This window comes from Capricornis sumatraensis, chromosome 2, assembly GCF_032405125.1.
Source record: "Capricornis sumatraensis isolate serow.1 chromosome 2, serow.2, whole genome shotgun sequence".
In the NCBI taxonomy this organism is placed as follows: Eukaryota; Metazoa; Chordata; class Mammalia; order Artiodactyla; family Bovidae; genus Capricornis; species Capricornis sumatraensis.
The window spans coordinates 210,684,915-210,806,810 of NC_091070.1; the positions used below are offsets into that span (position 1 = coordinate 210,684,915).

The 121,896-nt window shown below is 44.7% G+C and overlaps 3 protein-coding genes across 4 annotated transcripts in view; 2 read left to right on the plus strand and 1 right to left on the minus strand.

The window, feature by feature from the left end:
* The window catches only part of C2H1orf216 (chromosome 2 C1orf216 homolog), a 2,998-nt gene extending 2,605 nt beyond the window's left edge, over nt 1-393 (plus strand). Inside the window, exon 2 of the mRNA XM_068961913.1 lies at nt 1-393. This exon is cut by the window's left edge and continues 293 nt beyond it. Within this exon, the coding sequence (XP_068818014.1) occupies nt 1-393 (393 nt within the window).
* Nucleotides 394-63,447: 63,054 nt separating this feature from the next.
* On the plus strand, nt 63,448-97,657 carry PSMB2 (proteasome 20S subunit beta 2). Of its 2 annotated transcripts, none has more exons than XM_068965647.1 (6): nt 63,448-63,644; nt 67,887-68,009; nt 71,056-71,126; nt 93,819-93,981; nt 95,413-95,462; nt 97,474-97,657. In XM_068965647.1, the coding sequence occupies exons 1-6, from the start codon at nt 63,554-63,556 to the stop codon at nt 97,579-97,581; spliced, it is 606 nt and encodes a 201-aa protein (XP_068821748.1). In that variant the 5' UTR covers nt 63,448-63,553; the 3' UTR covers nt 97,582-97,657. The 2 variants fall into 2 exon arrangements, with proteins under 2 accessions (XP_068821748.1, XP_068821749.1); XM_068965648.1 differs by having other exon boundaries at nt 63,554-63,569.
* Nucleotides 97,658-103,890: 6,233 nt separating this feature from the next.
* On the minus strand, nt 103,891-119,720 carry TFAP2E (transcription factor AP-2 epsilon). The gene is made up of 7 exons (XM_068965739.1): nt 119,694-119,720; nt 118,916-119,392; nt 118,319-118,370; nt 108,213-108,435; nt 106,576-106,694; nt 105,918-106,059; nt 103,891-104,173 (listed from the first exon to the last, which is right to left on the minus strand). The coding sequence occupies exons 1-7, from the start codon at nt 119,718-119,720 to the stop codon at nt 103,891-103,893; spliced, it is 1,323 nt and encodes a 440-aa protein (XP_068821840.1).
* Between the last annotated feature and the right edge of the window lie 2,176 nt (nt 119,721-121,896).

A 121,896-nucleotide genomic window follows, 5' to 3' on the forward strand; every position in this document is an offset into this window, starting at 1 on the left:
ACGGGTGGTGCCAGCACAGTCTGCTCCCCGCTGGAGGACAATGGCTATGCCAGCAGCTCCCTGAGCGTTGACAGCCCTAGCCGCAGCCCTGAGTCTGCCTGTGGGACGCCTCCTGGCCCTCCAGGCCACCTTCTGCCCTCGGTGGCCCAGGCCGTGCAGCAGCTGCAGGCTCAGGAGCGCTACAAAGAGCAGGAGAAGGAGAAGCACCACGCGCACTTGGTGATGTACCGCCGCCTGGCCCTGCTCCAGTGGATCCGGGGCCTGCAGCACCAGTTGGTCGACCAGCAGGCCCGTCTGCAGGAGAGCTTTGACACCATTCTAGATAACCGGAAGGAGCTTATCCGCTGTCTCCAACAGAGGGCAGTACCATCCAGGCGCCAGGACCAAGACTAAGGGTGTCTCTGTACAGGGGTGCAAGGGTTTCTGTATATATTTGCAGACATGTGTGTGGTTATGCACAAACAAGTACAGATCATTTGCTGATATAAGTGCAGGGAAGCATAAATGAGTGTGTCAGTGCTAACATGTAGGCAGGTGTGCACAGGCCACGTGTGAATCTGCACCTGTGCATCAGTATGTGTGCGGTGTGGACACAGAAGCCTATGTGTGCCTATGTACATATGTGTATGTATAGTATCTATGTTGTTGTTTAGTTGCTAAGTATTGTCCTGCTTTTTTGTGACCCTGTGGACTGTAGCATACCAGGTTCCTGTGTCCATGGGATTTCCCAGGTAAGAATACTGGAGTGGGTTGCCATCTCCTTCTCCAAGGGATCTTCCTAACCCAGGGATTGAGCCTATGTCTCCTGTATTGGCAGGTGGATTCTTTACCATATGAGCCAGCAGGGAAGCCCATAGTATATATGTAGGAGGAAGTAAATTTGTATATGTATGCATGGGTGGGTACCCCATGGTGTGTATCTATGTGCATGAGTGAAGATAGATATGCAAAAGATGTGTGTTTACATATGAGTGAGTTTGAGTGTGCAGATTTCTGGTGGGTATTTGTGATTGAGCCCTCGTGTGTACAGCCTATGTGTAGGGGTACATGTGTGCATGGGATATGCATATTAGGAGCATGTATGTTCAACTGTATATGTAAAGCATCCATCCGTACCTTATGTTACCCGTGGTCTACACTAGCCTTTTGTCTCCACAGGGTCCCACTGCTCCCTGGAGAAAAGGCCAGCCTGCTCTCATTTATCTGAAGGTTGTGGTTGATCCATTCTCTTGGAATTTCTCAGGCTAACTCTCTTGATCCCTCACTTTCACTCCTCCTCGACCTCGCTCTGCTAAGGCTGCTGTCCCTGATGGTGGATTTGCTGCTCTGGCCTGCCATGGCGTTTTGGCTGCAAGTTTGCCAGGGGAATTGGTGGAGAACTGATATCAGGGAAGAGAGCTAGGATGGTGATTGACACCATGGCAGGCGTGGGGGCGAGATCAGAGGAGAAGATAGGGGACTGTCCTGCTTGAATTCTGCCATTGGGCGCATGGGAGATGGAGATGGAGGAGATGACAATGGCAGAACCCTGAGAAGACTGGGAGAATAGGAATTCTAAAACACCAGTTCCAAACGAATCACACCCCTCCACTGCAGAGCAACTGTTACAAACTTTATTGACTTAAACTTCTGATGAAAAGGAATCTGTGTTGATATAATGTCATATGTCAATTACACCTCAATAAAAAATAGAAAAGGAATGTGTGCTTTCTAAGCTTGCAAGGAATGGACAGGTGTTCTAAGGCTGTTGGGGAAAACCTTACTTCCTTCTCTTTGTTTCTACTTGCTGTGCCTTTCTTGCTTTCACAACACTGGATGTCAAATTAATTTGGTCTATGTCCCTGAAATCAGACTGTCTGGGCCAGGAGGAACCACAGTTCAGCCTTCCAGCGTAGGCAGTGGGCAGTGTCAGTCCAGCTCCTGGAAGCTCTTAGGATGTTGGGCCATACCCTGTTATGTCACTGCATGGGGCTGATGGGCTCCAGCGGAGGCTCTGTGAGGTGGAGAGAAGGTGAGTTCTAGGGAGAACCAAGGACTAAGGTAGCTGAGCTCCCTGCTTTGCTTTTGTGAGCCAAGAGGATACAAGATCCTGATGGGTGAGCAGTGACCTGGAGATCACTGACATTGCCTCTGGCCCTCGTCTCCCTATCTGCAAAATGTGAGTGAGTAGGTGAAAGGTATAGGGAGTGAGGCTGAAGCAATGGTCCTGGGGACTCTTGTGTGGTAAGTATGAACCTGGCCTCTGGACCAAAACCAGGACAAATAAACTGAGGCAAAGAAGTGCATTTCTTGGGTTTATGTTTCTACTCTACCTGTTATCAGGTGGCCTCTTTTCCACACTGTCTGAGCTCCCCTTTTGAGCAGGGTTCTGGGCTTGGAGCTGGGGTGGGTGGGTGGAAGGAAGACACTGGGAGGAATTCAGTCTGCTATGACTGGCAGTCTCATGGGGGGTTATAGGGAGGTGGGCATGCGGGATCTCTCCTCAGGGGCCTCTCAGTCCAACAGGGGAGACTCTGGCTTCTGCCCAAGGGATTGTCCTTGTCCTGAGGCACCTTTAAGCCTAAAAGGGAGGGGTGTCAATTGTGAGGGACACATGCTCGCCCCACATTCATATAAGCATGCTCACATATTCAAATCTGCCCTAGAGACACCACTTCCCTGAAGGAGGTGGAAGCCTGACTGTAAAAGATTAAGTTAGGGTCCTTAGATGGTCCTGACACAGATGTAATTATAAAACATGTACATGATTTCATATTATTCATATATTGCAGTTGACCCCTAAACAATGCAGGGGTTGGGAGCACCAAACCTCCGCACTGTTGAAACTCTGTGTGTAACTTAGAGTCAGCTCTCCATGTTTGTGGTCCCTTCATATTCATGGTTCTGCATCCTTGGATTCAACCAACGGTGAATCACGTAGTACTGTAATATTTACTACTGAAAAAAATCTACATTTAAGTGGATCCATGCAGTTCAAACCTGTGTTGTTGAAGAGTCACCTGTAGTTATCTACTGCATAACAGATTACCCTAAAACTCAGTGACTTCAAACAATGCACATTTGTTATCTCACCATTTCTGTAGTTCAGGACTCTCTCACCCGGCTACAGTCAAGATATCAGTCCAAGGTCCATGGCGGGGGGGGGGGGGGGGGGGGGGGCGGGGGGCGGTGGTGAGTGCGGGGGGGAGGGGGGATGGGGGAGGAGGTGGGAATTCTGCACCGGTCAGACCTCCGATTCTCCCAGCCCCAGCAAGGGACAGCCAAAAACGTGTCTGCTCCTCTTCTCTAGGCCTGAAGGCTTCTCTAGCCAAACCTCATCCTTCCGAGATCCTCCCCTAATCCGCGAGGCTCAGAAGCAGGGGGTCCTCTAATAGCTCCGTTCCCTTTGGTCACCTGTAAATTTGAGATGAGACGGGCCAGCGGGAGGAGGGAGGTGGCTCTTGGAAAAGGGGGGTCGTTGTACGAAGGTCAGGGCCGGGGGAGGGGCCAGGTCCCCCAAGGACCTGCACCCGCCACACACACACACACACATCGCGGCTGAAAATGGGTGCTGGCCGTGGGAGGGGGCGGTCCTAGGGGCTCCCGCCATGGGGCGCCGAGACCCTGCCCTACAATGGGGCGCGAGGTGGAGCTCGAGAGCCCCGCACTGGGCGGGGAGGGTGAGGGCCGGAGGACTGCGTTCAGCGGGTGTTCAGCGGTCCCCGGGCGGGGCTCAGCCCCCGAAAGGCACAGACAAAGAGGCAGCCTCCCCGGACCCCCGCGCCGCCTCGAGCCGGGGACTCAGCACAAAGCGGGGGGCGGGTGGAACCGAGTACACCCCACGCGCCGGCGCGCACGGAACTGTTGATCCGCACGATTGGGAGCGACGTTTCCTGCGCCTAATCCCAACAAGCATGAAAACGGCTCGAGCGGCCCGCCAGCAGGCCCTTTGTCCCGGCCCCTCGCGGGGCAGCTGCAGTCGGGATCCCGCCCCCCTTTTGTGTCTCCTCCCCCGCGCCCCTCTCCGCCCTCCCCACCTCAGCTGCCCAGAGGGCCGCAAGCCTCCCAGGGCTCTCGCCTCGGGCACTTGGGCTGCACAAAGAGGGGCAGCGCCCCTAATCTGGGGAAGGAGGAGGATTAACCCTAGGGTCTGCAGGGAGGGGAGGGACTGCGGAGAGAAGAGAGAGAGGGGGCGGCGGTGTGTCGGTGATGTGGCCTGCAAGTGAGAGTTTAGATGTGGGAATGGAGCCGTGAGTGACACGTTTGAGCGAGTGCAAGTTAGCCGGCGGGAGGGGCCCGGGTTGTTACTCCTGCTTCTTGGACTCCTCTGGCCAGCCTCCAACTTTCAGCGTTCAGACAACTCTCAGGGCAAGAAACTCCCTAGACCCTGAAGGATTGCCCTGGGACCTCCTCTCTCTGCACTCCTCCCAGGATCGCCTCGGCTCTGTGCCTTGGCCTCTGCCCATCGTCTGGACTCCAGCAGGACCTCTGCCTCCAACTGCCCCCTGGACAGCTCCACCCAGAGGACCCACACCCCCTCAAACCTCCCATGTCCAAAACTGAGTTCATCTACCCCTTCCCACAAACCTGCTCACCCCACTCAGTCGTCTGGGGTGTGAGCCTTGGTCCTCCTGGTCACTCCTCACACCCATCACCAGGTCCTGTCCCTTCCTCCTCACAAATACTTCTCCAGCCTATGCCTTCCTGTCCACTCCAACTTCCCCACCTTGGTTCAGACCACCGTCATCTCAGGTGGCACTAATGGTAAAGAACCTGCTTGCCAATGCAGGAGACATAAGAGATGTGGGTTTGATCCCTGGGTTTGGAAGATCCCCTGGAGAAAGGCATGGCAACCCCGGTATTCTTGCCTGGAGAATCCCATGGACAGAGGAGCCTGGCGGGCCACAGTCCATGGGGTCGCGCTGAGTTGGACACGACTGAAGCGACTTAGCATGCACGCACCCATCTCTCACCTGGACAACTGGAAGGGCTCCTGGTCTTCTCCCTCTGTTCCCTTCACACTGCTCTAGAGTGGGGCTTCCATCTGATTCCTTAAAATTACAACCTTTCCAAGGCTCTCCAATGGCTCAGCTTGCTTAGCTGGAAATGCGAGGCCTTCCCTGACTACTTCCTATATCCCCACTGGCCTGATCTTTCCCCAGGGTCTAGAGTTCTCAAGTTACTTTCTAGTCCACAAAGACCTCCCTCAAGAGCCTTCCTGGAGATTATTCCCATGAAATCTCTGAGTAGCCTTGTCCCTCACAGAACCATCTTTCAGAGCTCCAAGGTCCAGGGAACTACAGGGCAGTGGGAAGGCAGATCTTCCAGAGGCGGTGCATGCTGGCCCAGCCTTGCCCACAATATGCCTGCCCCACGCAGACAGCAGGTCTCCTCCCTGGTGGACGTGGTCCTGCCCTTCCATGGGCTTCCCCAGGTCTTTGTGGCCTCTGAGGCCACTCCAGGTGCATGAATCTTCAGAGCTGCTAGCCACTTTTGTCCTGGATGTCTCAGGATGGACCACATCCTGAGGGCTCAGAACCCCACACTTTGCAAGCATGTCTGAGTCACACTGTTCCTGTCACCACTGTCGCTGGACACCTCCTCCTAGGAATCTGCTTCCAAGATGCTCTTCAATCCTCGTCTTAGTCATAGACAGGAAAACCCTATATCCAGCAGATGTTTGTTACTATGTACCATGTGCCAGACCTTCTGGTAGGCAGGGGTCACCTAGATGAATCAGACACAGTCCCCGCCCATTGGAACTTCACAGTCAATTTCTGGAGACCCAGACATGGGTAATAAGAATGCAGTGTGATAAATGCTAATACAAGTCTGTCCATGGTGCTACGGAAGCACTTTCTAAAATGTGTTCCAATGGGTAGGAAGTAAAAGATTTCCAAGTTCAAAGGGGATGATCAGGAGAGCGTTCAAGGAGGAGCTGACATGGGGGATGTGACCAGGAGGATGAATAAAAGCAGATGAGGAAGACAGCATCCTAGGCAAAGTGAAAGAGGACTTGCCCCGGGGAGCTGAGAACCAGGAGCCTCCAAGAGTTCAGACGCCGGGCACTGTCCCAGAAACAATATCTCTGAGCCAGCAACCACAATGAGGAGTGAGGCTTTACCTGTACAACTGTTATGAATGCTTGCTCTCATGGGGTTTGGCCTGAGACATCACATCACTCCCTGGGGTGCTGGGGAGTATAATAAAGTCAGTAAAGTATCCCACTTATCTGTGAACCACGCGAGCCTCTGTCTCCAGGTACACCCAGAACCTTCACAGTTTGAGAGAGTCTAAAGGTGGAATGAGTACAGACTGCGAGTCCCAGAACCCAGTCCTCTGAAGAAAGGGCTTCTGCTCCAGGTCATTGGGTTTCATTATGGGAGCCAACAAGACTTCCTTAAAAGACCCTCCCTGATTAATATCAACTAAACTTGTTACTGTGGGAACCATGCAGCATGGGGTCAGTCCAGAACATGCAGGTGTATGCAGACGTATATGTGTGTGCCAAAACCCTGTGAAGAAGACCGGATCGTCTTTCCTCTGGTGCATCTGGTGGGTTTCAATGCCATACTCCATTCCCCTCCCTCGATTTTATTCCTACTTGCATCTGTGTGTTATTCTTGTCCCTGTAGCCAGCTCTGCTTCTTCCCATTCTCAACATCATCTTTTCTAACTCACTTCTCTATTTCAGCCCAAATGATCTTCCCAACAACATCAGCAATAGGAGAAGAAAGAAGGAAGAGAAGGCAGAGGGTAGTAGGAGGAGAATAGTGTCCTCTGAGATCGCTAACTTTGCGTCAGGGCAGCCACTGTTCTTGGTGCTTTATCTGTGTTAACTCACCTAATCCTCAGAAGAAAGATACTATGATCATCCTCCAGTTTGTGGATGAAGAAACTGAAGAAACTCACCTAATCCTCAGAAGAAAGATGCTATGATCATCTTCCAGTTTGTTGTGCAACTTGCCTAAATTCACATAATTGGCAGGAGGCAGAGCCAGGATTCAAGCCTAGGCAGTCTGGCTGCAGAATCAACTCTCTAACCACCTCACAGTACACAACCATTCCCTACCTGCCTTTATAAGCATCTTCATTTCCTTCTACCCTACCCTATTCCATCCCAGTCTCATTCTCATTACCATCCTTTCCTGCACATATTATCTCCGTCCCACTTACTCCATGCCCAATTTCATCCCCATTTGTTACCACCGTCACCACCACCCAGCCTTTGAATCTTCCCCATTCCTATGCCCTGCCTCTTCCTTCCACCGCTTATAAAATTGGCTTTAGATTCTTTTTTATTTTTAATATTTATTTGGCTGTGTCAAGTCTTAGTTGTGGCACACATCACGTGTGGTCTTTCATTGTGGCACTCAGGCTCAGTATTTGCTCTACAGCACGTGGGCTCAGTAGTCGAGGCTGGGGAATGAACCTGCGTCTCTGGCATTGCAAGGTGGATTCTTAACCACTGCACCACCAAGGAAGTCACTAAATTCTTTTTCAAGTTCACTAGCCTTGTGAACAAGAGATAAATTCACTTAAATTTTTGGAGCCCTAGTTTCCTCTTCTGTTCAAGGTAAGAAAGCAAGTACCATCTACTTTATAGGCTTGCTGTGAATATTAAATAATGCTCTTGAAATTGCCTTGTAAATTGCAAAATACTTTATAGCCCAGTGTATTGTTGTTCTGTTAATTTGCTTTGGTATTATTTTTTGCCCCTTCTAGAAGCAAATGTTTTAATTTCAGTAATTGACCATTTGTTTTCTAAACAGTGAAATTTTTATGCTGTTTTGAAACTAATTTTAATGGAGGCTACTGAAATGGCAATCTTTATTGTTTGTGATTATTAATAATTTAAGGAAAATAAAAGTAAATGTTCCTTTATTAACCAGGTTGGGAATATGTTCCATGGGACGTCCTACAAATGAAATGGTTGTGAATGAGGGTGCTGTAGAACTCAGTGCGAAGGAGGGGAGATGGGAAAAGAAGATGGAGAAGTGGATGTGAACGAGGTAGAGATAAAGAGCCTAGAAAGGATACAGATGAGAAAAGAATGATTAAGCTGTGCTGAAACTTCCTATGTGCCATTTTACTCTCAGTATAACCCTGGGAAGCAGTTTCTCTATTATCCTATTTTATAGGTGAAAAAAACAACAAAGTTTCTTCAGGTGGGTTCCATTTCTGGCAGGACAGATATAATTATCTCTCTTGTCACATTCCACCTCACAGCTCGGGCCAGAAAGAAACATGTTTTTTTTTTCACAGAGACTCCTTGCCTGAGAAACAGGTTTATCTGTGCCCAGAAAGGGTCGTCTAAGCCAGGGAGCATCCCCATGACCCACCTAAGAGTAAGCTCAGTGGAACTAAGCAAGAGGTGGGAATTTGCCATTGGGATGGAAAGGGGAGGAGACATGAGAGCAGGTGTCTGCTTCATGCTGCAGCTTTACAGGTAACGCTCCAGATGTCTGCTTCCTCCTTCATATGGGAAAACCAAGGCAAGAGAAGGCTCTACTTCTTCCGATTCCTTGTGCCTAGAGTGCCTGAAATCCTCATACAGCCTGCCAGGACTCGCAAATCCCCTCACCTCTGAATTCATTCCTACTCCCAAAACTCACCCAGATAGGAGCAAAATCTTCTAGGTTGCTTTCCTGATTTCCCACCCCAACCTGTCTCAGGTACAACCACCACATTGATCTCCTTTTATATGGGAAACTCCTTTTATATGAGACACTCAGATACTCCCCTAATTATTACCGAGCTCTAGTTTGTGTGTGTGCACGTGTGCACATACATGTGCATTTTGGGACTAGGGGTCAGAATGGCTACATGCTCATCTAACAGACGGGGAGCCTGAGGCAGGGAAATGAGAAGGGAGATGTTGCTGACTCATCTAGAAATGGCCAATTATCTTGTGGAGTCTTCTAGTACCTTGTTTCTTTGCAATATTTAACATTTTTCAAATCAATTCCAGTTCTGTTATTTGGCTATAGAGTAGGTGCAGCCAACCCTACCTTTTAGTGGATAACCTATAGTCAAAGTCAAGCAGCATTAACTAACCTTGGGAGTTATCTGAGTACTTTACTTAGTGAGGCAAGAATGACTAGAGTCACCTTGCCTTATGAACTTTGCCCAGAGAAGGATAATTACCCTGAGGTGTCCCTTACTAAATTAGCAACCTATGGCTCTGCTCCCCACTGTAATACTATCCCCTTCTATGTGATCAGAGTTTGATAGTTTACAGAACCTTTCCCTCTGTTTTCCCATAGCTTTCTCATGACTACGATGGGAGGTAAGTGATGGCAAGCCTTTTTATAGAAGAGGAAAAAGGCACTCACAGAGGTTAAGCAACTTGCACAGAGTTGACCAGCTTGTAGTGGAGCCAGGACCCTACTCTTTCAACCAACACTCAGCTGCCCAGCCCTCACCCAGATCTGCTTTGATTCCCAGGGCAGCAATGTGACAGGACTTAAAGAAAAGGGATGAATGTGTGCAGGGAGGGTTGCTGGCTCAGTAGGAATGCCTTGGCATTTGGATAATTCTTTGAGTCAGAAAATGCACGATCCTAGGCAATGCAGGGTCCCAATTTAGCATCCTTGTTCCCAAGGCATGAGATACCAGTAGGACTGCCTACCTAATTGTTGGGTCAAAGGTTAATCAGTGGTAAAGAATTCGCCTACCAATGCAGGAGATACAGGTTTGATCCCTGGGTCGAGAAGATTCCCTGGAGGCGGAAATGGCAATCCACTCTAGTATTCTTGCCTGGAAAATTCCATGGTCTGAGAAGCCTCACGGGCTACAGTCCATGGAGTTGTGAAGAGTCGACACAACTAAGCACATAGATACACATATTTTTAAAGCCCTCCCACTCCTCTCTCCTCCCTGCCACTGAGAACCACAGGTCTGCGGTCTCAGCTTTCTCAGTTTCGGACACCGGTCCTCTTTCTTTTGTCCACCCCCTGCCATTCTTCTTTTCTCCCAGGGCAGTTTCAGGACATGCTTCTCTTGGACCCTATCAGCTAGAAAGCATCAAGAGTTACTGAAGCTTGAGCCCCCAAGCCTCTGAGGCTTAAGGAGTGAAGTGAAAGTCGCTCAGTCACGTCAGAGTCTTTGCAACCCCATGGACTGTAGGCTGCCATGCTCCTCTGTCCGTGGGATTCTCCAGGCAAGAATACTGGAGTGGGTTGACATTTCCTTCGCCAAGGGATCTTTCCAACCCAGGGTTCAAACCCGGATCTCCTGCATTGCAGGCAGACTCTTTATGGACTGAACCTCCAGGGAAGCTGAGGCTTAAGGAGGCTGTTCCTTTAAGAAGGCTGGTTCCCAGGACTAACAGGGGAGGGGGTACTAGGGGGACCTGGCGGATGGGGCAGGGCAGTTGGTAGAGTGGGGAGAGGACCCCACCCCCGCCCCCTGCAGGCCTCACCTAATCGCCACTCTCTGCGTTATTACCCGCCTAACGCAGCGTGCTTTTAAATAAAATATGCAAAGATTTCTCTCTCAAATTATCTCCCCGGGCAAGCTAGCTCAACTCTAGCTTGTTAATAGAAAAAATGCAAATAGGTTCCCCCACCTCGCTCCCTCAGCCCCTAGGCCCTGGACAGCTCGTGCGATTCCTCCTTTCGGGGAATTTCTGTTTCCATTGAAACCAATATTTAGGAGAATGGGAGAGCTTTTCCCAGGTGCCCTTCGGGGAGAATCTTGGAGGGGAGGGAACAGCTCAGGTAGGAGTCTGAGGAAATCACTGTGTTATGGGGCTTTCCTCTTTCTGAGCCTCCTTTTCCTCATCTGAGATCTCAGTTAGTCCTTCACTGGGCTGCTGGTGAGGCTGAACGGGGGCAAAGCCAGTGGGCTGGTGCAGGGTAGGTACACCTTTCCAGTTTAAACCTGCTGTGCTTGGAGGATACCGAGGTGGAGAAGACAGGCTTAGCTTCTGTCCTCGAGAGGCTTACAGTCTAGCAGGAAAAAAAAAACCAAAACACTCAGACCACTTAAAATTTGAAAAGCAATTATAAGACATCTTAATCAAGCAATCAAAATCAGTGTCAAAGTAGGGAGACAAATGGATATCCACCTCCTAATATGGACCCAATCCTAGGAAGCATTCCTGCCTAAGATCCAAGGGATGAAGAACCAAGGAGGAAACCATCAGACAAACCTAAATTCAAGGTCAGGCTCAGCTGGCAGGGACTTCTTAGAAATAGCAATGTCACGAAAGAAGAATGAACTGTTCCAGGTTAAATGGGCTAAAGAGACAAGACAACTAAATGGGGAGTATCATCCTGGGTCATTTACTGGCTTTAGAGAAGGACAGTGTCTGTGAAGCACATCATTGGGACATTTAGCAAAATGTGAATATGGATTGTCTTATACACATTTTATTGTATTTATTTACATTTCCTGAAATGGTCATCAAATTAGCATTGCATAGAAGAGTATCCTTGTTTGGGGGAAATATATGTAGAAATGTATATGGGTAAAAGCTTGTATTTAAAACTTAATGTCAGATGGTTCAGCAACTACTGTGGCAAAATGTTAACGATTGGGGAATCAGGTGAGAAATTTAGGGTTGTTCATTGACTTATTCTTGCAACTTTTCTGTAGGTTTGAAAAATTTCAAAATAAAACATTGAAAAAAGAAAAAATATAATTGGCTTTTTAAAAGTATGATAATGATATTGTAGCTATGATTTTTAAAGTCCTTATCTTTTAGGGACATTTGATACATAAAACATTTTCAGATGCAATAAAATGATCTGTATTATTTGCTTAACAATAATACAGGAGGAGGGATGTAGTTGGGAGTTCAGGTGAAACCAGATCCGTGTGCATTGATAACTGAAGTTGTGTGATGGGGAAGGTCTCTCTTTTTTTCTTGCATTTGAATTTTCTATAATTAAAAAAGTGTTGTTTTTGAGAGAAGCAGTTACAAGAAATAATGATGAGTGTCAGAAGGAAAGTATGGGTCTGCAGGGGAATGTAGTCGAGTCTGAGGGGTCTGAAAAGTCTGATTCTTTGTGACCCCATGGAATTCTCCAGACCAGAATTCTGGAGTGGGTAGCCATTCCCTTCTCCAGGGGATCTTCCCAACTCAGGGCTCAAACCCAGGTCTCCCACATTGCAGGCAAATTCTTCACCAGCTGAGCCACCAAGAAAGCCCAGTTTGGAGAGTTTTGGAGCAGATTTTCTAGAAGAAAAGAATGTTTAAGCAGAGATTTAGAACGAGTGGGGCCAAAGTAAAGAAGAGCTCTCTAGGCCAATGGTCCAAAAGGTAGGAGAGTGAGATGCAGTGTGGTGGAGTTCATAAGATCTAGGAGGAGACGGGAAGCCAGCTGGGGAGTGGAGCTGGAGCTAATGAGGACCTTGCAGTCCACCTAAGGCATAATTTTATCCTGAGAGCAATGGAGTGCTTTCAGCAAGGAAGTGACAGGGTCAGATCTGCATCTGAGAAAGGCCACTCTGGTGCTTTGTGGGCTAATAGGAAGGTGCCAGGTTGGGGACTGCTGTAAACTCCTGTCCTGTGAATAGCATCCTAATCACTTCCCTCCCCTGAGCCTGCCTGACCCTCCCTTCCCAACTAAGCGATGGAAGTTCTGTGCCAGGTTTCAAATCTGGGACTAGTCCATCCCCAAAGCCCTACAGCTCTCATCCCATCTCCAATTCCCATTCCCTCCATCATCATATGGAAGCTGGATAGCTGATGGTTAAGGCTTCAGATTCCGGAGCTGAGCTCCTGGGAGTCAAATTCCACCTCTGCCCCTTACTAACTGATGACCTTGGACAGACTTCTTTAACTTCCTCATGTATAAAATAGGGATGATAATATTATCACTTAACATCACAAGGAAGTTGTGAGGATTCAATACATTGATATATATCAAGTGCTTAGAACAGTGCCTGACCTGTAATAAGGACTCAGTAAGTCTACTCTGAAATAGATGAGGGATATTAAGAGGCAGAAACTTCCAGTCATAAGATAAATGAGTCATGAGTATGAACTGTACATTGTGCAGAATACAGTCAATAATTATGTGATATCTTTGTATGGTTACAGATGGTTACTATTCTTATCATGGTGATCATTTTTGAAATGTATAGAAACAGCAAATGACTATGTTATGTACAAGGAGCCAACACTGTTGTAGGTCAATTATCCTTTGAAAACAAACTAACTGATAGGAAAAGATCAGGTTTGTCGTTACCAGAGGAGAGGGAGTGAGAACTGGATGAAGGTAGTCAAAACGTAAAAGTTATAAGATAAATAAATACCAGGGATGTAAAGAACAACGTGACAAATACAGTTAACACCGCTGTATGAAATTTATTGAGAGAGTAAGTCCTAAGAGTTCTCATAACAAAGACTTTTTTTCTGTTTCTTTTATTTTGTATCTATGTGAGATGATGGATCATGTGTGGATCATGACATACTGAGGAAAGCTCTTAGAGAGATGGGAATACCAGTCTTATCTGTTTCCTGAGAAACCTGTATGCGGGTCAAGAAGCATCAGTTAGAACGCTGTATGGAACAACTGATCAGTTCAAGATGGAGAAAGGAGTACAACAGGGCTGTCTGCTCTCACTCTGATTGTTTAATTTATGTGCTGAGCATATCAGGAGAAATGCCGGGCTGGATGAGTTACAAGCTGAAATCAAGATAGGTGGGAGAAACATCAACAACCTCAGATAGGTGGATGATACCAACCACTCTAATGGCAGAAAGCAACGAGGAACTAAAGAGCCTCTTGATGCAGGTGAAGGAAGAGAGTGAGAGAGCTGGCTTAAGACTAAATATTTTGAAAAGCAGGTGAAGGAGGAGAGTGAAAGAGCTGGCTTAAGACTGAATATTAAAAAAAAAAAACTAAGATCATGGCATCAGGCCCCATTATTGTATGGCAAATAGAAGGGGAAAAGGTGGAAATAGTGACAGATTTCCTCTTCTTGGGCTCTAAAGTCACTGCAGATGGTGACTGCAGCCATGAAATCAGAAGACAGTTCCTTCTTGGCAGAAAAGTTATGACAAACCTCGACAGTGTGTTGAAAAGCAGAGACATTACTCTGCCAACAAAGGTCTGCATAGTCAAGGCTGTGGCCTTCCCGACGGTCGAGTATGGTTGTGAGAGCTGGACCATAAAGAAAGCAGAGTGCTAAAGAATTGATGCCTTTGAACTGTGGTCCTGGAGCAGACTCTTAAGAGTCCCTTGGACAGCAAAATCAAACCAGTCAATCTTAAGGGAAATCAACCCTGAATATTCACTGGAAAGCCTGATGCTGAAGCTGAAGCTCCAGTATTTTGGTCATTTGATGCAAACAACCTACTCATTGGAAAAGTCCCTGATGCTAGGATAGATTGAAGGCAGAAGGGGAAGAGGGTGTCAGAAGATGAGACGGCAGGATGGTATCACCGATGCAATGAACATGAACTTGGGCAAACTCCAGGAGGTGGGGAGGGACAGGGAGGCCTGGTGTGTTGCAGTCCATGGGGCCACAAAGAGTCGGACACAACTGGGCAACTGAACAACAACAACGAGATGATGAATGTTTAATGAACTTATTGGGGTAATCAATTCACAATGTCTGCAAGCCAAATCATTATGCTGTACACCGTAAACTTATACAGTGTTGTATGTCAATTATCTCTCAAAAGTCTGGAAGGAAAAAAAGTCTACTTTGTACCAAGTATTGTCCTGGAAGGATGTGGATGTCAAAGGGAAGAGAAGAACTGAAAGGGAAAAGAAAGATCTCAGCTTTACTGGACAGATGGAACACAGGTCAAAAACAGCAGTATCAAAGCTCTCTCTCTCTCTTTTTTTAAATTTTATAACATTAAATACACTTGGAAACAACCAAGGTCCATCAATGGGGGAATGGCTAAGGACATCCTAACATCTAGTAATATTTAGAAAGAGGTTGGAAAAATTCCCATTTTATCATATTAGGTGAAAAAGTCAGGTAAAATTGCAAACATTATATGACTTTAACCATATTCTGCAAAGAATAGAAAAAGAAATTCAAAGGAAATACATTGAAATATTTACAGTGGTTACCTCTAGATGGTGCTATTTGGGTGTGGTTTAATTTTTCAAAAAATCTGTTTTTGAAATATCTAATAATGTACATGAATTACTTGTATAATGGCAGGGTTTCAACCTTATTTTGTTGAAAATAAGAGCATTGCTTTTGGTTACAAATGACTAATAATGAACATCATTAGCCAGCAGAGAAATGCAAATCAAACCACAATGAGATAATCACTTCACACCCACAAGGATGGTTATAACCAAAACAACAGATAACAACAAGTGGTGATGAAGATGTGGAGAAATTGGAACTCCCATCACCAGCTGGTGGGAATGGAAAACAAGGTAGACACTTGGAAAACAGTCTGGCAGTTCCTCAAAAGGTTAACATAGAGTTACCCACGTTTCTACAAGCCAGTATAAATGTGGTATACTCATACAGTGGACTGCCGCTGCTAAGTCACTTCAGTCATGTCTGACTCTGTGCGACCCAGTGGACCATAGCTGGCCAGGTTCCTCTGTCCATGGGATTCTCCAGGCAAGAATAATGGGGTGGATGGTCAGCCCCTCCTCCAGGGGATCTTCCTGACCCAGGGACTGAACCCACATCTCTAACGCTCCTGCAGTGGCAGCCAGGTTCTTTACCACTAGCACTACCTGGGAAGCCCACAGTGGACTATCACCTAGTGATAAAAATAAAGAGGTAGTACTGATGCATTTTTTATATTATATTTATATTTCATTATATATTATATTTTGAAAGTAATAAGGTCACCAACTACAAGTTTGAAAAGTAGGGTTGTGGAATTATAGCTGACTCCATATGGATGGCTTGAAATTGCATTTCTATGGCAACCCACTCTAGTATTTTTGACTGGAGAATTCCATGGACAGGAGCCTGGAGAGTCACCGTCCATGGGATTGCAAAAAGTCATATATGACTGAGTGACTAACACTTTCTTATATACCAAGAAAACAGTTTGGTCAATATCGAAGAATAAGGGGGAGATTATGGTGAGGGGAGAGGGGCTAAAGATATCAGCCATGACTTTTTTCTGATACAAGAACTCTTAGCATGCTGGTATGTTTTCTTTCAGATTGTTTTCTCTGATCACATTTTTTTTTTTTTTACCAGCAATCATAATGGGTATTCATGATGAACCTTAATTTTTTTACTTAACCTTTCAGTAATCATTTTCCATGCTGTTATACAGACTTTTTGACCATTACTTTTAATGATTATATGATGTTATGTGCTTCCCTGGCTCAGACCTGTAAAGAATCCTCCTGCCAATGCAGGAGACAGGTTCAATCTCTGGGTCAGGAAGATCCCCTGGAGAAGGAAATGACAATCCACTCCAGTATTCTTGCCAGGGAAAGCCTGTGGACAGAGGAGCTGGTGGGCTATAGTCCACGGGGTTGCAAAAGAGTCAGACGTGACTTAGTGACACGATAACAATAACAACATTACGTAGAGCAAACCACAACTGACTTAACTCATTCCCTCTTAGATGTTGAAGTTGATTCCAACTTTTTACTGTAATGAACCATGCTTATAATTAACATCTTTGTTCATATTTTCCATCATATTTTGGACTACAATTGACTGTTGAACAAAACAGATTTGAATTGCACAGGTGCACTGAAGTGCAGATTTTTTTTCAGTAGTAAATGAACCGTTTCATGAGGAACTGCAGGGGCGAACCATGAGCAGGAAGGGGTGACCATAAGTTAGAGGTGCATCTTCTACTGCTCAGAGGGTCAGCACCTCTAAACCTCCCTGCGTCCTGGATCAAAGTATCTTTATTGTTCTTGAGAAACATTATGAAGTCATTTCCTTTCTTCCTGATTCCTAATGAGGCTGAGTATCTCTCTCTTTTTTACAGTATCCCAATGAGCCTTTCATGTAACACCTATTGTGCGCTAAATGGCTCTTTCCACTGAACCTGTTGTTGGAAGGTAATTGAAGCCATAGAAAGATTGATGAGGGCCTGAGCTAGGCCAGTAGTAGTGGGAAAGGAGGAGATGGGGATGAATTCAAGAGACTTTAGGCAAAGACTGATCCCTCTGTAGGATGAAGTACCAGTTGAAGGAAGGGTAACGGAGAGGGAAGATAACTGACTCAGACTTGACAAGCCTAGAAGTTTTGGTCTCTGGTTCTGAGAGAACCCAGAAAAGAAGCAGGTTCAATTCAATCTGGAGTATGTAGATTCTGAGATGCCCAAGGATGTCCAAGTGGTGACTGGTGTCATCGATGCTGTGGTACATTGCCCAGATCCCTCTTTCAGGGCTGAAATGCTCGTTCCCCCATTTCTGGACATGTTGGTGGCTGAGGGTTCTTAGCTGAGTCCCTCTCTGTACTTGCCCTCAGCTGAAAAGAGCCACCTGGCCCAAGGTCAGACTGCTTTCTCCGGTAGCCAACATTAATGACTGACCAGTGTGGAGATACAAAGGCCAGCACCTTTGCTCAAGGCAGGACCACATTCCAGAGCTCATTTTAGGACTGGTTGCAGCTTTTTGAAATTAATAATTGATTAGTTATTTTTTGTTGTGCTGGGTCTTTGTTGCTGCATGGAGTTTTCTCTGCTTGCAGCGATGAGGGGCTACTGTCTAATTGTTGTGCACGGACTTCTCATTATGATGGCTTCTCTTGTTGTGGAGCACAGGCTCTAGGGATCTGGGCTACAAACAGTAGCTGTGGCACGCAGGCTTAGTTGCCCCAAGGCATGTGGAATCTTCCTGGACCAGGGAGCATTCGCTCTGGAGCTTAATGCTCTAATTAGCATTAGCATTAGGACCATCCCCTGCATTAGCAGGTGGATTTTAACCACTGGACCACCAGGGAAGTCCTGTATCTTTTGTTTTGACCATTTAGTTCTTTCATCTGCCCAACTCTCCTTCCTCCCCTGCCCTACTGATGTTGACCCCCAAGAATTCTCAATTCACTTCCTCCTTGCAGATCTCCACCCCAGAGTCTGTCTTCAGGGAACAAACTTTAGACAGTTGGAAATACCGATCTGGCTTGGGAGGAAAATTTGTTTGAGGGATGGAGATTTGGGGACCATTAGTTACAGCGAGGATGGTGGACATGGGGCAGTGGGCAACATGATGGGAGATGAGGGGCCAGAGAGCAGAGACTTCATCTTAAGGAATAAAGGCTTACATGGAAGGGGTGGAAAATGAATAGACAGAGAACGGGGCAGAGGCATCCCCATGCAGGGTTGAGACTGGTCTTTTCTAAAGGGGCCACCAGTCTGAGCCTTTCCAGGGTGACTGAGCCCAGACCACTTTTGATTTTTTTCCCCAAAGGTTTATTTATTTATTTTTGGCCATGCCATGCAGCTTGTGGGGTCTCAGTTCCCCACTAGGGATTGAACCTGGGGCCATGGCAGTAAAAGCATAAAGTCCTAACCACTAGGCCAACAGGGAACTCCCACAATGTGATCATTACAAATACTTCCACTAATTAATTATTTTAACAGTGATAGGAAAAAATTCAATCTATATATAATCTCAATGGAAACAAAATTAAAAGTATAACATTTAGGCCCTTCATGAATATGAAGCCTGCTCCAAAAGTCTTTCCAGGTCACTGGTTTTCCTACCTTTCCCTGTAGCAAGCCCAACAATCACTGACCTGATCAGAATTTGGAAAACAAAACCAGAAAAGAGCAAATGTTGGTGAGGATGTATAGAAATGAGAGCCTCTGTATATCACTGATGGGAATACAAAATGGTACAGCTGTCGTGGAACACAATGTGGCAATTCCTCAAAAAGAAAAAGTAGTATTACCATATGATTCAGAAAATGTTGCCTCTGGGTAAATTCCTCAAAAAATTGAAAGCAGGGTCTCAAAGATGTTTATAGCAGTGATACTCACAATAAACAAAAGGTGGAAGCAACTCAAGTGTCCATCAATGGCTGAATGGATAAACCATATGGTCTATACACACAATGGATATATTTTGAGTATATCAGCAATGAATATAATTGAGCATAAAGAAGAAAGTAATTTTGATACATGCAAAAACAGGGAGGAAAGCAGAGAACAGTTTGCTAAGAGAAATAAGCTAGTCACTAAAGGGCAAATATTATTCCGCTTATATTAGATAATACAGAATAACCAAATTCAGAAAGACAGAAAGTAGAATGGTGGTTGGCAGGGCCCAAGGAGGAAGAGGAAAAGAGAGTTAATGTGTAGTGGGTAGGGGGTTTCAGTTTTTCAAGACGAAAAGAAAGTTCTAGAGATGGACAGTGGTTTTAATTATACAACAATTAATGTGTTTAATGCCACAGAACTGTACACTAAAAAGTGATTAAGATAAAAAAATGATGAAGATGGTACATTTTATGTTATTATTATTATTTTTGGCCTCACTGTGTGGCCAACCAGGGATCAAATCCAGGCCTTGGCAGTGAGAGCATGAAGTCCTAACCACTGAACCGCTAGGGAATTCCCGTGTTATTTGTATTTTACCACACACACACAAACCAAAAACGTGATTGCCACAAGTTCCAGTCTTGTGAGAGGGCATCCATTCCTGATTTGCCTGGACCAACAGACCTAAGTGACTTTGAGTAATCCACACTCAGCAGCACCGCAAGCTGGAAGCAAGGAGCACATAAGGTACATCCGCCATCTGAGCTTCGGAACCAAAAAATGCTATAGGTGATCTGGCACTTTATAGGTCATAATTGAAGAATGAATTACTTGTGGCTTGTGACTAACAAAATAATTAGCTTATACTCACTACCAAAAATAAGTTTGCAAATAAAAAGAGTGGACAGCTTGAATCAGGTATTACAAAATCTCAGGTTCTGATTTTGGAAGGATTAGCCTCTTTGACTTGGATAATCAGTGCCTTTTGGGGAAAAAAAGAGAGAGAGAGAAGAACCTGAATTGGTGTCAGTGGACTTGACAGCCAGTGGTGACTGGAAGAAAGTATGAAGATAGTTATATGAGCATTGTGGTGGTTTAGTCTCTAAGTCATTCCTATTCTTGTGACTCCATGGACTGTAGCCTCCCAGGCTCCTCTGTCTGTGGGGTTTTCCAGGCAAGAGTACTGGAGTGGGTTGCCGTTATGTGAATGGTACCTTACAGTTGTACAGTCTACAACCTGTACAACCACACTAAGCTCCCTGAGTGGTTAGCAATGAGTTAAAGGAACATGTAATCACCTCCCAGAGTGCTCAGAAATACAAGAGAGAAGGGATGGACTTCCTTGTTACCCAGGATAGGGACTAAGAGTTTTGTTATTTGAAGATAGGCTCACAGCTAGTTACATGAGGGAGTCTCCAGCTGATATGTGGCCGAATGTATATTTGCTGGTGTGTGTGCGTTTGTGAAGCAAAGGCAAATGTTTATTTGTTGGACCTGTCCACAGTAGGTGAGAGCAGAGGGAAAAGCTTTGTCCCTAGGACCAGGAACTATGTGTGACACCCTTGGCTGTTAGAATGGTGTTCGTACAACTCCCATAGATTAGGGAGTTGTACAACAGTGTACAACACTCTTCCACAACAGATGTGAATGACTGCGGGCTGTGAGGGTTGGAACTGGATCCTGAGAAGCTGACCTCAGAGGCAGATGAGCCCAGCCCTTGTGCAGCGGTTTAGCTTGGTCCTGTCCCCACTGTTGCAGTTTCAGGAAGGCCCAGAGCAGGAGTTAAGGGCTCTGGGATCTGTGGGTTCCCTTGTGTGTTGGGGTTGGGGGACACTGAGGAGCCTTCTCGGGCTGCAGTTAGGCCTCCTCTGAGGGGCTGAGCTGGGGTCCAGAGGCTTGGGTTCTGGCCAAATGCCTGCTCCAGTGCTGACAGCAGTCAGCCTCAGCACCAGTCAGCCTCCCAGCCTGGCTCTTGGTTCTCTAACCCTCCCCTACCCCACCCCAGCTCTCCAGAGACCTGTCTAGCTAGGGCTTTCCCAGGCAGGTGCATAGACTGGCAGAACCCAGGGGAGAAGGCAGCTCCATTCCCTCCCCATGACCCTCTTTGCCCCTTTTTACAGCCTCTTTCCCAGGGGGTCCTTTGTGGAAATGGAGTGAGAATAGAGTAAGCCTCTGGCTCTTTATTAAAGATGTGTGTGTGTCTGTGTGTAAGGAGAGGGAGAGAAGGACGCTGAAAAATGAACGTGTCCCTTTTCCAATTTCCCCACAGCTCCCACCTCCCAGCCCCACTCATCTGTGCAGGTGGACCTCGGGCTTGTCATTAAGTCTCATCTCTGACACCTCAGCAGCTTCCATGCCGAGGGCACCTGTCTCCCCTTTCCCTCCCCCACCCCATTTCAGCTGCCTCTGCCGTCCAGCGTCCCTGAAGCTGTTCCCTCCCACCCCAGCGCTGGCCCTGAGAACCAGCCCTTCACAAAGTAGCCCCCCAGCCCCACTCCAGTCTGGGCGCTGAGCTCCTAGAGAATAGGAGGAGATAGAGGAGGGAAACAGAAGAGGAGTGCAGAGAGTATAACTGAGTCTAAAAATATCAAGTTTAGGGAGGAGACAGTCTGTCTGTCCAGCTATTTTATACTCATCTATTCTCTCACCCACTTGCCCATCAGCCTGTCTCTCTGTGTGTGTGTTATTCTTTGATCTATTATTTTTTGTTCATCCATTCATTCTTCATTTACTGATCAAACCCCAGTCAAACAGAACTGCAGAACAATTCACACACAAAAAACTTTTCCGAGCTCCGGTTTTGGAAACTTCAGTTTTCAGCTAATACTCTCATTCTTGTTTCCTTTCTCTGTCCAGGGATGGTTTATACCATCTGCTTGACTAATACCCACACCAGGCTGCCCACTGCGAACTGTGGGAGGGATCCCCATGGTTTCTCTGCTCTTGAGGGGCCCTCAGTAATGCTTCCGTTCCTACTCCCACACCATCCACGTGCTCAGACCTTCCCCACTTTCCTCCCCTGAGCTCCTACCTATTCTGCTCCTCCTGTCCCCAGACCCGCCCCACCAGCCAAGCTCCTACTCCACCCTACCCCCTTGATTTCCGCCGCCCCTCCCCGCCATGATCTTTGTGCTCTCCTCATCCTTCTTTCCCTCTGGATTCTGATTTCTCCTTCCCGGGAAGGCCACCAACAACGTTGGATTTGACCCCTGCCTTCTGTAGCCTATATGGGCTTCTCTCTTTCCTGCATCTGCCGTCTCTTCTGCTTCCACCATTTCCTTCCCTTAGCCCACAAACACCTTCCCTGCTCCCCCTCTTCCCACCCCTACCAGCCCAGGCTCCTCTCTGCAAAGCCCCATTTCAGGAGGATCTCTTTTCTCCCTCTCTCTATGCCACCTTTTCACTTCCTGAGTGCGTGAAGCTGCTTCCGTCATGATGGATTCTTTGTTACCATGTGGACTGGAGCCTGCCAGGCTCCTCTGTCCATGGGATTCTCTAGGCAAGAATACTGGAGTGGGGTGGCTATTTTTTCCTCCAGGAGATCTTCCCGACCCAAGGGTCGAACTCGCATCTCCTGTCTCCTAGTACTCGCACGTGCTAAGTAGCTTCAGTCGTGTCCGACTCTGTGCGACCCTGTGGACTGTAGCCCACCAGGCTCCTCTGTCCATAGGATTCTTCAGGCAAGAATACTGGAATGGATTGCCATGCCCTCCTCCAAGGGATCTTCCCGATCCAAGGATCAAACCCTCATCTCTTAAGTCTCCTGCATTGGCAAGCGGGCTTTTTACCACTAGCGCCACCTGTTGGCCTGCAGGTTCTTTGCCACTAGCGCCACCTTTCACTTCACTTCAGTTCAGTCGCTCAGTCGTGTCCTACTCTTTGCGACCCCATGAATCGCAGCACGCCAGGTCTCTCTGTCCATCACCACCTCCCGGAGTTTACTCAAACTCATGTCCATCGAGTTGGTGATGCCATCCAGCCATCTCATCCTCCGTCGTCCCCTTCTTCTCCTGCCCCCAATCCCTCCCAGCATCAGAGTCTTTTCCAATGAGTCAACTCTTCGCATGAGGTGGCCAAAGTATTGGAGTTTCAGCTTCAGCATCAGTCATTCCAATGAACCCCCAGGGCTGATCTCCTTCAGAATGGACTGGTTGGATCTCCTTGCAGTCCAAGGGACTCTCAAGAGTCTTCTCCAACACCACAGTTCAAAAGCATCAATTGTTCAACGCTCAGCTTTCTTCACAGCCCAACTCTCACATCCGTGCATCAGTTCAGTTCAGTTCAGTCGCTCAGTCGTGTCCGACTCTTCGCGACCCCATGAATCACAGCATGCCAGGCCTCCCTGTCCATCACCAACTCCGGGAGTTCACCTAGACTCACTTGCATAACCACTGGAAAAACCATAGCCTTGACTAGACAGACCTCTGTTGGCAAAGTAATATTTCTGCTTTTGAATATGCTATCTAGGTTGGTCATAACTTTCCTTCCAAGGAGTAAGCATCTTTTAATTTCATGGCTGCAATCACCATCTGCCGTGATTTTGAAGCCCCAAAAAATAAAGTCAGCCACTGTTTCCACTGTTTCCTCATTTATTTCCCTTGAAGTGATGGGACCAGATGCCATGATCTTCGTTTTCTGAATGTTGAGCTTTAAGCCAACTTTTTCACTCTCCTCTTTCACTTTGAAGAAGAGGCTTTTTAGTTCTTCGTCACTTTCTGCCATAAGGGTGGTGTCATCTGCACATCTGAGGTTATTGATCTTTCTTCCAGCAATCTTGTATTCAGCTTGTGCTTCTTCCAGCCTAGCTTTTCTCGTGATGTACAAATGGCAACCCACTCCAGTATTCTTGCCTGGAGAATCCTATGGATGGAGGAACTTGGTAGGCTACAGTCCACAGGGTTGCAAAGAGTCAAACATGACTGAGCGACTTCACTTCACTCTGCATATAAGTTAAATAAGCAGGGTGACAATATACAGCCTTGACATACTCCTTTCCTATTTGGAACTAGTCTGTTGTTTCATATCCAGTTCTAACTGTTGCTTCCTGACCTGCATACAGGTTTCTCAAGAGGCAAGTCACTTCTTAGATCACTACAATTAATTAGGATTTTGTCTCCCCCTATTCCATGAAATGGTTCTCACTAGGGTAATCAATAAACTTTATGTCTTCAAATTTAATGCTTTTCAGTCAGCTCTTATTTCACTTGTCTACAATGCAATATTTGATATAATACACTTGATTCCTTTTCTTGAAACCTGTTTCTCTATTGTCTTTGAGGCATCTTTGTCTCTATGTTCTTATACATTTGTAATAATGTCTTCCTAGCATTTCTACTTAAGAAGTCATATTGACCTGGCATTCTGCTCTAAAACCATAGAAATGTGGGATAGAAGGCTTTAGGTTTTTTCATTCCAATTATAAAAAGGTGTGTAGCTGAGCTTGAAAGCAATAAAGATAAAATTTCAAATATCAAAACAACACTACAAAGTACTTCAGTGATGAGTTGGAGTCAAAGTTCTGTTGCTCATGAAGATGTCGAAATCTAGGCTTTGGGGCTGGACTTACAACATTAGGTGCTGGGGCAAAAGTCAAGACCACAGGCTAGGATTGGGCTCTCTGCATAAAGCTGAGGGAAGGAAAAAAGCTATTTTGTCTGGTAATTTGGGCTTATAGAGCTCTACCTGCCCAGTGCCTGGAGGATACAGACAGAAGTGGAAATGGGCCACTTAGTCCAGCTTAAGAGAAATATTCATTTCAACTGTGAGAAATCTGAAACCTGGCCTGAGCAGTATGCGCTTACAGAACTAAAATTCTGCATTCTCAATACAGAAACCCTAGTGTCAAAATAGCCTCAGTCTAAGAAAAAAATTGATCCAGATCCAATGGACTACAGTGGTCATAGGCAAACTGCAACATAGTACATGACCCAGGTTGTTTATAGACACCTACGGGAGAAAATTTCCCAGATGTCACAGATAAACATCACAAAGCAACTAAGGGAATCAAATATCATAAGAGACAGTCTTCTATACTTCCTGCTCAGTTGCTCAGTAGTGTCCAACTCTTTGCAATCCCCTGGATTGTAGCCTGCCAGGCTCCTCTGTCCATGGAATTTTCCAGGCAAGACTACTGGAGCAGGTTGCCATTTCCTACTCCAGTGGATCTTCCTGACCCAGGGATCAGATTCACATCTCCTGCTTGACAGGCAGATTCTTTACCATTGTGCCACTTGAAAGCCCGATATATATATATACACTATTATGTATAAAATAGGTAACTAATGAGAACTGACTGTATAGCTCCGAGAATTCCACTCAGTGTTCTTGGTGACCTAAATGGGAAGGAAAGCCAAAAAAGAAGGGATATATGTATATGTGTAGCTGATTCACTTTGCTGTATAGCAGCAACTAACATGACATTGTAAAGCAGCTATACTCCACCAAAAAAAAAAAAAAAAGAGAGAGAGAGAGAGGGAGGGACTCTGCAAAGCAGAGATAATAGAATAATCAAATAGGATTTTTAAATGCTCAAAGAGAGAAAGAAGCTAAAATATAAGAGGCATAAGTAAGACATTATTTAAAAATTAACTGTGAATTTAAAATAAGTTTTAAAACTAGAAATTGTTGTCTTTGAAAAAAATAATTCAGTAGCTGAGTTAAACAGTTGACTAGATTTAACTGAGGAGAGAATTGTTGAATTCTAACACATAACACATAGATCAGTGGGGGATTAAAAAAAAACAAGATTTAGGGCAACAAAATAAGTATCTGGGAAAAAAAGTTAAAAGATTCAGATAATAGGATGGTAAGCTTCAAAACACATCTAATAAGAATTCCAGAAGGAGAAGACAGAGAGAATGAGAGAAAGACAGTATCAGGAGAGATAATGGCTAATAATTCTCAGAATTGGATGAATGATATGAATTATCAGATTGAAGTTAAATATTGTGTCTCAAGCAAGATAAATTAATAAATCGCACCCAATACATCACAGTGAAACTAGAGAACATGAAGGAAAAATAGAAAATCTTAAAAGCTACCAAAAGGGGAAGATAAGATATATCAGGAGGAATGGCAATTAGACCAACAGTAGACTTTTCAACAGGGTTTTCCCTGGTGGCTCAGATGGTAAAGAATCTGCCTGCAATGTGGGAGACCCAGGTTCGATCCCTGGGTCAGGAAGATCCCTTGGAGAAGGGCATGGCCACCCATTCCAGTATTCCTGCCTGGAGAATGCCATGAGCAGAGGAGACTGGTGGGCTACAGTCCATGGGGTCACAAAGAGTCAGACACGACTAGGCGACTAACACAAACTTCTCAACAGCAACAGTAGATGCCAGAAGGCAATGGAATAATATCAAAATGCTGAGAGAAAATTACTGACTACTTAGAGTTCTATAGCTGGCTGACCCCTTACAAAACAGTGAGAGCAAAATAAAGTTATTTCAGTCACACGAAGACAAAAACAGCTCTTGCTAAAATAATTATCAAAGGATATTCATTAGCAAGAAAGACATTAAATCCGGAAGGAAAGTGTAGGATATAAGAAAAAATAAAGTTAAAAATGTTTCCAAATATTTAAAAAATTTTATTTCATCTCTTCACAAACTATTCCTTTATTTACCCCTTAAATATTGCTCTGTTCAGTTCAGTCGCTCAGTTGTGTCCGACTCTTTGTGACCCCATAGACTGCAGCACATCAGGCTTCCCTGTCCATTACCAACTCCTGAAGCTTACTCAAACTCAGTCCATTGAGTCGGCCATGCCATCCAATCATCTCATCCTCTGTCGTCCCCTTCTCCTCCCACCTTCAAATATTGTGGTCCCTTCTAATTCTGTCTCCTTCTTCATCATCTTCTTTTTTGATTCCACTTGGGAAGTCATATCTATACAAATGGTTTCAACTATCATCTATAAACTGATGCTTCAAAGCACTGAATTTCTATTCTTGACCTGGACCCGTATATACAACTGTCTGAAGGACTCCCTATTTGCATGTCCCCAAGACTCCTTCAATGCACCATGCTCAAAGAGAATTCACTACCATCTTCAAACCTGCTCCTCCTCCAGGTTCCTTCTCACAATTACTGGCACCACTGTCTACTCAGGGGCCCAGGCTACATATCTCAACATCATGCTCAATTCCCTGTCCCTAGATCCAATAGGTTACTTACTTATAAAATGTTTTTTAATTTTTTGTTACTATTATTTTTTAGTTTTAGGTGTTTTATGTTTTCTTTTATTTATTTTTAATTGGAGGATAATTGCTTTACAATGTTATGTTGGTTTCTGCCATACATCATCAACATGAATCATCCATAGATATATATCCACATGTGGTCCAGTGGTTAAGACTTCACCTTCCAATGTAGTGAAAGTGAAGTTGCTCAATTGTGTCCGACTCTTTGTGACCCCATGGATTGTAGCCTACCAGGCTCCTCTGTCCATAGGATTTTCCAGGCAATAGTCCTGGAGTGGATTGCCATTTCCTTCTCCAGGGGATCTTCCCAACCCAGGGATCGAACCCGGGTCTCCCGTATTGTAGACAGACGCTTTACCGTCTGAGCCACCAGGGAAGTCTCCATATATCCTTAGGTATACATATGTTTCCTCCTTCTTGAACAAAATGTTTTTTAAATCCATCTTTCCTTCCCCAAATCATTCTTTGATTCAGGCCACCCTCTTCTTCATCTTTGACTGTAAAGGCAAGTAAGTTTTTATTTGTAAGCCTTGACTTAAAAAAAGGTGAAACAATTGGCATAGTGCCTGGCATATAGTAACTACTTCATAAATGATAGGTATTGATTTTTTAAATTAAATGATTATAAACACTTTGTGAAGTAGGTCCTACTATTCTGCTTTGTGAGTTAAGAGAGCTGATGCTCATGGAAACTAATATCACTAACCCCAAGTCACACAGCTTTCTGATTAAAGACTTCAAGCACTTAACCACTGTGCTACACTGCTTCACTTACTAACAGCTATTGTAATCATAAGCAGAGGTGTCTAATTCTCCCAAAAGACCAAGAGCTGTTCAAGGTCAGGGACTGGATTGGAATTGTTTCTATGTTATCAGTAAATATTTGCTCCATTAAATCTGATTGAGAGCATTAAGGATAGAGTTGATACTGGGAGGGTGCCCACAAGGATTAATAGAATTAGTGAAGAAATTAGCAGGAAAGGCAGTGCTTGTGGGCAAGAGATACATCTGTGGGCTTATAGAAAGAGGAACTTGATGAGTGGGATACCTGAAGGACACTGTCTGTGAGTTTGAGCCTCTGACTCTGGAGCTGCTCTTCCTTGGATGGTCTGTGGTTTTTTCTGGGGGTGGTGGTGGTGGTTTGGGCAGAGTAGGGGACTATGCAGGAGAACTATGGTGTCACTGAAGAGGCCAATTGCAAGCATCCCTTGGACTGCAAAGAGATCCAACCAGTCCATCCTAAAGGAAATTAGTCCTGAATGTTCATTGGAAGGACTGATGCTGAAGCTGAAACTCCAATACTTTGGCCACCTGATGCAAAGAGCTGACTCATTTGAATAGACCCTGATGCTGGGCAAGATTGAAGGCGGGAAGAGAAGGGGACAACAGAGGATGAGATGGTTGGATGGCATCACGGACTCAATGGACATAAATTTGAGTAATTTCCGGGAGTTGGTGATGGACAGGGAGGCCTGGCGCGCTGCAGGCCATGGGGCTGCAAAGAGTCAGACACGACTGAGCGACTGAACTGAACTGAACATTCTTCACTGGATCTCTGGATAGAGAAGAGAGACACTTAGAGTTCATCTCTAAGGGAGATTTTTTTTTTTTAAAGAACAGAAAAACAGTTTATTAACACATTCCATTCACTTTATATGGGAGAAATCTTAGTGATAAGTAACTCAAAGGGATTGCCAGAATTTGGACTTAGATGGCATCCTATCAAAGCAAAATAATTTTGCGGAGAAGGGAGAAGACAAAGGAAAAGGCCTTTGAACTTCTAGGGGGGGCAAACTGAAGGGAGACAAATTTATGCGGAAGCTCATGATAGATAAGTCTAGTTAGTAAGATGCGTTTGTGTAGACTGTTCAGTGTGATCTTATCTCCAGTGATAAAATTAGTATTCCCTTCCTGGTGTGAGAAGTAGGGAGGTGACATCTTCACCAGAAGAGTGCATATTCTGCTTTCAGGTGGGAAAACAGAGAACTTCTCTTCTTCAGCTCAACATAAACTGTATGCAAAGCGGCATTTTACAGGGTGGCATGTTCTGCTGCTCTTCAGCGGAAATGCTTCTAGGTCAATTGGGAAACCTCTAATTCACTCTCTTTAATAGCTGAATAATATCCCGTTGTGTGATATGTCATCATCCACTCAGCCATTCCCCTACATACGGGTGCTCATTTAACAAAGCTTCTGTTGTTTGTTTCTGTGTTTATTTCTGGTCAGAGTGAACAAAAGAGCAATAATCATCCCATTGTTGCGGCAGTTTAGTCGCTAAGTTGTGTCCGACTCTTTGGGACTGTAGCCTGCCAGGCTCCTCTGTCCACGGCATTTCCCAGGCAAGAATACTGGAGTGGGTTGCCATTTCCTTCTCCATAAGGGAGATTTTTTAAAAAAGCCTGATTAAAGCCAGGTACACAGCATCAGTTTCTTGGTTTTGACAGATACAGCTGGCAATATAAAATGTAATAATGGGGAAACTGAGTAAGGAGTATACAGGAACGCCCAGTACTCTCTTTTGTAACTGTTCTGTAATTCTAAAGTTATTAAAAATAAAGTTTGTTAAATAAAAAAAAACAGAAAAACAAGATATAGCTGAACCAATGGCTGGAATCCCAGAAAAGTGCACCCTTAGAACAAAGAAAGGAAAACTTCTCTTGCCCTTGGACAGCTACCTTGCTACTTTTCACTTCATCTATGTAATGGAGAAATATTCTTTTGCTGTGTACCTCCTGGGAAAATGGAGATAATGAAACGAGAGAAAGGACAGGAAGGAGGTCAGGAGCCCAGAGCAGTGAGATTCAGGACCAGGCTGTTGGTTTCGTAGAGAAGCAAGCCCAAACTCTGGACAGAGGCAGTGGTGAGAATGGGTTCACTTCTTTCCAATACAGTGTATACAGAAGCAGGCTGACACAAGACCCCTGCCCTGGGAGATAAGGCAGGGATCAGCTTGATGGGGCAGGGCCTGGCAAAGACTAATACTTCCTCACAGATGATGCCCCGAACTCCTAGGCTGTGGATGGCTTATCTCTGGCTCACCCTGGCTTCTGGATCTCCTGGAGACATGGACAGTTAAGAGGAGGTTGAGGGACTTCCCTGGTGGTCCAGTGGTTAAGAATCTGCCTGGCAATGCAGGAGACCCTAGAGACTTGGGTTCGATCCCTGGGTCGGAAAGATTCCCTTTAGGAGGAAATGGCAACCCAGTCCAATATTCTTGCCTGGAAAATACCATGGTCAGAGGAGCTGGCTGGCTACTTTCAAGAGTTGAGTTGCAAAGAGTCAGACATGACTGAGCATACATACATGCCTTAGAGTAACTAAACCCATGTACACCACAACTCAAGAGCCCATGGGCTATGACTAAAGCTCCACAGTATGTGATGAAGATCCCAAGTGCAGCAAGTGAGACCTCATAAACTAAACCCATGTACACCACAACCAAGAGCCCACAGGCTGCGACTAAAGCTCCACAGCATGCGATGAAGATCCCAAGTGCAGCAAGTGAGACCTCATACAGCCAAATAAATATATTTTAAAACACTGTGCTTCTACTGCAAAAAGCATGGGTTTGATCTTTGGTGGAGGAACTAAGATCCCACATGCTGTACAGTGTGGCCAAAACATTAAAAAAAAAAAGAGAGAGAGAGAATGGAAGTTGAGTGGTCAGAGTCCAGTAAGAGTGGTAGCTCAGGTTCTGGCCCCAGAGGACAGGTCTTCCCTTTCTCATCCATGGAGGTAGGCAGACGGGAGACAGCTCATGGCCAGAGGGACAAAGTGGCAACTCTGGGCTGGGAGTATGAGTGAAGCTGGGTTCTGACAGGTAGAGGCTGAGCATTTGTGTGCGCCTGGGCTCTCCTTTGTATTAATTACCTGCTGACACGGTTTGTGCACCTCTCTCCCTTTGTGCTATTTTAATTAAAGGGATCTCCTCCGAGCGAACCAGCTGCTGTGTAAGTTGTCAACCCATCAGCACACGCAGGATGGGTACCACGGAGACATTAAGTGTGGGGACTACCAACGGGCTCCCCATCTCCTTGGCACATTTGCACCTCCCTCCGAACCCACCTTAGTAGTAACTGTGGGCAGAAGAATGTCAAGATCGAGAACTTGACTTTGGGTTCAGACAGGCTTATGTGTGAACTTTGAGTCTGCCACTCTGCCACTAATTCACTATGAGAATTTGTGCAAACCACTTAACCTTCTAAATCTTGTTTCCTCCTCTGCAAAATGAGACTAGTAACATTGGGTTGGCCATAAAGTTCACTCGGGTTTTCTTGCATGACATTACAAAAGAACTTGAACGAACTTTTTGGGCAGCCTGACCCTTTTTTTTTTGACACACAAGGATTGTTAGATAATATATATTACCTGCTTCATTTAGTACCGCTAGTGCCCAATAACTGTGACTTGTTATTAAGTCTGCTCTCCTGGTCAGCGTAGGATTCTCTCCAGGCCCTTTGTAAGTTCGCTACAGCCAGAGGAGAACCTCTAACTAAAACATGCATGGCAGGAATCCCATAGCTCTTCTTGACTTTCTATTATTCTATGTAGCATTTTCTAGTGTATTATTCTAGGGGCATCTGAGGTGGCCCTAGTGGTAAAAAAAAAAAAAAAAAAATGCTGCCTGCCAGTGCCAGAGAGGTCAGAGACGTGGGTTCAGTCCCAGGGTTGGGAAGATCCTCTGGAGGAGGGCATGGCAACTCACTTCAGTATTCTTGCCTGGAGAATCTCATGGACAGAGGAACCTAGCAGGCTACAGTCCACGGGGTTGCACGGAGTCAGACATGACTGAAACGGCTTAGCACACGCACATTGTCATTCTTGGTTCAGTGAATCCTTGTTTTCTCAGGAGCTTTCAGTTCAGTTCAGTCGCTCAGTCGTGTCCGACTCTCTGCGACCGCATGAATCGCAGCACGCCAGGCCTCCCTGTCCGTTAGCAACTCCTGGAGTTTACTCAAACTCACGTCCATAGAGTCAGTGATGCCATCCAGCCATCTCATCCTCTGTCATCCCCTTCTCCTCCTGCCCCCAATCCCTCCCAGTATCAGAGTCTTTTCCAATGAGTCAACTCTTCGCGTGAGGTGGCCAGAGTACTGGAGTTTCAGCTTTAGCATCATTCCTTCCAAAGAAATCCCAGGGCTGATCTCCTTCAGAATGGACTGGTTGGATCTCCTTGCAGTCCAAGGGACTCTCAAGAGTCTTCTCCAACACCACAGTTCAAAAGCATCAATTTTTCGGCGCTCAGCCTTCTTCACAGTCCAACTCTCACATCCATACATGACCACAGGAAAAACCATAGCCTGGACTAGACGGACCTTAGTTGGCAAAGTAATGTCTCTGCTTTTCAATATGCTATCTAGGTTGGTCACAACTTTTCTTCCAAGGAGTAAGTGTCTTTTAATTTCATGGCTGCAATCACCATCTGCAGTGATTTTGGTGATGGTGAAGTCGCTCAGTCGTGTCCGACTCTTTGCGACCCCATGGACTGTAACCTACTAGGCTTCTCTGTCCATGGGATTCTCCAGGCAAGAATACTGGAGTGGATTGCCATTTTGGAGCCCCCCAAAATAAAGTCTGACACTGCTTCCACTGTTTTCCCATCTATTTCCCATGAAGTGATGGGACCAGATGCCATGATCTTCGTTTTCTGAATGTTGAGCTTTAAGCCAACCTTTTCACTCTCCTCTTTCACTTTCATCAAGAGGCTTTTTAGTTCGTCTTCACTTTCTGCCATAAGCGTGGTGTCATCTGCATATCTGAGGTTATTGATATTTCTCCTGGCAATCTTGATTCCAGCTAGTGTTTCTTCCAGCCCAGTGTTTCTCATGATGTACTCTGCATATAAGTTAAATAAGCAGGGTGACAATATACAGCCTTGACGTACTCCTTTTCCTATTTGAAACTAGTCTGTTGTTCCATGTCCAGTTCTAACTGTTGCTTCCTGACCTGCATACAGGTTTCTCAAGAGGCAGGTCAGGTGGTCTGGTATTCCCATCTCTTTCAGAATTTTCCACAGTTGATTGTGATCCACGCAGTCAATGGCTTTGGCATAGTCGATAAAGCAGAAATAGATGTTTTTCTGGAACTCTCTTGCTTTTTCCATGCTCCAGTGGGTGTTGGCAATTTGATCTCTGGTTCCTCTGCCTTTTCTAAAACCAGCTTGAACATCAGTGGCTTTGACTCTCATTAAATCATTAGGACCCTGCAGTTCTCTTTCCCCACTTTCCTCCCTTCCCTAGAGGATTCATGGGTGGACTGAGCATTCTTCTTGAGGTTGTTAAAATTTACAAGTGGCCACCCTCACTGAATAAATGGACAAATGAATAAATGGATGGATGGGGAGTGGGTTTAAGGAGAAACCAATGGCTGAGTTGAGCTCAGAAGGACAATACTTAGGTAAAGAGAGGAAGTGAGGGTAGGGGAGCGTGTCCTAGGCAGACAGAGTACCACTCTTAAATGCTCAAAGATGTTTAAATGCCCTAATCCTGCTGTATTTGAGGAGGTTAAACAGTTCAACTGAACAGAGAGAGCATGTGGAAGGCAAAGGGGTAGGTTTGAGAGAAGAGGTACAGGGGACGGTGGGATCCGAGCACAGAGGACCCCCTTGAGCACTCTTTCAGAATTTAGGTTTTATCTTTATGGACAAGGAGAGGCCAACGAATAATTTTATGCAGCAAAAGAATGTAGTCAGATTTTTGGACTTTCCTGGTGGTCCAGTGGTGAAGAATCTGGCTTGCAATGCAGGGGACAGAGGTTTGATCCCTGGTCAGGGGACTAAGATCCCACATGCTGCAGAGCAACTAAGTCTGAGTCACAACCACTGAAGCCCACGAACCAAACTAAAGGGCCACGATGAAGAATCCTGCAGGACTCAGTGAAGATCCCACGGGCTGCAACCAAGACCTGACGCAGCTCTCGACTGAAAAGTATAGTCACAACCTGAAAGCAGAGAGTTATTTATTTGGTGGGAAAGTTTAGGACTCTGAGCCTGGGAGACAGCATCTCAGTAGCTCAGAGAAAACTGCCCCAAGGAGGCAGGAGGGGAAGTCAGGCAATATACAAGTATGCAACAAAGAGAGCAGGCAGTCTGAACATCAAAGGTCAGGTATCAAGGTAAGGAATTCAGCATTCTGTGTATGGGAAGGTGCAGGCCTCTGGGCTCACTGAATGCATTCCTTTCATAGGCTCCTCAGCTATCTGGGGCCAATCCTGTTTCTTTGCTCACTTTGCTTCTTGCATCTTCCCAGCTCCTCAGCAATCATGGGGTGGGGATGGCAGCATCCGCTGAATCCCAGTTTGTGGAGCCCTCCTTCACATTTGAAGGCCAGAAATCACTGATGGCTGTGACATTTCTTGTTTATTGATATGGCAGGAGATATTTTCATTTCACACAGCCAAATTAATTAATTAATTAATATAGTTTTAAAAAGGATATAGTCAGATTTGGGCTTCCCTGGTGGGTCAGCAGTAAAGAACTCACCTGTCAGTGTAGGAGACACGGGTTCAATCCCTGGATTGAGAAGATCCCTTGGAGGAGGGCATTGCAACCCGTTCCAGTATTCCTGTCTGGAGAATCCCAAGGACAGAGGGGCCTGCTGGGCTTCAATCCATAGGGTTGCAAAGAGTCAGACACAACTGAAGCTGCTTAGCACGCACACATGCATCGTCAGATTTTCATTTTAAAAAGATCACTTAGGGAGTTCCCTGGTGGCCTAGTGGTTAGGATTCCAGGCTTTCAGTGCTGTGGCCTGGAGTTCAACCCCTAGTCGGAGAACTGAGATTCTGCAAGCATAAGTTAGAACAGATCAGAGTGAGCCCAAGGAACCTGTTAGGGAGGTGTTGTTTGAATTTAGATTAAAGCTGAATGTCTGTTAGGAAGAAGAGGAGTGGAGTTCTTTTAGAAATCGTTAGGAGGTAGAAGCTACAGAATTAATGTTGATCAGACATGGAAAGTTTAAGAATACAGGAAGAAGAGGCCAATAATGGGTGGTCAGAGAGGTGAGAAGATGGTGAAAGAGAGTCAATACTTGCAAAGAGAGAAGATGACCAGGGAGAGAGCATTCCAAGAATTAGAGAAGGTCAACAATATCCCATGCTGCCAAAAGGTTCCAACTCTAGGGACTGGGAAGTGGACGCCGGGTCTAACTCAAAAACAATGGCTGGTGCCCCTGATGGGCGGTTGTTTGTGGGTGGAAAGGGCATGAGATCTTATGCAGAAGACAGCAGTGATATGGGAAACGAAGGGGTGTAGTAACAGGAGGAGACGTGAGTGGAGACAATTCAAGAACATTGGCTAATGAATAAGAGAGAGACAGGGTGGCAGATAGAAGAAAATGCTGTATAGAAGAATAACTTATTTCTTAGGATGAAAGAAATATGAGCATATTTCTACACGAAGAGAAGAATCAAGTAAAGAGCAAGGGATTGATGATGCAGGAGATGGGGGGATAGTTGATGGAGAAAGTTTCAGGAAGAGGTGGGAGTGAGAATCAGTCAGCAATTAGCTGTGGACACTGCTGAGATGGGAGGAAGTAAGGATGAGAACAAATGTGAGTAGGTTTCTACTGGCAGGGGTTTAGGAAGTTGAAAGTTTTGCTTCTGGTGGTCCCTCATCTATTTGTGTTCTCTGCAAAGAGGTGAAATGATGTTCTGAGAGTGAAGCCAGGGGCTGGTGGAGACGTGGACAAGAGGGTTGAAGCAGCTATTATGGAGAATGACTGGAAACTGACTGGGGGCTTGTGAAAGGCTTGTGCAAGGCTGAGGCCCAGATGACAGCTTACCAAACATGCACTCCCAGGATAAAGTCCTTCCTCTCCCCAAACTCACTGTTTTTATCACCTACATGGGGACCCACTACATACCGCTCACTTGCAGGGTGTGCAGCAGTGAAATCAGGAAAGGAGAAAGAGGCCTGGGGCAGCTGAGTTTGCGCAGACGTCCTATGAGATGGTTTTTTTTTTTTTTTTAATTTATTTATTTGTCTGTGTCAGGTCTTAGTTGCAGCAGGTAGGACCTTGCGTTGTGGGTATAGACTCTCCAGTCACAGCGCGCAGGCTTAGTTCCTCTGAGGCATGTGGGATCTAGTTCCCTGGTCAGAAATCGAACTTGCATCTTCTGCATTTTACGACGATTCTTAACTACTGGACCACCAGGGAAGTCCCCTTATGAGATGTTTTTGATGACTATGGCATTGGCCTGAGGGCTGAAGGCTCTCTGAGGACAGGAACTGTGGTTCAGAGGATCCTCAGCTTCTGCTCAGGGATGTGGGAGTGCAAACCCCTGGGCATCTAGAGAGAGACAGACAAGGAAGGAGAGGAAAGAGGTCTGTTCTTTCAAACCTGCTTCTGTCTCTCTGCCTCCCTGCCTTGGTCCCAGACAGATTGATTCTCTGCTGACAGCAATGCCTTGGACCAAAGCAGCAGATCGGTGAAATCATTTACTAACTGAGAAGTCCTCCTTTGGCCCTTGGATGCTGAGTGAACTCAACCCCCCTCAAGCAAGAGGGTTCTTTCTTTCAGCAGACATGTGTGCCTCTGTGTGTGTGTGTACTTGCACATATGTGAGCCTAAGTGGGCATATGTGAGTGTGCTTGTATGCGACAGCATGCTTGTCTGTGATAGTGTTCTTATGAACTTGGGTGTGTGTGAGTCTGTAGAGCAATGTGGCAGACTGTCTGTGTGAGCCCAGATATATCTGTGTAGGCCTACAGGGGAGTGTGTGAGTGTGTCTTAGTGGATTTGTGGACCCATGTGAGCATATATACCATCGCTAAACAGTGTGAACTTATGAGTCTGGGTGTGCAAGGCTGAAGTATGAGAACCTCAGTGTGTCTTCATAGACTTACGTACGTGTATGAGCTTGTTTCTCGATAATAATAATTGCTAATATTTGTATAGGGCTTCCCAGGTGGGAAGTCACTAGTGGTAAAGAATTTGCCTACCAGTGCAGGATGCAAGAGATGCTAGTTTGATCCCTGGATTGGGAAGATGCCCTGGAGGAGGAAATGACAGCCCATTCCAGTATTCTTGCCTGGAGAGTTCCATGGACAGAGAGAGGAGCCTGGTGGGCTACAGTCCATGGAGCTGCAAAGAGCTGGACAAGCCTGGGTGACTGAGCGCACACACACACAATAATTGTATTGTTCATAGTTTTATATCACATTTACTTGATCCTCACCACCTTTTGAAGAACATAAAATGGAATATTCAACAAAAATCCCAGATACAAGAGTTATATCTATTGTGTACTGGCCTTCCCAGGTGGCGCTAGTGGTAAAGAACACACCTGCCAATGCAGGAGACGTAAGAGATGCGGGTTTGATCCCTGGGTTGGGAAGATCCCCTGGAGGAGGGCATGCACCCCACTCCAGCATTCTTGCCTGGAGAATCCCATGGACAGAAGAGCCTGGCGGGCTACAGTCCATGGTGTCACAAAGAGTCGGACACGACTGAAGTGACTGAGCACGCACGTGTACTAGTAGAGTGTTGTGAAGGTATATGTAAGTCTGAGTGTGGGAGTGAGGGTGTATGTGGTCAGCCACATGTGTAGCGATGGACACAACCACACCCTTTCACAGTCTTGACACAACTGCGTCTGTTCATGTTGAAGAACAAAGGGGTACCCTCCCATCAGCACGGGTGGAGCTTGAATTGGTCTTGACTCTCTCACTGCACACAAAGGGTGGGCAGGAGATGTTCCCAGGAAGTCTGGACATATCTGGTCCTAGGTCAGTCCTTTACCTTTCTGTTCCTTAGATCTGCGTCTTCACCTTCTACTGCCCCTTCTTTAGCCTATAAACTTGCCTAGGTTTTCTCCATTGCCAAACAGGCTTATCTCTCCTCCAGCTGTCATCCAAATCTCTCCTTCCTTTTGCTTCCAAGATTCTTGCAATAGTTGAGGTCAGTGGATACTCTCTCGCCTTCCATTCTGCCTTCCACGCCTGGCTACCCGGCTTCTGCCGTGCCACGCCCGGGCCTCTGTTGCAGCGCGCACGCCACTCCTGGGCCTCTGTGGCAGCGTGCAGCCTTTCCCTAGCTGCGGTGCGTAGGCCTCTCTTGTTGTGCAGCACAGGCTCCAGGGCACACAGGCTTAGTGGTTTCCCCCGAGGCATGCGGGATCTCAGTTCCCCATCAAGGATCGAAGCCGCATTCCCTGCATTGGAAGGGGGATTCTTAACCACCGGACCACCAGGGAAGCCCCCGGCCCACCACTCTTGACAGAGTTACCAGTAAGTATAAATGTCAGTCCCAACAGCCTTTCTCACCACTTGTCTGAAACATTTGACACTGTGGACACTGTGTTTCTCCTGAGACCCTCTCCTCCCTTAGCTTCTATGACAAGGCTTTGTGCTCATTCCCTTCCTCCTTTGTGAGGTCTCATTCTTGGTCCTGTTCTCCACTTCCTCCACCCACCCTTCAAATGCTGGGGCAGGCTCCAATCTGCTTCTCCTTTAATCTATAAATCTCATCTGTGTCCAAGTCATGTTCTTCCAACTCACCAGTCTGTCTCCTGCCCAGATGTCTCACTTGCAACTCCCACACTTTTATCCTTTCCTATTGGACTCCCATCCCTCTTCTCACACTCACATTGTCACGTAACCATCACCACTAACCAGCTCCAGAACTCTTTTCATGTTGCTTAAAAACCTCTGTTCCCATCAACCATAACTCCGCACCCTCCTCAGCCCCTGACAGCCACCATTCCACATTGTCTCCATGGATATAACTGACTTGTTTCGCTTAGGTGAAATATCCTTAAGGTTTATTCACGCTGTAACATGTGTCAAAATTTCCTTCCTGGGACTTCCTTTCTGGTCCAGTGGTTAATAATCCACCTGCCAATGCAGGAGACACAGGTTTGATCCCTAGTTCGAGAAGATCCCACAGGCCACAGAACCATTAAGCCTGTGAGCCGAACTGTTGAGCCCATGGCCACAACCCCTGAAGTCTGAGTCCCTCGAGTCTGTGTTCCAACCCACAACAAGAGAAGCCACCACTGCAACTAGAGAGTAGTCCCTGCTTGCTGCAACTCAAAAACGCCCAGTTGAAGCAACGGAGACCCAGCGCAGCCAAAGATAAAGTTAAATTTTTAAAAAACATTAAAACAATTTCCTTCCTTCTTAAGACTGAATAACAGTCTATAGTATGTATATACCACATGCAATGTATATTTTATATACTTACTTAGGGCTTTCCTTGTGGCTCAGCTGGTAAAGAATCCACCTGCAATGCAGGAGACCTGGGTTCCATCCCTGGGTTGGGAAGATCCCCTGGAGAAGGGAAAGGCTACGCACGCCAGTATTCTGGCCTGGAGAATTACATGGACTGTATAGTTCATGGGGTTGCAAAGAGCAGGACACAACTGAGCGACTTTTCTTCTATACTTACTTAATCTTCACAATCCTGTAAGACAGAGATTATTGTCCTAATTTTTCAGATGAAACTTAGAAGTCAGTTGAGACTTAGGAGCAAAGTGGCTTTCCCTAAAAGCAGAACTAGGACTACAACTCAGCTTCCTTCCTGTTTCTCTCCTCACTGTTCACTTCATTTATAAGGCCCCAGGCACAGGCCTCATGCTCACCTATGATTGAGATTCTAAGACAGCTCATGGTGGGGGTCTGCCCCACACCCCCCCATCATGTAAATCATAAGCTAGGTTGAGTTATAGGAGACCCAGACTGAAACAGGTACACAGATTCCATCCAGACCTGCAGGGACAGAATAGGGGAGCCCCCAGCTGAAGGTAAGGAGGGAGCTTGTTGGGCAGAGTCTCTGGCTCTGGTAGAAGGCAGTGAAACCTTGGTTCTGACCTTAGGGGTGAGCAGTGGGGGGATTTCCAGCATGAAAGAGCAGGGAAAGAGGGTGCAGGATTGGGGCGGGAAGCTCCCTATGCATTTGCCAGACAGGCTAGCAAGTTACTCAGTTAACATTTCTATGAAGCTGACTGTTCCAGATGGGACTTCAGAGGTGGGTGGGAGCGGGAGGAGGGCAGCACGTACAGAATGCCTTTGCCAGGGCTGGCGCGGCGGCAGGCAGATGTGTACGAGGGTGGATTCAGGTATGAGATGTGTCAGAAAGCGTGATGCTGTGCAGAGTGCTCAGTCGTGTTTGACTCTTTGTGACCCCTTGGACTGTAGCCCGCTAGGCTTCTCTGTCCGTGGGATTGGACATGGCAAGAATACTGGAGTGGATTGCCATTTCCTCCTCCAGGGGATCTTTCTAATCCAGGGATCAAACCCACATCTCCTGCATTGCTGCGGATTCTTTACCGCTGAGCTACTGAGCCCTGCTGTGCAGAGGGTCAGGCCCCAAATCCAGAGAAGGGGCAGGAGTCCCAAGCCACTTGGACTTTGTGCGTCCACTTCCATCCCCATTCTGGGCCTGCGGAAGGAAGGCATCAAGAGGACAGATCCCATCGCATCAGAATCCGCATGGCCTGGCTCCTCATGGCACCCTTCAGCTTGTCTTGCCCTGGTGTAAGCCATCACAGAAGCCCCCTGGATGTTGCCTGGTGTCTCATTAATGGTATTACTGATCTCATTAAGTTGATCTTTCTCCCCTCTTCAGCCTCCTAGCTCTGAACTGTCGCCTCAGTGATTCTCAGCCTGAGGCTGGGTTAACCCTTGGTGGCTCCAGCCCAGAGGAGCCTGCAAAGGTGGCTGTTGGTCCCATGAAACAGATTCAGAAAAACCAATCAGAGCTTCCTTTCGGGGTAGATTAGCTCACTACAACTACCTTCACAAAGCATCACAGACCAAGTGGCTTCAACAACAAAATTTATGATTGCAGAGTCCTGGAGTCTAGCAGTCTGAGATCAGGGTGTAGGCAGGATTGTTCCTTCTGAGCACTCATGAGGGAAAATCTGTTTCATGCCTCTTACCCAGCCTCTGATGGTTTGCTGGCAATCTCTGGCATTCCTTGGCTTGTAGAAATATCACCCCATCTCTGTTTTCAGCTTCACGTGGCATTCTCCCTGTGCCTGTCTGTGTCCAGATTTTCCCTCTATATACACCTACCCTAATGACCTCGTTCTAACTTGGTCACCTCTGTTGAAGACCCTACCTCCAGACAATTTGGATATACTGGGGGCTCCAGTCACATTCTGATATTCTGAGGGCTAGGACTTCAGTAGTCCTCTTTTGGAGGACAGAATCCAGCTTATAACAGGGGACCATCTTTTGCCCTTCTTAATCCCCCCTGAATACCACATGTCTTTAGGAAACACATTTGCATCTCGAATACCATGAACTAAAGCTCAGAAATGACTTCCTAATAGAACATGGTGCCAGACGTGCTAATGGCCAGAGAGGAGAAAAAGGAGAGGAGGAGAAAGAGAAAGGAGAGGAGGAGAAGGAGAGGGAAGAAGAGGAAGCAGAGAAGGAGAGGAATGGGGGAGAAAAATCACATCCAAACTCATTTTCAGGACCAGGTAGTAAGCAAGAAGACTGAAGCAAAGTCTCTCTAAGGACTTGGGCTGAATCTCTTAGCTGGACCCAAACCAAAACCTTGGTCAGGAAGATGATTTACATTTATACATAAATTTATAGTATAAGTTATATTACATTTATGTATAATTTATATTAAATAACCTTTCCTTTTACAGACAAAATGTCTAGTGGAAGGAATCACACATAAAAGAGGACATACCATATAATTCCATTTATATGAAAGTGAAGATTAGGGGAAAAAAATCTATAGTGAAAGAAGTCAGAAGTGCTTACCTTTGGGAGGTCTTGATTGGGAGGAGGCATGAGGGAGACTCTCCCGTACCTTATCTGGCGGTGGGGTGGGTGTGTACACATATGTGACACCACTGAGCTTTATTTTATATTTAAATAATCTCACTTTATTATAATTAGATTAGGCCACTGACAAACTAGTAAATAAACCCGTTCCATACTTTTCTTCTCATCTGTGATCGTCCCATACCACTTTGCCCAGCTCTCAGGCTGTTTTCATAGTCATTGTGCTCACAAATGCTCTCACGTGTGAAATAATAGAAATATCTAGCATGGTGTCCAGCACACGATAGCAACTCAAAAAAGTCAAATTCCCATTATGCTCCTGTGCACATCATGTTCCAGGGCTACAGAACGGGCGGTGTTCAGAGAGGATCTGGGCTCCCTCTTCCCTCCCACCCAGGGAGCATGACTCCAGGGTCTGAGGGTAGAAGGTGTACAGGCCCTGGTGGAAGACCAGTGGAAAAAAAAAAAACATAATACCCCCTATCCCCAGGAACAGAACATGGCCCAGCAGAAACCCCAAATCATAATTAAAAGATGCCCTGCAACTCTCTTGGCAGCATAAATTTTGAAGATGAAAGTAAATGATTAAAATAATTAAACACTTCAAGCTGACAAGCTGGAGCAGAATCTTGCCAGCGGACGTTTGTCAGTAATTAGCTAATTAATCCTGGCGCAGATTATAAGCCATAACAAACCAGTCAGGCTGAACAGAGCCGGCTGCTCTAATTCTTTAAAAAGAATTAGACTTTTTAAAAAGAGAAGGTTGGGAGGAGGAGGAGGGAGCAAGACAGAGGAAAGTAGGAAAAATAAGAAAAAGACATGGCTTTTCTGGCCACCTATCCTAACCCTAGCAAATCCTGTGGCTCCAGCCTGTAGGAGGCTTCCTGGAGAGTTCTGGACCTGTGTCTAGGCCAGTGACCCTGTATCTTTGGGGACTTCAACAGAATAGATACTGAGGAGGAGGGGAGGGATGTTCTGATCCCCAAACCAGAAGGAACAGTTGGAAGGAGTCCAGGTAGGAGATGATGTCATATCAAGTGGGTACAGAATTATCCCATTTATTTTTCAGCAGAGGACCCCAACAGTGACAAGGTTCCCATTTGTGTGGAAAGGAATAAGATCCAAATAGGGGATCAGGATCCAGCCAAGCAGTCTGGGATCAGGACAGGCTGGAGACTAGTGCTTTCAACAGAAATGTAATGCAAACTACAAATGTAATTAAATAAAATAAAAGAAACAGATGGAATTAACTTTAATAATATATTTTATTTGACCCAAAAGGCTATCATTCAGCATAAAATTAATATAAAACCTTTTTTAATGAGATATTTTACTTTTCTCCGACTAAGCCTTTAAATTCTGGTATGTGTTTTACACTTAAAAGCCCATTTCAATTCGGACTAGGACCACCAGGCACTTGAAATATGATTAGAGGGGCTTCCCTGGTAGTCCAGTGGTTAAGACTCTGCACTTCCAATGCAGAGGGTACAGGTTTGATCTCTGGGCAGGGAAGTTCCACGTGCTGAGTACAGCCAAAAAACAAACAAAAACTATGACTAGTCCGAATTGAAACAGGCTGTTAAGTGTAAAACACATACCAGAATTTAAAGGCTTAGTTGGAGAAAAAGTATGTTTTATATTTATGTTTTATACATAAAGAATGTAAATTGGTACAGCCACTATGGAGAACACTTCAGTGTTTTTTTAAAAAACTAAAAATAGAATTACCATATGATCCAGCAATTCTACTCCTGGGCATATACCTGGAGAAACAATAATTCAACAAGATACATACATCCAAATATTCATTGCAGCGCTATTTACCATAGCCATGACATGGAAGCAACCTAAGGGTCCATCAGCAGAGGAATGGATGAAGATGTGGTACGGATACACAAAGGAATATTACTCAGTCATAAAAAGAAATGAAATAGTGCCATTTGTAGAGACGTGGATAGACCTAGAGACTGTCATAGAGAGGGAAGTTAGGAAGAGAAAAACAAATATCATATCACCTATATGCAGAGTCTAGAAAAATGGTACAGATTAACTTATTTGCAAAGCAGAAATAGAGATAGATGTAGAGAAATGAACTTAAGGATGCCAAGGGGGGAAGGAGGGGTGGGATGAATTGGGAGAATGGGATTGACACATGTACACTACTAGGTATAAAACAGATAACTAATGAGGACCTACTGTATACCACAGGGAACTCTACTCAGTGCTCTGTGGTGGCCTAAATGGGGAGGAAATCCAAAAAGAGGGGCTATACGCACATGTATAACTGATTCGCTTTGCTATACAGCAGAAGCTAACACAACGTTATAAAGCAACTACACTCCAATAACTTAAAAAAAAAAAGACTAAGGTCTGGGAAGGACAGAGGAGAATCCAGAGGGACTGGTCTTCTGCCCTGCTGCATACACACGGGGGAGGGCAGCGCTTCTGCTGCACACAGAGTTGTGACTTGTCTGGGAGTGAGTGGGCATCTGTGTGTTCCAGAGATGCTCCAGGACATGAGCACTGACCCTCAGAGAGCTTCCTGCAGCTGCAGTCCCTGTAGAAAGCTCGAGCTCCTTCATAATAATCACATCAGGCAATGGACACGAGATGGCACATTCCACTCCAGTGGAATGTTCTGTTAGGACTGTCAGATGGAATCTATCTCTTAGAAAATAATCAGGATCTTTTCTCTTTCCAATTAGTTTATTGTGTAAAAATATATAACATAAAATTTACCATTGTAACCATTAAAGTGTACAGTTAAGTGGTATTAACTACATTTACACTATTGGGCAACCATCACTATCAATCATCTGCAGAACATTTTCATCTCGCAAACTGTTTGTGAAGTGAACGTGTTAATTGCTCAGTTGTGTCCAACTCTTTGTGACCCCATGGACTGTAGCCTGCCAACCTCCTCTGCCCACTGAATTCTCCAGGCAAGAAAACTGGAGTAGGCAGCCATTCCCTCCTCAGAAAGGACAGGGTACATACAAAGCATGACACAGACCCAGGAATGGCAACAGATTCTCAATAGCCACCCCAGAGCAAAGCTTTCAAAATTCTAAAGGATTCTGATAGCAGCCTAGCTATGAATCAACTGTGAGGGAAAATAAAGAATTTTCTGAAATTCAAGATTTCAAAAGTTTTACTTCTCATATATTCTTTCTTAGGAAGCTACTGAAGGATGTGGTCCATCAAAACGAAGGACTAAACCAAGAAAGAAAAAGATGTGGGTCCCAGAAAAGGGGATACAGTCCAGAAAAATTGCAAAGACAATCCCCTGATTCAGATGGCTGTGCAAAAGTCCCACAGAGTATTGTCAACAAGTCATATCTATGTGTTCCACATCTGTGGATTCAACCAACTGCAGATAAAAAATATTTGAAAAAAAAAACTTCCAAAAAGCAAAACTTGAATAACGTTTACACTGTGTTTACAACTATTTACTTAGTATTTACGTTGTATTAGGTATTATAAGTAATCTAGAGATGATTTAAAGTATGTGGAAGAGTGTGTGTAGGTTAAATGCAAATACTGTGCCATTTCATACAATGCCATCTATTGAGCATTGGTGGCTTTCAGTATTTGTGGGGGTCGTTAAACTAATCCCTCAAGAATAACAAGGAAAAACTGTATACATGGGGGAAATGGAAGACTCCAGGAAGGATGCCTCTAGGAAAAACAAAAAGGTGAAATTAATAGATTACCTGATGTGTGTCACCATGTGGAAATTAGCATTTAGAAGGTTTTTCACATTCTGTTAAAGAGTTTCAGAAGAATTCATGATAAGAATATAGGAAACAGAAAATGGGAGAAAGAAAAAAATAACAAAGCCATTAACACAAGGGAAGAAAAAAAAATCTGTACAAGAGAGGTGATATAATATTAGTTTTGGCACTGAACCATGAAAATCAAACTCATTAGTCTATCGAGTCGGTGATGCCATCCAACCATCTCATCCTCTGTTGTCCCCTTCTCTTCCCGCCTTCAATCTTGTCCAACATCAGGGTCTTTTCAAATGAGTTAGCTCTTCACATCAGGTGGCCAAAGTATTGGAGTTTCAGCTTCAGCATCAGTCTTTCCAATGAATATTCAGGACTGACTTCTTTTAGGATGGCCTGGTTGGATCTCCTTGCAGTCCAAGGGACTCTCAAGAGTCTTCTCCAACACCACAGCTCAAAAGCATCCATTCTTTGGTGCTCAGCTTTCTTTATAGTCCAACTCTCACATTTGTACATGACTACTGGAAAAACCATAGCTTTGACTAGATGGACCTTTGTTGGCAAAGTAATGTCTCTGCTTTTTACTGTTGTCTAGGTTTGTTATAACTTTTCTTCCAAGGAGCAAGCGTCTTTTAATTTCATGGCTGCAATCTCCATCTGCAGTGATTTTGGAGCCCCCCAAAATAAAGTCTGTCACTGTTTCCACTGTTTCCCCATCTATTTGCCTTGAAGTGATGGGACCAGATGCCATGATCTTAGTTTTATGAATATTGAGGTTTTTTTTTTTTTTGAATGTTGAGTTTTAAGCCAGCTTTTTCACTCTCCTCTTTCACTTTCACCAAGAGGTTCTTTAGTTCTTCTTCACTTTCTGCCATAAGGGTGGTGTCATCTGCATATCTGAGGTTATTGATATTTCTTCCAGCAACCTTGTTCCAGCTTGTGCTTCTTCCAGCCCAGCGTTTCTCATCATGTACTCTGCATAGAAGTTAAGTAGGCAGGGTGACAATATACAACCTTGACATACTCCTTTCCCTATTTGGAACCAGTCTGTTGTTCCATGTCCAGTTCTACCTGTTGCTTCCTGACCTGCATACAGATTTCTCAGGAGGTAGATCAGGTGGTCTGATATTCCCATCTCTTTCAGAATTTTCCAGAGTTTGTTGTCGTCCACACAGTCAAAGGCTTTGGCATAGTCAATAATGCAGAAGTGTACTTTACCACAATGAAAATTGTTTTAATTAAAAAAATGCAGCCTTTGATTCAGATTTCTAAAAGATTAGGTGTAGGATTAGAATGTAGGGATTAAATGTAAACTCCAAGAGGACAAGGAGTTTTGTCTGTTGCTCACTGCTATATCCTTGGAATCTAGTACAATAATCACTCAACAAACAAATATACTGACTACTCAATAAATGCTACCTATTTTTATTCTTTATATTTGTCTTCAGGACACACCCCGTCATGCTGGAGCAACAGCATTGCTTCTCATCATGTATGTACAACATGTGCATACCCACGCACACAAACATACAGTAAGTCTCAGAGCATATTTCTCCAAGTACTTGCTGAACAAATTAGGAATGACCCTGCAACAAGCATTATTACGCCATTTTTCAGATGAAGAAATTAATTTCAACCTTGGTCTTCAGACTCCAGGTCTGGTGTTCTTCCTTCAGCAGGGAACAGTTGAAGAGTTGTAGAAGCATAGAGCTGAGAAATCACCTGTAATTAATAGGAATGACAAATAGATGTGTTTGGCTGGAAAGGAGGAGGACTCATGCAGGGGAGGAGTGGGCAACAACTCTGGTGATTTGAATGCTTGTCAGATGGTGGCGGAGAGCCTTGAATGTCAAGTGAGGGGGCTTGGAAATTATTCAAAAGCAATGTAGAGCTGTTAAAAGTCTTCATAGGAAAGACCTTTTAGGATGCTTCATTTGGCAGCACTATACAGATTGTGCTGGAGTGGGAGGCTAGGGCATAAACACTTCTTATGAGGACGCCACATTGAAATGATAATGTTCTAAACTGGCACAACATAGACAGCAGCAGGAATAATGAAAAAAAAAATTGGTGGAATTTACAAACCTCTAGTCAGACAAATGAAAAATGGAAGTGGTGGTTTAGTCGCTAGGTTGTATCCAACTCTTGCAACCCCATGGACTGTAGCCTGCCAGGCTCCTCTGTCCATGGGATTCTACAGGCAAGAATACTGGAGTGGGCTGCCTTGAAATGGAGAGAAGATACAAATTACCAGTACCAGGAAACAGAGAAAGGTTATCACTATAAATCCTAGAAAAATTAAAAGAATAATAAGAGGGTACCACAAACAATCTCTAATAAATTTGACAACTTGGATAAAAATGTGATTTCTTTGAATTACTCAAGAAGAAAGAGATAACTTGAATAGCCTCATGTCTGTTAAAGAAACCACATCTTGTTTTAAGGTAAAGGGGGATGTGCCTATTACTTCCCACTGATTGTTTCATCAAGTCTCAGCATTCAGTACAACCATCTCACTCATCTGGGTCATTCAAAGACTAGCTTAAGCTAGTTTGAAGTAGGCTTCCATTTTTTGTGGTTGGAAGAATCATGAATAATCCAGGTCTTAAACACTACTTCCAAGACAACAGAGCCAGTGGCATCTGTCCATGGTGCTAACTGTGTGCCCCTCCCTATTCACTGCTTCAGCATGAAATCAGGGCCACTGAATTCATTCTCAACCCCAGGCACCCTGTACCCTGTTGATTCTATCCATGGTTTTGACCACAATCTTTATCTGCCACCACAGCCCTTGGAATCAATATCAGAGCTTAGTCACATTTTCCAAATTTGGGAACTCAAGAAGATGCTTGCTCCCCTTCTGGATGTAGCTTCAGAGACTTTTGGTGGTCCTGGAGTATAAATCTCAAGCAAAACTGAGGCCAAGCTCTGTAACAGAAGGCATAAACGACTTGAGACAGAAGACCAGCCATCAGTAGACAAGTCCTAGCCCCTAAAGAGAAGTCTGGCAAAATCAAGCAGAAAGTCAAGGCCACTACCAATGGGGCAGAGCTCCAGCCTTGGAAGAACAGGAGAGAAAACTAAAGAAGGAATTCTGCCATGTGGACCATGTATAGTTTGAAGCAGTGGAAGAGGTCACAGCCTGCCAGGTGTAAGAATGCCAAGGGCATCTTTAGATACCAGGTGACAAGCTTACATAGAACCTCTAAGCACAGATGGACCTTGTTGCTGGGGGGAGATGAATCAGCCTGTCTGGTTCCCTTGATGGAACTATACAGTTTACTTACCCAAAGGAAATCCAATACTATGGGCTGAGTTTTCTTGGAGGCAGAACTTCTCCAGGTCAGGGAAAACACTTAGGCACTTGCTGTCACTTAAACATGACATGAAAAGAGATGAAAAGAGATGAAAAGAGAGACAGGAGTTGGATCAGCCAGAGAGGGCTTCCCAGTGTGGGTGCCTCTTAGGGAGAGTGGAGAGTCAATTTTCAAATAACATTTTTAGTTCCTATTATGTGTCAGGGTTTGCAAAATGCTTTTTCGCACACTTCCTTTTTTAACTCAAACAATCCAGTGAGAAGGCTATTTTTATCCCATACTGTATTTTTCACGGTGCTCCAGAGAACAGAATCAATAGGATATATATAGACATATATGAGGGGATTTATTATAGTAATTAGCTCACATGGTTATGGAGGCTGAGAAGTCTCACAGTAAGCTGTTAGCAAGCTGAAGCACCAGGAATGCTGGTAGTATAATTCAGCCTGAGACCAAAAGCCTGACCACCAGAAGCTCTGATGTTTAAGCGCAGGATAAAATGGATGTCTCAGCTCAAGAAGAGAGCAAGAGAACTTACCCTTCCTTTGTCTTTTTATTCAATTTGGCCCCATCAACAGATTGGATGATGCCCATCTATGCTGGTAAAGGAAGATCTTCTTTACTCAGTCTACTGATTTAAATGCCAATCTCTCCTGTAAACACCCTCACAGACTCACTCAGAAATATTTGCCAGCTATCTGGGCATCTCTTAGCTCAGTCAAGTTGACACACAAAATTAACCGTCACACACACACACACACACACACACACACACACACACACACACACACAGAAACCAGAGCCCAGAAGGGTAAATGATTTGCCCAAGGCCACATGGTCAAATATGTGGCAAAGCCCTTGCTTTTTCTATTGCATGATGTAAGCTACAACTTGAACCCTGCACCTACTCACTCACACTGGATCCTCCAAGCAGGAAGCGCATTTTGGAAAAGTTGGTCAGGGTCCCTGACCATCTGCCTTTCTATCGGCTAGCTGCACCTACCATAGCTGAATGAGGTAAGTACCAGCCATGCTTCTTTTGGTCAAAAGAAGCTAGAGGTGCTTTGAGCACACATTAGGCCCGGCAGCTGGAGGAGGTTTGGAGACTTCAGGTAGCAGGGAGGGGGAGGAAACCTCTGTAGAGGGAGGAAGCTGGTGGGGATGGAGGTGGGAGAGGGCTGGTTCCCTGCTGCTCCCAGAATGATTCTCACCTGCCAATCGAAGGCAGGAGACTCACGCAAGTGCTAATCAGCTCCATTGACACACACAGGTTGGGGCTACAATCCATTTTCACATGAAATGGCAGATCGATTCCTCATTCTCTACAATCCCTGACCAGTTTCATCAAGCCATCCATCCTTGAGGGGCTGAGATGCTGAGTTAATTCTCCACATCTCCAGCCACCTGCAAGCTTTGGCCTTCTGTATTCTCCCCAGAAACAATCTCACTCTCCAAACCATTGCCAGGTAGAGCAGTACAGTGGAACTCTGGGCTGGGCCTCTAATAGACCTTGGTTCCAGTCTCAGATCACAGTCTATTAGTACGACTTTGGACAAGTCACCTCACCTCTTCCAACTTCAATATTTCTCACCTGTGTAACAGGAATAAAAATTTCAGATCTGCAGGGTCACTGTGAGGATCCCAGTTGTATCTACTGAATGTAAAGTTGGGAAACACTGCAAAGTGCAGCTAATATAAAGCACAGGCTAGAAGAATAGGCTATTTCCCCAAACCTGGCCCTCCCACTTCACCTCAAGCCCTATCCTTGCAATCTGACAATTTTGGGAGGGAAGGTCTCTTCACATAGGCCTAGGAGAGGTTTATCTCCTCTCTTGGGTTAAGAAGTCAAAAACAACTCTGGTCTTTGTTCTCCTGGCATGGTCAGACATTGCAGTAAGGGCAACTGGATTCTGGAAACTGAGCTTAGACGTAGCAGAAACCAGGCTGGCAGCAGCTGAACTCAGCCAAGCCAGGTGGAGTGCCTGGGCAAGGGACATGTCTTGGATTCTAGGAACATTTCTGGGCTTATCTCCTACTCTCAAAAAAGAAATCTCACCTATAATGACAGATACTTTGTCAGTTGCTGCTACTGCTACTGCTGCTGCTAGGTCGCTTCAGTCGTGTCCGACTCTGTGCGACCCCATAGACGGCAGCCCACCAGGCTCCCCCGTCCCTGGGATTCTCCAGGCAAGAACACTACTTATCCTTAATTTCAGCGAAAGGAGATGAACTCATATTCTTTTCATGTGTATCCTCTTCCAAAAGGAGAATTCCTCGGAATCTCTCAGTCCTACCAACTGATCATAGATGATTAGATGGAAGTAGGGAACATTTGCTTAAAGCTGGGCCAGTCAGATTCTTTCTCACTTCACATGTATTGGGGCATCGTAGTGTGTATGTGGAAACAGAGGAAACAAGTTCTCTGACAGAAGAATGGAGCTGCTGCTGCTGCTAAGTCGCTTCAGTTGTGTCCGACTCTGTGACCCCATAGACGGCAGCCCGCCAGGCTCCCCCGTGTCCCTGGGATTCTCCAGGCAAGAATACTGGAGTGGGTTGCCATTTCCTTCTCCAATGCATGAAAGTGGAAAGTGAAAGTGAAGTCGCTCAGTCGTGTCCAACTCTTAGCAACCCCATGGACTGCAGCCTACCAGGCTCCTCCATCCATGGGACTTTCCAGGCAAGAGTACTGGAGTGGGGTGCCATTGCCCTCTCCGAAGAATGGAGCAGACATGCAAAAAACGTACAGGCAGGAAATTAGGAGGCTCTAAGAGAGAGAAATGAGAGGAGTTGCTGCCTGATGATTTCCTAGTTCCCAAGTATCTTACTGAGTGTACCTGTTAGAAGTGGTTCAATGAGTTTAGCCTGTGTTCTTCCAATGTAAACAACCCTTTATTAAGCTGGATTGAGCGCATTTCTGCTCTTTGCTGCCAAATAGCCCTCTACCTAGAACAGACCTCAAGTGTGCAACTGCTGCTTTTAGTTTTTTAGCCATCTAGTGAAAACATTTGGAGAAGGCAATGGCACCCCACTCCAGTACTCTTGCCTGGAAAATCCCATGGATGGAGGAACCTAGTGGGCTGCAGTCCATGGGGTTGCTAAGAGTCGGACACGACTGAGCGACTTCACTTTCACTTTCCACTTTCAGGCATTGGAGAAGGAAATGGCAACCCACTCCAGTATTCTTGCCTGGAGAATCCCAGGGACACGGGGGAGCCTGGCGGGCTGCCGTCTATGGGGTCGCACAGAGTCGGACACGACTGAAGCGACTTAGCAGCAGTGAAAACATTGACACATTAAGTGGGACAGTTACAAACACTGAAATGAACGTTGTTTGGCCATGGAAAAGGTCTACTGAAGTGCTTCTGAATTAGCATCTGTACACAGCACATACCCGGCAGGTGAAGTATCACTCATTCACTCATTCAAAAGTGTTTGGTAAATATCAAGTAATACAGTTACAGATACCTTTAATATGTACTGAGGATACAGGGGGAGCGATACAAACTCTCTGTGCATATGAAGCTGTGTTCTGTTCAATTTTTCTCATAAAGAAAATGGAAACAGTAGCAGTATTAAATAACCAAAACACATTTAATTTAAACACAATAATCAAAGAATTTAAATATACACATAGGATTTAATGTGTCTTAAAAGCTGTTATATATTCCCTTCATATGTAAAATAATTCATTTAATTCTTATACCATTTTTATAGGCAGATGTTATTATTACATATGTTTTACAGATTAGAAAATTGAGGCACAGAGAAGTCAAGTAATCTACCTAAGGTTATAGAGTTAAGTGTTGAATCTGAGATTTGAACCCAGTCTGCTTGGTAAAAATCACCCATGGACTTAACCATTACATCATACTATCAGTACAAATGAATAACATCCTAAATCAGACATGAACCTTCATCAGTTCCCTGGTCTCATCTAGGCTCAAATGAAGGCCAGGAAGTGGAGCAGCTCTAACAGGTCGTGAAGAAAGGAGAGCCTCATTAGCTACCGCTGGAGCCAGAGCAGTGCACAAAACTTGGGCCCAGGGTATTGGAAAGGAGCCCTGGCCACTGCTCATCCTACCCTGGGCTCCACACAGCCACTGGAACTCCCCAGACCTGCCAGCCTGCTGACCTCTCCAGGGAGGTTCCTGGTAGAGATGCTAAGTCACTCACATGGATAGCAGCTTGCCTCAAAGATCAGACCACCCAGCCCAGGGCCTGCATCTTCTGACTCTGCTCTCACTTCTTTCTCTTCCAGAACATTTATAGCCAGCTGCTCTGATTCAGAAGTTTTCTCACATCCATGCCTTCCTTAGCAGCCCCTGTCCTGACTGCGTTATTCCCTACCAGATGATGCTAACAGCCTCTTCATTGGTCTTCCGGGGTCAAGTCTCTCCCTCCAATTCCTCCTCTTCACAATGGTTACAACAACTTTTCTCCAATGTATCACTGACTAAGTCATGCTCTTGCTTTAAAAGCAGTGGCTCCCTTTAGGGTGTTCCCATTTGAGGAAACTAAGTGAAGGATATCTTGGAACGTTCAGCACTATTTTGCAAGTTTTCTGTAAATCTAAAATTTATTCCAAAGCAAAAAGTTTATTTTAAAGCACAATGGTCCACCATGCCCCTTACCCTGATGTTCAAGATTCCCTGGCACACCCCTACCCCCAGCTGTCTTCCCATCATTTCTCGAAGATGCCATCTTTGGGGAACCCCAATATCATTACTTTGTTTGGAATGCTCTTCTTTACGTCCTTGACTTTCTTCCCTGTTAGCCTGATGAGTTCTCAGTCAGTTGTTTTTATTTATGACACACTTATGTAGTATTGTGTGCTACTATTTATGCAGTAATAGTTCTATGTCCTAAGCATCTTAAAAATATTAATTAATGTAATCTTTACAACAACCCCATAAGGAAGGTAAACATTTTACAGATAGGGGAACGAAGGCACAGAGAAGTCAAGTAACCTACCCCAAATCACACAGAATTGGTATCCAAACCCAAGCACTCTGAATCTAGACTCCATGCTCTTAACTAGTACACTGTGCTGCCTTTTCAGCTTTCAAAATTCACCTTGAACATCATCCCTTCTGGAACCTTCCTTGATGTCTTTGCAATAAAGTTACTCTTTTCCCCACCCTCAGGTTCCAAAGCTCTTTGTATATTAATTAGTTCACTAAAAGTTAACCAAACAATCCATCCATTCACTCATTCATTCAATATGCATTGATACATATTTGTTGAGCACTCACTATATGGCCAATCATTCTTCTAGGCACTGAGAATCCATCCACCTAAAAGCAGTCTGTGCAATCCTATATTGGAATTATTTGTTGATGTCTCTCTTTCTCCCTGGGGACTCCCCCTTGAAACTGTTAATCTTTGTAACTCCTTTAGAATCTTGCACTGTACCTGGCATGCAGTTTGTCCTCAGTGAATGTGTTTTGCAGGAATAAATGAATAGTTAATCAAGAATGGTGGTGACAGTAATGATAGTGTCTACCATTCAGATGAATCTGATGTGCGACTGTGACAGTGTGGGCCAGGGGCCAGGAACATTGTCGCAGTCAAGCCCCAGGCCAGGAGGCTCCTGGGGAGATGACAAGTACCTTCTGTATGTAGACCAAGCCGTTGTTGTCACTATGATTATTTCTGCCATTAGTGCTGGTGTTATGCTACAGCGTAGCAGATGCCAGCAGCAAGCTGGCCTGCCACACTTCCTCATGGCAGAAGCCTCGGGGAAGCAAATGCTTTCAGAGGATGAGCAGCGAGGACCAGACTGGGGATGGGCCTTCAGCCCGGACTCTTAGCAATCCAAACATCAGTTCTGGGTGGCTGGAGTCAGGGCATGTTTGTCTATTGTCTTGTCTCTGCAGTCCAAAGCCCTAGATATATCAAGGAGTGGGGATGTAGAAGAGGGGTCCTTTGGAGCAGGAATCATCAGATTAAAGAGCCCCAAGCAAGAGAGCTCATCAACTTTCATTGGCTCAGAAGCTTACTGTGTGATGGGAAAATTAGGGGTGGGCTCCAGGTGGAATATGGGTTTGCAGTGAGAATGGGAGGGGGACAGATAAGGCAGAGCTTAACATAGCCCTGAATTCCTTTATTTTTCCAAGCCCTGGGAGGAGGTACACCAGGCTTCCTGGTTCTATTTAATCTCCTTGAGGACCAAAGTTTAAACAGCACAAATGATACTTCTGATGTTTGTGCAGAAATCTCATAAGTCCTCTTTGACTTTTCCTAAAGGATCCAAGAATCACTGTATTTAACAATTACAGGCTTCTTGGGCCACTGGAATTCTCTAAAAGTCATTAGGTTCATCCCCCTGCCTCTGGGCAAGAGGATGAAATAGTTATAGGTGGTAAATAGCAATTACGTGCCAGTGACATTTCTGGGGCTGTCAGTTTCAGACAGTTCAAGGCAGCAACAGGTCTCTAATTATGGACCACTTCAATTCTACTGTGGCTGCATCAGCTCCTGTGGGACCTGCAAGAAGGGTTGTGTTTTGGCCATCAGCAGATGTGACCACTTTGGTCCCTGGGGCTAATGCAAGGAAGAGAGAGGTGTCATTTGTCTGACAGCTTCCAGGATGCTGGAACCTACTGCTAAAAACACCAGCCAGCTCTGGTGTTTGTGTTTTAGGCCAATCCCACAGCCCAGGGATGGAGGGTGGGGAGATTTTCCAAGGACAAGTCTTTCTTTCCAGATGGAGAAACTAAGGCTTGGAGCACAAGATGTAGTCATAGACGCCTCTGTCCAGTCTCTAGGTTCCTGGTTATTAACTTAACCTCTTCCCTAGGACTGGTTCGATCTCAAAACCTTCTAACTGAAAGCCAAACTTCTTCTTCCCAGATCAGTAGTGGGGAAGCAGAAAAGAGAATTTGAAAGTTGCAAAGGTTTTTTATCCATCCTGGCTCTTTTCCTCTAACACTGCTTCTATCACCTCAGGGTACCTTGGCCATGAAAGATACTGCTTTTGGGGGTTTCCATTCTGAATCCGTGCAGTTCATCCATCTGCACTTTAATCTTTCTGTGGCTATCCCAAACATAACATCATCCATCCCTGGCCTTCTCCCCTGTCCTGCCTCTCCAGCTGAGACTTGGATGGGTTGCCTTCCCACTTCTTTGCTTTGATTTGTACCCTGCATTCTGTCTGGCCTCACTTCCCTCTGACCCAGTCTCTCCTGTAATGAACTTCCTTCTGATACATCCTTGGTACATCCATGCCCACAGTGGCGGACAGCTCTCATGGACATTTCTTACTATGCATTGATTGGTCCTTTGCATAACTGACAGATAACTCTGGAGGTTGAAGAACTGCCTTTGAAGATGGTGAATGCATATTAGTAATATCACTTATTAAATGCATACTGTATACCAGGCACTAGGCTAAGCACTTTGTTTTATCTCATTTCATCCTCACAACTCCCTGAGGTTAAGTGCTATTATTTCCCATTTTGTAGATAATGAAATGAAGACTCAAAAACATTGAGCATCTTGGTCATGGTCTTCCAGCTTGTCAGTGGTAGAACCAGGATTGAAACTTTCACTTGTTTTATGTCCAAATACAGGATTTTAACCACTATTTCCATTGTGTCTCCAAGTTGGAGGCACTGAATTTTCTGAAACATAACAAACATCACTGGTAAGCACAGAGATCATTTTATGGACATACAAGAAACATGTGTTTGGAAGAAAGCTTCCTGACCTGACATAGAAGGTGCTAAATAGAAATGTGATGAGGGAATCACCTGGCAGAACAGCAGTTAGGGCTCCCTGCTTTCACCACCAAGAGCACTGGTTTGATCCCTGCTCAGGAAACTAAGATCCTGCAAGCTGTATGGTGTGGTCAAAAAAAAAAAAGAATAGAGGAAAGATAAACATCCAGGCTGAAGTAAAAGTAGGTACTATGAAGGCCAAAGATGTGATATAGAAAGATGCTTTGTACAAAAGGATGAGGATTTAGAAATGCTGCTTATGACTTCAAGTGTCTAACCATCAGTTAAATATGGAAGACAGAAAAATGAACTGTTTAAATGATGTATTTGCCCAACTGGGATGAACAGCCTCAGAAGTACCACCAAGGCTGAGAAGAATGGGACTGGAATGTGGAAGAGAGTGTTTTATACAATGTGGGCCTAATAAGCCCAAAACCTGGGGACTATCAGGGCCTGTTCCAGACGGGCAGGTAGCATATTTCAGATGTAATCAAGGAGGCAAGGGCAGCTTTGAGAGATGAAACCAAGGACCTCTAATAAATAGCAGTGGTTGAATGTCACGACCAGCCTATGAGGAAAAGACAGGGCCAAAGGGGAAGCTATAGTCAGTAAAGGTCCATCAGAGTGTCCCAGGCGAGTGGGTTCTGACTGGCAGAAGCAAATGAAACTGGAGACATGGGTTACCCATTGAGGCAAAAGAACCAGTCTTTTGTATCCCTGTGTCAATGAGTTATTGCTCAAGGTGGGGTGCAGCCTCTCAGGTGAGGGGATGATAATTCTCTAGAAAAGAGGTAGCTGTTCTAGGCTGACTGTTTGTGTCCTCTACCCAAATTCATATATTGAATCCCTAACCACCAGTATGATTATACATGGAGACAGGGCCTTTGGGAGATAATTAGGATTAGATTAGGTCATGAGGGTTTGCCTTCATGATGGGATGAGAGGCCTTATAAGAGAAAAGGAAGATATAACTCTCTCCCTCCCTCCGTCTTTCTTTCTCTCTCTCCACATACTGAGGAAAGGCCAAGTAAGGAGATAGTGACAAGTCAGCCATCTGTAACCCTGGGAAAGAGCTCTCACCAGGAACTGAACTTGTTGGCACCTTGATCTTTAGTCTATAGAACTGAGAAAATAAATTTCTACTGTTTAAGCCACTCAGGCTGTAATCTTTTGTATGGTACCCCAAGCAGACTAATATAGCAATTGTGAGTTGTTATCCAACTATGTTAACCAACATAGCTGGGGGGGTGTTTACACAGATAGAGCATCTACAGTCCACCCTTTGCCCCAGTCAGCTCTACTTTCTTCTCATATTAAATTCACTCTGTCTAGGCATAGCTTCTTCAGGGCCATGGTTGGTCACAATTCTGACCAACCAATTCTAAACTTACAAGAGTAGGGTTTAGTGGAACAAACTATAGCCTCTCTTGCTACATTTTGTCTATGAGCTGTAATTGACATTCACCATCTTCCTCTACCGCCACTCATTTTATTTTTTAATTTTTTGGGTCAAACCATGTGGCCTATGGGCTGGACCAGAGATCTCTCAGTTCCTGGACCAGAGATTGAACCTGTACCCCCTGCAACGGAAGCTCTGAGTCTTAACCACTGGACTGCCAGGGAAACCCCCCCCACACTCATTTTATTATTTATTTTTTATTCTATTTATTTATTTATTTTTGGCTGTGCTGTTACCGTGTGCTGGCTTCTCATTGCGTTGGCTTCTTTTGCTGTGGAGTACAGGTTCTAGGCTTCCCTGGTGGCTAAGATGGTAAAGTGTCTGTCCACGATGCAGGAGACCTGGGTTCGATCCCTGAGTTGGGAAGATCCCCTGGAGAAGGAAATGGGAGCCCACTCCAGTACTCTTGCATGGAAAATCCCATGGATGGAGGCGCCTGGTAGGCTACGGTCCATGAGGTCCCAAAGAGTTGGACTCGACGGAATGACTTCACTTTCACTTTTTCACAGGTTCTAGGGCATGTGGACTTCAGTCTTGGCGACATGTCGGCTCAGGAGGTGTGGGGCATGGGCTTAGTTGTCCCGTGGCATGTGGAATCTTCCTGGACCTGGGATTGAACCCATGTCCCCTGCATTGGCAGGCAGATTCTCAACCACTGGACCAGCAGGGAAGTCCCTGCCACCCATTTTAGACCTCTCTCCCCTTTGGCTTACCTGGTAAATTGACCCACTTCCTAATTTCTTTTGCCCTTCAGCTTCATTGAGATATATTTGACATATAATACTGTGCATTAATAAGTTCAAGGTGTACAATGTGATAATTTGATACACATTCACACCCTCATTTCTAAGGTGTCCAGTCTTGGCACTTGGTCACCAGATCCTTACCAGGCCATGGTTGCTATACTTGTAGTTCAGCTGGGTATAAGAGTGCCAAGAGATGCCCCAGTAGATCACCTGGGTGCCAGATATATTCCTCTATGTCCTCATTATGTAGCACAGCCCTCTCTCCTCATAATGATTAGCATCAATTATCCCTGCCAAACTCTTTGTGCAGTTTACTTGTGCTCTCTGGACTTGCTCAGACTTGATCCTAGATGTCTCACTTTTGCTTTATGATGTATTACTGCTGGGTCTACTTCACCTTATAATCTGGTAGGTTAGATAGAACTCAGCTCATAATGAGAAATTCAAACTACATAGTCATTCAACATTCTATGGTCAGACACTTCTATCCAGATGGTATACCCTTCCTCTAGAGTCAGAAATCTGAGCTACAACTCTCCCATTGTGGATTAACAGAAGTTTCATATGGCATATTTCTTTACCAAAGACACCTGTAGTAATACACAGTCAGCTAGGGGCCCAAGTAGCCAGGCTGCTTATATTGTAGCCTGACACTGCTGAAGCACTTTCTTATTCTGAACCCGCTCAGAGCTAGAGACCCTCAATGTGTCAATAGACAAGACCACCAGGCCACCACTCAGCCTCTAAAACAAAAAATACAAAGCTTAATTTATTGCTTACTTACGTACATGCTGATTAGGCTTAGTTTCTCCCAGAAAAGCAGACTGTTCATCTTAGAATTTTGGGAGAGCATGGAATTCAGAGACTGTAGATTTTCAGAGGCATGAGGGGTTGATATAATCTTAATAAGTGTGGTTTCTTGGGTGAAACCCAAGAAACACTTGGTTCATTGGTTGGCATTCAGAAGTATGTTTGTTGGAATGGGTCAAGTCTTGACTGGCTGACTTAGAAATAAGGAGCTGTCACTGAGTGATTGGCTTGCAAAAAAAGCATGTTCATTATGTCATTGACTGATGTATCAATATTGATTGAGTAAAAGTATTTAAACCTGTTCTGGTGATTTGTTACCAAGGGTATAGAACTCTCATTTATCGATTAGGCAGGTTTAAAACAGATTCTTGATTGGTACCATGACTTCAAAAAACAGTCAGTCTTTCATAATAACATGGAAACTTTTTTAAAAAGTGTTTATTTTTGGCTGCATCAGGTCTTAGTTGCAGTACGTGGGATATTTTTTGCGGGCGCGAGGGTTCAGTAGGTGCAGTGTGCCTTCTTAGCTGCCCTGCAGCAGCTGTGGTATCTTAGTTCCCAGCCAGGGATGGAATCTACGTGGCCTGCATTGGAAGGCAGATTCTTAACCCCTGGACCGCCATGGAAGTCCAGTAATATGGAAATTTTTAAAAATTCTGTTTTCCCTTTTGATTTTTCATTCAGCCAAAACTCATAAAAAGAGTTTTGAAGCCATTCGAGAAATATGACCCAAGCTTTCTCAGGCCTGACCAAGAAAACAAGCTCAAACAACTTCTTGAGTCTACTACCTAGGACAGCCAGGCTGTTTTCTTCTAGCTTAGATGTAAACTGTTCCATTTCCCTGCAATGTTGATTGATATAAAATATGAAGTTGGGGGCCAGATTGTGTACCTATGATGCAATATGTGAATCCCTCCATAATTTTGTTTTTCTGTTCTGTAAAAGGTTCTTGCCTAAGGACTTTAGACCCAGCAGCTTGTTAGCATGAAGTGAAAGTGAAAGTTGCTCAGTCGTGTCCAACTCTTTGGGACCCCATGGACTATACAGTCTGTGGAACTCTCCAGGCCAGAATACTGAAGTGAGTAGCCTTTCCCTTCTCCAGGGGATCTTTCCAACCCAGAAATTGAGCTGGGGTCTCCTGCATTGCAGGCGAATTCTTTACCAGCTGAGCCACAAGGGAAGTCCAAGAATACTAGAATAGGTAGCCTATCCCTTCTCCAGCAGATCTTTCGATCCCAGGAACCAAACCAGGGTCTCCTACATTGCAGGCAGATTCTTTACCAACTGAGCTTTCAGGGAAGCCCATTAGCATGCATATCTGCTAAAGAATTGCCTTTAGCTTCTGAAGTAGGAGAAAGGGAGTAACAGAAGCCAGATAGGGCAGGAATAAAGTTAAGTAAGAATGCGTCTCGGTTGGAGTCTAGCTTTAATCTGAAACTCTGGAGGACAACCTATATTCTGCATTAAGTTAAGGGAATTGATCTTTTATCCCTGTGTCAGTAAGTCAATGATTGGGGAGTGGGAATTGGTTCATAGCCTCCCAGGCAAAAATGACTCTCTTAGGGTTGATGGAAGTTCTCCAAAGAAAGGCAAAGTTGTGAGCTGTTATTAATCAAGATTTATAGAAGCTAGGGTATGGAAGCTACTACAAGTAGGTAAAGGGATATGGGTAGGGCATCAACATTATCTATTAATATCTGTGAATATTTAGGGGTAGGCCACTGATTTCCAGTCTTGGTCCCAACCTTACTATCTAAGCTCACAGAGTCTTTTGAGTATGGGCTAAACTGATGCTTCCATGTCAAGCTTGGGAGTCTTGGCAAAGCTGGTAGCCTCCCATACTATGACCACATTCCCTAGGTACACTGCAGTCATTCTTCTTTATGATCCTGCCAAACTTCCCAGAGTTCATGAAGGAACAGGATATGACTTCTTATACTCATGGAGCCAAGCAAGCCTGCATCTTCTTCCCATCTCAAGAAAAACAAAAAGCAAATCTCTCTTTTGAAAGTCCCTTTAAGTAAAGAAATTCAGGCTCAATGAATTTTGCACCAAAGTTGGAAGAGGTAGACCTGGGACCAGAGTTAGGTGCTGATTCACAGGCCTCCCACTACTTTGGGGGTCTGCAAACTGTTTCATGAGCCAAATCCACCTCTCCCTTTCACTTGTGTTTTGTAAATAAAGTTTTATTGGGACATTGCCATGTTCACTGATTTATATGTTCACTGATTTATTTATTTGCTATGGCTGCTTTTGCACTACAATGGCATCACTGAGTAGTTATGGCAGATACTTGATGACCTATAAAGCCAAAAATACTATCTGGTTCTTTACAGAAAAATTGACTATATCATGCCATTTCTGGAACCTCTGCAGGCACTTTTTCTAATTCTAACATTCAGTTATTCTAAGACTTTAATGAAGGAGGGATTCTCCCTAATTCTCAGTGAAATAGAACAAGTTATATCTTGAAAATCGACTTTCTTCTATTATAATGAGAAGTTAGAGAATCTAGTTTGACTTAGCTAGAGGGGATTTCCTGGGGAGGAGGATGAACGGCCAGCTTATAAGATGCTTGGGGGTCCTTTCTTTTTAAGGTCCTTTTAAAAAATTGGGTTTTCCAATTCAAATTCTGCAGCCTTTATGAATGAATGGATGAAAAGATAAATATTGGTATATGCAAAGGAAAAAAGTTCTGGAAGGATACAGACATCTGGTAAGTATTTACCTCTGGTGGGAGGAGGACAGAGAGTTAACTTCACTTCTGTGTTATTTGTGTATGTATAGTATAACTATGTAATTTTTGCAATTGTAAAACACAAACAAAATGACAGAAAGGGAGAGAGGCTTAAGAAACTGCTTCCCCAGTGGTGTTTAAGAAAGGATCTTTCCAGGATGATGGATGCATCTGTGTTCATAGTGAGATGGTCGACTTAATGACCTCACTTGCCTCTGGCATAATCCCATGGTAGATTGGCTGCCCCAAGCTCCTCAGGTTCTGTGTTCCTGCTTGGGCAGAGAGCTGGAAGAAAGATTCAGAAGGGAGTAGGGACTGCACATTTTTGCAGAAGCGAGAGAATTGCATAGTTGTGTTTAGAGATACAATTGTAACCAGTTTTCCATTTCTGAATAAGCTAGTATGATTAGTATGAAGACTCAATTATCAGACCATTCAAATATCAGAAACTAATCATGGAATATATTAGCTTTCCCCAGAATGGCTGAAACATGTAAAAGGATGGCTGTACTTTTTCCTATTAACATACGAGCAATACCTGAGCACTGTGAAACATTCAAATAATATAGATGTGTATAAAATAAAAAGTGAAAGTACTCCCTTTAAATCACTATCAGAGGTAGCAACTACATATAATTTGAGGTTGGAAGAACATAAACACATCTTTTATTATTTGTCTTCATATTCAGATCTTTAATTCAGTCATATTTTACAATTATGAAACCTGTAAAAAGGGCTCCTTTCAAATTTCAAGTTTATTTTTCTCTAATTTAGCTTGCAGGAAAGGGGTTTCAGGAGATATTTTGCCGAGAACCGAAGGGAAACTGCCAGCTAAAGACGCACACCTTTTGGCAGACGCATGTGCTCGGCACTTTGTATACAGCGCGTGATTTTCTCCTCAAGCGAGTTTTAAACTCCCAATTATAAATAAAGAAACTGAGTATTACGTAACATTACGTAAGGCAAGTACCCCGTACTGCCCGGATCGCAAGAGACCGGAACAGGCCAGAAGCCGAGAACAGCGTTTAACGCACCAAACACCACCCCCACTTTCCAAACTCTCGCGACAGTTGTGCGTCATCCGGGAGCGCCGGTGGCCGGGACTGTCGCGGGGCCTGCGACGCGCGGAGCTCTGCTCGGAGGTGCTGTCTCACCCGTGAGGCGGAGAAGCCGTCCAGCCCCGCGCTCGATTGAACCTGCAGTCCCCGGCCTCCTGCTACAATGGAGTACCTCATCGGCATCCAGGGTCCCGACTATGTCCTTGTCGCCTCCGACCGGGTGGCTGCTAGCAATATTGTCCAGATGAAGGATGGTGAGAGGAAGCAGGGGAGGCCAGGCCGGGCCTGGGTATAGGGACAGCCGGGAGGAGTTCGTGGGAGGTTGGGTGAGTACCGGGGAGGTCTTGGGCCTAGAACCCCGACTGCCCTGGTCAGCTCTTGCGTAGTTTTAGAATTAGAAGACAGGCAGACAGGCTTAGGGCCTTGACTTTGGCTCCTCCCAGGGTTCCTGGGTCAGTACTGTGCTTCAGCTTTAGCTGAATACTTGCTAGGCGAGAGTTGCTTAAGGGAACTCAGTTTAAGTGTTTAAGTGCCAGGCCGGCTCCAGGATTCCTAGATCCCCTAGTTTCTGATAAATTTCTTCTTGTCAATGCTGAAGAGGTTAGATTGTGACAACACAAGGTGGGATCCCGGGGAGAGATTGTGGGACTAGAAACCTGCCATTTCCCTTCCACTGCCTGTATCTTCCCTAGTCTTAGCTCTGATCCTTCTTTTTCAGGGCACTGGCTACCTAGTTTTCCTTGTATTTAAGTAGCTAGTGGAGTTAGGAAACTGGAGCCCCATCACTCATTTGCTTTTTGACTTTGCACAAGTTATTTCGCAGTGCCCAAGTTTCCTCATCTGCTAAATCAGGGTTAGTAACACCAACCTCAAAACTTGTTGAGAGGATTGAGTTGATAAAGTTTTGTGCAGATGTTTAACACTATGACAGATACCTGGTAGTAAGCATACTGAGCGCTTGTATACGTGTTATTTTAAGCAGTTTACATTAATTCATTTAACCTTTTGAAATGGATGCTGTCACATTGACAGGAGGCATAGAGGTTAAGAAACTTGCTTAAGGCCTCAGCTGACAAAACCCAGGTTCAGACGTGTGCAGTTTGACTCCATATTTTTAAAAGATTTTGGTTGCTTGTCTGTGGAATCTTAAAGAGTGTGTTTTCATGATTCATAGATATCCTACTTTTGAAAAAGTATTATCTGTTGGCCCAGATGATTTAATGTTCATTTGACAAATAGGTTTGGGACACCTATATGTCTGTTGTAGTGCTAGGTGCTGAAGGGATGCAGAGAAAAATAAGATGTCTTATTAAGATGTCCCTTATCTTAGAAGTTGCAGTTTAATAAGGGATTCAGATATATGTACAAAGAATTATAACACAAGCTAGAAAAATATGCTGCGTATGAAAAGTACATTCAAACTTCTCAGGTAGTGCAGAGAAAGCAGAGACTGTTTTTATCTACTCCAGAGGAAGAAACTAGATCTCTAGTTGTAGAGACTAGGGATGGCTTTGAGGGCAGGTAACAGTTCATTCTTGGTTTAAGGAAAGGAAAATTATCAAACTGTTAAACATTTATGGTGTGGATTGTGTTCCTTAAGTCAAATTACTTTATGAAATTCCATGATTAGTTTGTAGACGTTTTACTTGTAAACCATGTTTTCCAAAGGAGTCAATTTGTTTTTTAAGGGTAAATTTGTTCATTATTTTGAATACTAAGGCCTTTGACATGCAGGTGAGTTTAGCATGAAGTAGTTTAGCAGTAACAAATTCAGTACATTTATAGGTGTTCTGTTTCTTCACAATAATATATATGAAGCCACTTCAAAAAATAGAATGTGTTTTAAGCCTACTTACATACACAGTGCTTTTAGGTGTTACAGGGTATGCAGTGTATTTGGTATAATCCATAAAGGGGTCTAAGACATTAAGAAAACCAGGAAATAAATATCACAAGATGATTTTGTATGATAAGAAGTATCACCAGTGAGTGTTAGGTTAGCTTTTATTTATTTATTTATTTTTTAAACATTATTTATTTGGTTGCTTTCGGTCTTAGTTGCACCATGTAGGCTTAGTTGTCCTGAGGCATGTGGAATCTTAGTTCCCCAACTAGGGTTTGAACCTGCATCCCCTGCGTTGCAAGGTGCTCTTAACCACTGGACCACTGGGGAAGTCCCTAGCTTTTAAATTAATGGTTTCAAAAGTAAATCCTTATGGTATTCAGAGAAATCACTGTGGTATAGAAGGAAGATGAATTTGAATTAGTTCTTTAAAAATGGTTGAAAATAATTGTATTTAGCTCTAATTTTCCCTATAGTGCTTTCAGATATAAAAATGTTTATGATAGAAGCTTTGGAATTGTATAAGGACTTTTTCCTTCCTTTCATTTCATAAAGAAACTATATAGGGTAGGCTGAAAATGAATTAACCTTTTGAGATTCATTATTCTTCTGGTATAAAATGAGAGTGACGCTTCCAATCAGTTTTTAGGTTTGTTGCTGTAAGATATTTTGATACTATAGAGAAGATGTTTCCCAGAGATTGCTTGCTTGTTAAAGTGGCACAATATTTCAGTCTGGTTATATGCCCCATTTCATTTCTCTTATCTTCTGGCCTGGGTAGAATTGCTTTTAAATTTCTCACAGTGCCTCAGCTCACACAGATTGCTCTTTTTACCCCCCAAATTCCTGTAGCATGTGTAAGCTGAACCACATCGTCTCACACTGAGTATGATAATGTTGTACAGTTTTCCCCACCTATGAGTTAGGCAGGGGTAGGTGACAGTATCTTCATCTTACATACCGGAAACTGCCTTAGAAAGGGCAGATAATAAGTTTAGACTTGAGCTCAACTAGGCTTCCTCAGCCCAGACTCCGAAAATCTCCTGGGTTCCGTCTAGAGTATTGTATGCTTACCTTGCTTATTTTGTTGTCCACTTGTTTCCTGCATGTGGATCTTGTATGTTCTTTTTTAAGGATGAGAAATTGCCTTGAGCTACATAGCCCGTTTCCTGCATGATTTAGGGAGTCGTTAGCATCTTTCTTTCTTTTTGATACCCCCTTCACCAATCACTATACAATGAATGTTTAAAAAACACTATTTTGGCCTTGAATTAAGTTTATTTCAAAATTGAACAGTTGAAGAGTTTACTGTTTCAAAATTTAGCATTTCTTCTAAGTGTAACATAAATTCTTTGTAAACAGGCCTCCCCCCGCCCCGATATGAAGCTTTTTTTCTCATTATGACAATAAACATATTAAGTAGTATTTTCGTACAAAGATGATGCATATGAAGTATAAATATTATAGGAAATATTCATAAGCATAATGAAAGAAATAAAAATTGCCCATACTTCTGCAACTGCAGGAACTCAGATGCTAGCGGCATCTAATACTCTTTTGGTTCTTTTTCTTTGCATAGATGATTTATCTATACGTGAATTTTTTCTTTCATAAACAGTCTTTAAATCTTTAAAGTCATAGTCTTTTAATCTCCTGTAGCCTTTAACAAATAAAAGTGTTTCAATCTAGGAGTTTCAAGGCAGCTTGATACTACAGGCACATTTTGTGTGCACTTCCCCTCTAAAGTCTAGGAATCCTTATTACTGGTATCTCCAGTTCTCAAATACTTGTAAAGTATTTGACTATAGCATTTGTTTTTTAAATCCTGTTAAGAGATTTTGACGTTTCAAAAGCTTTCAAACAGGAAGCATGTCTCCCAGCGAAGATTATTCAGCACTATTTGAAAAATGAAAAGTGAAAGTGAGAGTAAGATAGGGAGATTTAGCTTTTTTCTGAAGCTACGGACTGAATATAGAGTTTTCTTCCTTGGGCACTAATTTCTATCTGAGTATTTATTTATCTGTTTAATCTGAATGTGTCTGGTTCAGCTAGATAAGATTAGAGTATTGGGATTTTTGAGGTATTTTTAAATAGCTTAGTGCAATATTTGTTAGGATTTTTGCTTTGGCACTCATTGTAACTTTCTCTTTGCTTTGTAAATGGAGTTGGTTTACTTTTTTAGGTGATTTATAGTCTTAGTTGATTTTTTGTTCTTCCTTGAGATGGTTTCTTAATTGCAGCATTGATTCTTTTCATATATGCTTTTGTTTATATAATAATTTACATTCATATTTCTAAAGACATTTCAGGGTTTTGGAATCTTGAGCCTAAAGACAATGGCCACTGGCTTGATTCCTTCAGTTTCTTCAGTTGTTGTTCATTGCATTTCAAGTGCCTTAATGTTTTTATGTGTATTTTCAGTTACCAACTTTTACATATATTCTCCACCTGAAATTGATGTTAATAAAATATGCAAATGAATTTAACCTGGCGAGTGAAAGAAAGTAATTGATACAGTTGCCCATCAAAGTCTCATAAAAGTTATTCATAAAATTCAATATGGTAATTGATAAACCTGTTTGTAGTTGCCATGTAATAAGAATAATTTTCTGCTAAGGTAATTTCTAACACTGTGTGCTTTTTCTTTGAGCAGATCATGACAAGATGTTTAAGATGAGTGAAAAAATCTTACTCCTGTGTGTTGGAGAGGCTGGAGACACTGTACAGTTTGCAGAATATATTCAGAAAAATGTGCAGCTCTATAAGATGCGAAATGGTGGGTAATACTTAGAATGTGGCTCTGGTGGTTTTGTCTTTAAAGTGTACTGAAAGAGAATATTCTATACTGGCAGTTCTATACATGTGCTCTTATTTTTATTTGAGTCTTACTATTTTTAAAGCCTTAGTTAGATCTTCCTTCTGGTCCTAAGGATTTTCTACAAAAATCCCAGAGCAGAAAAGAGAACTATTACAACACTGATACATGGGGGATAAAAATAACCCCACCTTGAAAAATGAGCATGATGATATAAGATTTTTAAGTGTTAGAGAATGTGACTTGAGCTACAGTATGTACGAAATCTCAGAACTAAAAGACCTAAGTTAAACTTGGTTATACTGTTTTTTTATGTGACAAATCACTTAGCCTCTCTGGACCTTTACTTTCCTTATCGCTAAAATGGCATTATTGGGAATTCCCTGGCAGTCAGGTGGTTGGGATTCTGTACTTCATTGTAGAGGGGATTGGTTCGATCCCTTGTTGGGGAACTAAGATCCCACAAGCTGTGCAGCGTAGTCAAAAAACAAATAAATGGTATTGTTATAATTATATTAATGAATAGTATGTATGAAAATGCTTTGTAAACTTTAGACTCTGTATAATTATAGGAGATTTACTGTGTCATAAAAGACTTCTGCCTTGCCTCTCTGGTAGGTTCTTGTCTAGGGAGATAATTAGAATTTTTGTGAGATATTTTGTGAACTCTCTGGGGCTAATAAACTCTTATCCACTGGGAAAGCCTTCCTGTGAAATAGTACTAGCCACTAGCCCTTTGATCCAGGGAAGTTTATAGTGATGCTTCAGCAGAAAAGAACCTTCCTTCCAGTTACTTACTTCACAGTGTAATAATACTGTTATACATAGAACTAGTATAAATTAAGGAGCTTAATTTTAATATAATTGTATGTGTAAAATGGCTGGGTATGATCCATTTGTATAGTTTTTTAGGTGGTAAGCTTAGCATCATGCATTCAGTTCTATAAATGTTTTTGAGGGCCTCATCCACGTTAAGCCTTCTGCCTAGTATCACAGAGAATTCAAAGATGAATAAGGCTCAGTTCCTGCTGTTAAGAAACCTAAAGTATGTAGTATTTAGGTTTAAGCAAGTTTAGAATCCTTTTTTTTAAACTTTTTATTTCCTAATGGGATATAACCAATTAACAATATTGTGATAGTTTCAGGTGCAACAGTGAAGGGCTTCAGCAATACATGTACATGTATCTTTTCTCCCCCAAATTCCCCTCCTATTCAGGCTGCCACATAACACTGAGCAGAGTGCCATGTGTAAAATACTTTAATAATTATTTTTAATGACTACTTGTTGTCTACATGGCCTCCATGAAGGATCCCAGTATTTCTGAAGTACAGTTGATAGAGCAATACTTCCCTGTCCTGGCCCAGGAGAGGGCGGAGTGATAAACAAGTTTCTGTTACATAACTCTCAGGGTCTAAAGTCAATGCATAAAACACAAATTGTATATGGTTAAAATTGCCCTTAAAACTCCTTAAGTTACCTATTGAATGTATTTTGTGTATGTAACCCTACACAATAGAGCTTGTGCATTTAAAATTCAGTCATTTCAGTTCAGTAGCTCAGTCGTGTCTGACTCTTTGCGACCCTATGGACTGCAGCACGCCAGGCCTCTCTGTCCACCAACTCCCGGAGTTTACTCAAACTCATGTCAGTTGAGTCGGTGATGCCATCCAGCCATCTCTTCCTCCGTCGTTCCCTTCTCCTCCTGCCCTCAATCCCTCCCAGCATCAGGGTCTTTTCAAATGAGTCATCTCTTCACATCAGGTGGCCAAAGTATTGGAGTCTCAGCTTCAGCATCAGTCCTTCCAGTGAACACCCAGGACTGATCTCCTTTAGGATGGACTGGTTGGATCTCCTTCAGTCCAAGGGGCTCAATAACTGAGCCAAAATAAGGGAAAGAAAGAAAATCTATATGCACATGGTCAGGCATCAGACTTTTCTGCCTTTTAAGATAATTGTGAAATCCTTAGCACTGTTTCGAGAGTTAGATAGAGAACTGACAAGTATTCCTGCTTGTTCAGAGTTGTTTTCATTATAGTTTAACATGAACTAATAGACTTCTAAGGATGAAATTCAGTAATACATGTGAAAGCACCTAGTGTAAGCTCTGAAACATAATAGCTGTTCAATAAATGTTTGTTAGAATTTTAATCCACATCTTACCTGATGTGACGCTGGTATTGTGAGTGTTGTAGGAAATAATCACATGCAATCTTTCCAAACTGGCATTTTCTTGTGGGTCTGCTGAGTTGGGGTCATTCTTGTGATTTTTGACACTAGCCCCATTTTATGCTGGAGTGTTAATGTCCAGAGTGTGTTACTAAGGCACATCTGATGCCATTACTCTGGGGTGTACTTTGCTTGGCATTACAAATTTATTTAGAGGTTTTATGCTGGAGAGCCTCTGTTTTTAAAATGTTACAGATAGCGGTAGAACCAATTTTTTCCCTGTGGCTTGTGCTTTTGAAAATCATATTACGCTTCTTAATAAAATTACTTTAAAAAAAGAAAACCTTATAAAGTATGGCTGAGGCTATTCTAATTTCCAGCCTCTCTTTCCCAGTATCTTTTTAAAATAAACTAAAAACATTATCATCTCAAGACCTCTTTCTTTTATATATATATATATAAAACATCTGTATATATGTGTACCTCTTTCCTTCTACAGAGGAAACCACAGTCTGTTGCTGAATGAATAGCTTAATCAGGAGGATGAATTCAGTCTCACTGTAGAATAGTTACCTTGGTTCTGTTTTATGCCCAGTAATCACTGCCGGTACTAACTAGCTATTTCCCAACTGTTGACAAAGGCTACCCACTCCAGTAGTCTTTCCCTTCTCCAGGGGATCTTCCCAACCCAGGGATCAAACCCAGGTCTCCCACATTGCAGTATTCTGGCCTGGAGAATTCCAAGGACTGTATAGTCCAGGGGGTCGCAAAGAATCGACTGAGCAACTTTCACTTTCATTTTTCAACTGTTGACAACAAGTATGTTATCTCTTGTACCAGGTTATGAACTGTCTCCCACGGCAGCAGCTAATTTCACTCGCCGAAACCTGGCTGACTATCTTCGGAGTCGGGTAAGCAATACAGCAAGCAGCCTTAGGAACAGAGAAATCTATGCTTCTTTTCTATTGCTGTTACACACGAGTAGTATTTTTGCCCTTATTTGGCCTTCTTGAGCCCTTCCTATTGCTACTTGTTATTCTTCAGTCTTGTGGGATTTGTTTTTTCTTTCTGCATAGTTGCTAATTAAAGCCCAGAGGGTGAACATACAGTTGCAGAGAATTTGGAGGGGGCACACCAACAGGAAGGTCTGGCAGTGGCCTTTTAATTTTCAGTGTTTTCACAGCAAACCATGTTTCTTAATTCCTGTGGTTGGATTATGTGGTGGTGGAGATGAAACCTTAAAATACTATTATATTCAAATTTTATTTTGAGAGTAACGGTGTCTTTCTGTGACTTCTTCTTGCCAGTGCACACAGAACTATTCCTCTTCACTTAGTCTGGCCTTATTGTTACCTTAGAACTGTCTTTGTTCCATTGACAGCATGTTAACAGATGCAACATCTTAAAGATTCAATGAAAACAGAAAGGGGGAAAAGAGGATTGAATGTATTAAAGATTGTGTAGGATGTGCCAAGAAAGTTTATGATTGCTAAAGGTGTCTATTATTCCCTTCCCACAGGGACTGAGTAAGTAGAGCTCTGCCATGTGACTTTACCCCTGTGCCTGTTTACTCATCTATGAAATCGTGATAACTTCCTAAACCCCACAGGAGTGCTAGGATAATGAGTGCTTGTAAATCAGAATATTTAACATTCATATGACTTTTGCCCAAAGCGTTTTGCTTAATAATTTAATCTACTCACTAGTCTGCTGAGATATATAGTAGTTAATTCTCTATCACTGATAGGAATGAAAAGCATAAAGTGGCAAAGAGTTTAGCTCCAGGTCACACAGCAAGTTAGGCAAAAGCTACACTAATGGTACCATAATTACTTGCCTATTCTACCTTGACAGCTACTTGGTTTTTCAGTAGTGTTTCTAGAACATAATTTTTTTCTTTAATCTGTACTTATTTAAGCTGTTTTATGACAAATCAAAACAAGTACAGGTTTTGATTTGTTACTTATAGATTTTAAAGCAGTTTATTTTCTAGTGTCTAATACTGAATTGAGAACTTCTCAGTAAATAGAATCTCTCTTTGCTAGCTTCGACCAAGGAGTTTGTGCAATATGAAAAATTGTGAAGTTTGAATAGAAGTTAAAAACAGGATGAATTGGGTATAAATTGGGGATAAATTTGTATACATCGTTTTAATCTGGGTGAAAGATCAGTGGCCTTTCTTATTTACTCTTCCCCAAGAGAGGTAAATGGATCAGAGACAACCTTTCCTGCTTCTTAGAAGTTCCTGTGGTATTCAGTAGAGAGTATACTGTGGCTTGCTGTGTAAAATATCCTTCTGACTTGCCAGGCAGAATTGGAATAAGAATTCCAGCTTTGGGCACAATAAACACTTTGTCTTAAATGCTACAGACATTAAGTGAGTTAAGCTCCTTTTAGAATTGAGATAAGAGTGGCAGTGTGCTTTATGCAAATATAGTGAATCCAGTTAATCTCCTAGCAGAAATGTTTGATGTCTTAACAAATAAATATCCCTTGTAGACAGTGACATGGGGCTGTAGTAAACATTGGCTGCCTCTGCCTTGCGCTTCTAGATCCAGTCCCTGCTCTGCCACCTTCTAATCAAATGAGATTGTTCTAAAATACTAATTCATATTTCAGGCATTTTTTTATAAGGAGAAAGGTGATGGTGGTTTTTCAGTCTTCCCAATAAGTACAAAATCACTAGATTTGGCATTTTTATATAGTCACACCATTTGGCACATGATACTTATTTGAGTCAGCCAGTTACCATGCATAATTTCATGTCTGTAGCTCAAATTGTTTGATCTCCAGTTTGCTATGTGCTGTGTTGTTTGCCAATCTTATATAAATTGGTTCTTTAAGATACAGACAGTTTAGTTTGTTGGTTAAACACAGTATCTGGAATTACACTACCTGGGTTTAAATCTTTGCCCACTGACTTGCTAGTTGTGTCTTTGAACAAATTCGTAGCTTAATTTCCCTACTTATAAAATAATGGTACCTAATTCATGGAGTTATTATGAAGATTAAATGAGGAATTAAACCAACATCCATCATATATTATGTGCTCAGCTTTTTTCTAGATTGACATAGTCCAGCATGGTAGCTACTAGTCATATATGGGTATTTAAATTTAAAATAATTAAAATTATGTATCAATAGATGAATGGATTAAAAAGATGTGGGGTGTGTACACACACACACACACACACACACACAGAGTGGAATATTACTCAGCCATAAAAAAGAATGGAATCCTGCAATTTGCAACAATGTGGATGGACCTAGAGCATACTATGCTTAATGAAAAAAGTCAAAGACAAATACTCTGTTACCATTTGTATGTGAAATCTAAAAAACAGAATAAATGTATATAGCAAAACAGAAGCAGATTTACAGATACAGAGAACAAACTATTGCTTACCAGTGAGGATAGGAAAGAGGAGAGGCAAGATAGGGGCATGGGATTAAGAAGTACAGACTACTCTGTATAAAATAAATAAGCAACAAGAATATGTTGTAAAACAGGGAAATGTAGCTATTTTATAACTTTAAATGAAGTATAATGTATAAAAATATTGAATCCCTATACTAGACACCTGAAACTGATAAAATATTGTAAATCAACTGTGTTTTAATAAAAAAACTTACTTCAATTTTATTTAAAATTCAGTTCCTACGTGAGAGTCTCTTGAACATTGAAAGAGAAATAAACTTTTGTTTCTTTAAAGAAAAGACTTTGGTTCCTCAGTCACATTAGTCACATTTTAAGTGCTCAATGGCCACTTGTGGCTAATGGCTATCATATTGGAAATTATAGATATAAAGTTTGAAAACTAGTGTAATTGAATCATTCCTGATACAGGAGGTATAGCACCAGCTCTCCCATGAGCTAGATGAAAAACCTTGGGAGAAAGAACATATGGGTACTTTTTATAGTTTCTTTCAGCTCCCAGAGAGCATGATTTAAAGATCTAATGTCAAATACTACAAAACTATAGTAATGAAAACAAGGTGATATTGGCACAAAAACAGACTTACAGGTCACTGGAATGGAAGAGAGAGCCCAGAAATAAACCACATACTTGCGGTCAGTTAATTTACAACAAAAGAAGTGAGAATATCCAATGAAGAAAAGACAATCTTTAGCAAGTGATACTGGAAAAGCTGGACAGTTAAATGTAAATCAGTGAAATTAGAACACTTTCTCACACCACGTACAAAAATAAACTCAAAATGGCTAGAGACCCAAATATGCAACATGACACCATAAAACTCCTATAAGAGAATATATGCAAAACATTCTTTGATATAAATTATGGCAATGTTTTCTTAGATCAGTCTCCTAAGGCAAAAGAAATAAAAGCAAAAATGAAGAAATAGAACCTAATCAAAATAAAAGCTTTTGCACAGTGAAGGAAACCATCAGCAAAATAAAAGGCAACCTACGGAATGGGAGAAAATATTTGCAAATGGTGTTACTGACAAGGGGTTAATATCCAAAATATATTAACAGCTCATAAAATTCAGTATCAAAAAAAATTTTTTAAAGTGGGAAGAAGATTTAAATACACATTTCTCCAGAGAAGATAGATAGGTGACCAACGGACACATGAAAAGATGCTCAACATCATTCAGTTCAGTTCAGTTCAGTTGCTCAGTCGTGTCTGACTCTTCGCGACCCCATGAATAGCAGTACGCCAGGCCTCCCTGTCCATCACCAACTCCCAGAGTTCACTCAGACTCACGTCCATCGAGTCAGTGATGCCATCCAGCCATCTCATCCTCGGTCCTCCCCTTCTCCTCCTGCCCCCAATCCCTCCCAGCATCAGAGTCTTTTCCAATGAGTCAACATCATTAATTATTAGAAAGTGAAAGTCTCTCAGTCATGTCTGACTCTTTGTGACCTCATGGACTATATAGTCTGTGGAATTCTCCAGGCAAGAATACTGGAGTGGGTAGCCATTCCCTTCTCTAAGGGATCTTCCCGACCCAGGGATCAAACCCAGATCTCCCACATTGCAGGCAGATTGTTTACCAGCTGAGCCATGAGGGAAGCCCAAGAATACTGGAGTGGGTAGTCTTTCCCTTCTCCAGCGAGTCTTCTGACCCAGGAATCAAATGGGGGTCTCCTGCATTGCAGGTGGATTCTTTTCATTATTAGAGAAATGAGAAAGGCAAATCAAAACTGCATTGAGGTATCACCTCACACCAGTCAGAATGGTTATTATCAAAAAGTCTAAAAACAATAGGGATTTCCCTGACGGTCCAGTGTTAGGGCTGTATGCTCCCAGTGCAGGGGGCACAGGTTTGATTCCCCTTGGGGAGCTAAGATCCCACGTGCTGCATAGAACCGTCAAAAAATAAAAATAAAAAGTCTACAAATAATAAATGATGGAGAACATTGGAGAAAAAGGAGATCTTGTACATATTGGTGGGGATGCAAATTGGTGCAGCTACTATGGAAAACAGTATCCCTAAAAAATTAAAAGTTGCCGTATGATCCAGCAACCCCACTCCTGAGTATACAGCCAGAAAAGACAAAAGCTCTAATTCGAAAAGATACATGTACTCCAGTGTTCGTAGTAGCACTATTTACAACAGCCAAGACGTGGAAACAGCCCAAGTACCCATCAACAGATGACTGGTTTAAAAAGATGTGGTATGTATACACAGTGGAATATTACTCAACCGTAAAAGAGAATGAAATAATGCCATTTGCAGCAACAAGGATGGACATAGAGAATATCCCATTAAGTGAAATAAGTCAGGTAGAGAAAGACAAATATTTTATTGTGTCACTTATATGTGGAATCTAAAACATAATACAAATGAATCTATATACAAAACAGAAACGGACTCACAGACATCGAAAACAAACATATGGTTGCCAAAGGAGAAAGGGAGGAGTAGGGGTTAAATTAGAAGTATGGGATGAACAGAAACAGACTACATAGAATAGATAAGAAACAAGGGTTTTGGAAGAAAAGCTATGAAAAGCCTAGACAGAGTATTCAAAAGCAGAGACATCACTTTGCTGACAAAGGTCTGTATAGTCAAAACTATGATTTTTTCCAGTAGTTATGTATGGATGTGAGAATTGGACCATAAAGAAGGTAGAGTGCCAAAGATTGATGCTTTTGATCTGTGGTGTTGGAGTACAAGGAGATCAAAGCAGTCAATCCTAAAGAAATCAATCCTGAATATTCACTGGAAGGACTGATACTGAAGCTGAAGCTCCTGTACTTTGGCCACCTGATGTGAAGCATTGGCTCATTGGAAAAGACCCTGATGCTGGGTAAAACTGGGGGCAGGAGAAGAGGGAGGCGACAGAAGATGAGATAGTTGAATGGCATCACCAACTCAATGGACATGAATCAGAGCAAACTCTGGGAGATAGTGAAGGATAGTGAAGCCTGGCATTCTGTAGTCCATGGGGTCGTAAAGAGTTGGACACAACTTAGTGAACTGAACAACAGCAAACTATATTCAATGTCTTAAAATAACCTGTAATGGAAAATAGTCTGAAAAAGTAAATGTATGTAACTGAAGTCACTTTGCTGTACACCTGAAAAAAGCACAAGATTGTAAATTAAAACTATACATCAGTTTAAAAAAAAATCTGACATCAAGACCATAACTAGGACTTCCCTGATGGTCCAGTGGTTAAGAATCCGCCTGCCAGTGCAGCGGACATGGATATGATTCCTGGTCCGAGAAGATCTCACATGTCGGGCAACTAAGCCCATATACCACAGTTACTAAGCCCACACTCTGTAGCCTAAGAGCTGCAACTGTTGAGCCCACGTGCCACAACTCGTGAAGCCTGTGTGCCCCAGAGGCCGTGTTCCACAAGAGAAGCCCCTGCACCACAGTTAGAGAGTAGCCCTCACTCACTATAACTCGAGAAAGCCTGACTGCAGCAACCAAGACCCAGTGCAGCCAAAAATAAATTCATTTTTTAAAACGACCATAGCTAGACTTGAATTTATTTTTTTTTTTAAGTGAAAGGGAAAGAATATATAGGAAAGAATTTCAGGTATCAATCATTTCTAAAAGTGACCTGTCTCAGCACTCTGGCCTGAATTTGAGTGTGTTCAGTCTGGTTAATGGTAGGCAGGTATTGTACGCTCCTGTCCTAGAAAAACCCTGTTGCCTTGAGCCTTCTATTCAAAGGACAATATTGTCCTCTTGCCTTTGGTGGCTGACACAAAGACATCATCTGTTTATTGGTATTGGTGAGGTCATGTGATCTTGTGAACAGATGGCCCAGGTAAAACCTTGGCTTTGCAGGTCTTGTCCCCTAAACACAACCAACCATTTGTTACTTGTGATTAAAATATCACTAACAAGGGTAATTTCACAAGCTTTTTGGCAAATGTGGTTAGCAGGATGTGACATGACACAGCACTGCTTTCTTCCTGCACGTGCCTTCTCCCTTGAGGCCTCATCTCCCTGCTCGCCCATCTCACCCATGCCCAGGCTTGCCTTCTAGCTCACCTGCTCCAGATGGGCGACACAGTGGGAGGACGCTGGCAAAGGCAGATGTGTTTATTTTCCGGAGACAAAATGTTGTGTTGCTGCAGATGGCAGTGCCTTGGAGCAAATGGCAGCCTTTGACACTGCTGCCACGCAGCCTGGGCATCTTGACAGACAGAGCTGGCTCACTCTTGGTGATGGGGAAATTGAAGAAGAAAAAAAAAAACCAAGACGTTCCTCTTGGAACTCATGGAGTTCAGTGCAGTCAATGGTTTTTAAGACCTGGAGAGCTATTTTCTTCCCTGCCAGACCTCAGTTAGCTAGTCAGCTAGCTGGATTTTCACTATGGGCCAAGAGTTATATCTGTTAATTACTTTTATCTACTAGCCTTAATAGAACATAGAGTAAAAACTTAAATGGCTACATACAGATGGACATTCAATGGTATTGCAAAACGTGCATTTCAAGTCACATCTCACTGGAATCTCTCAGGGTTGGAAGTGACTCATGTCTGACCCATTGGAGATACCACCATTCTGTTTTTAGTGGTCTTTTTGATTATCCAAAGGCCTAGGGACAGATGTGCCCTGAAGTTCAAATGCCTTAATTAATATGACAACACTTTGTGCTTATAGTGTTTTTCTGCCAAGAAGAATAAGAATTCTGACAGCTGCCCTTTTAAGCAGTTTATTTATACAGTCATTAGGGCTTGACTCAGTCCATTAAGGAGACAAAGACTTGGATGTTGAATCATTGCGCCCACTAGTTTCCTAGGAAAAAAATGACTTAAGAACATCCTTCTCTGAAAGTTGCTAGCTTTATCGGGAAACCTTTTTTCTTTTTCTTTTTCTTTTTTTTTGAAATATGTGCTGTTTTTCCCAGTCCTGGCGCTGACAGAGTTAGGAGTTTGCAGGTGTAAAGTCCTCCCCCCTCGCCTTCCCCATCTCTCTCCAGGGGGTTGTATGTGAGAAGGTGTTGCTTTCTCGCTCAGAGAGCATATATGTGCAACCCTGTTGTATGCCTGCTGTGAGCATAGAGAACCCCTATTCTCCGCTGAGTGGAATGAGCCTGTTGGGTGGCTGGGATTGTGTAACCTCATAATGCCAACTTTTCACTTAGAGCATCTTTCCTGTCCACAATGGGGGTGAAGCAGTATAAGTAATTTGCCTTAAATTTGTGTTGTTTTGAAACTTTTATCTTGAAAATTATGTGGTTTCCTGTTAGGATTTGGTTTAAACCATAAGCAGTAGAATACTGTTTTACTAAGCAGCAAAGTGTTTACCATTAGAAATACAGATTTACCCCACCTTTTAAGATTGCTTTAAACCAGTGCCTTGGCCTGTGTGGGCATGCCCTCACACATATTCACAGATACAAATACACATGTACCCTGGCATCTTAGTGCTTCTCTTTACCTGCCATGGACCAGGATCATGCAGAGATACGAATTTAGGGGCTGATCCCCACAGGGGGATACAAAGCCTTTGGAGGGAGAAATAGTTGACTGTTCTATTTCTTGACTTTGGTTGTAGTTGAATGTATGTTCACTTTATTCACTAAACCATATGTGTATATTTTATGCACTTTTATGTGAGTGTATTATTTCACCAAAAAAGTTTAATAGCATAAAAAGGAAGAGTAAAGGGTAAAAAGGAAGAGTAAAGGGTTAGGAAAGCATAACACATTTTTTTAAAAGCTAAAAATGGAAAAAAAGTCTCAGACTTACCATTACTTTTGAGTGTAGGCAATAAAGCAGATAGCATGAAGTAGATAGGAAAGAAAAAGGGAAGGGAGAGGAAGTAATCTGAATCTATATTAACTGAAATACTTGGCCAGAATTTCACATTTCCTTTTCTGATGCCTCCTAATTTGTACAGTATAATATAGCTAAGAAGTTCCATAGGTGCTGCTAGCCATCCATTCAACAAATCTATAGCCTGCACTGTCCTTGGGAGCTGAAGAAATGTGCAAAGCTCAGGATGTGCCTTCAGATGGGGTGGTGGAGAAATAAATAGCTATACTGCAGAATGACAGGTACCACAATAGCCTTACAGGTAGTTGCTCTGTAAACTGAGCCTAACTTGATTGTTGAAGGACCAGCTGTCATTAGGCTAAGATGAAGCAGAAAGGAACACTGAAAGTGCAGACCTAGAGGAGTGTGAGAGAGGGTTAGGTTGGTGGTGGTGGTGGTTTAGTTGCTAAGTCATGTCTGACTCTTGTGACCCCTTGGGCTGTAGCCTGCCAGGCTCCCCCAGCCATGGGGTTCTCCAGACAAGAAAATGGGAGTGGGTTGCCATTTCCTTTGGCACAGTCATTGTCTGATGATGTTTGGGGCAGGCACAAATAGTTTTCTTGAGCCTCCTACTCCTCATTTTTTACAAGTTTTAACTAGTGGGGTACTGGATACGAATTAGGACTCTTCTGATGGAAAAACAAATAGAAATACATAACTTCATATAGTTTTTACTCTAAACACGATATATACAAAATCTGTAATCTAAAGTAGTTTGTTAAATATGGCTCAGTTTTAGGGGAATGGTAAAAGATTGAAACTAGAGAGTTAGTCCATGTCATGAAGACTGATAAAAAAAAAAAGCTCTTGTGCTAAAAGCAGTGGGCCTTTCTGGAAGCTTGTTGGCTAAGAGGAGGTTAGCATGATCAGATGAGGTTTCGTTAGACCATTGGCCACTCTTTGGTAGATCATTTGGGGAAAGTAGACGGCAGCAGTGGCTCAGTGGTAGAGGATCCACCTGCAGTGCAGGAGACTCAGGAGATGCAGGTTTGATCCCTGGGTTGGGAAGACCTCCTGGAGGATGAAATAGCCACCCACTTAGGGTTGTTATACTCAGGCAAGTATTCTTGCCTGAAAAATCCCATGGACAGAGGAGCCTGGCAGGCTAGAGTTAGATATGACTGAGCACAGCACACAGCACAGAAGGAAGCCCGAAGACTAATGAGGAGCTTTCATGTCCATTGTGCTGGGCCTAGGCTGCTATTGGGGAGCACTGTGTTCTAGTTCAAGGGCTTCTTAATAGTCTTTTTCCCCAGGATTTTCTAGTTGCTGTGGGCATCTGAAAACATACAATTCTGTGTAGCCCTAAGTAGTTTTTTTTTTCCAGCGACTTACTTATTAATTCAGGGAGATGAATTAGGACACATGCTCAACATTCAAAGATACTCATGGGTGGGAGTTCCCTGGTGGCCTAGTGGTTAGGATCCTGGGCTTTCACTACCACACACCAGGTTCAGTCCCTGGTTGGGAACTGATACACCACAGCTGAGCAGTGTAGCAAAACAAAACAACAACCCCAAGCAAAGATATTCATGGGCACGTTCACCGTATGCAACTTAATATATATCTGCCTTGCGGTGTACAGAGTGTGACTTTGGCCCTCGAATTTTTTGGGAACCAATGAAGGTATACGGAGTCTTATATTGGGTTGACTAAAAAGTTCGTTTGGGTGTTTCTGTAAGCTATTATCGAAAAACCCAAACAACCTTTTTGTCCAACCCATAATTTTCCTTGGAAACTGCCAGCTCATGAAAAAAACAGTTCAAGTGACCTTGTTGCAGATATGGTGTTGTTAGTTTTACCATTGCACAATCAGCAATTTTATTTTGATGTTATTTGGGAGAAAGCAGTATTTTTGATTAGCAAGTAAAATTAATGTAGAAAACAAATACTGTGTTAACTAGTTGGTATAATAAGGCAGCTGTGCCATGTTACATTTCAACTCATTAAATTTCTGAACTTCTAATTACGATGAGATTACAACTTTAATAGAAGAACCACTCAAACTTGGGGTTAGTGATGGTTTTAGAGAGGTAAAATTTACAGAAATTTCATAATTATTGAATATAATTTTGCTAAAAATTGAAATATACACAGTATTTAATTTTTTGCTTGTAAAATTCAGATTCAGTTGACATTTATTAGGCACCTATTACTTACTGGGCCTTATTCTAGAAACTTTTAACACAGATGAACACTTTTCATTCCTTGCAGCTATCAGGCAAGCAGGACTGTCCCCATATTCAGATGGGGCACTTGAAACTTCAAGGCCAAGTGGACTGTCTTTTGTAACACAACTGTAAAGTGCTAAAGCCACATTTGACCTCGAGTCCTTATTTTTCACAAAAACACGTGCCTAACTTTTGGCATATGTCATTTTAAAAATATCATTTTCCAGGGAAACTCTGTATTTCCCCATATATGTTCGTTACTCACGAGAGCTTCTTTGTGCTCTCATGATGACCTAAGGAGAATATCTCTGCCATGGTGTGTCCTGTAGTAATTGTTTCCTCTGGTGTCTTCCACATGTGAACATAGGAATGTGTGTTTGTGTAAATAAAACCCTCCAATTGGCTGACTCCTTCCATCTTCCCTCATAGCTCAGTCAGTAAAGAATCTGCCTGCAGTGCAGGAGACCTGGGTTCGATTCCTGGAACCGGGAAGATCCCCTGGAGAAGGAAATGGCAACCCACTCCAGTGTTCTTGCCTGGAGAATCCCATGGACAAACCATGGGGTTGCGAAGAGTCGGACACGACTGAGCAGCAGCTAACACTGACACTTTCATTCAGTCTCATGATTTCAGCTGTACGTTATTTTTTCTTTCCAGTTGCTTCTGAACAGCTCAATTTAAGTCTCATTGGGTCTAAATTGAGTTTTTCACATTTGCTCTATCACCTTTCCCTTTTTTGAGCATCCTCTTAACTCCTCTTTCTCTTTCAGCTTCTATTTCACTATTCATTAATTCCTATCTATTCTGCCTTCTAAATATATTTTATATTCCACATGTCTCCCTCCATCCCTACTGCTTGTGCAGTGTTCTAAGACATGAAAAAGGCTTATACTGGCATGGGAATGGGGGTGGTTTTCACTGGTTCCTCCATAGTTTATGTACAGAAACTCTTTTTTTTTTTGGCTCAGCTGCATGGCTTGCAGGATCTCAGTTCCCCAGACAGGGATTGGACCCAGGCCACAGCAATGAAAGCCTGGAATCCTAACCACTAGGCCACCAGGGAACTCCCCTTAAGTTCATATTTCATAGTCTAGGAAGCCAACGGCAGTATCTTTCCAATTCCTGTTATCTCAGTTCCTCTCTGCTTTCTACTGAAACCACCTGCTTCACTAAGTATACATGTCCCATATTCCCCAGTACCCAAGTATTCCCCGTTCCTTTGTGTCCTTACCTTCACAAATGCTGTTTCCTCCAGCTGAAATCTTTGCTACTCCAGTCTGTCTTGTCAGCTCCTTCCAGATCCAGGTTTCTGTCCTCATCACCGAGCATAATGCTTCTCACATAATAAGTGCTCAGTAATACTTATTGAATTTATAATATATTCACATTCCACATGTAAAAGTGAAGTTGGTTAGGGCATTCCCTCCTTTCATAATTATTCTGTGCAGCCTCAGAGAATTCTCTCAGGATTTAGTTGAAGCCTTTTATAAACTCTGTATGGTTTTACTTAAACTGTAGTCACCCCTGTTATTAGAAAGAAGAGACTGATGGTTTTCCTTAAAAGAGATTCTTGTCAAAGAGGATTAAAGTCAAGGTGCAAGTGATTCTGTATTGCTTAGGCGTTACAGATAAGGAGTTCTTCCTCACCTCCAGTACTATCCCCATCCGTAATCTTTTAGAGCTGGGAAAGCTACTTGGTCACAAGAACAGCTGGAAGCTGCTAAAATCTTTTAGATTTTCTAGAAGTGTTTGAAGTAGTGAACATTGCAATTCCAGTATACGTATAAAGTCTTTCTTTAATTAAAGTGGCAAAATTAACATTGAAATTTTAAAGTTATACCACCTAATCTAGCCAAAGCAGATAGCTGATAAAATCTGTTGGTTATTGGAAACAAGCTCCTGATTCAGAGTTCAGAGCACCAGTGTAAGAAAATAACAATGGATCCATTTTATTTATTAACAAAGTTGAAAAACTGAGCATTGGCAAAGCAGTTAAGGTGTTAGCATCTATTTATATTTATTTAGTATATCTTGCATAGTTGTAGACCCTTTAGAGAAGTCATAATGGTCTGACATTAAACCTGTCCTTTTAAAACTTAAAATATTATTGGTCATATAAGAGGTAATACATGAAACAGAGAACAATAGATGCTGGTATGCAAAACAGTACATTCTGAACTTTTTGAGTGTGAAACTGACATTTACATATTGAATCATATTTTCACACTAATTTCCATTTTGTGGAGGCAGCATCGTTTCCTAGAAAAGCACACAAGACTTGAGATTAGAAAGCCTGAATTCTGGTCCTGACTCTAATTAGCTGTATAATTTAGAGTAAGTCACTGTCCCCTCTTTGAACCCGAGTCCCCACATTTATGGGAGGGACGTTGGATAAACTAGATGAGCTCTTAGATCCCTTCTAACTGTAAACTGCACTTTTGTGAAATATTCTTGGTGCCAAAGATGTAATTTTAGGCAGCTTTGACAAGTGACTGGACTAAATGAGATAGCAGGCACTGTTCCCTTCAAAGCCCAGTCTCTGTTTAGAAGCTGCTTTATTGAAACACTGGCATCGTTAGCCAAATGCCTTGTCCCATTGGTGGTTCTGCCTCTCCTACCAAATTACTGGCCCACGAGGAATGGAAGTACACTTCACATGCTGTTAGTTCCAAGGTGTGCCGCACATTGCAAAGGAAACTGCATCGTTCTCCAAGGTACCTCACTTGGAGCGACGTCGTCCTGTTCAATTAGAGGTGGGAAACGCTGGCCTGGCTCCAAAAGAAGACTGTCAGTTCCTCTCCTTTTCTGTGTCCACGCTCGGCAGGATGCTTCCTCACGCCCACCTCTCTCCCCCCTTGCTGTGACTTTGGCTTCCGCCAGATGTCACACCGCTGCTTGTCACCGCGCAGACTCTCGTTGCTGATTTTGTTGTTTCAATGTATTTATCACAACTGTTCTCTTTAGCTGTAAAATTTATGGAATTTCACACTCTTCTTAATCACTACAGTGTTTCTTTTTCATGAGAGAGGGAATATACAAGGAGTTGTATGCACAAGAGTTAGAAGGAAATGCTCCAAGAGTTGGAAGGAAAGTTTGCATGTGTGTGCCATGTATACCTCCCACTTTCAAACGTACAAGGGAATTGAGCTCAGAGGTACAAAGTGAAACTGAACTCAGTTCTGCAGGGCTCACAGGTACTTAGGAAGTCCATTTCAATCCCAAGGAGAGGGACATAAGAGATGTGCTTATTGGCTAATTCCCCTGGCTTTAATTGTATTCCTTTTAGCAACAGAAAACGGTGGGTAATTTTCTTAGCATTCTGTGGTACTTGTTTTTTTGAGCTGCGCTGTGTCACTTGTGGGATCTTAGTATCCTGACCAAGGATTGAACCCAAGTCCTCAGCAGTGAAAGCTTGGAGTCTTAACCACTAGACCACCAGGGAATTCACTGGTACATCTTTGTGATCTTATTATTATCTAGTTAGATCTGTTAATAATGCAATCAAATCCTAAAAGCGGTGGTGGTGATGATGGTGATATAGATCATCTGTGTTATTACTGTGTAACAGCAGTCACTCAGTAGTGTTTGACCATTTGTGACCCCATGGACTGCACCACACCAGGCTTCCCTGTCCTTTGCTGTCTCCCGGAGCTTGCTCAAACTCATGTCTATTGAGTTGGTGATGCCATCCAACCATCTCATCCTCTGTCGTCTCCTTCTCCTTCTGCCTTCAGTCTTTCCCAGCATCAGGGTCTTTTCTAATGAGTCATCACTTCGCATCAGATGGCCAAAGTATTGGAGCATCAGCTTCAGCGTTAGAACTTCAGTGAATATTCAGGCTTGATTTCCTTTAGGATTGACTGGTTTGATCTCTTGCAGTTTAAGGGACTCTCAAGAGTCTTCTCCAGCACCACAGTTCAAAATCATCAATTCTAATGTGTTCAGCCTTTTTTATTGTCCAGCTCTCAAATTTGTACATGACTAATGGAAAAACCATAGCTTTTACAAGACGGGCCTTTGTAGGCAGAGTTATGTCTGCTTTTTTTAATACACTGTCTAGGTTTGTCATTACTTTTATTCCAAGGAGCAAGTGTCTTCATTTCATGGCTATAGTCACCTTCCACAGTGATTTTGGAGCCCAAGAAAATAAAGTCTGTCACCATTTCCGCTGTTTCCTCATCTATTTGCCATGAAGTGATGGGACCAGATGCCATATTCTTAGTTTTTTGAATGTTGAGTTTTAAGCCAACTTTTTCACTCTCCTCTTTCATCTTCGTCAAGAGACTCTTTAATTCCTCTAGTTAAAGCACATTTCATTTGTTTACTTAAACCTTGCCATAACCTTATAATGATACTCTTATTATCCCTATTGTATAGATGAGCAAATCTCAAAATGACTTAAAGATTTCCATTTAAAAAATAAGCTTATATCATGTATTTTTTTAAGGTGGGAAAAGATATCAGTTTATTGGTTTTGTTTTTTTCTTTCCCTGCTTATAAAAAGAGGCAAAGTTTTGGTTGTACTTTATTTTAGAAACTAAAGTTCATTTTGAGTTCCAGGGTGGTTCATTTAAATTTGAGTGTGTCAGTTAGATGCAAATTCATTTTTTAACTTTTAAAAAGTATTTATCTATTTGCTTAGCTGCGTCAGGTCTTAGTTGCAGCACGTGGGATCTTCATTGTGTCATGCTTGGATCTTTCATTGCGGCACATGGCTCAGTAGTTCTGGTGCGTGAGCTTAATTGCTCCACAGTATGTGGGATCTTAGTCCCCTGACCAGGGATCAAACCTGTGTCCCCTCCATTGCAAGGCAGATTCTTAACTGCTGGACCACCAGAGAAATCCTTGAATACAACTTTAAACCTAAACATGTTGGCATTTGCCCTGCAAACTGTTGCTGGTGATCCTTGTGGTCATTGGACAGTGTCTCAGCTAAATGTTTAGATTAATTTATTGGTCACTTGGATGTTTAGGATAGTTAAGAATTATGTGTAATATTTAGTGCTAGCCTTTGCTGTGGAAGGTGCCTAGACATAGAAGATACTGTTCCCTCTGTTGGGGACTTCATAACTTTGCTTATTACTTAGACTTGCTATCTAAATAATTAGAATAGTGGAGGCAACCAAAGACTTAGATTATGTCGTGCACAGGATAAAGATTACCTTGTTAAAGACAGAGGATTCCTGGCAGTTTTATCCTGATTGATTAGTGTTGCCATTTCTTCAGGATAATTGGCAATTCTTCACATGTAATACTGATCATGGGAAAGACGGGAACTGATGAAAAGGTAGACAGAAACTGAGGCTTACCACTCAGAATGGACATATCTGTAAGGGTAGAAATAGTATGAAGGTACTTAATAAGTGGTAATTTGCTCTCTCTCCAAATCTGGATGTAGGGATTGTTGTTTTTGTTTTTTCAGGCTTCCAGAAAAATGTCTCTATTCCTGTATCAATTTCAAGATAGGTTAGGGTGTGTGTACTGTGAAGCAGATATGCTCGAAGTGTCAATGCTTGTGAATGTTTGTGACAATGAATACTATCACCTTAGGGCTCCTGCCAAGAGTCCAGGACGGAGAGAGGAGGAAGCTATCATACATTTCTACCATGTGTCAGGCAGTGTGCTGGGCACTTTTATAAAAAGCCCGCCATATCCCTTTAGGAAGATGTATATGGGCTGTTTATTTCTTTTCCTTTAAATTTTTATTTTCCTTTAACAATTAAAAAAATTACTAAGGTATAGTTCATTTATAGTTCGGGTGTATAGCGGAGTGAATCAGTTATACATATATATATCCTTTTTCAGACTCTTTCCACTACAGGTTACTATAAGATACTGAATATAGTTTCCTGTGCTGTACAATAGGTCTTTGTTGTTTATCTGTTTTACATATAATGGTCTATATCTGTTAATCCCAAATTCCAAATGTATCCTCCCCCCTTCCTTTTTGGTAACCAGAAGTTTCTTGTATATGTCTGTGGATCTGTTTCAGTTTTGTAAGTAAGCTCGTTTGCATTTTTTTAAGAGTCCACATACGTGTGATACTTGGCATTTTCTGTCTGACTGACTTCACTTAGTATGCTAATCCCTGGGTCCATCCGTGTTGCTGCAGATGGCCTTATTGCATTCTTTTATGGCCTATTAGTTACCAGTTGCGTATGTGTGAATACGTGTACCACATCTTCTTTACCCATTCATCTGTTGAGGGACACTTAGTTTGCTTCCATATCTGGCTATTGTAAACAGGCCTGCTATGATCTTTGGGGTGCATGTGTCTTTTCAAGTTAGAGCTTTATTCGACTGTATGCCCAGGAGTGGGGTTGCTGGATCATATGGTAGCTCTGTTTTTAGTTTTTTATGGACCCTTCCTACTGTTCTCCATAATCACTGCACCAGTTTACATTCCCACCAATAGTGTGGGAGGGTTCCTTTTCCTATTATTTTGATCCTGCAGCACAGCATGTGGGCTCTTAGTTCCTTGGCCAGGGATTAAACCTGTGTCCCCTGCATTGGAAGAACAGAGAGAGTCTTAATCACTGGACTGCCAAGGAAGTCCCTATTTATAGGTTTTTTAAATGATGGCCATTCAGACTGATAGGAGGTGGTACCTTATTGTAGTTTTGATTTGCATTTCTCTAATAATTAGTAATGTTGAGCATTTTTTCATGTGCTTTTTGGCCACCTGTATGTCTTTGGAGAAGTGTCTAGATCTGCCCATTTTTTGTTGAGCTGTGTGAGCTGTTTGTGTATTTTGGAAATTAATCCCCTCTTGGTTGCATCTTCTTTTTAAAAAAATGTGCGTTTATTTGTTTTTGGCTGTGCTGGGTCTTTGTTGCTGTGTGTGGGCTTTCTCTTGTTGTGGCGCATGGGCTTCTCGTTGCGGTGGCTTCTCTTGTGGAGCACGGCCTCTAGGGTGTGTGGGCTTCAGTATCTGTGGCTCCCAGGCTCCAGAGCACAGACTCAGTAGTTGTGGCGCATGGGCTTAGTTGCTCCTCAGCATGTGGGATCTCCCTGGACCAGGGATCAAACTCATGTCTTCCGCATTGGCGAATGGGTTCTTTATCACTGAGCCAGCAGTGTCGCCCCCTGGTTACATCTTCGGCAAATATCTTCTCCCATTCCACAGACTCTCTTCATTTTGCTTATGGTTTCCTTTGCTGTCTAGAAGCTTTTAAGTTTAATTAGGTCCCATTTGTTTATTTTAATTTTTGTTTCCTTTACTCTAGAAGATGGATCCAAAAAGCTAGTGCTGCAAGTTATGTCAGAATGTCCTGGGTCTTATATTTAGCTCTGTAATCTATTTTGAGTTTATTTTTGTATATGGTGTTGGAGAATGTTCTAATTTCATTCTTTTACATATAGCTGTCCAGTTTTCCCAGCACTACTTGTTGAAACGACTATCTTTTCTCCATTGTATATTCTTCCCTCCTTTGTCATAGGTTAGTTGACCATATGTGCATTGGTTTATTTCTGGGCTTTCTCTTCTGTTCCATTAATTTGTGTGTCTATTCTTGTGTCAGTACCATACTGTTCTGATTACTGTAGCTTTGTAATATAGTCTTAAGTCAGTGTGATTCCTCCAGCTGCATTCTTCTTTGTCAAGATTGTTTTGGCTGTTTAGGGTATATTTGACTATATGAGGAATTTATCTTGTATCTCATTTGCTAGGAGTGGATGGTCTTCTCTTGAGTGCTTGCCTTGTTTTTTCCATGGACAGTGTGAACTTCATAAGTGACTATGTTTCCCTAGTAATTATTTTAGCATTGATAGAGCCTTTACTAGGTTTCGGGCACTGTGCTTATTTTGCATGCATTATTTCTTTGAATGTTCACTGCAGTCTTTTTGTAGTAGGTAGCCCATGTTTGCAGTGAAGACACTTTCAGAGACATTAGGTTACTTACTTTTCTAAAGCCACATGTCTAATAATAAAGCTGGATTTCAAACTCAGGCCTAACTCTGTAGTGTAACCCGTCTGTTTCTTCCTGACATGAGATATTTATTTAAGCTATTGCTCTCCCCTTCATTTAATTTTAAATGCCTATAGTACAGTTTTTTTCTTTACTTAGCAACCTGTGTCTAAAGGAAAGTAGAAAGAGAAGGACCCAGGAACCTAGGAAAAAAATTGCAGTATATATGTAATTATAGTGATACTGGCATCAACTTAAACTTGAGCCAGTTCTCAGAAGTAGGACCTGTCACTTTCTGACATTTGTTTAGAGATTTTCTTCATCTTTCTTCTTGTGATTCTACGCATTAGTCACCTATGTATGGAAAAATATATAAGGCTTTTTGGTATGATTGTTATTCACTCAGCAAATATTTATTGAATATCAGCAAATATTTATTGAATATATACTATATGCTTATACATCATTGAACAAGCCAGACAGAGTCCTGCCTTCATGGAGTTTGTAATTGGTATAAATATTTGAATGGGTGGGTTGTGTCTTACACCTACTATGTATTTCCGTAAATACACCACAGTCACACATGTATATGCCGTAGGAATTTCACAAAATTGAACGGCTTGCAATTTGTCTTATTCCAGGAAAACACTGTTGCATCAAGAATATGAGAAAATGTAAGAATCAAGAAACCCATCAGTATGGCTTTGTCACTTTGAATGCCATGATTCTTAGAGGAGTAAGGGAGTAGCAGTATATAAGATCTTATTTGAAATTAAAAATAAAAAGCAAAAACTCGTGTGAGCCAGAAATCTTTGATGGAGCATTGTCAGAAGAATTTCAGAAACTGCAAGTTGTTACACAGATGTAATGATTTAATTAGTCTAGATAACACCATTTATTTATGCTTAAGCATCTCACACATGCAAAAGTTGGTAATTCAAAGTCACACAATAATTTGTGAGTTGTCTTCTATACCACGTGTTACAGCTTCTGAATACCAACTTTGATGAGCCTGTGTGTCAGATGCTTAAGCATAAATAAATGATATTATATAGACCAATTAAGCAATACAGTTTGTTTCTGGAATTCTCTTGACATCTTCACATAAAAATTTTGTAGTGGCTTTTACAGATCACATTAATTGTTTTAAACACAGTTTAATCTCAGTGTGGACAAGATCCTCATTGGAGAGAGCGTATATGGTTTCTGCTAGTTAGGTCTCTTTAGATATCTGGGTGGATTCTTAATATACAACTGGATAAAATAGCCATAAAAGGAATGTCCTCTAGTAAATGGAGGTTTGTTATCCTCTTAGCAAAAAGATGAGCTTATTTTGTGATAGGTAAGTAACTATATTATTAAATCTCTTGGGGAAGGAAACCAGTTCGGATCTCCTTGCTATATCTCTCTCTTTTTTTGCTTTTCGTTTTAATTCATTTATTTGGCTGCATTGGGTCTTAGTCATGGCACATGGGGTCTTCGCTGTGGCGAGTGGTCTCAGTAGTTGCCCTGTGGCATGTGGGATATAGTTCTCTGACCAGGGATTGAACCTTTGTCCCCTGCATTGGAAGGTGGATTCTTAATCACTGGACTACCAGGAAAGTATCTCGTTTTTGCTTTTCTAATTTTAACTATAAAAACACCATGGTATTCTTTGTCTCCCTGATATTGTATTAGTGTTGTCATAGTTTTTTAAAAATACTGTTATATTTATTTTTTATTTTTAGGTAATTCAGACAGTTTTGTTGTTGTTTAAAGTGGTAAGCTATCAAAAAGGAGATTGGTATATAGCAAATATACTAAGAATTTAGGTCACATTTTTTTCTTCCAGAGTTTGGGATGTCTCACCTCTATTATTTTTTTCTCACCATATTTCCTAGAAAATAGAAAGGGGAAGGATTAATTGACCTAGTTTTACACATAAGGAAGTATGTTCTTAGAGGTTAAGTGTCTTGCTTAAGGTCAGACTTATTAAGAATGTAGTCACAGAATATGGCAGAGAATTCCAGAGACTACTGGCAGAGGTTAGCATGATACTTACTGGGAAATGTAATAGGCAGTTAATTATTGTCTCAAAAGACTTAACTATTACTGGTTATTTCTTACTCCTCTGAGACTATTCACCGTTTTATCCGCAAGGCAGAAACTTGTTTGCAGGTTAGAGCTACTCTGTAATCTTTGGGAAATACTGCTTAGCACAGCTGGCTTGGACTTCCAAGTATATAATGTTTTCATGTGTATCTTCTAACATGAGTTAGACTATTTCTTCAAGCTGCCAAGTACCCGTGCTGATCAGTGTTCAAAGAATACAAAACATCACTTTTAAGACCATTAGCTGTAATTACTTTATGCCCCATTATATGATGCATAAATGTATTTAATTTCATTTAATGTCCGTTTGATTGAATTTGTAAGTTTAGGAATGGGCACCTAAGAGTGGGCAAGGCCTGCTCACTATCCACTTAGGCAAGGGCAAGAGGGAAAACGTACTTTGCAGAGAAAAAGGAAGTCATTTTTCATGGAAGTCACACCACGGATGCCTGGGAACACAGAGAGTCTGAACTAACATGGTAAATGGCCCACCTGGTGTAGAAAAATAATCATCCATTTAGAGACGAAGATCTGTAGAAACTTACCTCGTTAAACTTGCAGGTAATACAAAAAAAGGATATCTATAAAATAGGTTATTATAATTACTTTTGTCTCATTGATAAAAATTACCTCTTAGTTATCTTAGCACAGCCTTGTTATATTAGAAAAATAATTAGCATTTCACCTAAATCTACAGTTCTTCTAGAGTTACCACATTTCTTTGAACTTAGGAACTTCCATTATTACTGTCTGCATTAAAAGTGTAATGACTTGGGAATTCCCTGGTGGTCCAGTGGTTAGGACTTTGCCCTTTCACAGTTTAGGGTTTGGGGTTCAGTCCCTGATCAGGGAGCTAAGATCCTGCAAGCTGTGTGGCGCGGCCAAAAAAAGTTTAGTGATTTGATTTAAATATTTGAGACCTTCTACGCTTCCTTACCCCAAGACTTGTTTCTTTCTCTTTCTTTTATTTTTTTTTTGTAGTTGATACACAGTATTGTATTAATTCCAGATATACAGCAGAATGATTCTGTTTTATATATATACTTTTTTCAGATTATTTTCCATCATACGTTATTATAAGATTTTGAATATTGTTCCCTATGCTATATAGTAAATCCTGTTACTTGCCTATTTTATGTATAGTAGTTTGTTGCTGTTAATCCCATGGTCCTAATTTATAACCCTCCTCCCTTTCCCTTTTTGTAACCATACGTATATTTTCTATGTCTTTGAGTTAGTTTCTGTTTTGTGTGTAGATTCACTTGCATTATTTCTGGATTTCACATTTAAGTGATAGCATATAGTGTTGTTTTCCTCTGACTGACTTCACTATGTATGATGTTATCTAGGTCCATCCATGTCGCTGCAGATGGCAGCAGTCCATTCTTTCTATGGCTGAATGGTATTCCCTGTGTGTATGTACCACATCTGCTTAAGCCAGCCACCTGCTGGTGGGCACTTGGGTTGTTTCCATGTCTTGGCTATTGAAAATAGTGGTGCTATGAACATTGGGGTGCATGTATTGAATTAGGGTTTTTGTTTTTTCTTGGGCATGTACTCAGGAGTAAAATACAAGGATCATATGGTAGCTCTGTTTTTAGTTTTTAAAGGAATTTCCGTATTGTTTTCTATAGTGGCTGCACGGGTTTACATTCCCAGCAACAATGTAGGCCTTTCCTTCACACCCTCTCCAGGATTTATTAAATGTAGCCCAAGACTTAGTTTCTTAATAGTGAGACATACAGTTTACTGTTTGAGATTGTGGTCCAAATGCCCGTACTGAGCCTTTTTATTTTGGATGATATGGTTGGTGCTATAGCTTTCTTTAGCCTGTGGCCTGACACTCAGAATAGTGTGTTTTGGTTTCAGCTATTAGGAACAACACAAAAACACCCATGCTTTGCCTCTGAAATGCTTTTATAACAGATTGTGGTCCATGAGCTTTAAGAAGCAACTTTTTCAAATACCTCAGAGTGGTCCAAATGGTCTGTTCAGAGAAAACAAGCTGACCTCCCTTTACCTGTGACCACGCTTTGGGTCCTTTAGATTTCTCTGAGTCTTTTCTTTCATCATCATTTACTCAGCTGCTGCTGTTATTCACCAACAGTTGGAATGTCCCTGTTTCCATGAGAGATGTTGGTGTTACTGCTTTGACCATCACGTTAATGTCTTTCTTTGCAGACCCCGTATCATGTCAACCTCCTCCTGGCTGGCTACGATGAGCACGAGGGTCCAGCGCTCTACTACATGGACTACCTGGCAGCCTTGGCAAAAGCCCCTTTCGCAGCCCACGGCTATGGTGCCTTCCTGACTCTCAGTATCCTGGACCGATATTACACGCCAAGTAAGTTTCAGCTCTCTAAGCTGGGAACAGTAGCAAAGCCCTGTCCTCAACTGCTTCCTGGCTTTATGTACAACCCCTTGGAGTTGGGTGGCCAAAGAAGGTGCCCTCAGGAAGCTTTTTTCTGTAGGTCATTAGGGTTATGGAAAAGCTGATCCAAGTCCCTTTTCCACCAGGTAAAATGAGGTATTGCATATGTCCAGAGCTGGGTTTTGTTTTAAAGGGGGGTTGGAATAATGACTAAAACTATAATTCTTTGGTTATAAAAGTTCATGTTTTGCACTCATTTTGCCGCTACTTAGGTGCTCATTAGCTTCTCAGGTGTAGAGAATGCAAGTAAACCAAGTGGTTTGGGTATGTTTGTTTGGAGCTTGTGATGATGAACAGGACTCCAGCATGACAACTGAGGGTTTCTTTTCTTAAATGTCAAAGCTTTTTAAGGCCACAACCTGTATTCTTATCACATAATAGCGGCCCTCTCCTATATGAGAAAACTGGCTCTCTACTTGTCCATGAACCGTCCACTTGGCAAACCTCTAGGCATGGGGGTGCTTCTGTGTTAAGTTCTATTTTCTGACCCCAACCCCAACCTCAGCTTCAGCCATGTGAGCAGTAGGCACTCGGGATTCACAGCTTTTGCGCGCTGTAGATGCAGCACAGATAACCAGTTTTCGCCTTACATTCCGCTCTTCCCTGTTAGTGTAGAATCTGGCTGCTTCTTTCTTTTTATGGTGCTGCCCTCTCAGCCATGCCGGAGCTCCAGGCCACATCCTGGAAAGGTTAGCCTGGCCTCCTAGTGACCATTGCTTGATTTGGCATCTGTCAGTAATACAGTGATTTGCCCACTGAAATAACCACCAGCCACCCCTGAGGCCGAACTGCATCATATGTCGTCCCAGTTTGCCATGCCTGTGGACAGTTCCTTTGGCTCCTGTTTTATGAGAGACTCAGCCCCATCCTATGAATTCTGTTTCTATTGTTAAACTGGGGCCCAGCTGGCAAAGTGAGGCTGACACACTGGCCCTGCCCTCCCTTTCCCTGATTTGCAGCTGGCCAGGGCAGATGGAGCTGATTTAAGCCCTGGTCTAAAGGAGGGCTGGGGGTTGTTGAGTTGGGGGATGGGCTATAAAGAAGAGGCAGGCCGCTGGACTTCTCTGGAGGCAAGCACTGGCCATGGGAGGCAGATTCCGTCACGCTTACCCTTCTCTGTAGCAAATCAATTTTCAATGGCTTGTGGCTGCCTGAGCACTGGGCCTGGGACACTCAACTGAATATAGAGAAAGTTTGTTGTACATCAGAAGCCTTGGCTTTTTTTTTTGCCTTATCTGTGTGTCATGTTGACCTGAGAAAGTTTGAAACCTATTTCAGAGTTGTGGCAGAGCGTTTTACTTAGTGTCAGCAGCTTGAGTGCCTGACTTCCGTGTTCTCTTTCAGCTATCTCGCGTGAGAAGGCAGTGGAGCTTCTTAGGAAATGTCTGGAGGAGGTGAGTAGCTTTCATGGGATCCTGAAAGGAATGTTTTGTCTCTCTGTTGGCCAATATTGTTTCCCTTACCCAGTTGCATTTTTTTCTGATCCTTGCCAGAAAGTGTAATATCCGCTAACCATATGTGAAGCTCCTATCAGGGATACAGTTTGATGCATAACAAGCTGATTTTTTTTTTCTCCTGGGTCACCATCTCATCAATGTCAATTCTACAATCTAATTACTTTTATTTTTGGTTCTTCCAGACTAGTAATTCTCAAATTTTAGCATGTGTAAGAATCATCTGGGGAACTTGTTTCTTTAAAAAAGGCACATTCATGCTTTCCACCTCACCTTAATTCTGAATTAGTTGTCCTGGTGTAGCTCTTGAGACTGTCTTGGCCAGCAGTCCCAGGTGATTTTGCTGCAGGTGGTAACAGGGGTGGCGGGTAGGGGGGCCGTACTTTAAGAACTATTGTGCTGCATTTTAGACCTGCTCCATTTTTGTGCTACCTGGGGTTGCCATAAAGTCTGCTTCCTTAACAGTACGTGAGTCCGGGAGGAAAGGCCACCCTTGGGAATTCAGGAGGCCGTAGAAGGTAACGAGCAGGCTTTGGGCAGATGGAGAGAGTAGCCTTTAGTTTATGAGGCCAGGAACATGGGCCCTTCCTCTTCCAATACTTCTGCTAGGAGTCTGAGGCTCTGGTGTGAAAGGAGAATGAGGAGGAAAAGAAAGCAGCTCCTTTAGGCTTTTTAATTCTTTTGTTGTTCCTACAGCCTAAGGATGAACTTGAATTTGTACTCTAGTGAGAAGCGAGTAGGAGGTGGAGAGCAGCTGGTAGCATCAGTAATGTCAGTTTGCCTCTTACACAAGCCTGTCATTTTCAGTCCACAGGGCCCCTTCTTCCTCTTGTTTGTAAATCTCCTTTCCAAAGCAGAAACTGAGAATAAACTCATGTGCTTTTCTTAAAAATTCAGCCAGGAGGCCGTGTTAGTCCAGCAGCTCTAAGTGTTGCAAGGGTCTGCCAGGAAGAAGCCACTGGAACGTGGAATGCTTTGAGACTTTATTCCCCATGGATCCTCCACATTTCCTTATTATTATCACCTTTTCTTGATCTTGGAACTTTTTTCTGGACATAGGAGCCATCAGCCAGGGAGGACTATGGAAATGAAAGTGGTGGTTGCTGCCCAGTCCTCATCTGTAAGGGAGATGGGAAACATCAAGGGAAGAGGGGCTTGGGCCAGGGGAGGGGCACATTTTCAGGATGTGTCCCTAAGGGGGCAGGTAGAGCTTTGTGCCTTCTGTCCAGGGATTAAGTGAACTGTCCAGGAGGGGTCGCCCACAGAAGCGAAGGTCTCCTCCAGCTGTGCCCTTGGGCGATCTCTAGCCAGGTTGATGGGGCTGTCTGCTTTTGTGTGCATAGACCACAGGTCCTTTGGAGCAGCCTCTCAAGCAGACAGTCGCATGAGAGGCCAGAGAGGTTCCTTTAGTGACAGTTCAGCTTGGATTGAAGAAGGTAGAAGTAGGGGTTGTTCCAAGAGCAGTTCTGAGACCATCCTTGCCACCAGCCTCCCAGCTCTACACACAGACACACTCACGTACACCTGGTCTGTATAATGTGGGTGGGTGGCTGGAGCGCACTGTTGGACCTAGGAATACATGGCTTTGGTCCAGAGCTTTTCCTAGGGCAGTAGCTCCTTAGTTGGCTTCTTGCCTTGAGATATTTTGAAAGAGAAGTCTGTGTTTACCAGGCCTGATTGGTGGCAGATTGTGAGGGATAGAACATTAGAGTGTCTCATTCTTCACCAGCTGACTGACCAGAGTCAAGCTCCTGCTCACTACCTTCCAGTCAGCCTCCAGCTGCAGTTTGGGCTTTCCTCAGTATCTTGGTGCCAGCTGTCCTCAGTAGGGTACCAAGCGCCCCGAACACAAAAATCACTATCTGCTTATATGTCCAGTGCCTCGAACAGAGCCTGGACCACAGTTCTCAATAAAAATTTGTTGACTGATTTCCTTCATGTTTCTCTGCAGCTCCAGAAACGCTTCATCCTGAATCTGCCAACCTTCAGTGTTCGAATCATTGACAGAAATGGCATCCACGACCTGGACAACATTTCCTTCCCTAAACAGGGCTCCTAACGTCGTGCCCTCCCTCCCACTTGCCGGGGAACTTTTTTTGATGAGCTCCTCTATTTTTTTCTACTCTTTTGATGTCTGCTCTCCACAGATGGTTAATTCAGAATAAAGCTGACTGTGGATCGATTGAGCCCTCTGGGCTGAGTCTGAGTTTACCTAACATCGCCTCAGGAAGGGGGTGGGAGCATTACCTGTGTTGGGACTTCCTGTGAGGATTACCTTTCCTCCTGCCCCCTTCCTTCATTGATGCTCTGATTGTCCTTCAGCAGCTGACAGTTTGCTTGCTAAAGTCTCATCCCCCTAAAGCAGTGCTTCTTTATTGCCCCTAAGCTTAAACACTTTTTAAATTAATTAATTTGAATAGATAATACATACATGTAGAAAAAATGCAAACAGGGCGAAAACACACAGTGAAAATGTTTCTTCCATTCCTAAAATTTATTCACTTTCTTCCCTTCCCAGAGGAAACTTCAGCTACTAATTTCTTCTCTAACCTTTAGAGATACATTGTTCTTGTATAAAATATATACATGCACATGTCCCTTTTAAAAAATATTTTAAAATGTTCTGCATATTGCTTTTTTCATTGAACACTATTGGAGATGGTTTTTATATCAGTATATAGCTACCTTACTCTTACTGACAGTTGCATAATATTCCATGAAATTGGTGTACTCTCAAGTGGTTAACCAGGTATTTATTTTACTTTCTGAATGGAGAAGGAAATGGTAACCCACTCCAGTGTTCTTGCATGGAGAATCCCAGGGACGGGGGAGCCTGGTGGGCTGCCGTCTCTGGGGTCACACGGAGTCGGACACAACTGAAGCAACTTAGCAGCAGCAGCAATCTAGTTTTTTGGTAATGAGTAATGTAGATATTTTTCTGTTGGTGCCACTAAAACAGTAGTTCATAACCAGATGTATGTATCAGAATCACCTGGAGGGTTTTCTTTTTTAATCTACTTGATTAGCCTGCATTCACTCCCAGATTCTAACAAGTTTGGGGCCTAGACTAGGAATATTTTTTAAAGCTTCTACTCCTTAGTCACAGTAGAGAACTGCCAATTTGAAGCTTCTTTGGAGCAGTGATCCTCAAACTACAGCATGCATCTCAACTTCCTTATAGACACAGTTTGCTGGGTCCTACTCCAGTAGTTTGTGGGGGTGGCCTGAGATTTTACATTTCTGATATTTCTGATCGATGTGATGCTGCTGGTCTGGGAACCATACTTTGAGCACCATTTGGTCCTAGACTAAGATAAGACCAACTTTATCCCATTCTGTGCTGCTTAGGACTTCCCTGGTGGCTCAGACAGTAAAGCGTCTGTCTACAATGTGGGAGACCCGGGTTCGATCCCTGGGTTGGGAAGATCCCCTAGAGAAGGAAATGGCAATCCACTCCAGGACTATTGCCTGGAAAATCCCATGGACAGAGGAGCCTGGTAGGCTACAGTCCATGGGGTCCCAAAGAGTCGGACACAACTGAGCGACGTCACTTCACTTCACTTAATACCACATACAATAGGTTTTTTGTTTATCTGGGGTGAAATATATCATCTGTCCAAGTTACTCCCTATAGATAGCACATTTGTGTTAACAGTATTGAATTACCATCAGATTTGAGTGCCATGCACTTTTTAGTACACCAGTGGTAAATGCTTTGTAGCACCATAAGAAGGAAGCTAATCATTGAATAAGTGGGAGAAAGAGGTGATTCACATGACCATGCCTAGTTTGTCATTAGTTTGACACCACCCTCGCTATGCATAGGTGTGAGCTTTTGGCTAGCTTCCTGACTCTCTAAGACATCTATTTTAAAGCTCCACAGGTGATTCTGATGCTTGCTCCAGTTGAGTGCCACTACTAAAGTGTAAGCAGTCCTGCGTCATGGTTTTCCTATCTGTAGAATAGAATTGTATGAGGATTCCATGTGCTAACGTAGAGCGTTGCAGGGCCTGGCATGTGGTAAGTGCTCTATGAACATATGCATGCCTGCTAAGTCACTTCAGTCATGTCCACCTCCTTGCAACCCTATGGACTTCACCAGGCCAGAATACTGGAGTGGGGTGCTTTTCCTTCTCCAGGGGATCTTACCGACCCAAGGATCGAACCTGCGTCTCTTGTGTCTGCTGCATTGGTAGGCAGGTTCTTTACCACTAGCGCCACCTGGGAAGTCCCAATAAGTATGGGGTCATTGGTAGACTTACCATTCTGCATCCAGGCCTCACTAAGAATGAAATCGTTCTCTGCCTTTGAATATGTGTCCACAAGGTAGTCTCATAGGGAAGGCCACCATCCCACCCTGACCTCCAGTCTGTTTTCTCCAATCCAGATCTCTTTCTTAGGCTCAATATACACTTAATGCTTGGTATCTCACCCTCTAGTCACAGGACATCAAACTCAGCATGTCTAAAGCTGAGCCTTACCACCAGGCCCTGGCTCCCAAGTACCCAAGCCAGAAACCTATGCATCATTTATCTTTGATAAACTTATTTTGGAATAAATTTAGTTTTATAGAAAAGTTGCAAAGATCCTTATACTCCTCGCCTGGTTTTCCTTAGTGTTAACATGTTGGCCACAATACATTTGTAAAACTAAGAAACATTGGTTGGCACATGAGTATTAACTAAACTCCAGCCTTTATTCAGATTTCACCAGTTTTTCCACTAATGTTTTTTTTCTATTCTAGGATATGATCCAACATGCCTCATTGCATCTAGCTGGGCATCATTTTTTTATGCCTGTTTATTTCCTGCCTTCACAGAGTTACCAAGTTCTTGCATTTGACTTCCTAAATCTTTTAATGAATTCTCCATCTCCAGTATTTCAGTTCCCCTACCAAGGACTGAACCTGGGCTACGGCAGGGAAAGCCCGAAATCCTAACCCCTAAGCCTAACTCCCTTTCTCAGACTACTTTAACAGCTTCCTAGCTTCTCCCTACTTTTAATCTCCTCCCTCTCCAGTTTTTTCTCTGTACTCTAAAAACTGGATCATCCATTCCTCTCCTCACTTAACACTTTCTGATGGTTTCCACTGCTTATGGAACAAAACAACTTTATTCTGTTCTATTTATATTCCCTGATAGCTCAGCTGGTAAAGAATCTGCCTGCAATGCAGGAGACCCTGGTTTGATTCCTGGGTCAGGAAGATGTGCTGGAGAAGGGATAGGGTACCCACTCCAGTATTCTTGGGCTTCCCTTATGGTTCAGCTGGTAAAGAATCTGCCTGCAATGTGGGAGACTTGGGTTTGATCCCTGGGTGAGGAAGATCCCCTGAAAAAGGGAAAGGCTACCCATTCCAGTATTCTGGCCTGGAGAATTCCATGGACTATATAGTCCACGGGGTCTCAAACAGTCAGACACTACTTAGAGTGACTTTGAAAATGTCAAACCCAACTTGGGTTTGACATGCTACGCATTTCATAATCTCCCAACCTAGCTCCCCAATTTCCTTTCCTTCTTCTACACCTCATAAAGCCCATGGTCCATTGAATTGATACAGCCTTAGCATATGTTTTTCACTTCATACCTACTGTATAAAGGGTAAGCATTGCTTCCTGAAATCTTTCTTACAGATAACGTATATATGTATGATTGGGTTGTGGTGCAGTGTACCCTGATATTTCTAATCTGTTCTCTCTACTAGATTTTTTTTTTTTTTAATGCTAGCTTTATCCTTAATTTTCTGATGTTGAAAAACACTGGGAGTGCACCGATGCTTTAACACTTCTGGCCAAACACTGCTCAGAAATGGTCTCCCAATTGGTTCCCATCTGCTTTCAGGTGATTAATACACTGGAAACAATTTATTCCTTCCCATGCTTGGGGTGAGAGGGGATAGGTTGGAGCAGAGAGCAGCTGCTTTGCCTCAGGGTAGGGAAACTTAGCTCTGACTAGTGAAGAGGTTGAGGAAGCTGACAAGGAACCCCTAAGAAATGGAAGGGGGTGCTGAGATAGTCTAAGTGCCATATGTCTTACTTTTAATTCCCTCAACTTCCTGTAGTCTAAAATAATTTTAGTAGTAGAACGTCTCTTGCCAGGTCCAGGTCTTTCATTAACACAGAACATACTTCCAGCCTTTCCTCCCATCCTTTCATATGTGTAGGTTGAGGCAGGGAACCTTCTTGGGAGAAGCACTCACATCTTTGGACCTTTCCCCTGAGAGATGATTCCTAAAGCTTTCCTTTCCGTGAAACACCTGACCATCTGCCTTTGACAGCACACTTATGAGGAACTGGGGGAAGAGAATTCCAGGCAAAGAGAAAGGCGAATGCAGTGGCCCTGAGGCGTGAAAGTGGTAATCTGAGGAGCCGAAGGGGAGCCAGGGAGCCGTGTGGCTGGGGCAAGGAAGAGGAGGGAGAAGTCCAAGATGAGGTCGAAGAAGCAGGCAGTGTCTCGGTTGCTGGCAGGGCTTTAGAATGGTGTACCAGTGAAAACAGACCAGTTGGAAGGCTACTGTACCATTCCCGAGGAGCAGGGTGGCAGCAGAGGAGATTCTTCTATCTGGATGGACTTTGTGACGGATAGGGTGTAGGGAAAGGATCAAATGCAACTTCCTAGTCTCTGGCTTGAGGAACTGGGTATAGAGGTGGCACCATTTACTGAGGTCAGGAAGGTGGCCAGGTCAAGATGTGAGTACTTGAGTCAAGTACTCCATTTTGGCCATGAGTAGGGAGTGTTTCAGAAGACAGCAAGTAGTCACCCATATCAAATGCTGCTAAGTCCAGAAGAGGGGACTTTGGACTTGTGGCCACTGATGACCTCGCTGAGTGGATTTCCATAGGCTGGTAGTGGTAGAAGCCAGAGTCAAGTGGGTTGAGGAGTGAATTGGGGGTGGGGAAGTGGAAGTAGAGATGTCATAATCTTTTTAAGAACTCTTTAAAAGGAAAGGATTTGTGTTTGGTAAGGTAAGAGATCCTAGAATGTGTCCTTTAGGGAGTGATCTAGTAGATGACTTAGTAGGGATGGAGAGACTGAAGGTGCAGGCAAGAAAAATGGCTTGAAGAACGAAATCCTCAAGAAGACAAAGAAGCTAGACTTGAATGGGCCAGATAGTCATCAGCATTCATATTGACACGTGTTTAGACCCACCACCAATGATCACAGTAACTCATCACACAGACCTATAGCCAGACTGACACCTTCACCCACAGGCTTAGTGAGTCACAATAACATACCCCCGTCCCCTGACCCAGGATTCACCTCTCTCTCTCACACACACAGAACTAATAGCCACACTGACAAGCCAGACAGACCCACCGTCTGTATCCCCTCACACAGTGATGCCCACAGCCCCCTCCAAGATTTCCCCCTTATACACTCCACCCGCTTTCCCCAGTCCCCAGGCCCTGTCTCTCCCCTGTGACCTTGCCATCTGGGGAGGCAAATCCAGGCCTGGACTGAAGAAGGACAGGGAGGGCTTCGTATCCAGTGAAAGGTTTTATTAAGAGAAGGAGAACCCAGTCTGAGAGTTGGAGAGGTACACTGACTGCAGGGTCAAGAGAAACAACCGTAAAGAACAAAATCTCAGCCACAGCCTCAGAGTCCCTGACATCTTCCTTCCCTCCCAGACCACCCATAGCCCTTGGCGAGCAAAAACACCCTCTCCATCCTAGTGTAGCTGCACGTCTTGGTGCATGAGCAGAAGACAGTGAAACGAGTCCTCAGCTCACTGGGATAAATAAGTTGCACTGGACATTTTTAAACTTTAATGATAAATAAATAGGACAGACAGCAACAGGACTGAAGTGCAGCCTGGACTCAAGTTACCCAATTTGTGCTTTATCTTCCCTGTTCCTTGAGGGCCCCCTCCTGCCCACTTCTTTAGAAGAGTGGCAGCAATCCAAAGAATCCACTGGGGCCTTCTGCCAGCACCCCTTTTCTGGGGGTAGGAGACTGAGATGCACACCAGCTCCTCAGTAGCACCTCTGGTTGGTTCATTTCCCTCCTGGTCTCAGTAAAAACAGCAAGGCCTTGGCCCCTGGGGATACCCATCACTGCCCAGGCACCCTCATGGGCAGCACTGGCCCCAAGAACCAGGCTTTTCTGTGCCAACCTCCTCTTCAAACCCTTCTCAGCAGTCAAGGGTCAGAAAATTGCACACAGGAGGCAAACACCAGGGTGCTTAACGTAACAACACAGAGGTCACTTCCCCTTACTCCAACCCAGATCCCTAACTCATGGGTTTCTGGAGGAATGTTCTTTTTCTGGTCTGACTCCAGCCCCACCTTTGAATGCTTTCAGGCCCACCCCTAGGAGGAAAGACCTCATTTCAGATCTTGGGAGCCCCTTAGGGATGGGGTGGGGCAAGCGGTTACTTCCGATGTTTGGCATCCTTCTCTGACGCCTTGCTGTCACTGTGCCCACTGCCCACACTGCTTAGAAACATCTTGTCCAGCCCCTTGAGTGACTCCAGTAAGTAGTTCTGGAAGGCAGTGAGGGCAGCACAGATGGCGGGCCCGCCGAAACCATGGGTGATGAGGCTGAAGTGTGTCAGACAGCTCTGCACTCCCGGCTCCAGGACGAGCGCTGGGCGACTGTTGCCCAGCGGTGAGCGGTCCTGCGCCATCAAGTCTGCAAACTCCTTACAGATCTGCCTGGTTGGGGAAGGAGGGTCAGAGGTTAGAGACAGGTCTGAGTTCAGCTGGACATCATACATATTGCTGACCCAACAGTCAACAAATGATGGTCATACCCATGTTACCGAGAAGTAAACGAAGGTTCAGAGGTGGAAACTGACTTGCCCAATATCACACAGCGAATAAACAGCACATGCCGATACCCTACGATTGCTTTTCCTGTGGATATTCTGCCCACATTCCAAGTCCAGCTCAACTCCTGCCTTGTCCAGGAAACTTTCCTTGATTCTCTCTCCTACCCACACCTGCACCCAAAACAGCCAATGCTTCAAGAGCTTTGTTTATGAAATTATTGGGGAACAATCCAGAGTCTGCCTTAAATAACTGAAATAATAGCTAGCAGTGAATATGAGTTGAGACCTGGATTCTGTGCCAAGCACACTGTCTGTATCAGCTCACTTAACCTCACAACAAATCGGTATTGTTATCCCTGTCACATGGAAGAGGAAACTCGTTAAGTTTCTGACGATTAGATGACCTGTCCAAGTGACTAGGCTGGAAGTTGAATCCAACTCCATTCTGCAGCCATCATTCATTTCTCTATGCATCCTGTGTCCACCTCAGGCAGGAGAACCACTTGTGTCTTCCCTTTGCATCACCAAGGAACCCAGTCAGCATCTTAGACATGACTGGGACCCAGGAAGGGCTTGCTGAGTTAGCTGATTAATGAGTGAGGTGGGTCCTGCCCTAGACAGTCTCAAAGGCCCCAATGAGTCATGGCAGTTGATGGGTCGTGGCAGTCCCATGAGTCTGTGAGTCCCTTTCTGCCTAGCGCACTTGAGGGAACTGTGAAGAAGGGAGGATGGAGTTGTGATATGAAGAACTGCCTCAGGTGGAAGGACTGAATGTCATTCTAGGCGGAAGAGCAAGCCCAAGAATGGGAGGGCAGGAGAGAGCAAGAGGGGCAGGTGGAGCGGGTGGAGTTTGTGCTGACCACATTATGGGGGTCCTCAAAGGAGTCTGGATTTTATTTTGAATGGTGGTTTTCAAACTGCCCTGTATCTGTCTCTTCTTGCAAGGGAACCCTTCCTAAAAGGTAAATCTTCGTCAAACATCAGTTCATTACGCAGGCTCTGCAGCGTCCCAATAGAACCTAGTTTGAAAATCGATGCAGTACCAGTGGGAGCCTTTGAAGGTTCTTGGGTAGAGTAGTGCATGTGCGGGGCGGACGGCTGGGGGAACAGAGGGGCGCTGGGGCAAACGTCCGGGAGTGAGACGAGGAGACCAGCACTGAACTGGCATGTGGGTAGGGTGAGGGAGGCATCCGTGAGACTTGTAGAGGGGTCAGGCGTGAAGTAAGGACAAAGTAGGGGCAACATAGGGGCCTGGCTGGGTGCCCTGATGGAGGCGCCAGGAGCAGAGGGGCTGATTGGCAAGGCCCAGGAATGGGGCGCAAGGCGAGAGACCCTCAGCCTTGCCATGGGTGCCATGGGGCCGTGGTACCCACACCTGGGCTTCTGTGTGAGCCTGTCCTGACACTGTGTTTGTGACATAGAGAACTCAGCTATGCTCACATGTCCACGTGTGCCCTGTCACGTGCAGCGTGGAGCCTAGGTGTGTGCAGTGGATCACACACCGTGTGTCCATCACGGGTACACATGGTGCCTACTGTGCCTGTGCTTGGCGCCCGTGTTCGTGCCCTGCACCCATAGGTGCCCGTGTAGGGCACCCACGGCAGCCTGTGCACGGCGCCCTCACTCACTTGGCAGCCAGCAGCATGCTCTTGCGGCCATGCAGCTCCCCGGGGTCAGCGTGTTGTCGGCACAGGTACTCGGCAGCTGCCTTGGCAGGGAACTCGGTCTCACAGACGTAGCCAAAGTCTCGGGCCAGGTGTACGGCCTCTCCTGAGGGAGGGGCGGCAGAGATGAGACATCACAACGCCAGGTGTACCTCTGAGCCTGGAGCACAGCCTGGACCCTCCAACCCCTGACCAGGGCCAGCCTCCATTCTGCTTCTGTTTCCCTCTTCTTCCGATTCCCCTCTCAGCCCTAGTTGCAACCCACTGCCCTCCCTTCTTGGAAGGCCTCTGAGCTCATGGGTGGGAGCTGAGCTTGAGAACTCAAGATGATTGAGCTCAGAGTCACCAGCCTCCAGGGAGGGGACTCTAACCCCCTCATCTCTACCATATTCAAACACTGGCCACTCTTCCTCACACACACACACACACACACACACACACTCTACTTCACCAGCACATACACCTGTGTGCTGTGTATACACGTAAAGACTGCACACATTTCACACACACCCCTTTCATATGGGGCACAGAGAACACACATATGACTAAACACACCCTCCTGCATCTGAGACAGTCACACACAGTCACACTGGGTGGTGGCTCGTGGCCCCTCGGGCCTCACCCTCTACTAGCGAAGTCAGCAGGGTCACGTTGGCGGCCTTGCGACGGCCAGCTGGCAGGTTGAGCCCAATCTTCTCCAGCCGCTCGCGCAGGCACCGGCCTCCATTCTTGGACTTGGCCCTGGACGTGCACACAGAGAGACACACACACTATGAAGAGAGAATCGTGTGTGCTCAGTGAGCCAACAGGGCCTTGCTGCCTCCACCAACCCTGCGAGGCCTAAGTCTGGCCCTGGGGACACGCTGGGGTCTCCACCTGCCCGATCCCAATCTCTTCGTAATCTTACTGGGTTTGCAGCCACGATGGGAAAGGGGGCCCTACATCCAGCTCCAGGAACCGCCTCATTTCTCCCTAATCCTCCCAATAGCAGGGACAGCCCAAGGTGGGGCAGGATGGACCAGCATCTCAGGGTTCTTTCTCCTACCTGTGTATATCAGCATAGCTACCCAGGGACATGCAGGCCCAGAGACAAACGGGAAACACAGAGAGATACATGGGAGACATTGTTATACACACAGCTGCCCAGGGGCACATAGACACACACAGATGAAACACACTGAGGACCAAGAACAGAGACATGCACACCAACAGAGACACAGTCTCAGAGGTCTAGGACACAGAAACACGTGTCCACACCAAGTCAGGACCCCAGGGACATTTGTGCAGACACCCATGGACTCACACAAGCCGCTCTGGGATGCTCAGAGACCAGGCATAAGGGGACGCTCCCACACCCGCACAAATGCGGCTCCTACCCAAGGGTGCTGTGCTCAGTCACGCAGTCGTGCCTGACTTTGCGACCCCCATGCACTGGAGCCCACCAGGCTCCTCTGTCCATGGAATTTTCCAGGCAAGAATACTGGAGTGGGTTGCCATTTCCTACTCCAGGGAATCTTCCTGACCCAGGGACTGAACCCTCCTGCTTTGCAGGGCAACTCTTGACCACTGCACCACCTGGGAAGCCCCACACAAAGGTAAGCATATACTCACACAGACACACAGAGTAGAACATACTCTAACCAACACATCCCACTGAAAGTAACACAGGAAACTCACACTCATGGAAACATATACTCCTGATCCACTCCCTACACCACATACATATACAAACACACATGCAAGCATGCACACAAACACTATCCTCAAATACATCAAAAGTCATAGTCCTGAAGCAGAAATACCTACCCAGGCACAAGGACATACGCAGAGACAGACCCAATTGTGAAGACAAACCATGGACCCCGTGCTCCCTGCTCAGAACACACACACCAGAGAAGCTTATAACTGACACAGGGAATGGGCCTTAAGTCCTGGGGACCCTTTTTCCGGGTGGGGTGGGGGCTGTCCCTTCCCCTAACCCAGCCTTGTCCATCGTGCCCAATGTGGGTGAGTCCTGCATCCCTTCTCAGTACCCAGGCTCTTCTCTACCCCCAGCCTCCAGCCTGCAGACCCATGGGAGCTGCCAAGGACATAGGCCTGTCCAGAGAGCATACATAATCCTCCTGGGAGACTGAGGTGGAGATGACCCTGTGTGTCCTGGGGTGGGGCCGTCCCCTCTCCAAACCCCTGAGAAAGTCTGAAAGGAGCACAGGTTTTAGCCTTGACCCTGGGCAGGGAGCTGTGGGCTGGCCTTCCTACCTGCGAAGGACACCACCCAGGAGAGAGGCATTGAGGCACTCGGGAGGTGAGAGTCGCCGCTGGACCTCCCCCACCGTCACCTTGTACTTGGACGTCGAGCTGAGCAGAGAGAGCCGGCCGGGCACGGAGCAGAAGACCTCACTGGGGTTCGTGATGCCGCCAACCAAGCTGTCTTTGGCCATTGAGAGGGCTGAAAGGCTGCTGGCTTTGGAGGGGATGGGGACTGTGGAGCAGAAGCGAGAGCAAGGGAGAGAGACAACACTGAGCACGGGGCCACGGGGCACTGGCCAGCTGGGCTACGAGTGCGCTGCTGAGGCGCCAGCTGCGCGTCGGCACCGTGCTCACATGCTGTGCACACACAGCTGCTTCTGCACGTCCCAGCACCTTCCAGAAGGATGTTCCACTAACCCTGCTTTACAAGAGAAGAGACTGAAGCATGAGGCTAACGTGACTCACTCATGTTCACTCAGCCAATGGGTGGTGGAAATGAAACTCAAAGTTCTCTGGCTCTGGAACCCCGACTCCCCTCATTGAGTCAGGCTGGTTCCCTGTTAAAAATCAAACAGCCTCAGCAGTCTTGGGAGTTTGGGCATGCATGATCACAGAGGGTGTTGGAAATAAGGAAACGGAATGTGAGCTGGAGACTGGATTCCTGGGTCACTGCAGCAGGGCCCAGCCAGATCTATGTGATCACAAGGAAGCCCCGACTCCCTGTTCCCACTCACCTGTGCTCCCCATGTCTCCCCACCATCTCAGGTCAGTGAAAGGCCGGGGGGCTTTGGACTCCCCCATTCCAGGGACAGGGAGGTTATGGCCCCATTAGGCCCCCAACCCTGGCCCTCTTCCCACTAAATCACTCTGGGACGTCAAGGAGTCCAGGAATAAAGAGACATCCCCTATCGTTCCCTCCCCCAATACTCTCTAAGTTTGTACTAATATCTATGAAGAGGAGGGAAGGGAATCTGAGAAGTTCATTTTGTAACACGCATTTGGACACTCTTGGCTCTAAAAGAAAGTTCTTCCTGCAGTCTAACCTCCATTCTCCTGCTAAGCCTCAGGGGGAAGGGAGAATGACTGAGGCACTTGTTTCCCCTTGGGCTTTTCTTCTTTAGAGGAAGTGAGAGACTTAGTAGAAAAGGCAGGCTTTCTGTGTTTGGGGAGGGGGATCAAGTGGAGATCCCGAGGCCAAGAGTCAATGAGCACTCACTATACTATATACTATATACTATGTGCGACTTCACTTTCACTTTCACTTTCTACCAATAACCTCACTGAATCCTCAGAACAAGAGGCTACGTTTACTATCCCCATTTTACAGATGAGAGACTGAAGCCCAGAGAGGTGAAATAATGTGCCTGAAATCATGTAGCTGATAGACTTAGTACCAGTAGTAAGCCCTGGGCTGTGGTCTCAAAGGTGGCACTTGGCCCTCCAGTCATCTGGCAAAATGTTCGCTGAGCACCGGTGTGCGGGGAACTGTGCCTAGAGAAGGCACAGGCAAGCAAGGCTGGCCCAGTCCCTGGCCTGGCAGAGCCCCTCCAGCTTTCCCCTCTCTGAACGTGCATTGAAACCCTCCCTGCCTTCGCCCAGCCAGAAACCTCAGTGAGGCCCTCCACACCGCCCTCTCCCACCCCATCCCACCTATCACTGTGGCCTAGGGCTTTCTTTTCTCCACATGCCTGGATGCAGCCACAGGTATGGAGGGACACTCACTCACTTCCCACCTGAATTTCTGCACAGCCCCTGCTCCAGAGGGATCTTTCTGAAACATCCATCACTCCCCAGCCTAGAACTCATCAGTGCCTGAGAATCAAATTCTAGCTCCATAGCTGAGCAGAATGATGCTGCCTACCCTCCAGTGAGTGCCAATCAAGGGCTTCACATTAACAGGTCTGTGGAGTAGATGGTATTTTCTATCCCCATCTCAAGATAAAGAAACTTAAAGTTTAAAGTATTAATAGTTAAGCTGGCTCAGCAATAAGGAACAGAGATGGGTCCTGGCCTTTGATGATGACCGTAGCTGTCACAGCGCCCTTCTTGGGACTTCCCTGGTGGTCTGCCTGCCAATGCAGGGGACACGGGTCCATCCCTGGTCAGGAAACTAAGATCCCACATGTTGCACAGTGTGGCCAAATTTTCTTTAAAAAGTGGGACCTAGCTTGTGGTCCAGCCCTCCCTACCTGTCCTGTCTGGTCCTCCATCTGTCCTTTAGGCTCTCGACCACACTGTCTAAGACCAATACACTCTGAGCCACATATATAAATTTATATTTTCCAGAAGCCCCATTTTTAAAAAGTGAGAAACACAGTAAGACTAATTTTAATATATTTTACTTACCCCAATAAATAAAAACATTATCACTGAGTCATACAATCAAAATTTTGAAAATTATGAATGAGCTATTTTACATTATTTTCTTGTACTTGGTCTTCAAAACTCAACACATATTTTATACTTACAACCCATCTTAATTTGGATTAGCCACATTTCAAGTGCTCTATAGCCACACGCGGCCGATAGATCCTACAGTGGACAGCATAGTTGTAGACTTCAAAGTGGGGAGCGCAGCAGTTAATGGGAGAGTGTTACCATGTAGGACACACCAACACTGCCAGAACTCAGCTTGTTCAGGGTTTTGGTTTGTTTTTGCTGGTAAGACCAGATTTTGAGGTTTCTAGGTGATATCTCTGGATTATTTTTTTTCACTGCACTGTGCAGCTTATGGGAACTTAGTGCCCTGACCAGGGATTGAACCCACACCCCATGCAATGGAAGCATGAAATCCTAACCTCTGGACCATCAGGGAATTCCCTGGATTTTTAAACACTGGCAACTGATTCAAAAGTTTAGGGACGTCCTTGGTGGTACAGTGGCTAAGAACTAGATGTGGAATCTCATATGCTGCAACAAAGATCTAAGATTTCATGTCCCTCAACTAAAGCTCACCACAGTCAAATAAAAACTGAGTTTTAAAAAAAATTCATAGAAATGCACATTTTAAAAGGGTGAACTGTACTATATGTAAATTATACCTCAAGCTTGACTTAAAAAAATAAAACTATGAATTAATAAATTAACAAGAAGGGTAAAGAGACTGTCCGGTCGCCCATGATTCCTAGGCAGAAGGAATGGTCAGAAGAATAGAAAATTCTTCTCTCCCCAGCAGCCTCCTCCATCCGGCTTTTATTAAAGTCTGGAGACCCCTGAGGCCAGGCTCTGTACCAGGAGAGAGACCAAAGCTGGGTGAAGCCGTTTGTGCATGTGCAAACAGGGACATATGTGAGCACACGTGTCACACAAATGTCTATACATAAAAACTACATGCCCTGCTACACAGCAACGAGGGTGACCCCGTGCATGTGTACACTTAACAACAGACAGTGAGCCCAGCTCTATACACACAGGCTCTGCCCTTCTCCAATGTTGCAGGAATGCAGCAATATACATAAGGATATCTGCAGGTGCTTTTGCTACTGTTGATATATTTAAATATAGAGTATATGCCAGATTTATGCAGACATAGGTGCAGCTAGCATAGTGCAAGACAAGTGTTTGTCTATATGATTAAAGACTTTGCTGCTTCCCCCCACTTCCTCCCACTTATCTGTATCTTTCCCCTCGGAGCTTCTTCCTTCAAAAATGATGGGTGTGAAGCCAGGGTTAGGAAGGGAAGCAGATGGCCTGGGGAAAGAGCAGTCGTAAAGGTGGGAATTAACTAGCACAGATTGCAAGGCAGGGACACTGGCGTCTGTCTCCCATACCACAGTGAGTCCTGAAGCTGAAGTGGTCTACTCATGGTGTCCCCCTGGTCACGCATGCAGAAGCCATTCACATGTACACATGCCTGCAGATAAGACCCCCCCCACACACACCACAAGTCTACACACTCTGTCCACAGGTGGGAGATACGTTCTGACCACTGATTCTGGGGAGTGTGCCACAGATGCTCAGAAAGCTGGTTAACACTGCAATTCTTTCCAGCATAAAATACAGGAGAAAAGCTCTCCTGACGTTGGATTGGGCACAGAGTTCCTCATACAAAACCAAAACATGATCCACAAAAGAAAATCACGAAACTGGATTTCATCAAAATAAAAGACTTTTGCACGTGAAAAGACACTATTAAGAAAACGAGGGGCTTCCCTGGTGGTCCTGAGGTTGGGAATCTGCCTTGCAATGCAGGGGATGTGGGTTCCATCCCTGGTTGGGGAGCTAGGATCCCCCGTGCGGCAGAGCAGCTGGGCCCACGCACCACAACAGGTGAGCCTACATGCTGCAGCTAGAGTCCACGCACCACAACGAAAGACCCCGCACGACCCAGTGAAGACCCCGTGTGACTCAACCGAGACCCCTACGTGGCCAAATAAATAAAAGCTCTTCTAAAAAATGAACGAGATACTCCTGAATAAGATATCTGCAAATCCTATATCTTATCAAGGATGTGGATCCAGAATATATGAATTCTTATAATTCAATAGTGAGATAAATAACCCAATTAGAGAATATTCAAAACATGTGAATAGATGTTTCACTACAAATGAGATATGAGTGGCTAGTAAGCATATGAGAAAGAGCTCAACATCACTAGTGATTAAGGAAATGCAAATTAAAAATATACTGAGATACTCACCAGGAAGGCTATAATCAAACAGACAGACATATCAAGTGCAGATGACGATGTGAAGAAACTGGAATCCTCACATCTATTTGGTAGGAATGTAAAATAGTACAGCTGCTTTAGAAAACAGCTTGGGAGTTTCTTTAAACAATTAAAGACAAACTCATAAAAATCTCACAATTCCACTCCTAGGAATTTAAAAGCAGTGAAAACATGTCCACACAAAGATGCATTGTGAATGATCACAGCAGTATTATTCATGCTAGCCAAAAAGTGGAAACAAACCCAGAGTCCATCAACTGATGAAGGAATAAACAAAATGTGCTCCATCCATACAATGGAGTACTACTAAGCAATAAAAAGGACGACCTACTAATAAAATCTACAACACAGATGAACCTCAAAAAGATTAAAAGTACAAGAAGCTAGATGCAAAAGTTGGCATATTTATATATGTGTTTCATTTATATAATATGTCCAGTATATGAAAACATATAGACAGAAGGCAGATCAGTGGTTGCCTAAAGCTTGGAGTGGGTATTAATTACAAACGAGAATAGAGGAATTTGGGGGGGGGGTGTTGGAAATGTCTTAAAACAGACTGTGGTAATGGTCACACAACTCTATAAGTATACTAAAAATCCTTGAATTGTACTCTTCCAATGGGTGAATTTCAGGTATGTAAATTTTACTTCAGTCAATCAGTTTTTAAAAAATGAAGTCCCAGGGCCATATTTCCAGGGATTCTCCTTCAGTAGATGTGAGATGGTGCCCAGGAAATCTTCATTTTCTTAAACAAGCACCCATTGGGGATTTGATGCGTGTGGTTCCTTAGACCACACTTAGGGTACCACCAACCCAAGGATGTGGGGAGAGGGAGGAGGAAAGCAGACAGGAGGGGTCCTGACCCTCCTCCCAGCCCACCTGAGTTCCCTCACCTTCCCCAGTGGGACCTGCGGGTTAAGTTTCCATCTCACCAACTGCTAGAGGGTTTCTTTTTTAAATTTTTTGATTTCTTGGCCGAGTCATGTGGCTTGTGTGATCTTAGCTCCTCAACCAGGGATCAAACTCATGCCTTCTGCATTGGGAGCTTGAAGTCTTAACCACTGGACCACCAGGGAAGTTCCTGGAGGGTTCCTTTTATTTCAAATTTTAATTTCTTTTAATTGAGCTATAGTTGATGTACAATATTACATAATATGCACGGATACAACATAACAATTCACAATTTTTAAAGATATAGTCTACTTATAGTCATGATAAAATAATGGCTATGTCCCCTGTGTTGTATTGTCCTTGCAGCTTATTTTGTACCTGCTAATCCCCACCCTCTCACTCTCTCCTCCCTTTTTTTTAACTATAACTCCTACCCTTCACTGCCCTGCAGGTGCTATGCTGCCCTCAGGCAGAGTCCACAGTTCATTTGCACTGGTTTTTTAGTCTGTGCTGGTGGCTCAGATGGTGAAGCGTCTGTCTACAATGTGGGAGACCCGGGTTCGACCCCTGGGTTGGGAAGACCCCCCTGGAGAAGGAAATGGCATCCACTCCAGGACTATTGCCTGGAAAATCCCATAGATAGAGGAGCCTGGTAGGCTACGGTCTATGGGGTCGCAAAGAGTCGGACATTACTGAGCAACTTCACTATATATTAGTCTCATGCTGTGGCCTACGGTAGGTAGCCTGGGAGGCAAGTGAGGTAGGGTTGTAGAACCGAGAGTCAGATTCCATCTTTGTGTAAAATTCTGGTATCCTGTGTATTGTGGATATATTTTGCATTTAAAAATGTAAAAAATATTGCGCTAAGATGCATTATTTATCTTGATTACTGAGCTCCCAATCTTGCTTCAAGTGAGTTCCTCACTTATTTCACCCCAAACCTGGCGCTCCTCTGAAGCCCAGAAACTCCCCATTTCCCTTTTCCTTCCCAGAGCCAGGGAGAGCGGAGGAAAGGGTGACTGCTCACATCATAGCCCCTGTCCTGAAGGCGGAGAACAGAGCCCAGCAAGGGATTTCCCCGTCTGAAATTCTGCAACTACTCACTCTCCTGGGGGGAAGGAGGAACACCTCCGTTCTCATCCCCAAACCACTCCCCTCCAGCCGTGACAGTGTGGTCAGAAACCCATAGAGATGTTTAACCTTTTTAAACCTGTTGGTCTTTCCAAAGAGAGGCCACATACACATGCCATGCCCGGTGGGGCCAGTGGAGCTCGGCCATTTGTACACGACCTCTCCGAATGCACTCAGACTTCAAACCCTGTCACTCATTCATTCAACAAACCTCCGTACCACCTCCTGAGCCTCATGCTGATGTTTCAACTTCAGGCACTCACCGCTTGTCTTTTGAGCTCCCGCTACGACCTGTACAAAACGGCTCACTGCCGATATTCGTGTCCCTGTCTGTCTCTCTGGCCAGTACTGCCCCATTTCTGTGCCCTGAGGACAGGTCACAAAACTGAAAGTGACAAATGTAGGTAGAAAATTGAGGGCTCCCCGCTTCCCTCCGGCTCAGCCTCAGCCCCATCTGCCATCGCTGCCGCACAGCTGCCCCGGCTGCCAGGGGCGGCCAACCTGCAGGTGTGTGGTGGGGCCTTGCCGCCCCTCCCCCGCCTGGCCTTCTCTGACTCACGGTCAAGGCGGAGGCCTGAGGCCGCCTTCAAGTAGGAAGGCGGCTTCTGGGGTAAGGCTGGGGCTGCCTCCCTTTCACATCCAGGACCCCAGCCGCCCCTCACACAGCTGCCCCTCCCGCCAGGGCCAGGAGGAGCTGGAGGAATGAGGTCCTTGCTGCAGCTAGCCAAGAACGAGTTTCTATAATTTCAGGGCTTTGCATAATTCTGTAACTCCAGGACTTTCTGGAAATCCAGGAGTGGGACGGTCCTCCATCGCTCCTGGCAGGTGCCAGAGGACTTCAGGACGGGACCGGGGCTCCCCAAACCTTCGGAAAGACACGAGGGCGAAGAAGGAAGCTAACCAACCGCGCCCACGTGGCTGGCGGCGTGGCGGGAGTCCCGCAGTGACTGCGGAGAGCGCAAACGAAAATCGCCTGCTGTGTGGGGCGAGGAGGCTCCAGGACGCAGGGCTTCAACTGGGCCATCTGCGTGGCCACAGCTAGGTCGCCCGTGCGAGGGCTTTCCGAGGCCTGACCTTCGAGGATGGGCTCCGCCTGTCTGGTTGCAAAGCCGCAAAGTGCCGCACGAACTCCGTCTCCTCCTCGAAGGCTAGCCGCGCCCGCCGCCAGCCAAAGGCCAAGTTCGCCGCTTGGGAACCAGCCTCCTCCTTCATCTGGGAGATCCAGCTCTCGCTCCTCCCTCTTTGCGGCACTGCCCGGGGCTGTGACTCTCTGTCCAGGTTGGGGCTCCCAGCGTGCAGTCCCTAACTCAGGTCGCCGTCCCACCCACGGGCTGACACTGCAGTCGGGCCGGTGTGCGCGCCCGCGACGGCGACATCCCGCGCAGCACGGGCGCCCACATCCATCCCGCACCTGCCGGGGTCAGCGCGCAGCACTCGCGAATCCTGGCCCCACTCCCTGTGTTCTTGGGGCTGCTTTGGGGGATCCTCGCGCACCCCTAGGACCCAGAATTTATGGAAGTTTGGGGCTGGGAGTTTTAGGCAGTTTTAGCTCCTCTTTGTAGCCAGTCTCTTGTCCTGGCTCTGAGCAGGGGACTGGGGTTTAAGGTACTCAGAGGCCCATTTTTCTACCCTTTCCCAAAGCAGAAATCCCCAGGTTCCTTGGGCTTCCCAGGTGGCCCTAGTGGTAAAGAACCCGCCTGCCCATGTGGAAGGTGTAAGAGACATGGGTTTGATCCCTGGGTCAGGAAGATCCCCTGGAGAAGGGCACAGCAACCCACTCCAGTTTTCTTGCCTGGAGAATCCCATGGATAGAAGAGCGTGGTGGGCTACAGTCCATAGGGTTGCAAAGAGTCGGACACGACAGAATTGATTTAGCACGTGAGCACTTCCCCTAGGGGGTCAGTGAGTCTAGACCCCCCTAATCCACCGAGTCGGGGCAGGAGTCAGGAACTGGGAACTGAGGCCATGGAGACCATCTCCAGGTGGACGCAGCCCCGCAGCAGGCTCTTGCCACTGGAGACGAATTCTTCCTTCCGTCGGTTTTGGAAAAATTCACTAAAGCAAGGCAGTGGCCTCTAGCAAAGAGCTGGCTCTGACTGCACACCTCTGCTGGGACTCCAGGCAGCCTCCCCAAACCTCTACCTCCAGGTAACACAGCCCCAGTACCTGGTGCCCCCTTCCCCCAGGTTCTGGGTGGGCTATCCCCTCATCTTTCCCCACACATACTCCAGGTGGTCCAGCTAACTCCCAGCCCCAAGTCTTGGAAATCCAAGTCCTGCCCCATGCCCTGTACCCGCCCCCTGAAACCCACATGCTCTCTGGGAGGGCAGACTGAGCCCAGGCTTGAATTCACTGGTTTGAAAAACAGCTTGTGCCAGCCCTGGGCACTGTGGGCTTGTCTGTGCCCCCATATTCCTCTCTTCACCGTCCCCTGCCCAAATTCAAGGAGCCTGTTGGATGCCTGAGCTTCCTGAGTCTCTGTCTTTCTCACTTTTCTCTGTCACTGTCAGAACTCACAGGTCCCAAGATCCAGTGGAGGGCAGATCTCAAACCCCTGGATTTTACTAGGGCAGAGAGACACAAACACCCCGAAAATAAACAGGGAGCAACTCTCCATCCTTAGAGATCCTCAGTGCCAAAAAACAAGTTCCTGGACACAACAGGGACCCTGACCCCCCCAAAGCATGGAAATTACACCAACATGATGGACACACATTACACACTCAACAGCAAGAGACACCAAGAAACACTAGAAAGACACCTAGGAAAGGAATATTTCAGACATGTACAGGACTGCAAACTCACATAGACACCAACACCAGGCCCTGACCCTCCTGCACATGCCCTGACACAATATTCACAGACCCGCTCCCTCATCCTGAACACTGAAAGAGGCTCCCTAGTGGAGAAAAAATTCCCTAGGGAAACCACCAGGCTTCCAAGGACCTGCTGGGAAGGGAGGGGCAGAAAGAACCTGGCAGGCTAGGAAATCATAAAACTCCTAAGTGGAAATCATTTAATGACATCCATGGGAATAGCACCCCTATTACCACCTCTTAGGAAACAGGGAAGTGGTTTAACTTGTTCCGCAAATTACTCCAGATCTAAGAGTGCCCTCCCCCTTGGTAGGGAGAGGCCAGGCCCCTGCACAGGCTTGGCCGGCAGGGTAGCTAAGTGAGTGTGGTCGGGCTCCCAGGGCACCTGGGCTGGTAGGCTCTGGGGCCAATTCACCAACCACCCTAGCTGCCCAGGCTTGCAGCCTCCGCAGCCCCTCTACTGGGCCGGAAAGAGTGACCGGTGGCCACCGAGCTCAGCGATGCACATGAGGGACGCGCCGTAGGGAAGACGTTGGGTCTGTGTGCCAGGGCTTGCACCATCTCGCCCAGTTCTGCCCTGGCAGAGGCATGCCATTCTTGCTTACCTTTCTTGATCACCGACTGGTCCAGGAGGCTCATTCCCGGCTCGTCCATGGCCTGCAAATAGGACAGGGTAAGGGGGCTCGTAGACTGTAGTCTCTTGTCGCCTCCCAAGCCCCTGCTGTCTGCTCCGCCCAACGCGCACCTCCCGTCGCCTGCGGCGGCCTCGAGCCGGACCAGGATTCACCCGCGCTCCAGCATTTGCGACCGAGTTGGAGCCCTGGGAACCTCGCCGTGCAGTTCAAAGAGGGAATTTTGAACCTCAGGCAATTCCTCCGCCTCTCTTTGCTCCAGACACAGGCTGCCCCAGTAGACCAGAACTGGGCATAGATGCCCTACATTGCCCAGCGGAGAGGGACAAAGTGGTTCAGCCCCTGTCCATTTACTCGGCGAAGGGTCGCTGCCACCCAGACCCCAGGCTCACGGACTCAGAGCCAGGCCACCTGAAAGGCCAGGCAACGTCCAACTCAGGACGTGGGGGGCATCCTCGGTAGGCTGGGAGAAAAGTCGGACGGACTTCTGCACTGACCACTCTTTGCCTCCCGCCAGGTCCTAAGTCACCGCAGCGGATGCTGGCCCATCGCGGACTGTTCGGGCCTTACCTGCAGGTCCTCCAGGCCCGGCGGGGCCGCCAGCCCGGGGAGGCCGAGGGGCGCGTCGGCCAGGCCGTGCGCGCCCTCGGTCAGGCCTTGCAGGAGCCGCGGCACAGCAGCGGCGGCGTAGTCGCGGCGCGGGTCGAGGCCCAGGGCGCGGGCGGGCGGCTCCAGCAGGCCGGGCGGCTCGTCGTGGGCGCGGGCGGCGGCGCGGGGCGCGGCCCAGGCGGCCTGCGGAGGCTGCGGCTGCGCCAGGGGCGCCAGGCCGCCGTACGGGTCCCCGGCCAGGTGGGGAAAGGCGGCGGCGGCGTCGGGCGCCTGGCCGTAGGGCAGCGGCGGCTGCGGGTAGGGCGGGGGAAAGTAGGGCGGCTGGAAGTCGGCGGCGGTGGGCGTGTGGCACAGCGGCGGCGCCGGCCCGTAGGCCGCCTGGGGCAGTGACGACAGGCGGGCCCCGCCGGCCGCTGCGCCCAGCCCGTCGGGGCGCTCCTGGGGAAGGAAAGGGGCGCGTCAGGCGATCCAGCGGCAATTGAAAGGACCCTCCTCATCTCCCAAGGGGCCGGCTGCCGTCCTGCCCGCTTCCGAGGCCCGAGGTCTATCTCTGAACGACCCGTGGGCGCGGGAACCTTGGGCTGGGGACAGTCCCGTGCGCACGGTTCTCCGCGGGCGCAGTCGCTGTGGCCCCCTCCATCCGAGATTTCTTTGGAAATGGGAGGCTCGGAACGGAAGGTCCAGCACCCAGGCTGCCCGATCCCCGGCCGGGCACGCCCCGGTGCCCAAGACTACTCACCATGGCGGAGTAAGTGTGCACCAGCATGGGGCGGGCAGCGCGGGGCGCGAGGCGTGGCGGCGGCGGAGCCCTCGCCCGACGGCGAGCGCGGCTGGAAGAAGGGCGCGGAGCCTGCACGACCCGCGGGCGGTCACTGTGCGGTGGCAGGGTGCAACCGAGCCCGGAGCCCGCCAGGCATCTGGTCCTCAGCAGTGGGTGCCCCGGGGCAGGTCCATGGGGGCGGGATGTGGGTCGGACGGGAGCTGATCGCACTTGGAAAAGTCGGTCGAGTGCCCAGCGCCCGCCTTCTTCTTCTGAAGGCAGCTTGCTCCATGCACTCCAGTTATAGTGTCGGGGGCGCGCGGGGCCTCCGGGGGCGCGCATTAAAGAGACACGCTAGGGCCGCTCTCTCCCCGCTCCCCAGTGACTTGCTCCAGAGGAGGCGTGGCTTTGGCGCGACCCCCTGGAGAGGGTAGAGTCTTGGTTCCAGTCTGCGCTGGTCTGAGCGTCTTCTAGGCTTGAAGCTCCCAGCTACCTTGAAACAGAGAAGAATTCGAGGTTGGGACACAAGGGCCTTGGTTTGCTTTGGCTCTGCCCCATCTTTGCCTTTGGAGCAAAGAACTACCCTTCCTCGGCCTGAGCTTGCTAGTCTGTAAGATGGGTATCAGTCCTTTCTCTAATCACCTCACCCCATTATGGTTGAGGTGGGCAGTACTGAAAGTGGAAGAGGTTTCTGAGTTGCAGACTCAAGCCCACTGGCTCCTGTGCAAAACATATGTTGGCGTATGGGTCTGTGTACGTGTGCGTGAGTTGGGGGCCATCCCAGCCTCTCTGCATGTTTCTGGATAAAAACCCCTCTGAGGGTGCTTACTTCACTCAGGCTTCCCCCAGCTGGTAACTCCCAATACCTAGCCCGGGTCTGAGGAAGCTGGAGACACAAATTGACTGTACAGAGAGAGTTGCCTGGCACTGGGATTGGGCATGAGTTCAGTCTGAGTAGGGTTCCAGGTATTTCTGAAGCCTTGAGGTCCTGGGCTATTGAGCGTGGGTGGGTCATCCCCAAAGGCTGTTGCGTGACACCACGTGGACCATGTGCTGTCATCGCATTCACATGCACGACATGCACAGGCTGTGTGCGTACTACCAGGACAGGCGCAGGCTGGCTGGCAAGCATGTTCCAGTCTCTGCAGTCACTTTTGCTTTACTTCAAATCCCAGCCTTTCCTTCCTGAGGAACAGGGACAAGAATTAAAGAAGGGGAAATGAGAGGGGGCAGCAAACGATGAGATGGTTAGATAGCATCACCGACTCCATGAACGTGAGTGTGAGCAAACTCCAGGAGATATCGAAGGGCAGGGAATCTTGGTGTGCTACAGTCCATGGGGTCACAGAGTCAGACATGACTTAGTGACTGAACAACAAAATGAGAGAAATAGTAAGGGGAATGAGAATTAAGAAAGCAGATGGGAGGTGTTGAAAAGAATAAGTTGGGATCTTCCCTGGAAGTCCAGTGGTTAAGACTTTGTGCTTATGGCAGGGGCTGTGGGTTAGATCCCTGGTTGGGGAACTTAAATCCCACATGGCACGTGGCACTGCAAAAAAAATGGCAAGAAGGTACTCCAACCAGGGCAGAGTAGAAATGTTGTTCAGTTGCTAACTCATGTCCAACTCCCCAACCGCATGAACAGTAGCACACCCTGTTCCCTGTCTTTCACTCTCTCCTGGAATTTGCTCAAACTCATGTCCATTGCGTGGATGATTCCATCCAACCATCTCATCCTCTGTTGTCCCCTTTTCCTCCTGCCCTCAATCTTTCCCAGCATCAGGGTCTTTTTCAATTAGTCGGCTCTTCACATCAGGAGGCCAGAGTATTGGAGCTTCAGCATCAGTCCTCCCAATGAATATTCAGGGTTGATTTCCTTTAGGATTAACTGGATCTCCTTGCTGTCCAAGGGACTCTCAAGAGTATTCTCCAGCACTGCTGTTTGAAAGCATTAATCTTCAGTGCTCAGCCTTCTTTTTGGTCCAATTCTCATATCTGTACATGACTACAGGCAAAACCATAGCTTTGACTATTTGGACCTTTGTAGGCAAAGTGATGTCTCTGCTTTTTAATATGCTGTCTAGGTTTGAATAGAAATAATCACAACTTATTACATACTATGTCAGACTCTATATTGAGTTATTTAATGCTCACAACAACCCTATGAGATAGAAACCCTTAT

What these genes read in the sequence shown, in the direction of transcription:
- TFAP2E (XM_068965739.1), bottom strand. Translation starts at nt 119,720, where the DNA reads ATGCTGGTGCACACTTACTCCGCCATG. An exon ending in TGCACACTTACTCCGCCATG is followed by an intron (nt 119,393 to 119,693) that starts GTGAGTAGTCTT and finishes TTCCTTCCCCAG; the next exon opens with GAGCGCCCCGACGGGCTGGG. An exon ending in GCTGACTTCGCTAGTAGAGG is followed by an intron (nt 106,060 to 106,575) that starts GTGAGGCCCGAG and finishes CCCCTCCCTCAG; the next exon opens with GAGAGGCCGTACACCTGGCC.
- PSMB2 (XM_068965647.1), top strand. Translation starts at nt 63,554, where the DNA reads ATGGAGTACCTCATCGGCATCCAGGGTCCCGACTATGTCCTTGTCGCC. An exon ending in TATTGTCCAGATGAAGGATG is followed by an intron (nt 63,645 to 67,886) that starts GTGAGAGGAAGC and finishes TTCTTTGAGCAG; the next exon opens with ATCATGACAAGATGTTTAAG. An exon ending in CTGACTATCTTCGGAGTCGG is followed by an intron (nt 71,127 to 93,818) that starts GTAAGCAATACA and finishes CTTTCTTTGCAG; the next exon opens with ACCCCGTATCATGTCAACCT.